The sequence below is a fragment of the Phyllobates terribilis genome, unplaced genomic scaffold (assembly GCF_046119375.1).
Source record: "Phyllobates terribilis strain yellow unplaced genomic scaffold, ASM4611937v1 Scaffold_1__5_contigs__length_1240528914, whole genome shotgun sequence".
Classification (NCBI taxonomy): domain Eukaryota; kingdom Metazoa; phylum Chordata; class Amphibia; order Anura; family Dendrobatidae; genus Phyllobates; species Phyllobates terribilis.
In genome coordinates this window covers 106,074,282-106,218,460 of record NW_027362761.1, presented here as the reverse complement: position 1 = coordinate 106,218,460, position 144,179 = coordinate 106,074,282, and the positions used below count along the sequence as shown (strand labels likewise).

The 144,179-nt window shown below is 45.7% G+C and overlaps 1 protein-coding gene across 1 annotated transcript; it reads left to right on the top strand.

Moving 5' to 3' along the window:
• Positions 1 to 66,645: 66,645 nt before the first annotated feature.
• Positions 66,646 to 117,144, top strand: LOC141154419 (uncharacterized). Its single transcript, XM_073640768.1, has 3 exons — positions 66,646 to 67,260; positions 67,472 to 68,445; positions 117,076 to 117,144. Exons 1-3 carry the CDS (start codon positions 67,059 to 67,061, stop codon positions 117,142 to 117,144), a joined length of 1,245 nt encoding a protein of 414 aa, XP_073496869.1. The 5' UTR covers positions 66,646 to 67,058.
• The last annotated feature ends 27,035 nt before the right edge of the window (positions 117,145 to 144,179 follow it).

Sequence of the window (144,179 nt, the reverse complement as noted above, 5' to 3'; positions counted from 1 at the left end):
ATTGGGGCCCATAACTGAGCACAGTATTCCAAGTGTGGTCTGACCAGTGCTTTGTACAGTGGAAGAACAATGTTCTCATCCTTTGCAGCTATACCTCTTCTGATACATCCCATTACCCTGTTTGCCCTTACAGCAGCGGCCTGACTTTGGGCACTCCAATTTAGTTTGCTATCAATCAAGATGCCCAAGTCCTTCTCCATCTCTGAATTCCCCAATGATTTCCCATTCAGTGAGTACTGGTGACTTCCATTTTTCCTTCCCATATGTATGACCTTACATTTCTCCTTGTTAAACCTCATTTGCCATTTAATGCTCCACCTACCCAGCTTATCCAAATCCCTCTGTAGGTCTGCACTGTCCTCTTTTGTATTAATTGTTTTACATAACTTTGTGTCATCTGCAAATATTGATATTTTACTATTTATCCCGTTGACTATGTTGTTAATAAAGATATTAAATAACATTGGGCCTAGTACAGACCCCTGTGGTACCCCACTAGTGACGCTTACCCAATCTGAGTATATTCCATTTATAACCACCCTCTGCCTTCTATCCTTTAGCCAGTTAGCTACCCACTTGCAGACATTTTCCCCAGCCCCATCATTCTCATTTTGTATACCAACCTATTATGTGGCACGCTATCGAACGCTTTTGAGAAGTCGAGATACACGACATCCACTGGTTCCCCCTGATCTACTCGAGAGCTAACCTCCTCGTAAAAGTCAATCAGGTTTGTTTGGCAGGAGCGATTCCTCATGAATCCATGTTGGTTCGGGATTAAAAGATTATTAGCATCAAGATGCTCTGTAATTGCCTCTTTAATGAAGCTTTCAAAAATTTTGCCCACAACGGACGTCAGACTCACCGGCCGATAGTTTCCGGCGTCACTTTTTGCTCCCTTTTTGAATATTGGCACTACATTCGCCTGTCGCCAATCAAGTGGTACAGACCCAGTCTCAACAGAGTCCTTAAATATAAGATATAACGGTCTGTCTATCACATTACTTAGTTCCCTTAGTACCCGTGGGTGTATGCCATCAGGTCCTGGTGATTTGTTTATTTTAATGTTACTGAGGCGTTTCTGTACCCCAACTTGGGTTAGATTTGTCATACTTAGTGAAGGATTAAGTTTGTCACTTCTCATTTCTCCTGTTAGTTCGATTTCCTTTGTGAAAGTTGTCGAAAAAAAATTATTTAATAGATTAGCTTTATCCTCATCTTTCTCTATGATTTTGCCTTCCTCACTTTTTATCGGTCCAATATTATCCGATTTAATCCTTTTACTATTTATATACGTAAAGAACAGTTTGGGATTTGATCTGCTTTCCCTAGCAATACGTTTCTCTGTTTCCTCCTTCGCTATTTTTATTTGTTTTTTACAGGTTCTCGTTTTTTCCTTGTAACACATTAGTGCCTCCTTACTGTTTTCCTGTTTTAATCTCTTGAATGCCTCTTTTTTGCTATTTAACGCCCCTTTTACGTTCTTGTTCAACCATATTGGTTTCCTCTTATTTCTGGCCCTTTTATTCCCATACGGTATATACCTCTCGCACTGAGTATTCAGAATTCTTTTGAAGGTTTCCCATTTACTATTCGTATTCCTTTGATTAAGAACTTTGTCCCAGTCAATAAGTTGAAGGCTTTCTTTCAGCTGATCAAACTTCGCCCTCCTAAAGTTTAATGTTTTTGTTGTTCCCTTATTGATAACCCTACTGAAGGGCATTTTGAAGTCGATAATATTATGGTCGCTATTACCTAGGTGCCCCCCTATCTGTACCTCAGTTATTCTATCAGGCCTATTAGTCAATATTAAGTCCAACACAGCCTTCCCTCTCGTTGGTTCCTGCACTAGTTGGGAGAGATAATTATCCTTAATATTTGTCAAGAACCTTTTTCCTTTCTGAGATCTACAGGTTTCTGTTTCCCAGTCAATATCCGGGTAGTTGAAATCCCCCATTACAATCACTTCATTATGTTTTGCTACTTTGTCTATTTGTCCTAATAGCAGATTCTCATTCTCCTCTGTTATATTTGGTGGCTTATAGCAGACCCCCAGTAATATTTTATTATTATTTTTAGTTCCCTCTATCTCTACCCACATGGACTCGACCCCCTCTTCTCCCTCTCCTATATCTTCCCTTAGTCTGGGTTTTAGACATGACTTTACATATAAGCAGACTCCTCCGCCTTTCCCCTGTTTCCGGTCCCTTCTAAATAAACTATAATCTAAAATAGTAAAATAGCTGCTAAGAAACCACTGCTAAGGCAACAAGTAGAAGAGACTTGTTTGGGCTAAAGAACACAAGGAATGGACATTAGACCAGTGGAAATCTGTGCTTTGGTCTGATGAGTCCAAATTTGAGATCTTTGGTTCCAACCACCGTGTCTTTGTGCGACGCAGAAAAGGTGAACGGATGGACTCTACATGCCTGGTTCCCACTGTGAAGCATGGAGGAGGAGGTGTGATGGTGTGGGGGTGCTTTGCTGGTGACACTGTTGGGGATTTATTCAAAATTGAAGGCATACTGAACCAGCATGGCTACCACAGCATCTTGCAGCGGCATGCTATTCCATCCGGTTTGCGTTTAGTTGGACCATCATTTATTTTTCAACAGGACAATGACCCCAAACACACCTCCAGGCTGTGTAAGGGCTATTTGACCAAGGAGGAGCGTGATGGGGTGCTACGCCAGATGACCTGGCCTCCACAGTCACCAGACCTGAACCCAATCGAGATGGTTTGGGGTGAGCTGGACCGCAGAGTGAAGGCAAAAGGGCCAACAAGTGCTAAGCATCTCTGGGAACTCCTTCAAGATTGTTGGAAGACCATTTCCGGTGACTACCTCTTGAAGCTCATCAAGAGAATGCCAAGAGTGTGCAAAGCAGTCATCAAAGCAAAAGGTGGCTACTTTGAAGAACCTAGAATATAAGACATATTTTCAGTTGTTTCACACTTTTTTTGTTAAGTATATAATTCCACATGTGTTAATTCATAGTTTTGATGCCTTCAGTGTGAATGTACAATTTTCATACTCATGAAAATACAGAAAAATCTTTAAATGAGAAGGTATGTCCAAACTTTTGGTCTGTACTGTATGCTGACACTAAGCAATATACATAAAAAACACCATGTCAAAAACATATATAGTCACGGTCTCCCATTATTGCAAAGTGCCCAAATGGCCTAAAGTCTTTCACAGGTATGTGATTAGCTAATAGGAAAACATTTACAAGTCAGTAAACTAGGGCTCATTGGCCCAAACTATATCAGGAGAGCACGATACAATGGGGGGGCCAAATAGTCAGATCGACAGGTGCAAGAAATAGACGCTTAAGCAGTGCAGTAGTCAAATTGCTTACCCAGGAGTGGAGAAGCAGTAATGGGAGGTAAATGCGCCCGACCCGCGTTTCGCGGTGCGACTGTCCGCTTTATCAAGGGCAGAGGTAGTGTGTCTCTCCTTTCTAATTGGAATTTGTCGTTACTGTGGCCCTGCTCTATGTGTCTTTAAATTCTTAGTGGGGTTTTTCCTAAATTTGGTCAGCCGTTGGACTCAGTGCATACCCTATAACTGTATAGCAGACCCTCTCCTTTTTAATGGGAACATGGCGTACTTGTTACTGTGGCCCTGCTCTATGTGTCTTTAAATTCTTAGTGGGGTTTTTCCTGAAATTGGTCAGCCGTTGGACTCACTGCATACCCTATAACTGTATAGCAGACTCTGTCATTTCTAATGGGAGTTTGTCGTTACTGTGGCCCATGCTTGCAGTCACAGCATGGGCATTACCACTATAGGAGACCGGCTCCTTTATAATGGGAACATTTTTTTTTACTGGGACACTCCTCTATGTCTCTTCAAAGGGGTATTGGGTTGCGTCCAAATTTTTGGCAGCCCTTGCAGTCACTGCATATGCAATAACAGAACAACAAAGCGTAGCTGGCTGATTGCTCTCTAACAATAGCGAGGGCCGACTGCTGGCCTTTAAAGATGAGTAAGGGCTGTCTGATGGCCCTATAAAAATAGGCGGTATGACTTTCACAGTCCCTCCATCATAAATAAAAAAGGATGTGTCTGATGATGGTTCACACACCACATTGCCAGATAAGGTTGTAAAATGTTAAAATTACATTTCCCGGTGAAAGCATTTGTCTTAAAAAATAACGTAAAAAAACAAAACAATAGGATCTTTCTTTAGAATAAAAAACAGTGTCACCAACTTAATCTAAATGTAATCACATTGTTCAGTTCCTGCACCTCCTCCTCCATGTCCGAAATGACCAGATCAGTCACAAGCTGACAGCACTGCCGCACTGCCTTGGCCAAGCGGCAACATGCTTAATGCTTAGGTGACAAACCACCCAGCACTGCAGAGTTGTTGAAAGCTGTAACACAGCAGCCTGATCTGTGGCTCTCACCGCTGAACATACAGCCAGGCATGGTCATGTGTGACAATGGGCGGAACCTGGTGACGGAGAAATGACAGCCGGAGTAGATACGGTTTACCTCTATGCCAGTCCTTTCACCAAGCTAAAGAATATGGCTGTGGTGAAATACAACTCCCACTGAGAAGCTGTTTCAGATTGAAAAACATTGTGCCCACCAGAGGATTTGATTCTGAGGGCTCACCTTGCTCTCCCGCTCAAGAGCCCCATAGCAGCTGCAAAGTTAGCACTATCATGAACTCTCCTGAGGTAGAAGCCAGAGCACCCCAGAGGATTCTCTTTTGGGACCGTCCAACCCTGCTGAGAAGCAGTCCTGGCTAAGAAAAGTTTGGGGGAAGGTTGTCAGACACTCTATGGCTGCTTTTTTAATGTGGATCGGACGTGCTTATGCATGTTATTTCTCAAACCGCATTGCAGTTCAGGCCATTGCCCAACTCTGTAGTCATGAAATTAAATGCGCAAAGAAAGATGTGTGTGCGTCAAAGCACCACTGACAAGTGCGAGTTGATGTTGGACGGACTGCCATTGCTTCTGCAACAAGTTGCATTAGAGGACTTCCTGGGAGAAATGACACCCAGAGTAGATACGGCTTCCCTCTATGCCAGTCCTTTCACCGAGCTAAATATAACTCAGCAAAAAATGCTGTGGACTGGCTCCGTACCAGCCCTGGCCACATTCACCCGTCCACGTGTTTGTGGTTAGGCAGTCCTTCCCAGTAAGTGCACTGGGGAGGGCACAGGTAATGTTGTGGGACCCGTGCTTGTGGAAGGCGGAGATGATACCGGAAGAAATAGTGGCGGCTGGGGACCGTGTATGGACACCCGGCCGACGTTGGCATGAGGTTATGAAAAGCTTCCCCCTCTATGAGCCTAAAAGGCCACATTTCATGTGAAAGCAGCTTTAGAGGACTTCCTGGAAGAAATGACAGCTGGGTAGATATGGTTTCCCAAGTCCTTTCTCCAAGCTAAAGAATATGGCTGTGGTGAAATACAACTCAGCAAAAAAAGCTGTGGACTGGCTCCGTACCGTCCCTGGCCATATTCACCTGTTCACGTGTTTGTGGTTAGGCGGTCCTTCCCAGTAAGTGCACTGGGGAGGGCACAGGTAATGTTGTGGGACTCGTGCTTGTGGAAGGCGGAGACAATACCGGGAAAAATAGTGGCAGCTGGAGTGGAGACCGAGTATGGATACCCGGTCGCCTCCGCCAAAAGATTGTGGACAGTTTCCGTCTCCACAAGCCTAAAAGGCCACATTTCAAGCAGCTGCCCAGAAATCTGGCAGATTAGTATTGCGGCCTGTGTTGGCTGGCTACATACTTGCGCTTGCTTTCCAAGTAACAGAAAACTTAGCAGATGGTGGCCTCTATCATCATCATGGCCTCACCTCGGCACTATGAACTATCCTGAAGGAGAAGCCAGGGCCCACCGGAGGAATCTCCGGTTTTCTGGTGGGTCCGTCCATCCCTGCCGAGAAGCAGCCCTGGCTAAGAAAAGTGTGGGGGAGGGTTCCCGGACACTATGGCTGCTTTTTTAATGTGGATCAGACGTGCTTATGCATGTTATTTCTCAAACCACATTGCAGATCAGGCCATTGCCCAACTCTGTAGTCATGAAATTAAATGCGCAAAGAAAGATGTGTGTGTGTAAAAGCACCACCGACAAGTGCAATTTGATGTTGGACGGGCTGCCATTGCTTCTGCAACAAGCTGCATTAGAGGATTTTCTGGGAGAAATGACACCCAGGTGGTCCTTCCCAGTAAGTGCACTGGGGAGGGCATAGGTAATGTTGTGGGTCCCGTGCTTGTGGAAGGCGGAGACGATACCGGGAGAAATAGTGGCGACTGGGGACCGAGTATGGACACCCAGCCGGCATCGGCATGAGGTTATGAAAAGCTTCCGCCTCCACGAGCCTAAAAGGCCACATTTCAAGTGAAAGCAGCTTTAGTGGACTTCCTGGGAGAAATGACAGCTGGGTAGATATGGTTTCCCAAGTCGTTTCACCAAGCTAAAGAATATGGCTGTAGTGAAATACAACTCAGCAAAAAAAGCTGTGGACTGGCTCCGTACTGTCCCTGGCCACATTCACCTGTCCACGTGTGTAACATCCCTGGCGGCGTGCTGGCATGGCTTACCACCTCCCACCATGCAAGACCGCCATCTTACCTATCAATCCAGGCTGCACACTTTGCTCCAGTACCTGCTGTGTCTCTTGTCTGATTGCTTAGGGCGGCGGTGCGGCTACTGCCTGATTCTTATAGTTACTGTGTGCGCACTCCTAATGCCTCCCCAGCCTATTGCTGTGAGTCACTGGATACTTAAACCCCCTCCACCCAGTAGGGGGTGCCTGAGCAACACTTTTCTTCAGTGTGTTCCTTGCAACTGAGTTGCCAGGTCCTGTCCTGTATCTTGTCTGTTCCGCCCCTGGGGGCTGTATACCCAGGCCTGTTACCAGTATCTGTGACTTCTAGTCTGTTTCTGCCACCCTGGGGGCTGAGTTCCCAGGCTCGTTCCTGTATCTTGTTCCTGGTTCAGCTCCTGGCTGAACTGTGTCCTAGCCCGCTACCTGTTTGTCTCTATGTCCGAACCTTCCCTTTTCCTGCAGTGTCTGAACCTGCACCTAACTCCAACTCGCTGTCTCTGAACTTCTGTTTGTGAGTTTTGTGTATACTCGCTACTTCATTGTAAGTACCTTGTGTGTATCTGGTTCTGTTTGTTCACTGCATCTGTGGTTTCGCTCTGCTCTGCTTGTTCATCGCACCTGCGGTTTTGCTCCGCTCTGCTTGTCCACCGCACCTGCGGTTTTGCTCCGCTCTGCTTGTCCACCGCACCTGCGGTTTCGCTCCGCTCTGCTTGTCCACTGCACCGGCGGTTTCGCTCTGCTCCACTCTGCTTGTTTAACGCACCGGCGATTTCGCTCTACTCTGCTTATTCACCGCACCTGCGGTTTCGCTCTGCTCAGCTTGTTCACCGCACCTGCGAGTTTTGCTCTGCTCTGCTTGTTTACCGCACCTGCGGGTTTTGCCCTGCTCTGCTTGTCTACCACACCTGTGGGTTTTGCTCTGCTCTGCTTGTTTACCGCACCTGCGTGTTATGCTCTGCTCTGCTTGTCTGCCGCACCTGCGGATTTTGCTCTGCTCTGCTTGTTAACTGCACCTGCGGGCTTTGCTCTGCTCTGCTTGTTTACCGCACCTGCGGGTTTTGCTCTGCTCTGCTTGTCTACCACACCTGCGGGTTTTGCTCTGCTCTGCTTGTCTACCGCACATGCGGGTTTTGCTCTGCCCTGCTTGTCTACCGCACCTGCGGGTTTTGCTCTGCTCTGCTTGTCTACCACACATGCGGGTTTTGCTCTGCTCTGCTTGTCTACCGCACCTGCGGGTTTTGCTCTGCTCTGCTTGTCTACCACATCTGCGGGTTTTGCTCTGCTCTGCTTGTCTACGGCACTTGCGGGTTTTGCTCTGCTCTGCTTGTCTACCGCATCTGCGGGTTTTGCTCTGCTTTGCTTGTCTACCACACCTGCGGCTCCGTTCCTGTGTCCCAGTCCCTATCCTGCCTGTGTTCCTACCTGCCAGTACCCGCCTGTTTGCATGCCAGCCGTGCCTGCCAGTGCCCACCTGTCTACTTGCCAGCCGTGCCTGCCAGTGTCCACCTGTCTGCATACCAGCCGTGCCTGCCAATACCCACCTGTCGGCACACTAGCCGTGCCTGCCAGTACCGATCTGTCTGTATGCCATCCTAACCTGCCTGTTCCTGCATTCCCCGGTGTGGGTCAACAGCTGTGACCGGAGTCTGACCTGGAGTAGCACCTGGTCCCTCTGCTCGGTTCCTCCCTGGTTCACGGAGACGACTGAGCCACCATGTGACCTTGGTCAGACCGAGTTGATACTTAGTTATGCCCCTCCAGGCACTCCTTGGTTCATGGTCCAGTGGAATCACTAACTACGCTCATGCCAGTCAGTCCGGGCGCGAGCGTAACAACGTGTTTGTGGTTAGGCGGTCCTTCCCAGTAAGTGCACTGGGGAGGGCACGGGTAATGTTGTGGGACCCGTGCTTGTGGAAGGCGGAGACAATACCAGGAAAAATAGTGGCGGCTGGGGACCAAGTATGGAAATCCGGTCTGCCATAAGATTGTGGACAGCTTCCGTCTCCACGAGCCTAAAAGGCCACATTTCAAGTGCAAGCAGCTGTCAAAAATTTGGCAGTATAGTATTGCAGCCTGTGGGAGGGTGGGTAGCTGGCTGCATACTTGTGCTTGCATTCCAAGGAATGGGGTAGGGACAACTGAACGCTGCACTGGGACAGGGACGTGGACGGTGATTGTTGCAAGTCTGCAACGACAGGTGCATGGCGGGAGGCATCTTCGCATGCGCCAAGGATCTCTTATGATGGGCACACTTTTAGGCAGTGACCTGGGAGTCAGAGATGCTTCCAGAGGTCTTCCCCATGCTGTTCCCATGTCTTTTCAGCACTGTATGCATGTGTCTGATGATGTGTCACACACCACATGGCCAGAAAAGGTTGTAAAATGTTAAAATGACATTTCCCAGTGAATGCATTTGTCTTGGTTGAACGCAATGCAAAAGTGCAAAAACGCATCAAAAACGCTACGTGTGAACATAGCCCAAGGTGTGGAGGAGTATTTTTGATTTTGGTTATTTATTTTGCCTTATATACAAGTCATTACCCTGGAAAGGATGTTCCTTAACATATTTCCCAGGAAAATCCATTTTGTTTTTGTATGTTTTATTGTGAGTCCGTAAAAGTGGCGTAATACTCTGACAACGTTGTTGACAGCAGTGACCTGGGAGTCAGAAATGCTTCCAGGGGTCTTACCCATGCTGTTCCCATGTCATTTGAGCACTGTACCCATCGATTTGGGCAATTCTTAGGCCCTCTGCAGACCACTGGGGGGAGCCGCTGGAAAAATGCTAGAGATTCCCATAGACTTACATTGGGCTCATTGCTCGGGTCGAGCACCCGAGTATCCCAATTTGCTCGACCCGAGCAACGAGTACCCGAGCATTTTAGTGCTCGCTCATCACTAATAACTGGGCTTTGCCAAGGTGTCATATTGCAACTTAAGTCTTATAGACCCTGCACTTGCGGCATTACATTCTACAGGAGGGTGGGGAAGGAGACAGTAGGTCGTGGAGTTGCATTAGCTCCGGTGGTGTTGAGGTGAAGTGGCAGTGAGGCAAAGGCAGGCTGTAGGCTATCTTAAAGAGATGGGTTTTCAGGTTGTGTCTGAAGGATCCGCATGTGGTGGCTGATCGGACGTGTTGAGGCACAGAATTCCAGAGGATGGGGGATACTTGGTAGAAGTATTGGAGGTGATTGGGTGAGGAACAAATAAGTGTGAAAAGAAGGAGGTCTTGGGAGGGCCGGAGATTATGTAAGGGAATATATCGGGAGTTTAGTTCAGAGATGTACGGAGAAGAAAAGTTATGGATGGCTTTGTGCAATTGGGAGCCAGTGAAGGGATTTTATACAGTACATACCAAAAGTTTGGACACACCTTCTCATTTAAAGATTTTTCTGTATTTTCATGACTATGAAAATTGTACATTCACACCGAAGGCATCAAAACTATGAATTAACACATGTGGAATTATATACTTAACAAAAAAGGGTGAAACAACTGAAAATATGTCTTATATTCTAGGTTCTTCAAAGTAGCCACCTTTTGCTTTGATGACTGCTTTGCACACTCTTTGCATTCTCTTGATGAGCTTCAAGACGTAGTCACCAGAAATGGTCTTCCAACAATCTTGAAGGAGTTCCCAGAGATGCTTAGCACTTGTTGGCCCTTTTGCCTTCACTCTGCGGTCCAGCTCACCCCAAACCATCTCGATTGGGTTCAGGTCTGGTGACTGTGGAGGCCAGGTCATCTGGCGTAGCACCCCATCACTCTCCTTCTTGGTCAAATAGCCCTTACACAGCCTGGAGGTGTGTTTGGGGTCATTGTCCTGTTGAAAAATAAATGATGGTCCAACTAAACGCAAACCGGATGGAATAGCATGCCGCTGCAATATGCTGTAGTAGCCATGCTGGTTCAGTATGCCTTCAATTTTGAATAAATCCCCAACAGTGTCACCAGCAAAGCACCCCCACACCATCACACCTCCTCCTCCATGCTTCACGGTGGGAACCAGGCATGTAGAGTCCCTCCGTTCACCTTTTCTGCGTTGCACAAAGACACAGTGGTTGGAACCAAAGATCTCAAATTTGGACTCATCAGAACAAAGCACAGATTTCCACTGGTCTAATGTCCATTTCTTGTGTTCTTTAGCCCAAACAAGTCTCTCCTGCTTGTTGCCTGTCCTTAGCAGTGATTTCCTAGCAGCTATTTTACCATGAAGGCCTGTTGCACAAAGTCTCCTCTTAACAGTTGTAGAGATGTGTCTGCTGCTAGAACTCTGTGTGGCATTGACCTGGTCTCTAATCTGAGCTGCTGTTAACCTGCGATTTCTGAGGCTGGTAACTCGGATAAACTTATCCTCAAAAGCAGAGGTGACTCTTGGTCTTCCTTTCTTGGGGCGGTCCTCATGTGAGCCAGTTTCTTTGTAGCGCTTGATGGTTTTTGCAACTGCACTCGGGGATACTTTCAAAGTTTTCCCAATTTTTCACACTGACTGACCTTCATTTCTTAAAGTAATGATGGCCACTCGTTTTTCTTTACTTAGCTGCTTTTTTCTTGCCATAATACAAATTCTAACACTCTATTCAGTAGGACTATCAGCTGTGTATCCACCAGATTTCTGCACTACACAACTGATGGTCCCAACCCCATTTATAAGGCAAGAAATTCCACTTATGAAACCTGACAGGGCACACCTGTTTAGTGAAAACCATTTCAGGTGACTCCCTCTTGAAGCTCACCAAGAGAATGCCAAGAGTGTGCAAAGCAGTCATCAAAGCAAAAGGTGGCTACTTTGAAGAACCAAGAATATAGGACATATTTTCAGTTGTTTCACACTTTTTTGTTAAGTATATAATTCCACATGTGTTAATTCATAGTTTTGATGCCTTCAGTGTGAATGTACAATTTTCAAAGTCAGGAAAATACAGAAAAATCTTTAAATGAGAAGGTGTGTCCAAACTTTTGGTCTGTAATGTAGATTGCAATCTTATGGATTGCTGAAGCCAGTCCACAGTTAAAAAGCCGCCATACAGTGTCCGGGAACCTTCCCGCACACTTTTCTTAGCCAGGGATGCTTCTCGGCAGGGTTGGACTGGCCCACCAGAGAACCAGAGAATGCTCCGGTGGGCCCTGGCTTCTGCATCAGGAGAGTTCATAGCGCAAACCTTACTGGTTGTGATGATGATGAGGCGATCCATCTCCTTAGTTTTATGTTACTTGGATTGCAAGCGCAAGTATACAACCAGCCACCCACCCACCCACCCACAGACCGCAATACTAAACTGCCACATTTCTGGACAGCTGCTTGCAATTGAAATGTTGCCTTTTAGGCTCGTGGAGGCAAAAGCTTTTCATGCCCTCATGGCGGCGGCCGGGTTTCCATACTCGGTCCCCAGCCGCCACTATTTTTCCCGGTGTCGTCCCCACTTTCCACAAGCACGGGTCCCAGAATATTACCCGAACCCTTTCCAGTGCACTTACTGGGAAGGACCGATGAACCACAAACACGTGGACAAGTGAATGTGGCCAGGGATGGTACGGAGCCAGTCTACAGTTAATAAAAACAGCTATAGAATGTCCGGGAACCTTCCCACACATTTTTCTTAGCCAGGGATGCTTCTCGGCAGGGTTGGACGGGCCCACCAGAGAACCGGAGCATCCTCCGGTGGGCCCTGCCTTCTCCTTCAGGAGAGTTCATAGCGCAAACATTGCAGCTGCTATGGGGCTCTTTAGTGGGGGAGAAAGGTGGTCCCACAGAATCACATCCTCTTGTGGGCCCAATGATCTTCAGTCTGACACTGCTTCTCAGTGAGAATTGTATTTCACCACAGCCATATTCTTTAGCTCGGTGAAAGTACTGGCATAGAGGGAAACCGTATCTACTCTGGCTGTCATTTCTCCCAGGAAGTCCTGTAATGCAGCTTGTTGCATAAGCAATGGCAGCCAGTCCAACATCAGCTCACACTTCTCGGTGGTGCTTAGTCAAAGACAAAGATCTTTCTTTACGCCTTGAATTTAATCACTACTGAGTTGGACAATGGCCTGATCTGCAATGCGTTTTGAGAAATAATGTGCATAAGCAAAGCCACGGTTTAGGCGACTGAAGGTCATTAAGCGAAACTCATACAGCTTTCCCACAGACTGAAAGAAGGTTATCAAGACTTCCAAGACAGCCAATACTTCCCTGTCCTCCACAAGAGGACCACTGTCCATGTTCTCCTCCTTATACTCCTCCTCCTCATTATCACCCAATCTGCATTGAGATGAGATGAGGCTGTGCTGCATAGTTCCTTGCTCCGCCTGCAATGCCTCTTGTTTAACTGTGAGCACCAAGCGTTTCAGTAGACAGAGAAGCGGGATGGTGATGCTAATTATGGCATCATTGCTGCTCACCATCTTGGTGGAGTCCTCAAAGTTTTGGAGGATGGCACAGATCTCAGACATCCATGCCCACTCGTCAGTTCTTATGTGCGGAGGCTGACCTGAATGCCAATGGGCGTGTTGAAGTTGGTACTCAACAACTGCCTTCTGGTGCTCACAAATCCTTCCCAACATCTGCAATGTTGATTTCCAACATGTGGTGACATTGCACAACAGTCGGTGAGCTGGAAGCTGCATATGCTGCTGAAACACTGCCAGGGTGGTGGAAGCTGTAGCTGACTTTCTGAAATGGGCACACAAGCGTTGTACATTCACAACCAGCTTTGGCAGATCTGGGTAGGTTTTGAGAAATCGCAGAACCACTAAGTTGAGCACACTTAGTGCTCTCTCATTACTAATGTGTACCCCTGTATGGAGAACAATATCAGCGCTGAAAAATTAAAAGATGAAATATAGCCTGCTTTATATACTACGGTACTAAGAAAACCAATTTCAATTATATCTTGTGTGCCTCTGTGACAAAAATATCTGCACCAAAGAATTAATTTCACTAGAATAGAACTAGTATAATGGTCACCGACAACTCTTCCACTAAATCCAAACCCAATAGACGGAGACCCAATCAGGATTCTCCACATTTCCAAAAATTAGTGACAGACACCAGCAAAGTGGCATCAATTTCAGTACAGTAGAAATTGTAGAATTAGGAATGACACGTCTTCCCCTAAAGCCAACCCAGTAGATGAAAACTCAATCAGAAGTGTTTACATTTCCCTAAATTAGAGCCTAACACCACCAAAGTGGCATCAATTTCACCAGAGTAGAAGTAGTTTAATGGAGACAGAAACCTCTTCCACTACAGCCAAACCCAGTAGATGGAGACCCAATCAGGATTCTCCACATTTTCAAAAATTAGTGACAGACACCAGCAAAGTGGCATCAATTTCAGTACAGGAGAAATTGTAGAATTAGGAACGACACGTCTTCCCCTAAAGCCAACCCAGTAGATAGAGACTCAATCAGAAGTGTTTACATTTCCCTAAATTAGGACCTAACACCACCAAAGTTGCATCAATTTCACCAGAGTAGAAGTAGTTCAATGGAGATAGAAACCTCTTCCACTACAGCCAAACCCAATAGATGGAGACCCAATCAGGATTCTCCACATTTCCAAAAATTAGTGACAGACACCAGCAAAGTGGCATTAATTTCACTACAGTATACAGTAAATTGTAGAATTAGGAACCAAAACCTCTTCCACTACAGCCAACCCAGCAGATGGAGACCCAATCAGGAGTGCACCATCCTCTCCAGTCATTCACCACGTGTCAGACTTGTACTCTGTTGTACAGGTGCACGAGCTGGTCTAAAAAATGTGTGAAAGGACTCACAGAAATTGCTTCTGCCACTTACACTACTGCTGCTGCTAATATTTTGGCGTTGACGAATTGACGTGCCAGAGGTTGGAAGTATAGAGCTGCGATGAACTCTGTGTGCCTCACTGCTGGCTTGAGGAAAACCTATCTTAAGGTTGTGTAAAAGCGTGTTTCGATACTCCAGCATTCGCGGGTCCCTTTCCAGGGAGGGGAGCATCTGGCAAAATTTACTCTTATAACGTGGATCTAACATAGTGGCAACCCAGTCGTCAGCACTATTTTGAATCATAACTATACAGGGATCATGTTGCAGATAGTGCAGCAAGAAGGTTCAAGCCCATGCTGTGTTGGTGGCTGGGTAATTCTGATGCTTGTTTCCTCCGTCCCCTCCAGCCAAACACGAACAGAGGGGGGATGATTATCCTTTTCATGTTCTGACTGTTGCTACAGCTCGGTTCTCACCCGAGCATCTCACTGCTCGAGATGCTCGGCGCTCGCTGAGTATTTCCGGGTTGCTCAGGCGGGAACTCGGGTCCCCTCCATGCATGTTTGGCGCTCTTTAGAGAGCCAATGAACATGCAGGGATTGCCTGCCATGCACTGTAATGCCGTAGCCATGTTGGTTGTGGGCATTACAGTGATTGGCTGGCCGCACAGCGTCATCAGGTCTATTTCAGACCTGGCTCCGCCATGCTCGACACAGTCACTCCAGATCAGACAGCGTAGGGAGAGCTGCTGCTGTGTCAGGGAGAGATTCGATTGTGTATTAGGTAGTGTAGGGAGAAAAATCGTACATTACACATATCTATCTTAACAAACAGTCCTTCTGAGGACTAATCCATCTGCAGAGGTATCAAGCAGGCAGGGTGTATAGGCAGGCCGTGTATATAGCAGACTGCAGTGCATATAGCACAAGAGGCTCCATTCCAATTCTGCCTTCTGCTGCTGTTAGATATTTCTAAACAAAGGCCCAGGTCTCAGGGGCCAGGAATACTTTTCTTTGGATCTTAATCCTCATTATTTGCTTAAAAAACAATCCAGAGAACACTGTTTTTCTGTGCCATTTGCTTGTTGGCACTGCAGAATGCAGCCAGGTCCTTTCCATATTAGAGAGCTAGAAATCCAGCTATTTAAAACTATTTTCTCGGTCAAACGGATCACATATACGTTGTCAGAAAATACTGCCATTTCTGGCCTCCATTAAAAATTTCCTTTAGTGTGTCATTGAAGCAATTCACCGCAGTTTGCTGTTCAAACTACATACCTACAGGCCAGGTATTTAAAACTCTGTTTTCTCCGTCACACGGATCACATATACGTTGTCAGAAAATACTGCCATTTCTGGCCTCCATTAAAAATTTCCTTTAGTGTGTCATTGAAGCAATTCACCGCAGTTTGCTGTTCAAACTACTTACCTACAGGCCAGGTATTTAAAACTCTGTTTTCTCTATCACACGGAACACATATAAGTTCGCTCCAAACTCAGTCATTTGTAGTGAGTGTAGAAGATACTGTCCTCCATTTAAAATGGGCAAGGCACGTGGCAATGGACGAGGAACTGGACGTGATGGTAATGGTGCAAGCAGAGGCCGTGGACAAGGCCGTGGACAAGCCGAAATTGTGCCACAGCAAACACCCACATCTTCTCGCCTGACCTTCCTGTCCAAATTTCTAGGGGACCGCAGCACACCACTATAGATCCCAGAGCAGTGTCAAAAGGTTGTTGGTTGGATAGCAGATAATGCTTCCAGTCACTTAGCCACCACCACCACCCTGTCTTCCACATGGTCAAGTCTCAGTAGCCGTGAGTCTGGACCGCATATTCCTCACCCTGATCCTCCTTCCTCCCACCATGCCGAGTACCCAGAGACAACTGATCCCACACTTGGACACTCTGAAGAGCTCTTCACTTTTCCATTTATAGATTCGGGCCTCTCTCCCGGTCCACTTGAAGTGGGGCAAGAGGAGATCGCATGTAGCGATGCCCAAATATTTGAGCAGCCACGGTCACGTGAAGGCGACGGTGGGAAAGTGTCACAAGAGCTGGACGATGATGAGACACAATTGCCAGAAAGTCAGGACGAGGACCAGGGTGAGGAAGTGGAAGACGAGGTGGTGGATGATATAGTAACTGACTCAACCTGGCAGGAGGACATGCAGAGCGAGGACAGCAGCACACAGGGGGAGGGAGGCAGAGCACCCCAACAGGCAGGAAGAAGCAGTGTGGTGGCCATAGACAGAAGGCAGGCAACCGTTCCCCGTAACACCAACATGAAGGAAGTGGCCAGTACAACTGTTAGGTCTTCCCGAGTCTGGTTGTTTTTTAAAGACTCTGCCGATAACCCCAAAAAGGCCATTTGCACCACCTGCCAGTCCAACATCAGCAGTGGTGGCAAAACGACCAGCCTGACCACCACCAGCATGATCAGGCACATGGCAGCAAAGCACCTGACTTTGTGGGCCGAACCCCAGGGTCCAGGAACAGTGTCTGCGGGTGGAACCATTGCTTCTTCCGCTGTTGTGCATGCAAGTCAATCCCCTGTCCATGGTGCATGTGAAGATGCCTCCTGCCCTGCACCTGTCGTTGCACACTCTCAAGTAGCAGCATCAGGAAGCACGTCCATGTCCTTGTCCCAGTGCAGCGTTCAGTTGTCCATACCCCAGTCCTTGGAACGCAAGCGCAAATATGCAGCCAACGCCCTACAGGCCACACTACTAAATTCTCTCATTTCACGACTGCTTGCGCTCGAAATGTTGCCTTTTAGGCTCGTGGAGATGGAAGCATTCCGCAACCTAATTGCGGTGGCCGTCCCTCAGTACTCGGTCCCCAGCCACCATTATTTCTCCCGGTGTGCCGTCCCCACATTACACAAGCACGTGTCCCAAAACATTAGCCGTGCTCTCAACAACGCAGTTACCGGTAAAGTCCACCTAACCAAGGACACGTGGAAAAGTGGTTGTGGACAAGTGCTTGTGGGCAGAAACGGTACATCTCACTGACGGCACACTGGGTTAACATAGTGGAAGCCGGGACCCAGTCGGACCTTGGGACGGAACACATCCTCCCGACGCCAATGATTGCGGGCCCTAGGTCAATCAGGGTTGCCCCCAAGCTCTACAGCTCCTGCACCTCATTCTCCTCAGCCTCCCCCTCCTCTTCAGCCTCCATCTCTGAAATGACCACATCAGTCACAAGCTGGAAGCACTTCAGCACTGCCTCGGCTAAGCGGCAACAGGCTGTGCTAAAGCTAATATGCTTAGGTATAAAACCGCACAATGCTGAAGAGTTTTGGACAGTTCTGAAAGAGCAGGCAGATCTGTGGCTCACACCGCTAAACCTACAGCCAGGTATGGTCGTGTGTGACAATGGCCGGAACCTGGTGGCGGCTCTGAGGCGAGGCGAGCTCACACACATACCATGCCTGGCCCATGTGCTTAACCTCGTGGTTCAGTGGTTTCTCAAATCCTACCCAGAGCTGCCGGATCTGCTTGTTAAAGTACGCCGCCTGTGTGCCCATTTTAGAAAGTCAGCTACAGCTTCCGCCGCCCTTGCAGTATTTCAGCAGCATTTGCAGTTTCTGGCTCACAGACTGGTGTGTGATGTCCCCACGCGTTGGATCTCTACACTGCAGATGTTAGAAAGGATTTGTGAGCAGAAGAGGGCAGTTGTTGAGTACCAGCATCAACAATGCAGTCGGTATTCAGTTCAGACCCAACACATAAGACCTCAGGAGTGGACATGGATGTCAGACATATGTACCATCCTCCAAAACTTTGAGGACTCCACCAAGATGGTGAGCGTCAATAACACCATAATTAGCATCACCATCCCGCTTCTCTGTCTTCTGCAATGCTCTCTGCTCACAATCAAACAGGATGCATTGCAGGCGGAGCACGATGAGATGGAGCAAGGAACCATACAGGGTGATTATACACAGCCAAGCCTCATCTCATCCCAACGTGGATTGGGTGACAATGAGGAAGAGGAGGAGGAGGAGGAAGGACAGGAGCTAGTTTCATGCACTATAGACGGTACTACCTGCACAGCTGTCATACCGTCTGTTCAGCGTGGATGGCCAGAGGACAGAGAGGAGGAGGAGGAGAGCATGGTCAGTTATCCTCTTGGTGAGGACACGGAAGTCTTGACTGTTAGCAGTCTGGCACGCATGGCTGAGTTTATGTTACGCTGCCTTTCCCATGACCCTCGCATTCTTTAAATTTTGGTTGACAGTCATTACTGGTTGGTGACACTTCTAGACCCACGCTACAAGGAGAAATTTATATCTCTTATTCCTGAAGCGGACAGGTCTACAAAAATGGGGCACTACCAGAAGGCCCTTGTTGCGGAACTATTAAAAAAATTCCCATCTGAAAACTCTGGCGGCAGAGGGTACACTTCGTTGGACAACCAAGGAGTACAGGCGAGAGAGAAACAACTTCAATCCAGCAGAGGCATGGGAACACTGTCCAAGTTCTGGGAGAGTTTTCTCAGACCCTCCCATTGCACAGGCCCTGAGGCGCGGGGTACTCTCACAAGGAGTGCAAAGTTTGGGAAGATGCTGAGGGAGTACCTTGCCGACCGTACCAACGTCCTCCGTGATTCCTCTGTGCCTTATAATTATTGGGTATCCAAGCTGGATATGTGGAATGAACTGGCTCTCTATGCCTTGGAGGTCCTGGCCTGCCCTGCCGCCAGCGTTTTATGAGAGCGAGTTTTTAGTGCCGCTGGTGGAATTATAACTGATAAGCGCATCCGCCTGTCAACTGAAAATGCTGACAGGCTGACTCTTATAAAAATGAACAAGGGCTGGATTGGGCCAGATTTCTCAACACCACCGAATGATAGCAGCGTAACATAAACTCAAATCCAGTGTCTTTTTTTGGGAGGTGTATTCCCATGCACCTTTTCACACCCACACATGGGTATACGCTTCCTGATTTTGTCTACTTGCTCTTGTCCTCCTCCTTCTCCTCATCCTCCACCACCATATCACCAGGGTGACCGTGGTCTGTGATGCAACACCCTCATAATTTTTTTAAAGGGTGTTTATGATGCCCGTAAAAAAAATTTTTTATGCAGTATGTTCCTGTATACCCCCAGGGATAAATGTTTGTCAGCCCATACACTTAGTGCATGGGCATTACAAGTATAGGAGGCCCGCTCCTTTCTAATGGGAACATTTTTTTATGAGGCCCTCCTCCAGGTCTCTTCCAAGGGGCATTGAAGTGCCTTGCATTCACTGATAGGCCAACACTATGGGAGACTCTCTCCTTTCAAATGGGAATTTGCCTTTACTGTGGCCCTGCTCTGTGTGTCTTTAAATTCTTAGTGGGGTTTTTCTTAAAATTGGTTAGCCGTTGGTCTCACTGCATACCTTATAACTGTATAGCAGACCCTCTCCTTTCTAATGGGAACATGTCGCACCTTGTTACTGTGGCCCTGCTCTATGTGTCTTTAAATTCTTAGTGGGTTTTTCCAAAATTTTCGCAGCCCTTGCAGTCACAGCATGGGCATTACCACTATAGGAGACCCGCTCCTTTATAATCGTAACATTTTTTTTACTGAGACACTCCTCTATGTCTCTTCAAAGGGATATTGGGTTGCGTTCAAATTTTGGCATCCCTTGCAGTTACTGCCCTAACAGTATAGGAGACCCACTTGTTAATTATGGGAACAACAAAGCATAGCTGGCTGATGGCTCTCTAACAATAGCTAGGGCCGACGGCTGGCCTTTTAAGAATAGTAAGGGCCGTTTGATGTCCCTACAAAATTAGGTTTTATGGCTTTCAGAATCCCTCTATCATAAATAAAAAAGGATGTGTCTGATGATGTGTCACACACCACATTACCAGATAAGGTTGTAAAATGTTAAAATGACATTTCCCGGTGAATGCATTTTTCTTAAAAAATAACGTAACAGAAACAAAACAATAGGATCTTTCTTTAGTATAAAAAACAGTGTCACCAATTTAACCTCAATGTAATCACATTGCTCAGCTCATGCACCTCCTCATCCATGTCCGAAATGACCACATCAGTCACAAGCTGACAGCACTGCAGCACTGCCATGGCCAAGTGGCAACAGGCTGTGCTGAAGATAACATGCTTAATGCTTAATTGACAAACCACCCAGCACTACAGAGTTGTTGAAAGCTGTAACACAGCAGCCTGATCTGTGGCTCTCACCGTAGCCAGGCATGGTCGTGAGTGAAAATGGGCAGAACCTGGTGATGGAGAAATGACAGCCAGAGTAGATACGGTTTCCCTCTATGCCAGTCCTTTCACCGAGCTAAAGAATAAGGCTGTGGTGAAATACAACTCCCACTGAGAAGCTGTTTCAGATTGAAAAACATTGTGCCCACCAGAGGATTTGATTCTGAGGGCTCACCTTTCTCCCCCACTCAAGAGCCCCATAGCAGCTGCAAAGTTAGCGCTATCATGAACTCTCCTGAGGTAGAAGCCAAGGCACACCAGAGGATTCTCTGGTGGTACCATCCAACCCTGCCGAGAAGCAGTCCTGGCTAAGAAAAGTGTGTCGGAAGGTTCCCGGACACTCTGGCTGCTTTTTTACTGAGGAGGAAACACATGAAAACACGTGGAGAACATACAAAGTCCTTGCTGGGATTTGAACCCAGGATCCCAGCGCTGCAAGGCTTCAGTGCTAACCACTGATCCAATGTGCTGCCGTTCACCCTCTAATATCTAACAGGCTGGAGAAACTTGCGCCTACTGCCACTCTATCTTCAGCTCCTTTGTGAGAAAATGTATTTGGGCAGCCACTCAGTCTACCAAATAAAATTCCTGAGAAGGAAATTGGGGATGGCTTTGCTACTTGTACTGGGGGCAATGCTAATATCATGGCGTCGTACAATAGTTTGCTGGAAATATTCCAGGCTGGTAGGAGGCAAGCAAATTCCCACAGAAAAGTACCAGCAGTAATGTTCAGGCCACATTTCAAGTGCAAGCAGCTTTAGAGGACTTCCTGGGAGAAATGACACGCAGGGTAGATACGGTTTCCCTATATGTTAGTCCTTTCACCGAGCTAAATACAACTTTCAGCAAAAAAAGTTGTGGACTGGCTCCGTACCTTCCCTGGCCACATTCACCTGTCCACGTGTTTCTGGTTAGACGGTCCTTCCCAGTAAGTGCACTGGGGAGGGCACGGGTAATGCTGTGGGACCCGTGCTTGTGGAAGGCGGAAACGATACCGGGAAATATATTGGCAGCTGGGGACCGAGTATGGACACCCGGCCGCCACCGACATGAGGTTGTGAAAAGCTTCCGCCTCCACAAGCTTAAAAGGCCACATTTCAAGTGCAAAGAGCTGCCCAGAAATCTGGCAGTTTAGTGTTGCGGCCTGTGGGTGGGTGGGTGGCTGGCTGCATACTTTCACTTGCATTCCAAGTAACAGAAAACTAAGCAGATGGTGGCCTCTATCATCATCATGGCCTCACCTCGGCACTACGAACTCTCCTAAAGGAGAAGCCAGGGCCCGCCAGAGGATTCTCCGGTTCTCTGGTGGGCCCGTCCAACCCTGCCGAAAAGCAGCCCTGGCTAAGAAAAGTGTGGGGGAAGGTTCCCAGACACTCTATGGCTCCTTTTTTAATGTGGATCGGCCATGCTTATGCATGTTATTTCTCAAAACGCATTACAGATCAGGCCATTGTCCAACTCTGTATTCAAGAAATTAAATGCGAAAAAGAAAGATGTTGGTGTGTCAAAGCACCACAGACAAGTGCGAGTTGATGTTGGATGGGCTGCCATTGCTTCTGCAACAAGCTTAATTACAGGACTTCCTGGGAGAAATGACACGCAGGGTAGATACGGTTTCCCTCTATGCCAGTCCTTTCACTGAAATAAATACAACTCTTCGCAAAAAAAGTTGTGGACTGGCTCCATACCGTCCCTGGCCACATTCACCTGTCCACGTGTTTGTGGTTAGGCGGTCCTTCCCAGTAGGTGCACTGGGGAGGGCACGGGTAATGCTGTGGGACCTGTGCTTGTGGAAGGCGGAAGTGATACCGGGAAATATAGTGGCGGACCGAGTATGGACTCCCGGCCGCCGCCAGCATGAGGTTGTGAAAAGCTTCCGCCTGCACGAGCTTAAAAGGCCATATTTCAAGTGCAAAGAGCTGCCCAGAAATCTGGCAGTTTAGTGTTGCAGCCTGTGGGTGGGTGGCTGGCTGCATACTTTCACTTGCATTCCAAGTAACAGAAAACTAAGCAGATGGTGGCCTCTATCATCATCATGGCCTCACCTCGACACTATGAACTCTCCTGAAGGATAAGCCAGGGCCCGCCGGAGGAGCCTCCGGTTCTCTGGTGGGCCCGTCCAACCCTGCCGAAAAGCAGCCCTGGCTAAGAAAAGTGTGGGGGAAGGTTCCCAGACACTCTATGGCTCCTTTTTTAATGTGGATCGGCCATGCTTATGCATGTTATTTCTCAAAACGCATTACAGATCAGGCCATTACCCAACTCTGTATTCAAGAAATTAAATGCGCAAAGAAAGAGGTTGGTGTGTCAAAGCACCACCGACAAGTGCAAGTTGATATTGGATGGGCTGCCGTTGCTTCTGCAACAAGCTCAATTACAGGACTTCCTGGGAGAAATGACACGCAGGGTAGATACGGTTTCTCTCTATGCCAGTCCTTTCACTGAGCTAAATACAACTCGTAGCAGGAAAAGTTGTGGACTGGCTCCATACTGTCCCTGGCCACATTCACCTGTCCACGTGTTTGTGGTTAGGCGGTCCTTCCCAGTAAATGCACTGGGGAGGGCACGGGTAATGTTGTGGGACCCGTGCTTGGGAAGGCGGAGGCGATACCGGGAAATATAGTGGCGGCTGGGGACCGAGTATGGACACCCGGCCGCCGCTGACATGAGGTTGTGAAAAGCTTCTGCCTCCACGAGCCTAAAAGGCCACATTTCAAGTGCAAGCAGCTGTCAAAAATTTGGCAGTATAGTATTGCAGCCTGTGGGTGGGTGGCTGTCTGCATACTTGTGCTTGCATTTTAAGGAATGGGGCAGGGACAACTGAATGCTTCAGTGGGACAAGGACGTGGATGGTGATTGTTGCAAGTCTGCAACGACAGGTGCATGGCGGGAGGCATCTTCGCATGCGCCAAGGATCACTTATGATGGGCACACTTTTAGGCAGTGACCTGGGAGTCAGAGATGCTTCCAGAGGTCATCCCCATGCTGTTCCCATGACTTTCCAGCACTGTATGCATGTGTCTGATGATGTGTCACACACCACATGGCCAGATAAGGTTGTAAAATATTAAAATGACATTTCCTGGTGAATGCATTTGTTTTGGTTGAAAGCAATTCAAAAGTGCAAAAACGCATCAAAAACGCTACGTGTGTTTTTGGTTATTTAATTTTGTCTTATATACAAGTCATTACCCTGGAAAGGATGTTCCTTAACATATTTCCCAGGAAAATTCATTATGGTTTCGTTTTTGTATGTTTTATTGTGAGTCCGTAAAAGTGGCGTAATACTCTGACCACGTTGCTGACAGCAGTGATCTGGGAGTCAGAAATGCTTCCAGGGGTCTTCCCCATGCTGTTCCCATGTCATTTGAGCACTGTTCCCATCGATTTGGGCAATTTTTAGGCCCTCTGCAGACCGCTGGGAGGAGCCGCCTGAAAAATGCTCAACTTTCCCATAGACTTACATTGGGCTCGTTGCTCGGTTCGAGCAACCGAGTATTCAAATTTGCTCGACCCGAGCAACGAGTACCAGAGCATTTTAGTGCTCGCTCATCACTACTCATTACTTCTTCCTCTTCCATTTGTTCCTCACCTTCACTAACTCGTTCAAGTTTTTCTGGTATCGCCAACCCCCCTCATAGCAGTGAACCACCCTCCCTTGGCACCCTGAGATGTCCCCTAGTGTATGACGTTAGTAACAGAAGAAAATATTTTTTTAGTGTGGATGAGGCCTGTATAACATAGGAGATATGATACGAACAATTTCAAACTGAGATGTGACATAGTAACATAGTAACATAGTAACATAGTTTTTAAGGTTGAAGAAAGACTAAGTCCATCTAGTTCAACCCATAGCCTAATATGTTGATCCAGAGGAAGGCAAAAAAAAAAACATGTGGCATGCACTAAGCTACACATTGGGGAAAAAAATTCCTTCCTGACTCCATACGACAATCAGACTAGTTCCCTGGATCAACGCCCTATCAAGGAATCTAGTATATGTAGCGCCCCGAGGGCTCGGCTGCTACAGGGGTATTGCACCTCTGCCAGAGGTGTGGTATTCCACTCCCGGGTAAGGATGGAGTATGGATCAGGGCTCAGTTAGCTGCATACAGCACACACACCCCATTTCCGAGGGACAGCTCAACGGTGCTCCCACTAGACAGAAGTGCAGGCACGACCGACTATGTCCCTGTCTGGAGTGGGGAGGGGGGGTGGAACACCCAGTGCTGTAGGGGCAGATAGGGGTTGGTTCCTGAGCGTAGGAAGGAGCCCATTGGTTGCTGGTCACCTGGGCTCATGTTTCCAGAGGGAGGTATAAAAGGTGGGCATCATCTTAGTTCTGGGTCAGTTCAAGCAGGAGGAGAAGAGAGAGGAGTTCGGCCGGAGAGGGCTGACAGGGAGCTGTGGCTCAGTCTGGGCCCAGCTCCATGAGGCAGGCCTGAGGAGAGGGCCAGGAACAGAAAGGAACAAGAACAGAAAGGAACAGAAACAGAAAGGAACAGCAAAGAAAGAGAGGAAGAAACAGAAGGGCTCAGGAACAAGAAGGTGGAAGGGACCCTAAGAACCCACGAGAATCCAGGGTGCAGGGTCAGGCAGATTAAGGGTACCGGATCCTAAGTTGGTGGAGGAGAAACAAACCTCAGCTAAAGACCGGAGGTCGTGATCATTTATTGGTGCGACACCTCATCAATCCTGCTAGGAAGGCACCATATAGGACAGCGGAGGACGGGGCCCACGTTTAACCGCACAAGTTCGCGGTAGCTGGACAAAAGTGGGTCACTGGTGAGGCAGGCCAGAGGAAGGACAAAAGGGGGTCTTGAGCCATACTCCTGAGCTGTCTGGGAGTTGACCGAGCTCCTCACCTGGTGGACGCAGCAAGGTTCGGGCAGTCATTCCCTGCAGAAGTGACTTGGATATTAACCGTGAGTAAAGACCCTGGACTGCAGTACGTTGTCTGTGTGCTTTTTCGCTCCTCCGGCATTACCGGTACTGGGACTCTCACCACCATCACTCCCACCATCCACCATCCACTACACTGCCCTGGGGCCGCACTCTTCCCGTGGGGAGTCGCACCATCCCAGCTGCATACATCATCGGCCCCAGCGGTCTGCCCTGCAGCGGCGGTTCCTAATAACCGCAATCCACGGGTGGCATAGTCGGACATTATCTAAAACATCTAAAAGACTGCCACTGGTCTGACCACCCTGAGCCACGGGACCGGGTCGCCACTACTACCCCCATCGTCTCCCTATTGCCCGGTTCCGAGTGCCCCACGGCCCAGGGGGCGAGTCATATATATAACCTGTAATATTATACTTTTCAAGAAAGGCATCCATGCCCTTATCAAATTTTAGTAGTGAATCACTCATTACAACATCATGCGGCAGAGAGTTCCATAGTCTCACTGCTCTTACAGTAAAGAATCCGCGTCTGTGATTAGGATTAAACCTTCTTTTCTCCAGACATAGAAGATGCCCCCTTGTCCCCGTCTCAGGCCTCAGAGTAAAAAGATCAGTAGAAAGGTCTGTACTGTCCCCTTATATACTTGTACATAGTAATAAGATCACCTCTAAGCCTTCGTTTTTCCAAACTAAATAACCCCAAGTGTAATAACCTGTCTTGGTATTGCAGACCCCCCAGTCCTCTAATAACCTTGGTCCTTCTTCTCTGCACCCGCTCTAGTTCAGCTATGTCTTTCTTATACATCGGAGACCAGAACTGTGCACAGTATTCTAAGTGTGGTCGCGCTAGTGACTTGTATAGAGGTAAAATTATGTTCTCCTCATGAGCATCTATGCCTCTTTTAATGCATCCCATTATTTTATTTGCCTTTGCAGCAGCTGCCTGACACTGGCCACCAAACGTGACCTTGTCGTCCACCAATACACCCAGGTCGTTTTCAGTTACAGATTTGCGCAGTGATTTACAATTAAGCATATAATTATACATTTTATTTCCTCTGCCCAAGTGCATTACCTTACATTTATCCCCATTAAAGCTCATTTGCCATTTATCAGCCCAAGCTTCTAGTTTACATAGATCCTCCTGTAATATAAAATTGTCCTCCTCTGTATTGATTACCCTGCAGAGTTTAGTGTCATCTGCAAATATTGAAATATTACTCTGTATGCCCCCTACAAAGTCATTAATAAATATGTAAGAAAGAAGCGGGCCCAATACTGACCCCTGTGGTACCCCACTGTTAACTGAGACCCAGTCTGAGTGTGTTCCATTAATAACCACCCTTTGTTTCCTATCACTGAGCCAGTTCTTAACCCACTTACATATATTTTCCCCTATCTCCATTGTACTCATTTTATGTATCAACCTTTTGTGTGGAACCGTACCAAAAGCTTTTGAAAAGTCCATATACACAGCATCCACTGCTTTTCCTTGGTCCAGTCCGGAACTTACCGCCTCATAAAAGCTGATTAGATTAGTCTGACTACTATATCACATTAGTAACAGAAGAAAGTATTTTTTTTATTGGGGATAAGGCCTGTATAACATACGAGATATTCTCCAAACTAATTCAAACTGAGATATCCCCTGCTGTATAACGGTAGAAAACAAAGAAAGTATTTTTTGACTGTGGATGAGGCCTGTATAACATAGAATATATGCTCCAAGATATTTCAAACTCAGATCTAGCCTGCTGTATCACGTTAGTCACAGTAAAAAATAGATTTACTCTGCATCAGCTCTGCATACAGCTGAATTTCACCACCACTAAAATAGTATGTGGCTTTTAGCAAAGTGTATCACGTTTGTGACTAGTGTTGAGCCACCCCCGTAGTGTTCGAGTTCGGTTCGGTTCGTCGAACACCCGTGTGTTCGCCGAACTGTTCGTCGAACTGTTCGTCGAACACCTTCGAACACCGTTAAAACCAATGGCAGGCAAACAAAAACACATAGAAACACATAGAAAACACCTTCAAAGGTGTCCAAAAGCTGACAAACTGCTCAGAAGACACAACTAACACATGGAAAAGTGACAAGTACATATAGTCATGCGAAAAGAAAAGAGGTGGAGGAGTAAAAGGAGGGGGAGACACAGATATAGGCATGTCATGCCCTTCTAAAATCCAAAAAGTGAGAAGCCGAGACGGCCAGTCCGCTCCTGCCCGTGCCACCTCCGTGTCGCCGGGTTTGTGCCAGAGCCGCGGTGAACCCTGACGGCCAGCCCCCCTCTCCCAATACTGGTGCCTGTCTGCTGGTGGGTCGAGAGAGCCCCCCTGTGGTGGAGGCAGCTCTAAGCTTTTTAATTTAAATTGTCCCTCTAATTTGAATGAATACACTTTAAATCCATTTACAAGGATCTATTGGAGGGCAAGTCTCATGCCAGCAGCCGCGTAATTCCAGCTCCAGTAGCGTCCACTAAAGCTGCTGCAGTTAAAAAGCTTTTATAAGGATCGAGCTCGGCTGTCCACCGCAAGGCATCCTAGTGCCAGTCCCAGCCCCTATGCCTTGGGGTGCCTCCTGATGCTCTTCACTAAGTATCCCGTGGTCCCGAAGCATTTCCTTTGAAAAAATTAAGTGTCCAAACTACAGGTGGTGTAGCTTGCTTAACAGCCGGGATAATCCGCTGACTAGCAGACACTGCTACTAGGCACAAAGTATTTCCTGGGCTAGATGCAGTTAAAAATTTGTAAGTAGATACTCTCGTTGGATGCTGAGAAAGCATTCCATAGAGTCTCCTGGCACGCCATATATGATTCTCTTAAAAAGCTTGGGGTAGGGGTCTAGGGGACCCTTTTATAGCCAAAATCACGGCCCTGTATCACAATACGTCACCTAGGCTGAAGATAAATGGAACTGTAGCACCGAGGGCTCGGTTGCTACAGACGTATTGCACCTCACCCAGAGGTGTGATATCTCACTCTCAGATAAGGATGGAGTGTGGATCAGGACCCGACACCTGCATGCATTACACCACATTGCCATGGGGCAGGGCGACCAATATGCCCCTGAGATGGGCACGACAGTCCCTGTCCCTGGCTGGAGTGGGGGGAGGGAACACTGAGGAAGGGGAACCCTGCAGTGCAGGAGCAGGGAGGAAGCAGTTCCTGGGTGCATTGAGAAGGGAGTATAAAAGGTGGGCACCATCTTAGTTCAGTGCAGAGAAGTCTGAGCAGAAGTGGCAGGGAGCAGGGGCTCTGCATGAGCTCTGCTCCGGAGGCGGGCCTAGTAACAGAGGCCCAGGCCTGCAAGAGGGAGAAGGAAGGAAGAGGAGCGGAGAAGGCTCCAGGAACGAGGAATGAAGGGATCCCAGGGGTGCGGACGGGCGAGTCGCCACCGCACGCCCGAATCCACCTGCGTGGAGGGGTCAGGCCAAAGGGGGAGACCGGTCCCCGAACTAGTGGAGGCAGGAAACGACCCTCAGCTAGAAACCGGAGGCTCTGACATTTTATGTGGCGCAGCCCCTTGCTCCACCCGCTAGGAAGGCACCACATAGGGTCAGGGAAACTGGCGCCAAGTTTACCAAGAGGAGGCCCGAGGCAGCCGGACAGAAGTGTTGGTAAGAAAGGCCAGACAAAGGACACACAAAGGGGGTCCTGTGAAGCGCTCCAAAGTTATCTGGGAGTTGTCTGAGCCCCTCACCTGGTGAGCACAGTACGACGTGGGCAGCCGTTACCTGCAGACGTGGTCTGGATAATAAGAACTGTGAGTAAAGGCCCTGAACTGCATCACTGACTCCGTGTCGTTACTGCTGCTGCCCTGCACCATCACCCCCATCCTCCGCATACACTGCCCTGAGGCTATACTCCTCCCGTGGGGAGTTATGCTACGCTCTGCTGCACCCACAACACCAGCCTTAGCGGTCTGCCCTGTAGCGGCGGTTCACTCTGACCGCAATCCACGGGTGGCGTAGTCGGACATTTAAACATCAAAACCACATAAATAGTTCCGCCACTGGTTTGACTGCCCTGAGCCACGGAACCGGATCGCCGCCACGAAGACTACAACCACCAGCATCCACCAAAAAGGGTCCGGCTCCGGGTGTCCCAAGGCCCAGGGGGTGATTCAGAACATTTTCATCACCTTTCACAATCACCAATGGGACAAGGCAGGGATGTCCTCTGTCCCCTCTCTTATACATCCTAGTGACGGAGCACCTGCTCTCATCAATTCGCCATAACCCCAATATTAGGTGGATTGAGGTGGGAGGCACCGAGTACAAGTGCTCTCTATTTGCTGATGATGTCCTAGTATATATCACTCAATCACATATATCCATCCCTGCTGTTATGGCTGAAATAGATCACTTTGTTACATGGTAAAATTTTAAAATCAATGCAGCGAAGTCTGAGGCCCTCGATGTCTCCCTCCCTAAATCCATATAGGATTCCATCCAGTCCAACTTTCCCTTTGCCTGGCCCTCACAGGGTATCAAATACTTAGGAATTCCTATTCATAGAGACCTCTCCCATCTATGTTATCTTAATTTTGGGCCCTTTATTGAACAATTCCATACAGACCACGGTTGGCAAGTTAGAACTGTAAGATTCACTACGTGAACCACTGGTGTTTTGTGGAAAAGCACATGTACACCGCGTTCCAAATTATTATGCAAAAAGTGTTTAGGAGTGATAAGGGAAGAATTTGTTTGTTTGTCAGTTAAACTCATTGATGGTGATGTGTGTCAGGGCTCTTTATATCACTGTAAGCAATTGCAGACACCTGTGCTAATTAGTTTGGCAGGTGTGTCCAATGAAAGACAAGACTACTTAAGAAGGCTCTCTCACATTATTAAGCAGCCTACATTTTCTGCCAAAATGGGAAAGAAAAAGGATGTGTCGGCTGCTGAGAAGCAACAAATTGTGGAGTGTTTAGGTCAAGGCATGACTACAATCAACATTGTGCGATGATCAGGATGAAGTGTCTTGGCAATCAAGAAGTATGTAGCTGATTCACAGTACACACGTGTGCGTGCTGATAAGGGCAAATTGAGGACTCTTTCCTACAGGCAATTACGTCAGGTTGAAACAGCAGCGGCAAAAAAGCCTTGTCATAGCAGCAGACAAGTTTTTGAAGCTGCTTGTGCCTCCAACGTCCCCCGAACAACAAGATGCAGGGTCCTTCAGAGGTTTGCAGCTGTGCATATGCCATCCTGTCGACCTCCTCTATCCACTTCACACAAGCAGAAACGGCTCCAGTGGGCCAAACATTACATGAAGACTGATTTCAAAACTGTTTTGTTCACGGATGAGTGCCGTGCAGCGCTCGATGGTCCAGATGAATGGAGTGGAGGATGGCTGGTTGATGGACACCCCACGCAAACACGGCTACAGCGCCAACAAGGAGGAGGTGGAGTAATGTTTTGGGCTGGAATCATGGGGAGAGAGATTGTCGGCCCCTTTAGGATCCCTGAAGGCGCTAAAGATGAACTCCATAATGTATGTGGATTTTCTCAAACAGCACTTCCTGCCATGGTTCAAGAAGAAGAACCGTGTATTTCACAGCAAGATCATTTTTCTGCATGATAATGCACCATCTCATGCTGCACATAAAACATCTGCATCTCTGGCTGATATGGGCATAAAAGGGGACAAACTTATGGTGTGACCCCCATGCTCCCCTGACCTCTACCCCATTCAGAACCTTTGGAGCATCATTAAAAGGAGTGTCTATGATGGCGGGAGGCAGTTCACATCTAAGCAACAGCTCTGGGAGGGTATTCTGTCCTCATGCAAAACAATTGAAGCAGAAACCATCCAAAACCTGACAAATTCAATGGACGAGAGAGTTCAGAAGCTCCTTTCGAACAAGGGGTCCTATGTGAAAATGTAACATCACCCAGAATAAAGTTTTGAGTTGAAAACTGTTTGATTTCAGTTTCTAACAACCTGCTAATGCTTATAATTTCAAAAATGACCATTTTTTTGGTCTTTATTAAAATGAAAAGGTTGATCGAAAAGTTTGGGGGATCTAAGAGTGTGGCAACCCAGTAGTCATGATTACTTCGAATTCTGACAATATGAGGGTCATGCTGCAGGTAGTGCAGCAAGAAGGCACTTATTATTTTCCGGGCTAGATGCAGCTAAAAATTATTTTTAATTTTAAATCTGGTGAAGCTTATTATAGATGGCCTAATAGGATCAGTGCTGCACACTGCTACAAAGCCCAAATTATTTTCCAGTCAAGATACAGATAAACATGATTAGTAATTTGAAAGCTTAAAACGGTTGGTAGGGTGATTTTAACCAATCATCAAGCTTTTACTCTCCCCAGGATGACACAGGGGTAGAAAAGTCGTTTCGGATCCATGATTTGTTCATCTTTATGAACGTGAGTCTGTCTACATTATCAGTGGAGAGCCGCGTGCGCTTATCTGTCAGCACACCACCAGCAGCGCTGAACACACGTTCAGACAGAACGCTGGCTGCGGGGCATGACAAGATCTCCAAGGCGTAAGTGGCTAGCTCCGGCCATTTATCCAGATTGGAAGCCCAAAAAGAGCAAGGGTCCAGTGACACAGTCGTGGCTTCAATGTTTACTTGGAGATACTCCTGTACCATCGTCTCTAGGCGTTGACTATGTGTCAGACTTCTTGTCTCCTGTGGCCTTGCAAAGGATGGGCTAAAAAAGTGGTGAAATGATTCCGCAAAATTGATGTTACCAGCAGATACTGTGGTTCTGTTACGGTTTGAGTGCTGAACACTTGACGGTCCCACGGTTGGCAAGTTGGAACTGTGAGATTCACTACGTGCACCACTGGTATTTTGTGGAAAAGCACATGTAAGATTCTGCAACAGTCTCTGCTGATACTCCTGCATGCGTGCATCCCTTTCTATGGCAGGAATAATTTCTGCAAATTTACTTTTGTACCGGGGATCTAACAGTGTGGCAACCCAGTAGTCAGGATTATTTCTAATTCTCACAATTCGAGGGTCATGTTGCAGGTAGTGCAGCAAGAAGGCACTCATGTGTGTTGCGCATCCAGGAGCACCAAGTCCCTGTTGTGTTGGTGGCGAGGTAGCAATCATGCTTCCTTCCTCTGTCCTCTCCCCCCAACCTCGCACAACAGAAATGTGATCAAGGTCTCCCTCATCTGATGAGTCTTCCATCAGTTCGTCCTCCACTTCTTCCTGGGCTCCTGCACCTTCCTCACTAGTTTGGCTGCTACCATGCGCCCTGGTAAAATCATCTCCCCCACCCTCACATGCCTGCCGCCTTGGTGCTGCCGACCGTCTGGACCTTGCAGATGTTAGCCCTTCCGCATACAACTCCTCCTCCTCTACTTCCTCCACCTCCTCTTGTGCCACCACCTGACTCCGAATTCTGTTTAACATGTGCTCCAGCATGTAAATCACCGGAATAGTCATGCTGATAATGGCATCGTCAGCACTAAACATCTTCGTCGCCATTTCAAAACTGTGCAGAAGGGTGCATAGGTCCCTGATCTGAGACCACTCCTCCAGCGTGATTTGCCCCACCTCTGAATCTCGTTGGCCCAGGCTATACGTCAGAACGTATTGCACCAGGGCTTGTCGGTGCTGCCACAGTCGCTGCAACATGTGCAGAGTTGAATTCCACCGGGTAGGCACATCGCATTTTAGCCGGTGAAGTGGCAGGCCCAACGACTTCTGTAGAGATGTAAGTCGCTGAGCTGCGGGATGCGAACGGCGGAAGTGAGCACACAGCGACTGTGCCCTCTGCAGAAGGCCATCTAGTCTGGGATAGTGGGCTAAAAATTGCTGGACAACCAGGTTCAACACGTGAGCCATACAAGGCACGTGTGTGACATTGCCCCGGCGAAGGGCCGCACCCAGGTTTGCAGCATTGTCGCACACGGCCTTCCCTGGTTTCAGGTCCAGTGGAGACAACCATTCATGAAATTGGTTCTCCAGAGCTGACCACAACTCCTCAGCTGTGTGACTCACATTTCCCAGACATTTCAATGTAAAAACCGCCTGATGACGTTGAGCCCTACTGCCAGCATAGTAAGGAGGTGTGCAGGATCCCTTCTGCGCAGTTAGAAAGCTTGTGGCATGACCAGACAGCCTTTGGGTGCAGGTGGAAGACCGAGAGGAGGTTGAGGAGGCAGAAGCAGTGGAGGAAAAATGACATAAAGAGGATTGACGCACAACTCGTGGGGACGGCAAGACTTGGACAGCAGCCCCTTGTCCTGCTGTCACCATAGTTACCCAGTGCCCAGTGAGCGACATGTAACGCCCCTGTCCATGCCTACTCGTCCAAGTGTCTGTGGTGAAATGCACCCTGTCACACACAGAGTTTCTCAAAGAAGCGGTGATGTTGTGTGCGACATGCTGGTGGAGCGCAGGCACACCTTTCTTTGAGAAGTAGTGCCGACTGGGCATCTGGTACTGGGGCACTGCGACGGACATAAGGTCTCGAAAATCCTCTGTGTCCACCAGGCGGAAAGGCAGCATTTCTGTAGCCAAGAGCTTGCAGATGGTGAAATTCAACCTCTTAGCTTTCTCATGGCTAGGAGGAAATGGTCTTTTACTTGTCCACATCTGAGGGACCGAGGGCTGGCTATTGTGCTTAGACGGGGTTGATAAGGGTGTCCCCGGCAAACTGCCGGTCTGTGAGGAAGATGCAGGCGGACATGTTAGGTTGCCTTGATCCAAAGGTGGTGCTATCGATGTCGGACAGCGCTCAAGACCAGCTGGTGTTACCACCTCCAAAGAAAATGATGACCTGCCAATCACGCTGGCTGTTGCGGGTAAAGAGGTGGCAGGTCTGCGCCCCAAAACAGGTGTGACTGCTGTCCCCCCAGTCACAGAGGATGAAGAGGCCGCGGATGCACAAGATATGGCAGACGGTGGTTGGCCCGGCCGGCTAGACCGCATTGTAGCACACTGAGCTTCCCACTGCAACTTATGCTTCATGTCCATGTGCCGGTTCATGCATGAAGTACTCAAACTATGTATTTTTTGGCCTCTACTTAGCTTTTGCTGACAAATGTTACAGATAACACGAGTTGGGTCATCTTTATCGATCTGAAAAAATGCCCAGGCTATGCAAGGCTTAGCACCCATGCGACCTGAAGAGCCACCACGACTTGTGGTGAGAGGCAGAGTTGTGTTTGAGGATGCAGTTGTTGACGTGCTTCCAGTACTACGTCTCTGTCCAGGAAGGCGCAACCTGACCTCGTCGTCACTAGCATCTTCCTCCACCTCCTCTGCTGACCTCATCTCTTGGCTGACTGTGGGTTGACAGTAAGTGGGATCTCCGACCTCATCATCATCACCCTGTGCGTTATCACACCCGTCGTCCTCAGAGCCAACCTGTTCCTGCCCTGACAAAAAACTAAAGTTGTCGCTCCAATCAGGTATTTGAGTCTTATCATCGTCTTCCTCATTGTCTCCACCAACAGGAGTTACAGTTTGGGAATGAGGGTCTACATTATGGTCAGAACCTTCTGCGTCTGGTCCTGGATCCGACTCATAAAGATTCTGGGCATCAGTGCAGATCATTTCCTCGTCTGGATTCACAGAAGCGCTGGAGTCGACCTCTGATTCCCAGGCTATAGTATGAGTAAACAGCTCTGCAGACTCAACCATCTGTTCTACCTCATACTCAGACGGGCAGCTGGAGATTTGGGAGCTGTGAGGAAGCAAGTGCGATTTGGGTGACACCTTTGAGGACTGGAGTATTTGTGATGTTGAAGTTGATGTGGAGGAGAGCCCACTTAAAGGAGCACTTGATATCCGTTGAAGCACCTGCTGTTTTTGTGCCTCATCTGGAATTTGTAGCGATTGGCGTGGCCGTAAGAAAGGGATCTTATCACATTGTCCGCTAAAAGAAGTAGACATTTTAGTTTGGCTGGAAGATGGTCTTTCTTCTGCACCTACCCCACGGACACAACCTTTTTTCCCCTTCCCAACACGCCTATTCCCCTTTCCACCAGCAGCAGGCCTTTTTCCACTCATTTTGGTGGTTAACTAATTCACAACTCTGGAGTTGTTTGCACAAAAAAACAATGGATGGTAACCGAGCAGAGCTGAGTGGCCAAACTGTGGTATTAGGCCAAAACTATTGGCTGGGTTAGATGCAGAAAAAAATTATTTTTAATTTGCAACCTGATGGAGGTCAGTATAGATGGACTAATAGACCAAGTCCCACACACCGCTAGAAGCCCAAATATTTTTTCAGAGCTAGATGCAGAAAAAAATTATTTTTAATTTGCAACCTGATGGAGGTCAGTATAGATGGACTAATAGACCAAGTCCCACACACCGCTAGAAGCCCAAATATTTTTTCAGAGCTAGATGCAGAAAAAAATTATATTCAATTTGCAACCTGCTGGAGGTCAGTATAGAAGGACTAATAGAACAAGTCCCACACACTGCTAGAAGCCCAAATATTTTTTCAGAGCTAAATGAAGAAAAAAATTATTTTTAATTTGCAACCTGATGGAGGTCAGTATAGATGGACTAATAGACCAAGTCCCACACACTGCTAGAAGCCCAAATATTTTTTCAGAGCTAGATGCAGAAAAAAATTATTTTTAATTTGCAACCTGATGGAGGTCAGTATAGATGGACTAATAGACCAAGTCCCACACACTGCTAGAAGCCCAAATATTTTTTCAGAGCTAGATGCAGAAAAAAATTATTTTTAATTTGCAACCTGATGGAGGTCAGTATAGATGGACTAATAGACCAAGTCCCACACACCGCTAGAAGCCCAAATATTTTTTCAGAGCTAGATGCAGAAAAAAATTATATTCAATTTGCAACCTGCTGGACGTCAGTATAGAAGGACTAATAGAACAAGTCCCACACACTGCTAGAAGCCCAAATATTTTTTCAGAGCTAAATGAAGAAAAAAATTATTTTTAATTTGCAACCTGATGGAGGTCAGTATAGATGGACTAATAGACCAAGTCCCACACACTGCTAGAAGCCCAAATATTTTTTCTGAGCTAGATGCAGAAAAAAATTATTTTTAATTTGCAACCTGATGGAGGTCAGTATAGAAGGACTAATAGACCAAGTCCCACACACCGATAGAAGCCCAAATATTTTTTCAGAGCTAGATGCAGAAAATTTTTTTATTCAATTTGCAACCTGATGGAGGTCAGTATAGATGGACTAATAGACCAAGTCCCACACACTGCTAGAAGCCCAAATATTTTTTCAGAGCTAGATGCAGAAAAAAATTATTTTTAATTTGCAACCTGATGGAGGTCAGTATAGATGGACTAATAGAACAAGTCCCACACGCTGCTAGAAGCCCAAATATTTTTTCAGAGATAAATGAAGAAAAAAATTATTTTTAATTTGCAACCTGATGGAGGTCAGTATAGATGGACTAATAGACCAAGTCCCACACACTGCTAGAAGCCCAAATATTTTTTCAGAGCTAGATGCAGAAAAAAATTATTTTTAATTTGCAACCTGATGGAGGTCAGTATAGATGGACTAATAGACCAAGTCCCACACACTGCTAGAAGCCCAAATATTTTTTCAGAGCTAGATGCAGAAAAAAATTATATTCAGTTTGCAACCTGATGGAGGTCAGTATAGATGGACTAATAGAATGATGCTATGCCCAAAAGATTTTACTTCACTAGGTGCAGTAAAAAAATTGGTATTCTATACACAGGTGGTATATCTTGCAACACAGATAGGCTACTCCACTGACTAACACACTCTGCAATAGGCCAAAAAGGATTAGCTTTGCTAGATTCAGCCAAATGCTGTGAAAAAAACTTGCACAGCACTGGCACAGACCTGCCTGGCAAAAACTGATTGGAACTGATGTAACCTAGTCCTGAAAAGGACTCCAATTACAATTAGTCTTTACTCCCACAATCTATCTATTTAAGAGCACAGACCTGCCTGATAAAAGTCGTAGGAAATGCTGTAACCTAGTCCTTAAAAGGACTGCAATCACAACTATTCCCTACTCCCAAGCTATCTGTATATTTGTGCGAAAATTGGCTTGAAATTAACAAGGTATAGCGCACACAGCAACAGCGGTGCCGTCTAACACGCAGCTGCAGCAGTGAGAAAATGGTGGCGACGGGGAAAATGGCTTGGTCTTATAGGGCAAGGACATGTGACATACACTGCCAATCACACATGCCCTTGCTTGTGTGAAAAAAAGCACTTCGCTCCGTGTGTGCGCTGCTGATAGGCTGACAGATTGCACCTCCCCACTGCAAATGCGGGAAAGAGAAAAAAAAATGGAGATCTTCATTGTTCCTGCAGAGATCCATCCCCTGCCCCTCCCCCCGCCCCGCTGTACACTCAAACTGCGTATTAACATTAATTTTCATCATTACTGAGAAAAAATCCAGTTATGATTTTGGTGCACGAACAGTTATCGAACATAACCTCGAACAGCCGAATTTTTCTCAAATTGTTCGTGTTCGCCGACCGGCTCGAACACCGCCCAAAACAGCTCGAATTTGAGATTGGCGAACAGTTCGAGTAGAACAACGCTCATCTCTATTTGTGACACCAAAAAATCTTTTGTGGACTCTGACTAGCAACAGAAATTATTATTTTTTTTACTTTGAAAACAGCTGAAGTTCACCGCCACTAACGTAGCAGCTGACGTTTAACAGAGTGTATGACGTTTGCCACACAAAAAAAAGCTTTGGTGGACTGTGGCTAGCAACAGAAAAAATATATTTTTTTACTCTGAAAACAGCTGAAGTTCACTGCCACTAACATAGTAGCTGATGTATAGCAGAGTGTATGACGTTTGCCACACTAAAAATATCTTTGGTGAACTGTGGCTAGCAACAGAAAAAATATATATTTTCACTCTGACTTGCTGGCAATTGTGTCTCATCATCATCATCCACCTCTTGCGACAGTAATTGCACTTTCCCACCATTGCCTTCGTCTGACCGCGGCTGCTCAAATATTTGGTCATCGCTACACGCACTCTCCTCTTGACTCGCTTGAAGCTGGCCGGGCGAGAGGCCCAAATCTTCAAATGGTAAAGTGAACAGCTCTTCTGAGTGTTCAAGTGTGGGATCAGTTGTCTCCAGGCACTCGGCATGGTGGGAGGAAGGAGGATCAGGGTGAGGAATATGCGATCCAGACTCAGGGTGGTGTTCAATAATGGTGTTCTGTGGTCCCCTAGTAATTGGGACAGGAAGGTCGAGCAACAAAATGTGGGTGTTTGTTGTGGCACAATTTCAGCTTGCCCACAGCCACTGTAGTTTACTAATACTATTCTTCACAGAGACCTCGTGTGAATAGCTTGACCAACACACTGCAACAAAATGGAAATGTAAGCAGAAATGGCTGATTTTGGAAGAGCTGTTATATGTGATACGCCTGACAGAGAACCATGGTTTTAAATAGCAGGCCTGTAGTTTACTAATACTATTCTTCAGAGACCTAGTGTGAATAGCTTTACCGACACACTGCAGCAAAATGGAAATGGAAGCCAGAAATGGCTGATTTTGAAACGCAGTTATATGTGATACGTCTGACGGAGAACCACGGTTTTAAACAGCAGGCCTGTAGTTTACTAATACTATTCTTCACAGTGCAACAAAATGGAAATGGAGGCCAATATTTTCTACGTTAAGTTCAAATTTCGCTGTAATATGAAAAAGATCTGGCTGTATTCTGCAGTGCTAACAAGCAAATGGAGCACTAAAATGGTGTGCTCTGCGTTGCTTTTTAAGCAAATAATCAGGATTAAGATAAAAAAAAGTTAGCCATGGCCCCGATATCTGGGGCTATGTCTACAAATATTTGTCACAGCAGGATCAGTCAGAGGTTGAACGTGCAATGGACCCTCTTGTGCTTTATCATGCACTGCAGTTTGTCACATACCCTGCCTGCCTAACTCCTGCTATCACCTTCACCACTGAAAATATGCAGCTGGATTATTCCTCAGAAGGACTGTTAGTTCAGATGGATATATATATATGTTGTGGAATACCTATACTAACTATAAACAAGAAAATCTCTCCCTTACTCAGCAGCAGCTCTCCCTACACTGCCTGATTCCGGGTTAGACTGTGACGAGCATAGTGGCGCCAGGTCTTATATAGACCTGATGACCCTGTGCGGCCAGCCAAATATGCAGGACGGGGACCAGAGCTCCCGCCCGAGCAACCCGGAAATACTCGCCAAGCGCCGAGCTTGTCAAGCACTGTGATGCTTGGGAGAGAACCGAGTAGTGGCGAGCACATTCACTCATCACTAGTGCTGATCATGCAGGATGCACGAAAAAAAAAACTGCCAAAAATCGAGCAATCAAGTACAGATCAGCAATTAAGTACTGATCAGCCCTCGATGGCAGAAAGAGGGGGTGGGGAGGGGGTAAAAAAGAGGGGATAGAGGGTAGAGGGGGATTGGGGTGGATGACGAGAAATCAGGTAGGCAGGGATCAGGGACTAAAAAATCTTCTTACGTCTGTCTTCACCAGCAGGCAGCAGGTTGCAGGAGCGGCGATTGTGGTGTCACAGGCTCCTGTGGCACCACCAGGTGAAGAAAAATGCTCAGAGGGACAGAGTGTCCGCCTTGTATAAATCCTCAGCTACAATGAGGAAATACAGGGCGGTCACTGCCAGGTCACAGCGCACCTGTGCTCTGTGATTGGTGCGATCAATGTCATCATCGATCGCACCAATCAGAGCTGGCTCAGGGAAAGCCTGGCATTGCTAGGCACCAGCCTATGATCGGTGCTCTTACAGCACCGGTCCTAGGTTGGACATCAGTGTTTCAGGCAATCTGAAACGACTATGCCATCTACCCTGAGGTAAGATGGCACTGGAATTTTAATGCAATCACCACGACTGCAGTCGGTGCCGCATTAAAGGTGAGGCATATCTATATGTACCTGGTCATTAAGGCCCAGGCCAAAGGGGCGTATAGATACGTCTCACATCAGAAAGGGGTTAATTGAGGGTGTCTGATAGACACCACCCCATTACTAACCTCTGGGCTTGATGTCAGCTGTCAATTCACAGCTGACATCAACCCCAAAATATTGCCCCATTTGCCAATGTGTCATTGCAAGCGGAAAGAGCCAGGCAAAGCGCCAGAATTGGTGCATCAAATATTATGTGCCACTTCTCGGGCAGCAGCAAGCTGATATTTGTAGGTTGGGAATGGTCCAATAACCATGGGCATTCCCAGCCTATTAATATAAACCCGCAGCTGTCTGCTTTTCCTTAGATGGTTATTAAAAAAATATTAATAGATAAATATATAAAAAAAATAATGTGGGATCCCCCCCTATTTTTAATAACCAGCCAAGGGAAAGCAGACAGCTGTAAGCTAGTCTTATTATTCTTGTAAGGGGAAAAGATTCATGGACCTTCCCAGCCTATTAATATCAGCCCCCAGCTGTCTGCTTTGCATTTGCTGGTTATTAAAAATTGTGGGACCCTAAAAAAATTACGTGGGGTTCTCTGTATTTTTAATAACCAGCTAAGGTAAAGCAGACAGCAGGGGGCTGATATTAATAGGCTGGGAAGGGCAATGCCCCTTTCTAACCTAATTAGACCAGCCCTCAGCCGCCCCAGAGATGGCGCATCCATTAGATGAACCAATATTGGCACTTAGCCTTGGCTTTTCCTGGTTGCCCTGGTGCGATAGCAATTTGGGTAATGGGATTGTGAGGTTGATGTCAGCTCTGTATTGTCCGCTGACATCAAGCCCACGGGTTAGTAATGGAGAGGTGTTTATCAAATGCTCTCATTACTCGGCTTTTCCCGATGGACTCTTATTAGGCTGTGAAGGGGCCAATATCCATGGCCCTTCCCAGCCTATTAATATAAGCCCCCAGCTGTCTGCTTTGCCTTAGCTGCTTTTTAAAAATAGGGGGGACCCCGCATCATTTTTTTAGGGTCCCCCATTTTTAATAATCAGCAAAGGCAAAGCAGACAGCTGGGGGTTGATATTAATAGGCTGGGAAGGTCCATGGATATTGACTCTCTCCCAGCTCACAGCTGCATTCTCTGACAGCGGCATTTAACATCGCTGGGCCGGAAGCGCGTCACTTACCCCGCCCATCGGTGACCCAGTCACGTGATCGCGGGTCACTGATGGGTGGGCATGACAACCCTGGGTCTACAGCAGACTCCAGTGGTTGTCATGTGCTGATCGCTATGAGCGCCACCTAGTGGTCGGTGCTCATAGCACAGGACCATTTCTGCTACATAGAGGTGATCTGTTCATCACCTCTATGTAGCAGAAGCGATCAGGTAATTGCTGCTTCTAGTCTCCTATGGAGACTATAGAAGCAAGCAAAAAGTGAAAAAAAAAATGTTTTTAAAAATATTAAAAAACTTAAAAAAATCTAAAAGTTTAAATCACCCCCCTTTCGCCCCATTCAAAATAAAGTAATAAAAAAAAACCACATACACATGTTTGGTATCACCGCGTTCAGAATCGCCCGATCTATCAATATAAAAAAAGAATTAATCCGATCGGTAAACGGCGTAATGAGAAAAAAATTCTAAACGACAGAATTGCGTTTTTTGGTCACCGCAACATTGCAATAAAATGCAATAACGGGTGATCAAAATATTGGATCTACCCCAAAATGGTATCAATAATGGTATCAATAAAAACTTCAGCTCGGTGCGCAAAAAAATAAGCCCTCACCCGACCCCTGATCCCGAAAAATGGAGATGCTACGGGTCTTGGAAAATGGCGCCATTTTTTTAGCAAACTTTGGAATTTTTTTTCACCACTTAAATAAAAAATAACCAATACATGTTTGGTGTCTACGAGCTCGTAAAGACCAGGAGAATAATAATGGTAGGTCAGTTTTAGCTTTCAGTGAACATGGTAAAAAAAAAGTAAAAAAAACATCTGTGGTATTGCACTTTTTTTGCAATTTCACCGCACTTGGAATTTTTTTCCCGTTTTCCAGTACACGATATGGTAAAACCAGTAATATCATTCAAAAGTACAACTCATCCAGCAAAAAATAAGCCCTCACACGGCCATATTGACCAAAAAAAAAAACCGCTATGGCTCTGGAAACAAGAGGAGAAAAAACGATAATGCAAAAACGGAAAATCCCAGGGTTGCGAAGGAGTTAAGAATTTGCTGATAAAATTCAGATTACATTGCTCCAGCAATGATGGCAAGCCATCCTAGCCTAGATTTAGCAAAACAGACCCAAACATGATACTAAAACCATCATGTTTCGCAGGTGGTATGAGGTTTTTTGAGCGTAATACAGTGTTTTTTCTTTCTCAAAACATAATGCTTCACATTTAAGCTAAAAAAGCTATATTTTGTTCTTATCTGTCCACAAAACTTTGTTCCAATAGCATTCTGTCTTATCCACATGATTTTTTATAAAACTGCAGATAGGCAACAATGTTCTTTTTGGAGAAGAGCGGCTTTCTCTTTGCAATACTGCTTTGTACAGTGATGCTGTTCAGTGTCCTCCTAATCACAGACTCATGAATATTAACATTAACTGGGAGATGCATTTAGTTGCTTAGAGGTTACCTTGGGTTCCTTTATAACCTCGTGCACTATTATACCCTGCTTTTGGAGTGATCTTTGTAGGTAAACCACGCCTGGATAGGGTAATAATGGTCTTCAGTTTCCACCATTTGTACGCAGTCTGTATGACTATTGATAGGTGCAGTCCAAACTCTAGAGAGATAGTAGTTTTGTAACCTTTTCCACCTTGATGAACATCAACAACTTTTCTTCTGACGTTCCCAGTTTCCTTTGTCCATGCCTCGATACACTTCCAGAAACGTGTTATAAAGATCAGACTTTGATTCTTGTTTTTTTTAAATAAAACAGGTTCCTCACTCACCCTTGATTGTCATCCAAAATTGATTGACACAACTGATGCTATTCCTTGTAAAAGTGAGAATTTTTTCTTTTTATTCGACTTTGCATTAATTCCTGTTTAGCATCTGAAGTGTTAAAACATTTCCTGATAGCAGTTTTGAAGTATTCGTGGGGTGTGGTTTTAAAATGGCATCACCTATGGGGCGTTTCCAATATATAGGCCCCGCAAAGTTCATTTAAATTCTTGAAAAAATTAGAAATTGCTACTAAACTTTTAACCCTTTTGACATTATTTTATTAAATGACATTTGAAAAATGATACAGATGTAAAGTGGACATATGGGAAATGTTATTTATTAATTATTTTGTACAGCATGACTAACTGGTATAAGGATATAAATATTGAAAGTTTGAAAATTGAGAATTTTTCAAAAATGTTTACAAAATTCTGATATTTTCACAAATAAAAACATAGACTTAAATTTACCACTATCATACAGTACATTGTGTCACAAAAAAGAGTCTCAGAATCACTAGGATACGTCGAAGCATTCCAGACTTATTAAAACATGAAGTGACACTGGTCAGATTAAAAAAAAATTGGCCTGGTCATTAAAGAGGACCTATCGCCTTCACACATGCTATGGTATATTACAGTAAGGAGACTAGAAATAAATGAACTACTTTTGGAAGAATAATGACTATTATTACAATGAATTATGCTATGAGAAAATCAGTTTATGGGAGCCACCATCTTGGGATTGGCAGCTTAGCGTGCTGTGTTCTAATGAGACACGCCCCCAGGTTCCAGGCTGGTTGCTAGGCAGCGCCTCTGCTCAGCTGCTGTTTAGCAACACTAAGGCTGCACACCCACTATGTGTTTTTCAAGTGTTCTTGCCACGGAATTTCCGCAGCGAAAATGCTTGGTAATACATGCCCCATGGTCCCCAATGATAATTTCCGCTGCACATTATCATTGCGGAAAAATCCACAGCATGTCCATTAATTTTGCGGACATGCAGCATAATTGCCGCCATTGACTTGCATTGAATCGCTTAATATCTGCATGACTACATGTGCACATGCGGATATTAAGCGATTCAATGTGCGGATGGTACCCAGGTTTGGAGAAGAGGAGACCCTCCTGCAGACCCAGGTACCATAGTACCTGTATAAAAAAGAATTTAAAATAAAAAATATACATTATACTCACCTTCTGATGGCCCCCGGCCTCCTGTACGGTGCGTCCTGGCTCGCGATGTTGTAAAAGGACCTTCCATGACGTCATTTAGTCATGTGACGGGTCACGCGACCGCTGACGTCGGCGGTCACGTGACCTGTCACATGACCAAATGACGTCATGGAAGGTCCTTTTACACCACTACGAGCCGCCGGGGAGCCAGGACGCATCGTACAGGAGACCGGGGGACATGGGAAGGTGAGTATAATGTTGTTTTTTTATTTTTTACCATTTTTATTCTTTTTTTATTCTATTAACTTGGTCACACTATATAAATCCATGCCGGTTGCATGGATTTATATAGTGTGACCAAGTTATCAAGCACTTTTCCAAGTGATGCTAAAATCACTTGGAAAGCACTTGATAACCCGCATGCAGAAATGCATGCAAAAACGCTTGACAAACGCTTCTACCTGGCGGGAAAAACGCATGTAAAATCCGCATGCGTTTTCCCTGCCAGGGAGAAGCGGAAAAAATATGCAGCATTTCTGCATCGTGGGCACTTAGCCTAACAGCTCATTTACCAAACTGTACTGTTATATGAACTTGAACAGTGTATATAAAGGGACTTTCTATCTATACTGTATATAGTGTGTATAAAGCCAGAGGAAAGGCTACAAAGTAAACACAGCAAGTGTGACTGTATATATGTCTATGTATGTATGTATGTATATATGTGTATATAATATACTTATATATATCGATGCAGCACTCCAGTGGAAATAATTTCCATTGGAGTGCTGCCTCCATTCTATTTTTCCTATACTTGGAGTCTTTTGCCTGATTGTTTGGGGAAGTGTTGAACCCACAACAATAGTACTGTGCTGCTATTTTTCTGTTATATATATATATATATATATATATTGTGACAAAGTCACTGGCAAAATACTAGAGGGGAGATGTGTAGAACTGAGATTGATAGCTGCAGTAATTGTGCATATGAAAAAGGCTCCAGCACTCGAGTGGGTTAAGCAGCCATGTTGGTGCTGATTGAACACCTGTAGAGAGGGCGGAGGTGAGAGGAAAAAATACACCGCCTTTGAGAGCATTGAGTAGGTGTGGTGTGCTGGAGGTGAGAGCTCTGAGCTGATTGTGTCACACATGCTGGATATATGGAGATTGCAGGTCTCCTTATGTGAATTCCTTGGTTAAAGGACATGGACCCTGGACTCTGAGCCAGGTGGGCTAAACGGCACTATTGTATGGACTTGTTATTTTATGTTTTACCTTCTGCTGGACAAAGGCTGTATTTACGTTTTCTGGTGATGTGATTTATGAGGACTGCAATAAATCAGCCGCACTTCAGATAGTTCCTGTGTCTGCCTCTTTAAGATGCCGAGTGAGTCGATCTACCACAGTTGGTGTTAGAAGTGCGGGCAAGATCCCCAGGAAGCAAGTGTGATGGCTGTGGGCAGACTGCATGTCCTGGGTGAAGGCGGCTATGAGCACTGAACAGCGTTCAGACAAAATGGAGGAGCTGATCAAGCACCTGATCCAAAGCCAACACTAGCAGTATCAGCAACACCTGCAATAGCTGCAGCACTACCGGGAGCAACAGCAGGAGACAAGTAAGCTGCTTGTGCAACAGCTGCATCAGCAGCTCCAACAGCACCAGCAGCAGTACCAGCAACAAAGTCAACAACAGGAGCAGCAGATTGATTTACACACAGAGGCTTTTCATGGCACTGCAGCGGCTCCGACTCCAATGTCAGCTGATGATTTCTCTGTCCGAAAAGCGGTGAGGAGAGCCTTGCAGAAAATGACCCCGGGTGATGACATAGAGGCCTTTTTAGCCGTTTTTGAAAGGGTTGCCAATAGAGAGAAACTCCTGCCAGAGCAGTGGGCGGAAGTCCTGGTGCCATACTTAACGGGGGAGCCACAAAAGGCCTACTATGATTTGGCTTTACAGGACGCGAAAGAATATGAAAAATTGAAAACAGAAATTTTGGCACGCTTGGGGGTGGCAATGTCTGTCAGGGCACAACGGGTCCACCACTGGGCATATCACCGTGACAAACCCCCTTGCTCCCAAATGTTTGATCTGCTGCACCTCGTCCAAAAGTTGTTACAGCCACAGTCCTCGACCCTAGCGCATATGGTGGAGCGAGTTGTAATGGACCGGTTCATGCACTCCCTTCAGAGCCCGATTCAGACCTGGGTTGCCCAGGGAGATCCCGGGAACACCGATGACTTGGTCGGACTGGTCGAAAGGTATCAGGGTGTCTAAGGGTCCATGGGGAGGCAACCCATTCCATAGGGGGGGACGGAGGTTAAAAAATGGGTGGGGAGTCCAAAGTCCAAGGGGGCGGCAGAGGTCATGCCAAGGCCCACATTGGGGGATGTAATTTGCTGGAGATGTCACGGTTCAGGTCATATAGCAGCACATTGTTCCCTGACCACTGAGCAAATGGACTGTAGCATGGGACGCCGGTGTTCATTCTATGCTTATCCAGTTTGCAGCGTGGACAGTCCACCCAGCAAGGGGCCCCAAGCTTGTCCTGTAACAGTGAATGGTCTGCAAATGGCTGGACTACTGGACTCAGGAAGTTTGGTGACCCTCATGAGGGACACACTCCCTCTCCAATTGATCCCTGGAAAGAAGGTTGGTTTCCACTGCATTCACACGGATGCTAAAGCCTATGTGGTGGACAAATGGTCATTGAGATGGCCCGAGGTACTGAATCCCATGAGGTCGGCGTGGTCCCAGACTTCTTGAACCTAATCATTATAGGCCAGAACTTTGTGTTGTTTTGGGACTACTGGGGGAGGGGCGAAGACTTGGATTACTCGGGTAAGAAACGGGTTGGCCCTAAAAAAGTCTCACCAACTCCAGAGTCTGATGGGTTTCCCTTCTGTGTAATGGGAAATGAGGAGAAAGTAGTATTCCCTGAGGCAGACATTCCTGAGATAGGGGTGACCAGACAAAAATTGGGGCTCACCCAACATAGAGACCTTTCACTAAAAAAAAGTCAATAAGGTAACCATCATAAACAACATAGCACAGGAGTCGGGGGCTGACACCAGGTTTCCCTATTTTATGTTGAGTGGGGACTTATTGTATTGAGTCACCACGGTGAGGGAGGAGATAGTGGAGCAATTTTTGGTTCCAGGTCCCTATAGACAAAGGGTGTTGGGCAGGGCCCATTCACATGTCTTGGGTGGTCATCTGGGGGTGGACAAAACTCAAGAATGGGTCATGCAGAGGTACTATTGGCCCAGATGTCACCGTGAAATCCTAAAATATTTCAAGTCCTGTCCCACTTGCCAGTTAACCGCAACCATCTCTCTATTCCAAAATCCTCTCATGCCAGGGCAACAGAGAAACTAAGTTGAAACTCCATGTGGGCTGGACAGACCAGAAGGTGACTCTAATGGCATCCCTGTGGCAGAGACCCTGTCACCTGCCCTGAAAAAACAGTGCCGAGAACTGCGGAACCGGGACCTGTTTTCGGAGCTACCAAGACGTATGCAGGTTGATGAACAAGGAATCCTGACGGAACCACATGTGCAGGTGAACCAAAAGCCATATAGAAATCCCAAAGTCCGTCGCAAGGTTGTTTTGAAGGAAGGGGCTAAAATATACACATATCCGATACCCCGAGAAAATGAACTCAGATCGAAGCTAGGTTCAGCCAGATACATCACCTCCCTGGACCTGACGATGGGTTGCTGGTAAATCTTCTCTCAAAGTGCCAAAAAGAAGATGACCTCCTTTTCACCTGATTGTTGCTTCAAGTATACCAGAAGCCCATTTGGCCTGCAAAGAGATCCAGCTACCTTCCGGAGGGCCATCGACCGGATCTTAGCCCCTCACAAAAATTATGCCACAGGTTACCTCAACAATATTGTGATATTCAGCCCAGATTGGGGAAGTCATCTGCAGAAAGTTCAGGCCGTACTGGATGCGCTGAGGTAAGTGGGGTTTGCAATAAACCCAAAGAAGTGTGCCATCGGGAAAAAGAAGGGAAAATACCTTGGCTACAGGAGTTGATCTTTCTTGTGAAGACAGGCCGGCCTGGGAAGCTGCATAGTAACGCAGATGCCAGTGTAGACTCCCCTGTTTGGTGACTGAAGGTGCCAAAACCTATGGCTTTGGGCAGAGGGGGGGAATGTGTGACAAAATCACTGGCAAAATACTAGAGGGGAGATGTGTAGAACTGAGATTTATAGCTGCAGTAATTGTGCATATGAAAAAGGTTCCAGCACTCGAGTGGGTTAAGCAGCCATGTTAGTGCTGATTGAACACCTGTAGAGAGGGAGGAGGTCAGAAGAGAAAATACACCGCCTTTGAGAGCATTGAGTAGGTGTGGTGGGCTGGAGGTGAGAGCTCTGAGCTGTTTGAGTCACACATGCTGGATATATGGAGATTGCAGGTCTCCTGGTGTGAATGCCTTTGTTAAAGGACATGGACACTGGACTCTGAGCCAGGTGGGCTAAACGGCACTATTGTATGGACTTGTTATTTTATGTTTTACCTTCTGCTGTATTTACATTTTCTGGTGACGTGATTTATGAGGACTGCAATAAATTGTTAGAACCTTGCTGTTAGGTTTTTTTTCCTTTGCTGGTCACATGACCTTGTTGGCCTATTTAATCCTGCTCCGCCCTTCTGGCTTTGCTGGACTTCATTGTATATCTACTTTCTAGCTAGCCTGTGCTCTGTATCTAACTCTGTTAGTTTGCTTGGTCTACGGACCTCTAGGTTCTATCTATTTTGTTTGTTCGTCTGTCTGCTGCTATTTCTGTTAGGAGGTGTCCCATATTCCTCCCAGTCCTTAGTACTTGTAGGGATTCCCTCCCCAAATCTATAGGTCTCCGTACAGACTAGATTAGGACTTTAGCAGGTCTGATCGCAGGATCAGGTTCCCTGTTACATCGTAGGGATTCAGCTGAGTCTTATAGTAGGGACAGATCTCCTCTCTTTCCTTAGCTTTGGTAGCAGAACATAACAGTAAGTCCAGCCTGTAAATTCTCTAAGGAAAGATTTTTTTTTGTTCCATCATGGTGTCGGTTCAGGATTTGGCTAAACACCTGCAGGGACTCTCTCTGGAAGTGGCCGAGCTCCGTCAGCACGTGAGTAACTGTCCTGGAGCATATTTCTTGGAGCCTAAGGTATGTTTGCCGGATTTATTTTTTGGTGAACATCGAGAATTTTTTTCATTTAAAAATGCTTGCTTATTGTATTTTCGTTTGAGACCCAAGTCCTCTGGGGATGAATCCCAGCGCGTAGGGTTCATAATGTCACTTTTGCGCAAAGAGCCTCAGGAGTGGGCCTTTTCTTTGCAACCTAGTGATACATGCTTCAGATCAGTGGATAGTTTTTTTTCTGCTTTAGGACTATTATATGATGATCCTGACTGTGTGGCATCAGCTGAGACTGAGTTGAGACGTTTAAAACAAGGATCAGGTAATATGGAAAAATATTGTACACATTTTCGTCGTTGGTCCACTCAAACAGAGTGGAACGATTCTGCTCTGAAAAGTCTATTTCTTGCTGGGCTCAGTGAAAAGGTCAAAGACCTGCTAATTGCTTATCCTACACCTGAGGATTTGCAACAGGCTATGCAATTAGCTATACGGGTGGACAGAAGACTGCGTGCTAGGGTTAATGAGAGCAAATCCTCTGCTATGTCAGTTTCTGGTTATGATAATGTGTGTACTAACAGTGGTGAACCGATGGAGATTGGATCGGTGGCACCTCGCTCTCAAGAAAAACACCGTCGTTTTTCAGAAGGCTTGTGTTTCTATTGTGGAAAATCTGGTCATTTGATTAAAGGCTGTGAGCTTCGTATGAAGAAAGAAAAAAAAATGGTCAGTCACGCCCGTATTGCCTGTTTAAATTCCAAGGGTATATTTTTAGCTGCTTCCACGATTGCTCAGGAAAAATTAATGGAATTTCGGGTGTTTGTTGATTGCGGGTCTACACTGAATGTTATTGATGGGGGATTCGTGGAAAAACTCAATTTAAAACCTGAACCTTTATCATCCCCCATTGCTGTGGTTTCTGTGGATGGCTCCCCTTTGAAGAATATTACTCTCAAGGTCAGTGAATTTCCTCTCACTATTAATGGTGTTCACCATGAGAAATTGGATTTGGTAGTGTTGAATAACTTGCCTTCTCCAGTAATATTGGGTTTGCCCTGGTTAAAATTTCACAATCCTGTACTGGATTGGTCTACCAGTGAAATTAAATCCTGGAGCCATAAATGTTATGACAAGTGTTGTAACGGGCGTATTGCAGCTTTGGATAGGGGAGAATTGCCTGTTCCTATTCAGGATTTTTGGAGAGTTTTTTCTGAGAAAGAATCGCAGGTTTTGCCTCCCCATAGAGACTATGATTGTTCTATTGAATTTGTCCCTGGAGCGACTCTTCCTAAAAGTCGTTTATTTAACCTTACTATTCCTGAGAGGAAGGCTTTGGAGGAATACATACAGACAAGTTTGGCCGCCGGTCACATTAGGCCCTCTAAGTCTCCTGTGGCGGTTGGATTTTTTTTTGTAAAAAAAAAGGACGGCGGTTTACGTCCTTGTCTGGATTTTCGTGAGATTAACAAAATTACGGTACGCAATCCTTACCCACTGCCATTGATTCCTGATCTGTTTAACCAGTTATTGGGGGCCAAGTGGTTCTCTAAAATTGACCTTAAGGGGGCATACAATCTGTTGCGCATGAAGGAGGGTGATGAATGGAAGACTGCTTTTAACACTCCTGTGGGTCATTTTGAGAATCTGGTTATGCCTTTTGGTCTTACTAATGCTCCTGCATTTTTTCAGAATCTGATTAATGACATCCTTAGACCTTTGATCGGTAAAAATGTGGTTGTGTATTTGGATGACATTTTGATTTATTCGCCAGATCTGGAGTCTCATTGGCGGAGCGTGCGTGAGGTATTACAGTTATTAATGGACAATTCGCTTTTTGCTAAGCTGGAGAAATGTGAGTTCGCTGTACAGAGAATTAGTTTTTTGGGCTACATTATCTCCAGCAAAGGTTTTGAGATGGATCCGGTTAAGGTTCAGGCTGTGCAGGAATGGCCTAGGCCTATTGGTTTGAAATCAATACAGAGGTTTTTGGGTTTCGCCAATTACTATAGAAAATTCATAAAAAATTTTTCTAGTATTGTCAAACCTCTGACTGATCTCACCAGGAAAGGTGCTGATGCGGTTCAGTGGTCTTCTGAGGCCATTGAAGCTTTTGTGTATCTCAAGGAGAGGTTCACCTCTGCTCCCATCCTTATGCAGCCTGATGTTACTAGGCCGTTTTTGGTTGAGGTTGATGCTTCCTCTGTGGGGGTTGGCGCAGTATTGTCTCAGGATAACGGGGATGGATTACATCCCTGTGCATTTTTTTCAAAAAAATTTTCGGAGACTGAATTGAATTACGATATTGGTAATCGGGAATTATTGGCTATTAAACTCGCATTTGAACACTGGCGCCACTTCTTGGAAGGTGCGGAATTTCCCGTTCAGGTTCTTACGGATCATAAAAATCTGATATATCTTGACGCTGCCAAGCGCCTGAATGCCCGTCAGGCTAGGTGGGCACTGTTTTTCTCGCGGTTTAATTTCTCCGTTACTTACATCCCTGGTACTAAGAATGTTAAGGCGGATGCCTTGTCTCGCAGTTTTTCTCCCATAGTCGGTGCTGAGAAAGAGGAAAACATTTTACAAGAAGGTGTTGTGATAGCTGCTTTAGACTCCGTTTTGGAAGATGAGATTCTTAAAGCTCAGGAGAATGCCCCATCTAACACTCCTCATGGGAGGTTGTTTGTGCCTGGGACCTTTAGGAGAGATTTGTTTGTTGAGTGTCACGAATCTCGGTTGGCAGGTCATCCCGGAATCTCTGAGACCAAGAGACTGGTGGGTCGCAGTTTTTGGTGGCCTGGATGGCAGAAGGAAGTCATTAAGTGGGTGCGCCAATGTACTATATGTGCTAGATCTAAGTCCTCACATACTCCTGCTGCGGGGTTGCTTTGTCCTTTGGAGGTCCCCAGTGCTCCTTGGACACATTTGGCTATGGACTTTATAACTGACCTTCCCCCCTCTGAGGGTTTTACTGTCATCTGGGTGGTCGTGGACCGTTTTAGCAAGATGTGTCACTTGGTTCCCTTCGTCAAACTGCCCTGCGCTAAAACTCTCGCTAAGGCCTTTGTCAAGGAAATTGTCAGACTTCATGGCGTTCCTACTGACATTGTTTCTGATAGGGGTCCTCAGTTCGTGGCTCGTTTTTGGCGTGCCTTTTGTGACAGGTTGGGAATTCATTTGTCGTTTTCGTCCGGATATCATCCTGAATCTAATGGCCAGACAGAAAGGAAAAACCAGGATGTTGAGCAGTTCTTGCGTTGTTTTGTGGCAGACAATCAAGAGGGGTGGTCTGAGTTTCTGCCACTTGCCGAATTTGCTCTGAACAATCATACATCTTCTTCTGCTGGTTGTTCGCCTTTTTTTTGTTGTTCTGGGAGACATCCGTCGTTTGGGTCGTTCTCCAAGTTGGGATCTGCCGTGCCTGAGGAGGAGAATTTTTCCGGTGATTTGGAAAGAGTTTGGACGGATGTGCGTGGTAATCTTCAGGAGGCCAACAGAAAATCTAAAGACTACTTTGATAGGAAACGACAGGAGGTTTTGTTCGCTGTTGGTGACATGGTTTGGTTGTCCTCTAGGAATCTGCGGTTGAGGATTCCTTCTAAGAAATTGGGTCCCAAGTTTGTAGGGCCCTTTAAGGTGCTTCAGGTTGTCAACCAATCTGCTGTTAGGTTGGAGGTTCCTACCTCCTGGAGAATTAATCCGGTCTTTCATGTCTCTCTGTTAAAAAAAGCTGTTGTGTCGGATGGTGACGCCTCTGCCTCTGTTCCTCCGGTGGTGGAGGACGGGGAATATGAAATTTCTCGCATCCTTGACTCTAGACGGTATAGAGGTAGTTTGCAGTATCTTGTGGCCTGGAAAGGTTTCGGACCCGAGGATAACTCTTGGGTGAGGTCAGATGATGTTTCCGCGTCCAGACTTATCAGAGCGTTTCACAGGAGATTTCCTGATAAGCCTGGTCCTAGGGGATCCGGAGGATCCTCTTAGAAGGGGGGGTACTGTTAGAACCTTGCTGTTAGGTTTTTTTTCCTTTGCTGGTCACATGACCTTGTTGGCCTATTTAATCCTGCTCCGCCCTTCTGGCTTTGCTGGACTTCATTGTATATCTACTTTCTAGCTAGCCTGTGCTCTGTATCTAACTCTGTTAGTTTGCTTGGTCTACGGACCTCTAGGTTCTATCTATTTTGTTTGTTCGTCTGTCTGCTGCTATTTCTGTTAGGAGGTGTCCCATATTCCTCCCAGTCCTTAGTACTTGTAGGGATTCCCTCCCCAAATCTATAGGTCTCCGTACAGACTAGATTAGGACTTTAGCAGGTCTGATCGCAGGATCAGGTTCCCTGTTACATCGTAGGGATTCAGCTGAGTCTTATAGTAGGGACAGATCTCCTCTCTTTCCTTAGCTTTGGTAGCAGAACATAACATAAATCAGCCATACAGTGTCCATTTTAGGACATGGTCAGATATCAAAATCAAACATCAGAATGATATCAGTTTGAGGCTAAATACCCTGTCTGACAAGTGATTCTGACGAGTGACTTTGATAAGTGACTTTTACAACTGTAATGATAATAAAAAAAAAATTACTGTTCGCTAATGGGACTTGAACCCAAAATTCTGTATACAGAGGCCAGTGCACTAACTACTGAGCTATAAACTCAGCTGTTGAAACCTAGGAGTTCTATTTGGTTATATGATTTTCAGTGCAAACCTGTCTGAAACTGATTGGGACTTTCAGAAATACCTTCTCCAAGCCAAATTCAAATGATGTTTGATTTTGATGTGTGAGTATGATGTGTGACTTTCTTCAAACATCAGAATCACAATGACTTTTAGTCACCCTGAGTATTTTCATGGTTGATCTCATAAGACAAACAAAGTTATGAATTACTATTACTTGACTGGATAGCTCAATGGTTAGGTGTCAGCCTCTGAAACTACAGTGTCAGGGTTCAAATCCCAGTCGGAATGTTATTATTTTTTTAATTATGCCTATTTAGCACACAAACTACAAGGGTGTTTTACTTTTAATATCTGACATTCTGATTGTCATCCTGACGTGTTAAGAGTTTCAGATATGCTGTCTATTTGCATGGTAAATTACATAGCCAAAGTAAATTGGGAGGCACTAATTTACTTCTTATCTATTTCCAAGTGACTGTATATTTGCATAATTTCTTAAACGGGTCTAATGATAACATTTCTTTATTGCAAATTTTTCTTTCCATCCACCCAAGAACTGGCTGCAAACTCCCAATTTACTTTTGTTATGTAATTATTAGTGTTGAGTGAGTATGTTCCATTAACCCTTTCGCCGAGTATGCTCGGGCCGAGCTCCGAGTATTTACAGCTGCTCGGTGATAGGTTTGAATCACTCCCGTGTGCATGATTTGCGACTGTTTGACAGTTTTAATACATGTGAGGAATGTCTATTTCTTACACATTCCTCACATGTAATAAAGCTGTCAAAAAATTGCAAATCATGCACACGGGAGCGACTCAAACATATCACCGAGCAGCTGTAACTACTCGGTGCTCGGCCCGAGCACACTCGGAACAGAACATACTCGCTCAACACTAGTAATTATTATTATATATTACTACCTAAATAATCAAATAATGAACCTACAGTTTAATGGTAAGGCATCTGTGTCACATAGTTTAGGTTTGAAAGGATGATAATAATAGTAATAATAATAATAATAATACATTATTAGCAATAATAATAAAAAGCTGAGTGTCCCTAGTGGGACTTAAACCCAAAAGCATATGTTTTACAGTCAGCACACTTACCATCAAAGAAGAGTGGGCATTCTACATGGTTATGTTATTTACAGTGCAATCAGGACTTTCACACAGACATTGTCCAAACCAATTTCAAATGATGTATGAGTTTGATGAATGAGTTTGATACCTGACTTTCTTCACACATCAAAATCAAAATCAGAAGGACTTCCAGACACCATGAGTATTTGCATAGTAAATCTCATAAACGAAGAAAAAAATTTTTTTTTTCTTTTGTGGGTTCATTATTTGATTATTTAGGTAGTGATATATAATAATAATTACATAGCAAAAGTAAATTGGGAGTTTGCAGCCAGTACTTGGGTGGATGGAAAGAACAATTTACAATAAAGAAATGTTAGCGTTAGACCCCTTTAAAAAATTATGCAAATGTACAGTCACTTGGAAATAGATATGTGGTAAATTAGTGCCTCCCAATTTACTTCGGCTATGTAATTTACCATGCAAAAAGACAGGGTGTCTGAAACTGTTAACACATCAGGATGACAATCAGAATGTCAGATATTAAAAGTAAAACACCCTTTTAGTTTGTGCGCTAAATAGGCATAATTAAAAAAAATATAATAATATTTCAATGGGGATTTGAACCCTTACACAGTAGTTTCAGAGGCTGATGCCGTACCATTGAGCTATTCAGTCAAGTGATAGCAGCTCATAGCTACAGTGTACATTTTAGGACATGATCAGACATCAAAATCAAACATCAGAATGATGTCATCAGGCTAAATACCCTGTCTGAGAAGTGATCCTGTCAAGTGATCCTGTCAAGTGATCCTGTCAAGTGATCCTGTCAAGTGATCCTGTCAAGTGACCCTGTCAAGTGACCCTGTCAAGTGACTTTTACAACTGTAATAATAATAAAAAAAAAATTCACTGTTCGCTGATGGGACTTGAACCCAAAACTCTACATCTAGAAGCCAGTGCACTAACCATTGACCTATAAACTCAATTGAGAAATGCTAAGTGTTCTATTTGGTTATATGATTTTCAGTGAAAACCTTGTCTGAAACTGATTGGGACTTTCAGAAATACCTCCTCCAAGCCAAATTCAAATGATGTTTGATTTTGATGTGTGAGTCTGATGTGTGACTTTCTTCAAACATCAGAATCAGAATCACAATGACTTTTAGTCACACTGAGTATTTTCATGGTTGATCTCATAAGGCAAAAAAAGCTCCCACTCAGTATCTCATGAATGGGTAGCTCAATGGTAAGGCATCAACCTCTGAAGCTGCAATGGCTTGGTTCAAATCCCAATTGGAATGTTATTATTATTTTTTTTAATTATGCCTATTTAGCACACAAACTACAGAGGTGTTTTACTTTTAATATCTGACATTCTGATTGTCATCCTGATGTGTTAAGAGTTTCAGACACGCTGTCTATTTGCATGCTAAATTACATAGTTGTAAAAGTCACTTGTGAAAATCACTTGTCAGAATTACTTGACAAAATCACTTGTCAGAAACAACGGATACTGGAAGCCTGTGCTAGCATTTCTTCTGCGGTGTTGCTATCAGTGTGTCAAGAGTGGGAGAAGAGGGCTGCATTGACAATCCAACACAATGGGCAGCACTTTGAACACATTTTATAAGTGGTCATAAACTTGTAAAAAACTCATGAAAGAATAAAGTTATGTTAAAACCAAGCACACCATTGTTTTTCTTATGAAATTCTCAATAAGTTTGATGTGTCACAAGACCCTCTTCCCATTGAAAAAAATAAAGTTGGATCCAAAATGGCTGACTTCAAAATGGCCACCATGGTCACCACCCATATGGAAAGTTTTCCCCCTATACAGTGGGTACAGAAAGTATTCAGACCCCTTTAAATTTTTCACTCTTTGCTTCATTGCAGCTATTTGGTAAATTCTAAAAAGTTCATGTTTTTTTCTCATTAAAGTACACTCTGCACCCCATCTTGACTGAAAAAAATAGAAATGTAGAATTTTTTGCAAATTTATTAAAAAAGAAAAACTGAAATATCACATTGTCATAAATATTCAGATCCTTTGCTCAGACACTCATATTTAAGTCACAGGCTGTCCATTTTCTTGTGATATCACAGGAATAATGAAATCAGAGAATTATCAAGAGATTTTGGAGAGAAATGTCCTACCCAGTGTAAGAAAACTTGGTTTGAGTCGAAGATCATAGGTCATCCAGCAAGACAATGACCCAAAGCACACATCCAAAAGTGCACAGGAATGGTTGAAAAGATAAAATGGACTGTTTTTAAATGGTCAGCAATGAGTCCTGACCTCAATCCCATTAAAAATCTTTAGGGTGAGCTGAAATCTGCCATTGGGAAAAAGAACCCTGGAAACAAACTGCAAAGGAAGAGTGGGAGAAAATTCCAGCTGAGAAGTGCATGAAGCTTATAGATGGCTATAAGAAACTTTTTGGATGCTGTCATCAATGCCAAATGGTGTGCAACCAAGTATTAATTAGGGGTGCCTTTATTGCTGCATATGCTGTTTATTATGTTTCTTTTTTTGAAATTGTAACATGGAAGTTGAAAAACAACGTTTTATTGTTGCATTACTTTGGACCACTATTGTACAGTCTATTAAAAAAATGAAGGGGTGCCAATAATGGTGAGCAGCACTGTAGTAGAGTAAAGATTATGTATTTGTGTGCAATCTAAAAAAAAGGTTACAGGTGATATTTCAGTCCACAATCAAGACCTTTGTCATGAGTGCAAAATAAATTGACATCGGTCATATAGAAATACCTAAATATATAGGAGTACCACAAACAGAAAGTTATATCATGCACATATGTAAAGTAATATAGTACAAAATGATACAATGTCATATATGTGATTATAAATGGCCTCTAGGGTAGCATATAAACTGAGATATATAATAATGTACAGTACATAAAAATTTGTATTTCAAGTTACGCAAAATGTCATAATGAAACATTGTGTTAAAATGAGGAGAGTTACAATTTTAAGGCTGGCACAAATGAGGGACTGAGGTGCAGCTGTGAACAAGAGAGGGCTCAGAAGAGGAAACCTAAGCACAGGTTGAACAAAAACAGGCTTACCTGGTGTTACTTAACAAAGAAAACCCCTTCCCATTTCATTCTATCAGCAATGTTAGCACATGGAAGCGAAGTTTCACAATTTCTTTACACAAGAAAAGTGAAGTTTACAAGAAGACAAGTAAAGCTTTACTTATCAGTCAGAATACTGTAGCAAAAGTGATACAAAAATTTAACAAACATGGAACTGAAACCATCTCACAGAGATATCCAGGTCAGCAATGGAGCTAAATTCTTAAACAGGAGTGACTTCTGATGGAACTGGCTTAAGAGAATTAGCATGCATGTTTTTACTTCAGCTAGCTAGAGAAGTAGAAAACCAAAATGGGGTGAGTGTTTTTTGTGACACTATATGGCATACATTTCAGATGAATGACATGCAAGCATGTCGTCCACGAAGGAAGCCTATTCTAAAGCCCATGCACAAGAAAACCTGCCTACAATTTGCCGGGGCCCATGCTGAAAAAATATGAAGACCACTAGGACTCTATGCTCTGGAGTGATGAGACCAAAATAAATGCTTTTTGAACTGATGGCTTCAAAACTGTATGTTGTTGCAAAGGTGAAGATTACAAAAAAAAATGCATAGTGCTTACAGTGAAACATGATGGTGGCAGTGTCCTTATGTGGGCCTGCATGCTCCTGCTAGTGTAAGGGAGCTACATTTCATTGATGGTATCATGAATTTACAGATGTACTGATTGAAAGAGAAGATGCTACCATCACTCCGTGCCCTTGGTAGATGAGTACTTTTTAGCATGATAATCCAAAGCAAACATCTAAACTCACTGTTGTATTTCTGAAAAAGGACAGGGGGAAAGTGATTCAGCGGCCACGTATATCACCTTATCTGTGTAAGAGTGGTGGAGGTGATATTCTACTCTCTGACAATCCAAGAGACTAAATGTATTTTATATTAATGTATGTTTCTGAAAGTAGAACCCTCTGTGGCTGCAGTTTATCATACACAGAGTTAACTGTAACAGCGGGCCCAGATGAGAGAGGGGGAACTGAGAGTTAGTGCCAAGTCCAGGAAGTATCAAGTTCAGTTAGAGAAAGTGTGGTGAAGTGACAGCAGTGGTCATAGGCAATCAGCTGCTAGGGACAACGCAAGCCTGTTACTTGGGGCAGTGGATTGCCAAATAATCCTTTCATGAGAATCCATCTGTCAGCCTGGGAACCTCGAGATGTATGTCTAAGCCTGTGGAGCTGCAGGGAAAGATGGACTCAATGGCGGGAGGTGATGGAATCAAGGTGCAGTGCTTGTGGTGAAGAAGAATTCCTAGTGCTAGAAGAGTTAGCAAAATGGATGCTGTACCCATAATGAGAATTAAGGCTGAAGATATGTCCGGTACCTGTGGGAAAGACTGTAACCCATTGGGCCCTATCCTATATGCTTGATTGTAATGACCACAACTGCCAAGTAAAAGTTTGACTGTTTTAACAAATTCAGTTTCCTCTGGATTGTTTGCTGCAAGGATTCAGGAAGATGAAAGCCTGGAGCCAGTGGAGGCCTTTGGGACAAAATTAAGTGTGATGCACCCCACACATAGCAGCACACCAGGACTGGGACGCGTTTTGTCTGTAGTGTGCCATAGTGAGCAGAAGCAGAAGAAGCAGCTCACCCACGACTACCTCGCTCGTGCACCTTACATCTGAACCAATCGAATACCTACGGTGAATTCTAAAGAGACAAGTGCAAGATCATTCTCCATCCAGCATCCAGGCCAACTGCCAACTGCCAACTTGTTCATTCCATCCCTTGAACACTTGGTGCTGTCCTTAAAAATCATTGAGGTCATATAAAATACTGTTGTTTGAAAAAAAAAAAAGGGAGAAAACAGGGAAAAAGAAAATGTGCAAAAAGGAAAAATGAACAGGAAATATACCATGGTGGAGAGCAATCTGGCAGTCCATGTGGGGCATTCTAATGGTTCTGTAAAAAATGGAGAAGAAATAGCATTAGAAATGGGTAACCATCAAAGTTAACAATTTAATGATTGTAATATCATCTTTCATAGAAAGCAATATTCAAACCAAACAGGAAAAGAGTTGTGATTCCCGGGCACTGCCACAGAGATAAGAGAAGGGAGTATGTTCTCTGGATCTTTATTCATACATACAATGCGTTTCAAAGTTGGGTTGACTCCTTCATCATGTATAGTATGTTATACAGAGCCTCCTCCCTTATATACTTGAGGGAAGTAACTTCTACACAGGTTAAAACAATAAATAATTAAAACCAACAGCGAAAACTGGAATAATGTACAAGGATATTTCGATCTGTCTCTTTAACATATACAGCTCTGGCAAAAATTAAGAGACCATTGAACAGTTTTCTATTGGAAAGAATGGAAAGACTGATAGAAAGCATGCCAAGACACATGAAAGCTGTGATTAAAAATCATGGTTAGTCCACCAAATATTGATTTCTGAACTCTTCCTGGGTTAAAACATGAGTAATTTGAGGTCTGAAAGCACTGTTTCTTTTTTAGTATTTTGACGCTTTATCATTTGCTGCAAATAAATACAAAATTTTTAGCTTTGAATTTCGGAGACATGTCAGTAGTCTATAGACTAAAACAACAGGGTAAACTGATTAAATTTGCTGATGACACAAAGCTAGGAGGGATAGCTAATACTAGAGAAGAGAGAGAGAGGATTCAAAAAGACCTAAATAAACTGGAGCAGTGGGCAGCAACCAACAGAATGGTTTTTAACAGGGAAAAATGCAAAGTACTACATCTGGGCAATAAAAATGAAAAAAACATATACAGAATGGGAGGAAGAGAGCTAAGCAACAGTACATGTGAAAAAGACTTAGGTATACTAATAGATCATAGACTGAACATGAGTCAACAGTGTGATGCAGCAGCAAAAAAGGCAAATACAATTCTGGGATGTATTAACAGAAGCATACAGTCTAGATCACGTGAAGTCATTATTGGTCTTTACTCCTCTTTGGTCAGACCTCATCTGGAATACTGTGTACAGTTTTGGGCACCACATTTTAAAAAAGACATAGACAAACTGGAGCAAGTTCAGAGAAGAGCGACCAGAATGGTGACTGGTCTGCAAACCATGTCCTATGAGGAACGGTTGCAGGATTTGGGAATGTTTAGCTTGCAAAAAAGAAGACTGAGAGGAGACTTAATAGCTGTCTACAAATATGTCAAGGGCTGTCACATTGTAGAAGGATCATCTTTATTCTCATTTGCACAAGGAAAGACTAGAAGCAATGGGATGAAACTAAATGGGAGGAGACACAGATTAGATATTAGAAAAAACTTTTTGACAGTTAGGGTGATTAATGAGTGGAACAGGCTGCCACGAGAAGTGGTGAGTTCCCCTTCAATGGACGTCTTCAAACAGAGGCTGGACAGACATCTGTCTGAGATGATCTAGTGAATCCTGCTTTGAGCAGGGGGTTGGACTAGATGACCCAGGAGGTCCCTTCCAACTCTACCATTCTATGATTCTATGATTCTAACAATGTACATTTTACTAAAAAATATACCTATAAAGAGAAAAATCAGAGAAACTGAAAGTTTTGCAGTGGTCTCTTAATTTTTGCCAGAGCTGTAGTTTGATCAACAGTGTCTCACTTATCCCCTTTAAAATTGTTAGACCCAGATAGAAAATTCTGTCTGGGTCTGAGTGCAGGTTGAACTGTAATTTGGACCAGATGTTGTTGAGGTACATATGAAGTTTATTGAAGGTATTGAAGGAGTCCAATGTGCCACCCATATGCAAAATATGTCATCAATGTAACATCTCTGGTGGCATGCTGGCATGGCTTACCACCTCCCACCATGTAAGACCGCCATCTTACCTGTCAGTCCAGGCTGCACACTTTGCTCCAGTACCTGCTGTGTCTCTTGTCTGATTGCTTAGGGCAGCGGTGCGGTTACTGCCTGATTCTTATAGTTACTGTGTGTGCACTCCTTATGCCTCCCCAGCCTATAGGAGGTGCCTGAGCAACACTTTCCTTCAGTGTGTTCCTTGAAACTGAGTTGCCAGGTCCTGTCCTGTATCTTGTCTGTTTCCGCCACCCTGGGGGCTGAGTACCCAGGCCTGTTACCTGTATCTGTGACTTCTAGTCTGTTCCGCCACCCTGGGGGCTGTATACCCAGGCCTGTTGCCTGTATCTGTGATTTCGAGTCTGTTTCCACCACCCTGGGGGCTGAGTTCCCAGGCTCATTCCTGTATCTTGTTCCTGGTTCAGTTCCTGTCTGAACTGTGTCCTAGCCCATTACCTGTTTGTCTCTATGTCTGAACCTTCCCATTTCCTGCAGTGTCTGAACCTGCACCTAACTCCAACTCGTTGTCTCTGTACTTCTGTTTGTGAGTTGTGTGTCCACTCGCTACTTCATTGTAAGTACCTTGTGTGTATCTGGTTCTGCTTGTCCCGTTTCCCTGCCTCCATATCTACCTCCTGTGTTCTAACTATCTTCCTGTATTTTCCAGTCTGTTCCATGTGAACAGAGCCCTGTCCTGTCTGCCTGCACCTTCTGCTCTGTTCTGCTCTGCTTGTCTACTGCACCTGTGGTTTCGCTCTGCTCTGCTTGTCCACCGCACCTGCGGTTTTGCTCTGCTCTGCTTGTCCACTGCACCTGCGGTTTTGCTATGCTCTGCTTGTCCACCGCACCTGCGGTTTCGCTCTGCTTGTCCACTGCACCTGCGGTTTCGCTCTGCTCTGCTTGTCCACAGCATCTGAGGTTTTGCTCTGCTCTGCTTGTCCTCCATGCCTGCAGTTCTGCTCTGCTAGTCCACCGCACCCGCGGCTCTGTTCCTGTATCACAGTCTGTACTGGTCCCTATCCAGCCTGCGTTCATACCTGCCAGTATCTGCCAGTCTGCATTCCAGCCGTGCCTGTCAGCACCCGCCTGTCTGCATACCAGCCGTGCCTGCCAGTACCCATCTGTCTGCATACCAGCTGTGCCTGCTCGTTCCTGCATTCCCCGGTGTGGGTCAACAGCTGTGACTGGGGTCTGACCTGGAGTAGCACCTGGTCCCCCTGCTCGGTTCCTCCCTGGTTCACGGAGTCGACTGAGCCGCCATGCGACCTTGGTCGGACCGAGTTGATACTTGGTCACGCCCCTCCAGGTGCTCCTCGGTTCATGGTCCAGTGGGATCACTAACCACGCTCACGCCAGTTAGTCAGGGCATGAGCGTAACAATCAATATAACAATGCCAAATAATGGAATATGATATAAAGAGCTCATTGAAGAAAACAAATGAAAACATAGCAGTTTGCATATGAAGGGGGGGGCATATTATATCCCATTGCAGTACCTTGCATCTGCACAAGCACCAGCCTTGCTAATAAAGATTTTCCCATGCTCCTTACTGACTGCAAACTAAGGCATACGAGGAACGGTTAAAGGATCTGAGAATATTTAGCTTGCAAAAAAGAAGGCTAAGGGAGACTTAATAGTTGTCTACAAATATCTGAAGGGAGGTCATAGTGTAGAGGTATCATTCTTATTTTCATATGGACTTGGAAACACAAGAAGCAATGGAATTAAACTGAAAGGGAGAAGATACAGAATAGATATTAGAAAAAACTTTTTGTCAGTAAGGGTGATCAATGAGTGGAACAGTCTGCCACGAGAGGTGGTGAGTTCTCCTTCAATGGAAGTCTTCAAACAGGGGCTGGACAGACATCTGTCTGAGATGGTTTAGTGCATCCTGCATTGAGCAGATGGTTGGACACAATGACCCTGGAGGTCCCTTCCAACTCTAACATTCTATGATTCTATGACATGGATGATGGGATGGATCAATCGATGGATGAATGGGCAGATATAAGAATGTGAATGTATATTGAATGTATTCATATTATAAAAGGAATACAGCAGACTGTATTACTCAGGGTATGCATCAGTGTTTGTACATGTTTATACATCCTGCTATATACATACAGAGGCAAGGGAGAGCTAGGTATGCAGGGAGAGCTGAGTCTGAATCAGCAGCATTCACAGAAACTGAGTGAGCTCTGCTGAATGCGGCCTTGCCCACCCAAATAGAAAGGCCAGCTCAACCATGCAGCAAGTCCTGCCCATCTGCATGGCAATCTGTGTCCAACCAGGTATGGCAAGTCCTGCCCATCTGTCAGTTTCCAGAGCCTGGAACTGAGGGAGAACATGACATGACATCACTGGAAGCCAGGAGATTCTCTTCCAGAGATATCTGACCAAAAGAAAAACTCAGATTACAGAAGGATTTGCCAGGTATTTAGTGAAGTACTTTGCAGTAGCATTCAGTTTACATGAAAGGGACTTGTAAAGTAGTGACCAACCCCTTTTACTATTTGAACTGCAACTTAAAAGTAAATTTTATGACTCTATTTTACAGTCTTCTGCTACCACTATAATTATTATTTATTTATTTTTAAACCACCATTGATTCCATGGTGATGCACATGTGAAAAGAGTCAACATACAAAACACAAATATAAATTACAATGACCAAACTAACAGTGACAAACTCGTACACAGGGGGAGAAGACTCTGCTTGGCTTATAGTCTACAGGGTAATGGGAAAGATAGTAGGTCGGGGGGGGGGTGGTGAAATAGGGGGAATTCCTGACAAAATATTAAAGGGACTCCTACACCTCTATTGAGGTCTGATATTAATTATTGATGCCAGCTTTAACTAGCAACAATTAATATACAACTTAGTGTTGTTTTATGTATGGGGAATTATATCAGTGGGGGCATTATTCATGTGGTATTCATGTAGGGGGATTATATACAGTACAGACCAAAAGTTTGGACACACATTCTCATTTAAAGATTTTTCTGTATTTTCATCACTATGAAAATTGTACATTCACACTGTAGGCATCAAAACTATGAATTAACACATGTGGAATTATATACTTAACAAAAAAAGTGTGAAACAACTGAAAATATGTCTTATATTCTAGGTTCTTCAAAGTAGCCACCTTTTGCTTTGATGACTGCTTTGTACACTCTTGGCATTCTCTTGATGAGCTTCAAGAGGTAGTCACTGGAAATGGTTTTCACTTCACAGGCATGCCCTGTCAGGTTTAATAAGTGGGATTTCTTGGCTTATAAATGAGGTTGGGACCATCAGTTGTGTTGTGCAGAAGAAACTGGCTCACATGAGGACCACCCCAGGAAAGGAAGACCAAGAGTCACCTCTGCTTCTGAGGATAAGTTTATCCGAGTCACCAGCCTTTGAAATCACAGGTTAACAGCAGCTCAGGTTAGAGACCAGGTCAATGCCACACAGAGTTCTAGCAGCAGACACATCTCTTCAACAACTGTTAAGAGGAGACTTTGTGCAGCAGGCCTTCATGGTAAAATAGTTGCTAGGAAACCACTGCTAAAGACAGGCAACAAGCAGAAGAGACTTGTTTGGGCTAAAGAACACAAGGAATGGACATTAGACCAGTGGAAATCTGTGCTTTGGTCTGATGAGTCCAAATTTGAGATCTTTCAACCACCGTGTCTTTGTGCGACGCAGAAAAGGTGAACGGATGGACTCTACATGCCTGGTTCCCACCGTGAAGCATGGAGGAGGAGGTGTGATGGTGTGGGGGTGCTTTGCTGGTGACACTGTTGGGGATTTATTCAAAATTGAAGGCATACTGAACCAGCATGGCTACCACAGCATCTTGCAGCGACATGCTATTCCATCCGGTTTGCGTTTAGTTGGACCATCATTTATTTTTCAACAGGACAATGACCCCAAACACACCTCCAGGCTGTGTAAGGGCTATTTGACCAAGAAGGAGAGTGATGGGGTGCTACGCCAGAAGACTTGGCCTCCACAGTCACCAGACCTGAACTTAATCGAGATGGTTTGGGGTCAGCTGGACCGCAGAGTGAAGGCAAAAGGGCCAACAAGTGCTAAGCATCTCTGGGAACTCGTTTAAGATTGTTTGAAGACTATTTCCGGTGACTACCACTCAGGGTGGATAAAAATCAATGTTTTTTTTAAAAAAATCAAAAAAATCCGATTTTTTTGATTTAAATCAGATTTTTTTTTATTTAAATCGGATTTTTTTTATTTAAATCTGATTTTTTTCAATAAACTGCTTTTTGAGGAAAATATTTTACCATCCAAAGGTTCTTCCATCATGAGATAAAGCTGAGTTGTTTAACTCAGTAGAATAAAGGCTGTATATGTGTAACATTCACAATGCCATGCTCTTCCAGAGGTTTCTGAAGGATTAGTGGGCAGTTTCTCTCCTATATTATCACAGACGCTCGCTTTACTTACGCAGTTCTCAAAACTGAATTTGACTCCGCAGAGGTCCCAGCCTCTTCTTCACGGCAAAAATGTTACAACATGAACAGAGTTGAGAAAAAGACCTTAATCCTATTGTTCTACAAACCTATGAATACAGAATCAACCCCTTCAGTGCCAAGTCCAAGAAGTTAGACAATATGTTTCTGATTGTTTGGAGTGGAATAGATATGCACAACACAAGAAGAATGTGAATCTAAGTGTGAGGAGGAGGAAGGGCAAGCAGACAAGAAAATGAAAGTGAAACTTTGAGCACAATACTGCAGCATAGCCACAGACAGACAAGTCTGGATCTGTTTGTGTGTACGATCTGAGGTTTATTACATTCTTTCCTTATAATGGCAGCAGGCCGTAAAAGAGACCCAGTTTGGGAATATTTTAATGAAGCTCCTTCGCCTATCGGTAAGGCAGGCATGCGTGCAAAATGCAAACGATGCAACAAAGAGATGCAAGGCCTGGTGGCGCGAATGAGGCAACATCATGAGAAGTGCGGTGATGAAGATGACCAAAGAAACACTTCTGAACAGGCAGGATCTGTTGGTAAACATTTTTATTGAATCCTATTTCTAAAGACTGAACTGTCATGTGTGAGAAAAATTATATTTCTTATTATTACTGCATGTTACCGTCATTTGGTACAGTTATGAAGAAAAACAAATATTCCTTTTGGGGCAGGGGCAGTGATGTGTTGTGTACAATAAGCAGAAATTGTATAAACAATAAAATAACAGCATTGACTTTTTTTGTTTAGGGGAATTCATGGATTCTGGAAACTATCCACCTCCAAGATCACCATCATCCTGTTCTACAGTTTCAGAGTTATCCATCCAGGATAGTGCTTCATTAGCAGCAGCATCATCATCAGACACCCACAGCCACATATCACCATCACCCAAAAGGAAGAAAAAACCTTTACCTTCTGGAACCACCATAGATAGGTTTGTGATAAGAATTAGCAGATTAGAAAAAGAGTTGATTGATGAAAAAATTGCCCAGTTTATTTATGCAACGAACTCTTCTTTCCGTCTGACTGAGAACCCACATTTCATTAATATGGTTCAGTCACTGAGACCTGGATACAGTCCACCCAGCAGAGCTGATGTTGCAGGGAAACTGCTGGATCAAGTGTATGACAGAGAAATGGAGCAATGTGCAACAGCTCTGGAGGGTAAAATTGTTAACCTAAGTATTGATGGGTGGAGTAATGTCCACAATGATCCTATTGCATGTGCTTGTATAACAATAGAAGAAGGTAAAGTCTTCCTTGCACAAACAACTGATACGTCAGGAAATGCACACACAGCAGAATACTTACAAGAAGTGGCAGTAAAAGCTATAACAACATGTGAACAAAAATTCAAATGTCTAGTACGCAGTTTGGTCACTGACAATGCTGCAAACGTATCCAAGATGAGAAGAAATTTAGAAGAGCAGGGAGGGAATACAAAGCTGCTAATAACATATGGTTGCAGTGCTCATTTGCTGCACCTCTTAGCCAAAGACTTAAGTGTTCCAGAAATAAAGGCTAATGTTGTTGAAATTGCTAAATACTTCCGTAATAATTATTTTGCTGCAGCAGCTCTGAAAAGGATGGGTGGAACCAAGCTAACGCTCCCACAAGATGTTAGATGGAACTCTGTGGTGGACTGTTTTGAGCAGTATATTAAAAACTGGCCTATTCTGATGACACTTTGTGAAGAAAATCGAGATAAAATAGATGGCACTGTCACGGCCAAAATCCTCAACATTGGGCTTAAGAGAAATGTTGAACATATGCTGAGCTTCCTGAAACCCATCTCTCAAGCTTTAAACAAAATACAGAAAAATAGCTGTTTTATTGCGGATGCTGTTGAAATTTGGAAGGAACTGAGTGAACACTTAAAAACAGAACTACACATGGACAGAATTAAATTACAAGCAGTAAACAAACGAATGGGACAAGCACTGACTCCAGCTAATTTTTTGGCAAATATTGTCAATATCCAATATCAGGGTCAAAACCTAAGTGCTGAGGAAGAGGAGTTAGCTATGACATGGGTATCCAGCAAGCATCCATCTTTAATGCCAACTATAATAAACTTCAGAGCTAAGGGGGAACCATTCAAGAAATATATGTTTGCTGAAGATATTTTAAGGAAGGTCACACCAGTAAACTGGTGGAAGTCACTTAAGCGCTTGGATTTAGAGACTGTTCAAGTAATGATTTCACTTTTAACAGCAGTAGCTTCTTCTGCAGGCGTTGAAAGAATATTCTCTTCCTTTGGACTCATTCATTCTAAATTGAGAAATCGGTTGGGACCCAATAAAGCAGGGAAGCTTGTTTTTCTTTTCCAGATTATGAATAGGAACAAAGAAGAAGATGATGATGAAGATGACGACGAGTGAGCTACAGAGGACAGCAGGGACAGCAGTATTTAAGTTTTTCATGTGTCGGCTGGGCTGACAGTCTAAGTTTCTTAAAATATATATATATTTTGTTTAGCCAAATTAGTTAACAAACATGGATGTTTGTTTAAGCAAATAACTTATGCTGTAATGTTGTTATTGTTTCAGTTGAATAAATCTATTTAAATTGTTATTAAGGTCAGGATTATTTTTCTCCTTCCTAAGTACAACAGAACAGTGGTGTCCAAATATGAATGATTAACCCATTAAACTGGGGAGAAAAAAGTAATATAAAAAGTGATTCTAAAAATCTTCATCTACTTGCATGTTAAAGTAGCAAGAACTAGTTTAGGTAGAAACTTTGATTTAAATCACTGATTTAAATCAAGCCTTACTGACTAGTGATTTAAATCGTGATTTAAATCGTGATTTAAATCAGTTAGATTTAAATCAAATCCACCCTGCTACCACTTGATGCTCATCAAGAGAATGCCAAGAGTGTGCAAAGCAGTCATCAAAGCAAAAGTTGGCTACTTTGAAGAACCTAGAATATAAGACATATTTTCAGTCGTGTCACACTTTTTTGTTAAGTATATAATTCAACATGTGTTAATTCATAGTTTTGATGCCTTCAGTGAGAATGTACAATTTTCATAGTCAAGAAAATACAGAAAAAAAAAAAAAATAAAAATAAAAATATATATATATATATGGGGCACTTACCTCTACAGGTTGCAACAGCTTCAGTGGTACTGACTAGACAGCAGTTTCATTGAAAGCTTTAGGCTTTCTTGAAGAGATTATTTTACAAGTTCTGTTTGAAGATTCTGAATGTGCAAGACAAATGGACATGTTGGAGCACAGAATTCCAGAGGATGGCGATGCTTGGGAGAAGTCTTGGAGGTGATAGGGTGAGGAACGTATGAGCATGTGTAGCATCGGCATCTCTGCCTCCAGCTCGGCAGAGACGCCGTCCCCCTTACCGCCGCAGTCCTGCTCCGGCGTCTTCAGGCCTCCCTGCAGCTGCTGCCGATGCACGCAGCTTCCCTGGCCCTGTGCTTAGGGCACGCGCGCGCTCCCGCCCTCTTAAAGGGGCCGCGCGCGCCGTCCTAAAAAGTCCCCGGCCAATGGCAGGAGGACTTCCCCTATAAAAGGCACCTCCTCCAATATGGAGGTGTGTTATGTTCTGCTACCAAAGCTAAGGAAAGAGAGGAGATCTGTCCCTACTATAGGACTCAGCTGAATCCCTACGATGTAACAGGGAACCTGATCCTGCGATCAGACCTGCTAAAGTCCTAATCTAGTCTGTACGGAGACCTATAGATGTGGGGAGGGAATCCCTACAAGTACTAAGGACTGGGAGGAATATGGGACACCTCCTAACAGAAATAGTAGCAGACAGACGAACAAACAAAATAGATAGAACATAGAGGTCCGTAGACCAAGCAAACTAACAGAGCTAGATACAGAGCACAGGCTAGCTAGAAAGTAGATATACAATGAAGTCCAGCAAAGCCAGAAGGGCGGAGCAGGACTAAATAAGCCAACAAGGTCATGTGACCAGCAAAGGAAAAAAAACCTAACAGCAAGGTTCTAACAGTACCCCCCCTTCTAAGAGGATCCTCCGGATCCCCTAGGACCAGGCTTATCAGGAAATCTCCTGTGGAACGCTCTGATAAGTCTGGACGCGGAAACATCATCTGACCTCACCCAAGAGTTATCCTCGGGTCCGAAACCTTTCCAGGCCACAAGATACTGCAAACTACCTCTATACCGTCTAGAGTCAAGGATGCGAGAAATTTCATATTCCCCGTCCTCCACCACCGGAGGAACAGAGGCAGAGGCGTCACCATCCGACACAACAGCTTTTTTTAACAGAGAGACATGAAAGACCGGATTAATTCTCCAGGAGGTAGGAACCTCCAACCTAACAGCAGATTGGTTGACAACCTGAAGCACCTTAAAGGGCCCTACAAACTTGGGACCCAATTTCTTAGAAGGAATCCTCAACCGCAGATTCCTAGAGGACAACCAAACCATGTCACCAACAGCGAACAAAACCTCCTGTCGTTTCCTATCAAAGTAGTCTTTAGATTTTCTGTTGGCCTCCTGAAGATTACCACGCACATCCGTCCAAACTCTTTCCAAATCACCGGAAAAATTCTCCTCCTCAGGCACGGCAGATCCCAACTTGGAGAACGACCCAAACGACGGATGTCTCCCAGAACAACAAAAAAAAGGCGAACAACCAGCAGAAGAAGATGTATGATTGTTCAGAGCAAATTCGGCAAGTGGCAGAAACTCAGACCACCCCTCTTGATTGTCTGCCACAAAACAACGCAAGAACTGCTCAACATCCTGGTTTTTCCTTTCTGTCTGGCCATTAGATTCAGGATGATATCCGGACGAAAACGACAAATGAATTCCCAACCTGTCACAAAAGGCACGCCAAAAACGAGCCACGAACTGAGGACCCCTATCAGAAACAATGTCAGTAGGAACGCCATGAAGTCTGACAATTTCCTTGACAAAGGCCTTAGCGAGAGTTTTAGCGCAGGGCAGTTTGACGAAGGGAACCAAGTGACACATCTTGCTAAAACGGTCCACGACCACCCAGATGACAGTAAAACCCTCAGAGGGGGGAAGGTCAGTTATAAAGTCCATAGCCAAATGTGTCCAAGGAGCACTGGGGACCTCCAAAGGACAAAGCAACCCCGCAGCAGGAGTATGTGAGGACTTAGATCTAGCACATATAGTACATTGGCGCACCCACTTAATGACTTCCTTCTGCCATCCAGGCCACCAAAAACTGCGACCCACCAGTCTCTTGGTCTCAGAGATTCCGGGATGACCTGCCAACCGAGATTCGTGACACTCAACAAACAAATCTCTCCTAAAGGTCCCAGGCACAAACAACCTCCCATGAGGAGTGTTAGATGGGGCATTCTCCTGAGCTTTAAGAATCTCATCTTCCAAAACGGAGTCTAAAGCAGCTATCACAACACCTTCTTGTAAAATGTTTTCCTCTTTCTCAGCACCGACTATGGGAGAAAAACTGCGAGACAAGGCATCCGCCTTAACATTCTTAGTACCAGGGATGTAAGTAACGGAGAAATTAAACCGCGAGAAAAACAGTGCCCACCTAGCCTGACGGGCATTCAGGCGCTTGGCAGCATCAAGATATATCAGATTTTTATGATCCGTAAGAACCTGAACGGGAAATTCCGCACCTTCCAAGAAGTGGCGCCAGTGTTCAAATGCGAGTTTAATAGCCAATAATTCCCGATTACCAATATCGTAATTCAATTCAGTCTCCGAAAATTTTTTTGAAAAAAAGGCACAGGGATGTAATCCATCCCCGCTATCCTGAGACAATACTGCGCCAACCCCCACAGAGGAAGCATCAACCTCAACCAAAAACGGCCTAGTAACATCAGGCTGCATAAGGATGGGAGCAGAGGTGAACCTCTCCTTGAGATACACAAAAGCTTCAATGGCCTCAGAAGACCACTGAACCGCATCAGCACCTTTTCTGGTGAGATCAGTCAGAGGTTTGACAATACTAGAAACATTTTTTATGAACTTTCTATAGTAATTGGCAAAACCCAAAAACCTCTGTATCGATTTCAAACCAATAGGCCTAGGCCATTCCTGCACAGCCTGAACCTTAACCGGATCCATCTCAAAACCTTTGCTGGAGATAATGTAGCCCAAAAAACTAATTCTCTGTACAGCGAACTCACATTTCTCCAGCTTAGCAAAAAGCGAATTGTCCATTAATAACTGTAATACCTCACGCACGCTCCGCCAATGAGACTCCAGATCTGGCGAATAAATCAAAATGTCATCCAAATACACAACCACATTTTTACCGATCAAAGGTCTAAGGATGTCATTAATCAGATTCTGAAAAAATGCAGGAGCATTAGTAAGACCAAAAGGCATAACCAGATTCTCAAAATGACCCACAGGAGTGTTAAAAGCAGTCTTCCATTCATCACCCTCCTTCATGCGCAACAGATTGTATGCCCCCTTAAGGTCAATTTTAGAGAACCACTTGGCCCCCAATAACTGGTTAAACAGATCAGGAATCAATGGCAGTGGGTAAGGATTGCGTACCGTAATTTTGTTAATCTCACGAAAATCCAGACAAGGACGTAAACCGCCGTCCTTTTTTTTTACAAAAAAAAATCCAACCGCCACAGGAGACTTAGAGGGCCTAATGTGACCGGCGGCCAAGCTTGTCTGTATGTATTCCTCCAAAGCCTTCCTCTCAGGAATAGTAAGGTTAAATAAACGACTCTTAGGAAGAGTCGCTCCAGGGACAAATTCAATAGAACAATCATAGTCTCTATGGGGAGGCAAAACCTGCGATTCTTTCTCAGAAAAAACTCTCCAAAAATCCTGAATAGGAACAGGCAATTCTCCCCTATCCACAGCTGCAATACGCCCATTACAACACTTGTCATAACATTTATGGCTCCAGGATTTAATTTCACTGGTAGACCAATCCAGTACAGGATTGTGAAATTTTAACCAGGGCAAACCCAATATTACTGGAGAAGGCAAGTTATTCAACACTACCAAATCCAATTTCTCATGGTGAACACCATTAATAGTGAGAGGAAATTCACTGACCTTGAGAGTAATATTCTTCAAAGGGGAACCATCCACAGAAACCACAGCAATGGGGGATGATAAAGGTTCAGGTTTTAAATTGAGTTTTTCCATGAATCCCCCATCAATTACATTCAGTGTAGACCCGCAATCAACAAACACCCGAAATTCCATTAATTTTTCCTGAGCAATCGTGGAAGCAGCTAAAAATATACCCTTGGAATTTAAACAGGCAATACGGGCGTGACTGACCATTTTTGTTTTCTTTCTTCATACGAAGCTCACAGCCTTTAATCAAATGACCAGATTTTCCGCAATAGAAACACAAGCCTTCCGAAAAACGACGGTCTTTTTCTTGAGAGCGAGGTGCCACCGATCCAATCTCCATCGGTTCACCACTGTTAGTACACACATTATCATAACCAGAAACTGACATAGCAGAGGATTTGCTCTCATTAACCCTAGCACGCAGTCTTCTATCCACCCGTATAGCTAATTGCATAGCCTGTTGCAAATCCTCAGGTGTAGGATAAGCAATTAGCAGGTCTTTAACCCTTTCACTGAGCCCAGCAAGAAATAGACTTTTCAGAGCAGAATCGTTCCACCCTGTTTGAGTCGACCAACGACGGAAATGAGTACAATATTTTTCAACATTACCTGATCCTTGTTTTAAACGTCTCAACTCAGTCTCAGCTGATGCGACACGGTCAGGATCATCATATAATAGTCCCAAAGCAGAAAAAAAACTATCCACTGATCTGAAGCATGAATCACGAGGTTGCAAAGAAAAGGCCCACTCCTGAGGCTCTTTGCGCAAAAGTGACATTATGAACCCTACGCGCTGGGATTCATCCCCAGAGGACTTAGGTCTCAAACGAAAATACAATAAGCAAGCATTTTTAAATGAAAAAAATTCTCGGTGTTCACCAAAAAATAAATCCGGCAAACATACCTTAGGCTCCAAGAAATGTGCTCCAGGACAGTTACTCACGTGCTGACGGAGCTCGGCCACCTCCAGAGAGAGTCCCTGCAGGCGATGAGCCAAATCCTGAACCGACACCATGATGGAACAGAAAAATCTTTCCTTAGAGAATTTGCTGGCTGGACTTACTGTTATGTTCTGCTACCAAAGCTAAGGAAAGAGAGGAGATCTGTCCCTACTATAGGACTCAGCTGAATCCCTACGATGTAACAGGGAACCTGATCCTGCGATCAGACCTGCTAAAGTCCTAATCTAGTCTGTACGGAGACCTATAGATGTGGGGAGGGAATCCCTACAAGTACTAAGGACTGGGAGGAATATGGGACACCTCCTAACAGAAATAGTAGCAGACAGACGAACAAACAAAATAGATAGAACATAGAGGTCCGTAGACCAAGCAAACTAACAGAGCTAGATACAGAGCACAGGCTAGCTAGAAAGTAGATATACAATGAAGTCCAGCAAAGCCAGAAGGGCGGAGCAGGACTAAATAGGCCAACAAGGTCATGTGACCAGCAAAGGAAAAAAAACCTAACAGCAAGGTTCTAACAAGGTGCCCGTGCAAGGTTGTTGCTCTGTATGCTAACTCTGCTTCAGCCCACAGGTCCCGCTGCCTCTCTGACTACCAGTCTAGTCCGTCTGACTATCAGTTCAGTCTGCCAGCCTGATTACCAGTCCAGCCCGACAGTCTGCTTACAGCCCAGTCCGCTAGTCTCCCTATGGGCTTGGCCAGTCCGCTTATCCGAAGCCTCCACCTGCTACCTGTCTCCGCCTGCCAAGGACACTCTCCAGCCCGACGGTCTGCCTCCGGTGAAACCCGCCAGTCTGTCTATGGGCTAGGCTAGCCTGTCTACTTGGAGAACTTGCCTGTTACCTGAAGGCTCCTGCCTGCACCTGCTGTGTATACCTGACAGCCTACCTAGAGGCTCCTGCCCGTCACTTGCCGTGACCACCTGACAGCCTACATAGAGGCCCCTGCCTGTCACTTGCCGTGACCACCTGACAGCCTACCTAGAGGCTCCTGCCTGCACCTGCCGTGTATACCTGACAGCCTACCTGGAAGCTCCTGCCTGTCACTTGCCGTGACCACCAGACAGCCTACCTAGAGGCTCCTGCCTGCACCTGCCGTGTATACCTGACAGCCTACCTAGAGGCTCCTGCTAGTTTCCTGCCGTGTCTGCCAGCCCGTCTGCCCGGATCTCTCGTCAGCCTGCCTGCCGTGCTCATCTGCTGTACCGGTCAGTCTCTGCCTTCTGACCCATTGGAGTCACCTGCTGTCATACAAGGTCGGTCCCCAGAGTAGCACCTGGTCCCTCTGCACGGTCCTTCCCTGATCACGGAGTCGATTGAGCCGCCGTACGGCCTTGGTCGGTCCGAGTTGATACCTAGTTACGTCCCTCTGGTCCCTCCTTGCACCGCAGCACAGAGGTTCCACCACCCGAATCCATAACAGTTTGCACGGGCAATGGAACCCGGTGGCCCCCAGACCCCCGCATTCTTCGACCTACGCCAGGAGGTCTTATGTCAGAGAGTTCAACAGGAGTCGGTCCTGTCCTTTCTGCGGTCTGTTATCTCTCGTCTAGGCGCATTGTCCCACCCGTCTCTGTCAGTCTCTGGTCAAGCGACGCCTGATCCCGCGGCACCGCAACCCAGTCCTATTATGGCGTCCGGCTATGGACCCCGGCTCTCGGCACCTCCACGTTTTGCTGGCAACCCCGCTTTAGCTCGGGGTTTCATAAACCAGTGCACCCTGCACTTTGAACTCTTGGCACACCAGTTCATCTCCGACCGGGCCAAGGTGGCATTCATCATGTCCCATCTCACTGGAGAAGCACTGGCATGGCTAAATCCCCTGTGGGAGATAGGGGATCCCCTGGTGTCCGATCTATCGTCTTTCCTCGCTGCTTTCCGGAAAGACTTCGATGAACCAGGACAAAAATCCTCTTCTGCCTCCTCTCTGCTACGTCTCCGCCAAGGAAGTCTCACCGTGGGCCAATATGCCATACGGTTCCGTACCCTCACTTCTGAGCTTGCCTGGGACAACGAGGCCCTGGTGTCCATCTTCTGGGAGGGTCTTTCTGGTCGGATTAAGGACGAGTTAGCCGGCCGGGACATTCCTACCACCCTGGATGACCTGGTGTCACTAGCAATCCGGATTGACATTCGTTTCCTAAAACGTGCTAAGGAGACTACCCGGGAGAGAAGATTTCCTCGTCTTGCTCCTGTTTTCCAGAAACCGGCTTCCCAATCAGCAACTCCCCAGGCACGCTCGCCCGAACCTATGCAGATCGACCAGACCAAGATGGTCAAATCTCGCCAAGAGACACGCCGAGCCGAGGGGAGCTGTTTCTACTGTGGTAGTAAGGAGCACCTGATCCGTTCCTGCCCGGTGAAGCCAGGAAACTCCAGTGTCTAGGACCGCTCGGAGAGGTCGTCCTAGGCAAAAGTAAGTCCTCTCCGTCTTTGACTTTATCCGTCTCTATTTCCTGTGGAGAGAACTGTTTCTTTGAAACCGCACATCTGGATTCCAGAGCCCCTGGGAATCTCATATCCCAATCCCTTGTAGAGAAGTATCAGATTCCTACCAAACCTCTGGCTGAACCATTGGCAGTCGCTTCCGTGGATGGAAGGCTCCTTCCGGTGACCATCTTGCTCGTCACAGAGGCCGTAACCCTGCAGGTGGGAATTCTGCACTCAGAGAGGATCTCCTTCCATGTGCTTTCCAGACTCTCTCACCCCCTTTTGCTAGGTCTACCCTGGCTACAGAAACATGAACCTGTTCTGAATTGGCAATCCAGTGAGGTGCTCCGTTGGGGGCAGGATTGCCATGAGACCTGTTTGATTCCGGTGCGCCCGGCTCGACCCCCATCTACTCCGACTAATTTACCCAGTCTACCGGCACCCTACTGGTCCTATGCTGATGTCTTCGACAAGAAGGAGGCAGAGACTCTGCCACCCCATAGGCCATATGATTGCCCTATCGACCTGATACCCGGTGCCACTCCACCCCGTGGACGTATCTACCCGTTGTCATTGGCCGAAACCCGGGCCATGTCGGAGTACATCGAAGAAAATCTGGCTAGGGGATTCATCCGGAAATCTTACTCCCCGGCTGGAGCCGGATTCTTCTTCGTTAAAAAGAAAGACGGTTCACTACGTCCATGTATCGATTATAGAGGATTCAACCAAATCACTGTCAAAAGCAAATACCCCCTGCAGCTCATCTCTGAGCTGTTCGACCGCCTTAAAGGCGCGAAGATCTTCACCAAGCTCAATCTTCGTGGGGCGTATAACCTGGTCCGGATCTGCCAAGGAGACGAGTGGTAGACTGCATTCAATACCCGGGACGGTCACTATGAATACCGTGTGATGCCCTTTGGTCTCTGCAATGCTCCCGCCATCTTCCAAGAATTAGTTAATGACATCTTCCGTGACCTCTTATATTCTTGCGTGGTGGTGTACCTGGATGACATCTTGGTCTTCTCTCCAGATCTTCCCACACATCGGAGGGATGTTCATCAGGTCCTGCTTAGGCTCAGGCAGAATCACCTATATGCAAATTTTGAGAAGTGCCTCTTCGAGTAGTCCTCTCTTCCGTTCCTGGGTTATATTATCTCTAAGACTGGTCTACGGATGGATCCTGAGAAGGTCTCTGCCGTCTTAAAGTGGCCCCGTCCGGAGGGGTTGAAGGCGATTCAGCGATTCCTGGGCTTCGCCAACTATTACCGTCTCTTCATCCCACATTTCTCTTCCCGGACTGCTCCCATCTCTGCGCTTACCTGAAAGGGAGCAAATCCTAAGGAATGGCCATCCGAAGCGGAGGAGGCCTTCCTCTCCTTAAAACAATCCTTCTCTTCTGCCCCTGTGCTGCACCGCCCGGATAGCAACAAACAGTTCTTTCTGGAGGTTGATGCTTCCTCCTCCGGAGCTGGAGCGGTGCTCACCCAGAAATCTCCATCCGGGAGAATGGTAACCTGCGGCTTCTTCTCCAAGCTCTTCTCCTCGTCTGAGCGCAACTACTCCATAGGAGCCCGAGAACTGCTAGCCATCAAATTGGCACTGCAGGAGTGGCGTTATCTGCTCGAGGGGACTCTGCACCCGGTGGTCATCTATACTGACCACAAAAACTTGGCTTATCTTCAGAATGCCCAAAGGCTCAATCCGCGTCAGGCCCGGTGGTCTTTGTTCTTCAACCGCTTTAACTTTACCCTAGATTACCGCCCGGCGGACAAGAACGTTAAAGCAGACGCCTTATCCCAATCCTTTCTGTCTTCTGATCAAGAGGAGGAGCCTATGTATATCATCGATCCCTCCAAAGTGATGAATGTGGCCCCCTTGGATCTGTCTCGTCTCCCACCCGGTAAGACGTTTGTAGCGGTTCCGGATCGTAAGAAGGTTCTCCACTGGGGTCATTCATCCAAATTAGCCGGCCATGCTGGCCAGAAGAAGACTTTCCTGCTCATTACCCGGCATTACTGGTGGCCTACCCTGCGCAGGATGCGGTAGACTTCGTCACGGCCTGTTCGTCCTGTGCCCACAACAAGGTTCCCAGACATCTTCCTGCCGGCCGTCTCCTGCCTCTTCCTGTACCTGCTGCCCCGTGGCAACACATTGCTATGGACTTTATTACTGATCTCCTTGTTTCTGCCGGTTGTACGGTCATTTGGGTGGTCGCTGACCGCTTTTCTAAAATGGCCCACTTCGTCCCTCTGCCTGGTCTCCCATCTGCATCTGTGCTGGCTAAGGACTTCATCCATCACATCTTTCGTCTCCACGGCCTACCCCTCCACATTGTGTCTGATCGAGGGGTCCAGTTCACTTTGCGCTTCTGGAGAGCTACGTGTAGGCTGCTGGATGTCACCCTGGATTTCTCCTCTGCTTACCATCCACAGTCCAATGGCCAAGTGGAGCGTATCAACCAGATCCTTACCAGCTACCTCCGGCACTTTGTCAGCGCTCACCATTTCGATTGGGTGGAGCTCCTACCATGGGCCGAGTTCTCCTACAACAACCATGAGAGCGAATCTTCTTCCAAGTCCCCGTTCTTTGTGGTCTATGGTCAACATCCCCGGATTCCGTTTCCCGTTTCCGCTTCTGTGGACAACCCGGCCGCTGAGTCTCTGGTCAGCGATTTTTTCACTATTTGGGAGGACACTAGATCCGCACTTCTCCAATCCTCCGAGCGGATGAAGAAGCATGCTGATAAGAGACGTCTGGACCCACCTCAATTCCATCCGGGAGACAAGGTTTGGCTCTCCTCCAAACATGTTCATCTCAAAATACCCTCCTATAAGTTGGGTCCACGGTTCATCGGCCCATTTGAAGTCCTCAAGCAAATTAACCCAGTGGCCTCCAAGTTAAAACTCCCGGCCACCATTCGGATTCCCAACTCCTTCCACGTATCTCTCCTCAAACCAGTTGTGCTTAATTCTTTTTCCGACAATCCAGGTACCTCCCCAGCTCCAGTCTCCGCTGAGGTCGTCTATGAGGTAGAGTACATTCTGGTCACCAAGAGCGTAAGACGAAAAACGTTTTTTCTGGTGAATTGGAAGGGGTTTGGCCCAGAGGAGAGAACTTGGGAACCCAGGGAGAACATCCACGCCCCGCTTCTCGTTAAAAAATTTCTTGCTGGCCTGAAAAAGAGGGGGTGTAAAGGGGGGGGGTACTGTAGCATCGCCGTCTCTGCCTCCTGCCCGGCAGAGACGCCGTCCCCCTTACCGCCGCGCTCCTGCTCCGGCATCTTCCGGCCTCCCTGCAGCTGCTGCCGGTTCACGCAACTTCCCTGGCCCTGTGCTTAGGGCATGCGCGCGCTCCCGTCCTCTTAAAGGGGCCGCGCGCGCCGTCCTAAAAAGTCCCCGGCCAATGGCAGGAGGGCTTCCCCTATAAAAGGCACCTCCTCCAATATGGAGGTGCCCGTGCAAGGTTGTTGCTCTGTATGCTAACTCTGCTTCAGCCCACAGGTCCCGCTGCCTGTCTGACTACCAGTCTAGTCCGTCTGACTATCAGTTCAGTCTGCCAGCCTGATTACCAGTCCAGCCCGACAGTCTGCTTACAGCCCAGTCCGCTAGTCTGTCTATGGGCTTGGCCAGTCCGCTTATCCGGAGCCTCCACCTGCTACCTGTCTCCGCCTTCCAAGGACACTCTCCAGCCCGACGGTCTGCCTCCGGTGAAACCCGCCAGTCTGTCTATGGGCTAGGCTAGCCTGTCTACTTGGAGAACTTGCCTGTTACCTGGAGGCTCCTGCTTGCACCTGCCATGTATACCTGACAGCCTACCTAGAGGCTCCTGCCTGTCACTTGCCGTGACCACCAGACAGCCTACCTAGAGGCTCCTGCCTGCACCTGCCGTGTATACCTGACAGTGTCTGCCAGCCCATCTGCCCGGATCTCTCGTCAGCCTGCCTGCCGTGCTCATCTGCTGTACCGGTCAGTCTCTGCCTTCTGACCCATGGGAGTCACCTGCTCTCATACAAGGTCGGTCCCCAGAGTAGCACCTGGTCCCTCTGCTCAGTCCTTCCCTGGTCACGGAGTCGATTGAGTCGCCGTAGAGCCTTGGTCGGTCCAAGTTGATACCTAGTTACGCCCCTCTGGTCCCTCCTTGCACCGCAGCACAGAGGTTCCACCACCCGGATCCGTAGCAGCATGGAAGAGAGGATATCTTGTGAAGATCAGAGATTACATGTGGGAAGATATTGGGATACACGTAGGAGAATTATGGACAGCCTTGTAGGGCAGTGTTAGGGCAGTGTTAATAGTTAAAACTGGATTAATTGGGGAATTGGAAGGAAAATTCTAGGAAATTGCAGAGGGGAGAAGTGGAGGAGTAGTGACAGGGGAGTTGGAGTAGTCGGGCAGCAGAGTTAAGAGGGGAGTACAGCAGGCGGAGAATAGGTCGGAAGGCAGGAAAGCTATAAGTTCAGTGTCCAGCCCACTTGCAACTCATTAGCTTGCAGTTTCAACTATGTTTTTTTTCTAAAACAACAAAATGGATTTCTACAAACAAGGTAAGGATTGTATAAGAATTAAAGAGAACCTGTCATCATGGTTATGCATATTGAACTAAAGATATGGCGCTATTAAACTGAGTTAATACATACATTCAGTGAAGAAATCCACAGCCTGGGAGTGTTTTAAAATCAACATTAGACATTTTGGTCTCCACACATCAAGGTCGGGACTGTCAGACGGAACTGTGGGTTGTAATCGAAATTGCAGGTGCCGATCGTTGCCATGGTAAACTGAGGCCATCTGATGACCCCAGGGTATGGTTACCTGTGAGATCCAGCCTTAAGTAGGGTCTTACAGGCTCCGTTATTGAGTCACGGACATGTCTCAGGCAATGTAGTACACAAGTTCTGCATTGCATGAGACCAGAGATCAAGCTAAAATAATATACAAGTCCCACAGTGGGACTTAGAGAAAAAGTAAAATAAAATGTGTATAAAAAAAAAGCACAAAAAAAAGCACTCGAAAATCATGAAAAGCAGTTTCGCCAATAAAAACGCAGCATTTTTGATAAGACAAAGTTAAACAAAAAAAGTACACATAATTTGTATTACCAAGGCTGGAACAAGCCAATCTCTAAAACTGTCTTGCTATTTATTCTGTATGGCGAATACTGTAAAACAAATTATAAAAAGCACACCAAAAATGTCACATTTTCATCAAACTGACACAAAAAATGTAATAAAAAGCAATCAAAAAGTCATATGTAAAAAAAATAGTATACACACGTGGTCAAAATTGTTGGTACCCCTCGTTTAATGAAAGAAAAACCCACAATGGTCACAGAAATAACTTGAATCTGGGAAACATAATAAAAAATTTAAAATCTATGAAAATGAACAAGTGAAAGTCAGACATTGCTTTTCAAGCCTGCTTCCACAGAATTTTTAATGGACAGAAATGATGGTACTCCTGAAAATAATGTGACAAAAGGGACATGTTAAATCAAGTTGTGTCCACTAATTAGCATCACAAGTGTCTACAATCTTGTAATCAGTCAGTGGGCCTGTATATAGGGCTACAGATACTCACTGTGCTGTTTGGTGACATGGTGTGTACCACACTCAACATGGACCAGAGGAAGCAAAGGAAAGAGTTGTCTCAGGAGATTAGAAAGAAAATGATAGACAAGCATGTTAAAGGTAAAGGTTATAAGACCATCTCCAAGCAGCTTGATGTTCCTGTGACTAAAGTTGCACATATTATTCAGAAATTTAAGATCCATGGGACTGTGCCAACCTCCCTTGACGTGACCGCAGGAGGAAAATTGATGACAAATCAAAGAGATGGATAATATGAATGGTAACAAAACAGCCCAGGATAACTTCTAAAGAGATTAAAGGTGAACTTCAAGCTCAAGGAACATCAATGTCAGATCGCACCATCCGTTGTTGTTTGATCCAAAGTGGACTTCATGGGAGACAACCAAGGAGAACACTATTGTTGAAAAAAAATCATAAAAAAGCCAGACTGGAATTTGCCAAACTACATGTTGACAAGCCACAAAGCTTCTGAGAGAATGTCCTATTGACAGATGATACAAAAATGGAAGTTTTTGGCAAGGCACATCAGCTCTATGTTCACAGATGTAAAAATGAAGCAAATCAAGAAAAGAACACTGTCCCTACTGGGAAACATGGAGGAGGCTTGGTTATGTTCTGGCACTGCTTTGCTGCATCTGGCACAGGGCGTCTTGAATTTTTGAAGGGTACAATGAAATCTCAAGACTATCAAGGAATTCTAGAGAGAAATGTGTTGCCCAGTGTCAGAAAGCTTGGTCTCAGTCGCAGGTCATAGGTCTTGCAACAGGATAATAACCCAAAACACACAGTTAAAAACACCCAAGAATGGCTAAGAGGAAAACATTGGACTATTCTGAAGTGGCCTTCTATGAGCCCTGACTTAAATCCTATTGAGCATCTTTGGAAAGAGCTGAAACATGCCGTCTGGAAAAGGCCACCTTCAAACACGAGACAACTGGAGCAGTTTTCTCATGAGGAGTGGGTCAAAATACCTGTCGAGAGGTGCAGAAGTCTCATTGACAGTTACAGGAATCATTTGATTGCAGTGATTGCCTCAAAAGGTTCAACAAAATATTAAGTTAAGAGTACCATCATTTCTGTCCAGGCCTATTTCATGAGTTTAATTTTTTTAAAAATTCTGTGGAACCAGGATTGAAAAGCAATGTCTGACTTTCATTTGGTCATTTTCAAAATGTTTTAATTTATTATTACTTTTGTCAGATTCAAGTTATTTCTGTTACCATTGTGGGTTTTTCTTTCATTAAACGAGGGGTATCAACAATTTTGACCACGTGGGTAAATAAAAACACCAAATTGTTCCACAAAACAAGCCCCAATATGGCTCATTCGGGATAGAAAGTTACTGCTCTCAGAATATGCCAATGCAAAAACAAATACATTTTTGTAAAATATTGTTTTTAGTCTGTAAAAGAAGTAAAGCATTAAAAAAACTATACAAATCTGTTATCACTGTAATCGTACTGACAGAATGAACAAATTGCTGAACTGCGCATAAAAAGTGCCCCAAAATGGTACCAAAAAATCTCCAACTCGTCGCACAAAAAATAAGACCTCATAGAGCTCTGTTTGGCAAAAAATAAAAAGTTAAAATTCTCAGAAAAAGGTGACAAAATAACTTTTTTTAATTTTTTTTTTATAAAAAAGCATTTTTTAAAGTGTTGTAGCAGCAAAACATAAAACAACAATATAAATCTAGTATCGTTGTTATTGTACCAACCTGAAAGTCATCTTATCTACTATATGGTGAGCTGCGCAAAATACAAATAAGAACTATTCTTGTATTGTTGTCTATACAGTATGTTCATTGTGCCTCCCAAAAATCAGAACAAGTCTTGGCTCACATTTATCCTGCACTCTCCACTGATGGCTCACATCAGGGTTTCCTTATAAATCCCCAAAACCGCGATTCAGACAAAACCTCCGACGGAACCACTCACTTTTGAGGCGCATGGAGTCCTTTTGGACTACGTCTGGTCTTTGTTCTGGCTCTGTCCCATCATTTTAGGTGTCTTTTTAGCGCACCAGTGTATTTGACCACAGTGCTGTGAACGCCTAAAAAGATAAATACCATCGGAACAGACACCAAATGGACTCCAAAGTGCAAAGTGTCTCCATCGTTTTTTTATGGTGAGTGGTTCCGTCAGGGATCTGAATCCCATTTTTGTGGGATTTACACAAAAACCTCGATGTAAGTGCTCAGCATAGAACACAAGAATCCCAGCCTTATATATCAAACAATATTTATGTACCCCAAAATGTTACTAATAAAACCCCTAATTTATCCTGTACAAAACCAGTCTGCACTCAGATCCGTCATCGGTCACTGGAAATATATGGGTTTCCATGTGTTGGTAAAAAATAGACTCTGGAAAAGTGACACAGCTCCTACCCTCCCCATCCCCCAAATAAAATCCAGTGAAATGTGCACTCCCAAATTCAAATGCCCCTTTCCCTTCTGAGCCCCATTGTGCTTAAACCACAATAAGCAGCCACATGTTTGGCATTACTGTAGCAGGGACAGCCTAATTAACAATTTACTGGGTGCATGTCACCTGAAGCACAAGCTGGGCACAATGTATGGGGGCACTTCAATGTATGGGTGCACTACACTGTATGGGGCACAAGGTATAGGCACTAAACTGGCATATTTGCAATTCACCAGAATAAAGCATGGAGTGAATGTTACAAAATAGTCACTGCAGCAGTAGATAAACTCGTTGAGAGGTGCAAGTTCTACAATGGGGTCACTTTGGAGGTTTTCTGTTGTTCTGGCACCTTAGGGGCTCCGCAAACTATTCTAGCAAAGTCTGTGCTCTAAAAGGCCGATTACATATTTAACCCTGAAATGTTATATTTCCACGTCCCAATGTTATACAATTCAGTGATGCACCTGTGGGTTCAAAATACTTGCTACACCCCCAAATAAATTCCTTGAGGGGTCTAGTTTCCAAAATGGGGTCACTTACGAGTACTTTTTGCTCTTTTGTCACCTCAGGGGCTCAGCTAACGGCGCCCACAATTTGATCAAATGGAATCTACATTCTAAAACTCAAGTAACGCTCCTTCCCATCCGATCCCTGTGGTCATGTACAACCACATATAGGGTACTGCAACATTCAGTAAAAATTATTTAACAAATTATGGGGTCCATTTTCTCCTATTAACCGACATGGAAATAATAAATTTTGCTGCTAAAACAGTGTTTTAGTGGAAAAAATAACATTTTTTGTTTTCACATCTAAATCTTATAAAATTTCATGAATCACATGTAGGTTAAAAATGCTTAGCAGACTCCAAGATGAATTCCTTGAGGGGTATAGTTTCCAAAATGGAGTCACCTGTGAGGGGTTTCTGCTGTTTAGGCATGTCAGGGGCACTGCAAATGTGACATGGCATTCAAAATTCTGCCATACGTCCAAACAGCAGTTTTTGACCACATATAGTGTATTTTTGGGTTCAGATGAAATTGCATTGTTATAGCTTTTGGTAATAATGGGGTCTGTTTTTTCCTATTATCCATCATAAAATTTACAAACTTGGGGCTCAAACAACATTTTAACAGAACAAACTTAATTTTCAATTTCACATTCACATTTTAAAAAGTTCTATGAAGCACCTTCAGGTTCAACAAGCTCAACACAGCCCAAGATGGATTCCTTGATGGGTCTAGTTTCCAAAATGGGGTGACTTGTGAGGGTTTCTACTGTTTTGGTACCTCAGGGGCTCTGCAAATGAGACATGGTGTCTGCAATCTATTCCAGCCAAATTTACAATCCAAACACCAAATGTCGCTTCTTCCCTTCCGAGCCCTGCAGTGTGTCCAAACAGAACTTTTTGACAACATATCGGGTATCGCCACGTTCAGAAGAAAGTGGGTAACAAATTGTGTTGTCTACTTTTTCATGTTACCTCTTGAAAAAGTGAAAAATTTGGGGCTAAAGCAACATTTTTGTGAAAAAAATGACAATTTTGAATATGCATATCTAATATTATCAAATTATGTGTTGTACAAAAATCTGGAAAGATGAAGAGCACAATAGGTTCTTATTTGGGCTAAAAAGAGGAAAAAAGAGATAAAGGTCACAACCCCTGTGTTAGCTTGAACACATATAGCCTGCTGCAGATCCACAATGGTATATCATATAGGAGATGGAGAAAAGTGGAGGTGCAGAAAGAGACCCGTAGAGATTCAAATGTGGTTTTTATGTATCAACACGTTTTGAAGCACATCTACTTCTTCCTCAGGACAAACCACGGGTTGTGAGTATAAGCAGATAACTTATTTTAAAAAAGGCACCCAAATAACGTCCCTCAATAATCCACGAAGGAACTCCAAGAAAATTCTAGCTGACTACTAGAATTCCAGGCCTGAATAGATAAGAAACTCTCTATCACCAGCAACTCTCTAGAGAAACTGAGTGTATTTAAGGACACAGCAAGGGTGTGGTAATTAGCAGCAGAAGGTGAGGATCACAGCTGGGTCCTAAAGGTATAATTGTGTCACCCTGACCTGGATGCCACAAGTGTAATTAAAGCTGTGTCTGAGAGCAGGGGGGAGGTTCTCTAGTCAGGGGAACATTAGCATGCAATGCCTCCTGTCTCAGGCCAGTAGGGGGAGCTGGCTGCCCCTATAAAAGCTGGTACTGGGGGCAGGGTTAGGAAGAACCAGATGACCTGTCTCAGGACTGAGACGTGTCTCAGCAGAGCAGGGACAGACAGTTGCACTGCACCTAAGAGGAAGTGTGGCAGGAGGAGAGCCACAAGCCAGAGACAAGAGGCGAAGCAAGCCTGTCTTGGCAGATAACAGACTTAATCTACCAGACTTTGGTGTCTGAGGCTGGAAGGATTCCACATCCCCCAGCAGAGAACCAGTTCGCAAGGGACTGTACTTTCCTTGGCCTAAGAAGCCTGGAGGTCCTGCCACAACCGAAGGGACCAGTAAAGCCGTACAAGGCTGGGAGCAGAAAGGAACCCACGTCGCAGGCCATACAGGCGAGAATACACAGAAAGCTCGGAAACGTGGGCTGTTACCCTATCAGAAGAAGATAGCCAGAAGGAGCGCAGAAAGCACGGTAGGCCTACACCCTCATCCTGACCAGGGCCAATTTCCCCGTTGCTCTCAGACATCCAGGTCCCCTCCTAGCTGGGACTGTTTGTGGGTCAATTTACCTGTTCTAGTAAAGACCCTGGACTGCAACCTGTTGTCTGCGTGCTCCTTGCTCCTCCAGCACTATCAGCACTGGGACCCTCACTACCATCACTCCCACCATCCACTATACTGCCCTGGGGCCGCACTCTTCCCGTGGGGAGTCACACTACCATAGCTGCACACCTCATCAGCCCCAGCGGTCTGCATGCAGCGGCGGTTCCTAATAACCGCAAATCCACGGGTGGCGTAGTCGGACATAATTAATAACACATAACGGACTACCACTGGCCTGACCACCCTGAGCCACGGAACCGGGTTGCCACTACTACTCCCATCGGTCCCCCTATTGCCCGGATCCGAGTGCCCCACGGCCCAGGGGGCGAGTCAGCTTTGGCGTAGTCGGCAGGATTTCGTGCCCGCAACCACCGGGTACCGCGTGCCTGAAAAAGACTTTTGTAACTTACCTGTGGCGAAGTTTCCCGCCGTCCGGAGTCGTTTCCCGCCATCCGGAGCCGATTCCCGCCATCAGACGCCATCTTGGACCTTTTCCCGCCGTCTTCCCGCCATCCGCAGCTGCTTCCCGCCATCGGACGCCATCTTCAGGACGCCACGCGGGAAGAAGAGGGGCGTGGACGTCAAAACCGCGCGGGATCCGAAGCTCCGCCCCACGCACCAGCGCTGCGCAAGGTCCTGGAAGGGAGAGACAGCGACGCTGACGTCATCAGGACGCGACGCAGGTCCTCGTCCATAGCAGCAGCAGCGGAGCCGCGGCCTACAGAAGAGGATCGTCGGAAGGTAGGCCACGCTTGACTAGGGGGGAGGAAGATGTCGGACACAGAGGCCCCCACTACCACCAACGCAGCTGCAGCAGCGGTGATGCCCTTTTCCCTGCCCTACATCCCTGGAGCGGCCTGGCTGCCCAAATACTCAGGGGAGCCCCATGCCCTAACTGACTTCAAGGAAAGGCTATACAGTTTGTTCCACGTTTACCCCCTGACAGAGGAGCAGAAGGTCAGCATATTGACAGGGCAGTTAACTGGCGCAGCCCAAAGGGAGGTAAAATCATGGCCCACTGAGGAGAAAAGGACTGTGAAGGGTATTCTGGCCCGGCTGCGGGGTACCTTTGACACACGTACCTCCGCTGAGATTAAAATGAGGTTCTATGGATGTAAGCAGCGGGCACAGGACAGCATCAGAGACTATGCCCTAAATCTGCAGGAAGCCTTGAGGGCTATTCAACAAACTGACCCTGGCAGTGTGCAGGAAACCGATAAGCTGCTAACAGAACAATTCATAGAAGGTCTGCTGTCTAGCGCCCACAGGGCCCAACTGCGCCTCATGTTTTTTCAGAACCCCGACCTGACCTTTGCCCAATTTAAGGACAGGGCCATAAGGGTGCTCCGTGAATCTGCAACCAGTGGCGCTATAAACCCCCGGCGCCCTGCTATCACCTACCACCAGGAGGCGGCGCCCTCCTCTATGGACTCCGTGGAGGCTGATGCACAGGCCCTGAACCAAGCCCTGTCGAAAGGCCTGCACCACCAAGTCCAGGAGCTGACCAGGAGAGTCGCGGCGTTGACCAGGACCGTCCAGGCGTTGCAAGTGGACCCGTCAAGACCCATCGAGCTGGCTTCAAGTCCGGAGGATGTCCCGTGGCGTCGACAGAGGAGGATCCCGTCGTTCCGAGGGAGGCCCACAGACCGCTACGCAGAGGATGGACAGCCCATTTGTCGTCGATGCAACCAGCCCGGACACATTTCCAGGTACTGTAATTTAAACGGGTCCAACCTGGGGCAGAGGGCCAAACCCCAGGCATAAGATCACCAGGCCCTTACAATTGGCGTAATAAGTACGTTGGGGGGTGCCCGGTTTTACCCGTGGTGCTGGACGGTATCCCCATGAGCGCCTTGCTGGATACTGGGTCACAAGTAACCACTATCCCTTATGTACTTTTTAAGCAGTATTGGACTGATGCTGACATCACACGGTATCCAGACAGTAACTTGAGCATCGTCGCCAGTAATGGCTTACCCGTGCCGCAGATGGGGTTCAAGGAGATGACCATTAAAATTGATAAAGTTGAACTGCCGGCACAGGGAGTGATTATTGTGGACATTGACCGTCGTGAAAGTCACCCTAAAATAACTGGGGGTACTAACGTAATTGAAAATTGTCTTTCAGAGGTAATTGTAATTCTACAACAGGTGGCGGTGAATGCTAGTTCCAGCCAACAGAGAGTCCTCAACAAGGAGATAAAAGCCCTGATGAGACGGCAGCAGGTAGAACTGTCTGGTGGTGAGATCAGTAGCGTAAGAATGAGTGACCCATTCCCCATTTCCATGCCTCTCAAAAGTGAAATGATGATCTGGTGTCGGACTGCAATCGGGTTGAGAGGTAGAGACTACCAAGCCATGGTAGAACCCGTGTACTCAGACAGCAGGCCCACCATTTTGACAGCCCGGGGGGTGGTTGATGTCCGTCATGGGAGGGTGCCCGTCCGCATCCTCAACATTGGGGAGAGGGAAGTACACTTACCCAGGTACGCTACACTCGCCAAACTGTTTGTTGTTGAACACCAAGCTATCAGGGCCGTGGAACCCTTGCCTCCATCTCCACAGGCGGAGGGTAATGGCTCCCAGAAACAAAAAGAGGACTGGTGCCAGAAACTCCATGTGGGTGCTGACTCCACTCCCCTGCACCAAAAACAAGGAGTCTACCGGGTGGTACAGGAGTACGAGAGAGTCTTTAGTAAGCACCCGCTAGACTTCGGCAGAGTAAAGGGGATAGAACACCACATCCCCACAGGGAGCCACCCACCAATAAAAGAGAGACACAGGCCTGTACCCCCTGCACATTATCAGAACGCAAAGGGCATGCTAAGAGAGATGAAAGAAGCTGGGGTCATTAGAGACAGCTGTAGCCCCTGGGCAGCCCCCTTGGTTCTGGTCAAAAAGAAAGACGGCACCATGAGAATGTGCGTCGACTATAGACAAATCAACCGTATCACCCACAAAGACGCATATCCGCTGCCTAGAATAGAGGAGTCTTTAGCCGCACTAAAATCAGCTAACTTCTTTTCTACTTTGGACCTTACTAGCGGGTACTGGCAGGTTCCTGTGGCAGAGGCTGACAAGGAGAAGACCGCCTTCACCACCCCGATGGGACTGAGTTCAACTGTATGCCCTTCGGGCTCTGCAACGCACCAGGGACCTTCCAGAGGCTGATGGAATGCTGTCTAGGGCACCGAAACTTCGAGACGGTCCTCCTTTACCTGGACGACGTGATCGTCTATTCGAAGACCTACGAGGACCACCTAAAGCACCTGGCCGAGGTGTTCGAAGCCCTGGCAGGCTATGGCCTGAAGGTGAAACCATCGAAGTGTCACCTGCTGAAACCAAGGGTCCAGTACCTAGGGCACGTGGTAAGCGCGGAAGGAGTGGCCCCCGACCCTGACAAGGTCACGGCAATCAAGAGCTGGCCAAGCCCCTCGAACATCAAAGAGGTGAGACAGTTTCTCGGGTTGGTAGGCTACTACCGAAGGTTCATCCCTGGGTTCACTAAGATGGCAGCTCCTATGCAGGACCTCCTGATCGGACAGTCTAAGTCCAGAAGTCAAAAGCCACCCTTCAAGTGGGATAAACCGGAAGAGGAGTCCTTCCGCCAGCTAAAGATGGCCCTCACGGGGGATGAGATCCTGGCCTACCCTGATTATGGCCAGCCTTTCATTCTCCACACAGACGCCAGTAATGTGGGACTGGGAGCCGTACTGTCCCAAAACCAACAGGGCAGAGAGCGGGTGATCGCATACGCCAGTCGGAAGCTGAGGCCCACTGAGAGGAACCCGGAGAATTACAGCTCCTTCAAGCTTGAATTCTTGGCGGTGGTGTGGGCCGTGACGGAACGCTTCAAGCATTACCTGGCCTCCGCAAAGTTCACCGTGTACACGGACAACAACCCGTTGACACACCTGGACAATGCAAGACTGGGTGCCCTGGAACAGCGGTGGATGGCCCGTCTCTCCAACTATGACTTCGTGATCAAGTACCGGGCAGGCAAAACCAATGCCAACGCGGACGCCCTATCAAGAATGCCTCACTTACCTGAAGGTGACGAAGACCCAGAAGAGCTGGAGGAGGTAGAACTCCCCGCGTTTCACCGGTATGGAGCCGCTCAATACTCTCACCGCGTGAAGGAGGAGGATCTAACAACTGTGATGATCAACCCCCTACCTCACCACAGCTGGGCCGAGACCCAAGATAGTGACCCTGCAGTCCGCCTGGTGAAAGATCTGCTGACCCAGGAAGATGCCCGCATAGATCCGGATGCTCCAGAGGAAGCCAAGCAGCTATGGAAAGAGAAGACCAAGCTGTTCCTCTACGAAGGCAAGTTGTGCAGAAGGATTGTCAACCACCGGACGCACGAGCTGACCTGGCAAGTCGTGGTCCCAAGGCGGGATGCAGCTATGGTCCTGTGGGCTTACCATGACAGAGCGGGACACTTCAGTTGGAAGAAATTGGAGTTCCTGCTAAGAGGAAGGTTCTTTTGGGTCGGCATGAGAGGAGCTGTCGAAAAATGGTGCAGAGACTGTGGCCCTTGTCACCTGAGGAGGAAGGACCGTGCCAGCCAGAAGACACCCTTGAGGCCCATTGTCACCACGCAGCCTCTTGAGCTGGTAGCTCTGGACCACGTCAAATTGGCTCCAAGCCGGTCTGGATACATCTATGCCCTGACAATCATGGACCACTATTCCCGTTTTCTAGTGGTGGTCCCGGTAAGGGACTTGACAGCCCAAACAGCGGCCAGAGCCTTCCAGCAATATTTCTGCCGTCCACACGGGTATCCGGAACAGGTCCTGACAGACCAGGGTCCAGCGTTCGAGGCTGAAATCTTCCAGGAGTTCTGCAACCTCTATGGCTGTAAGAAGATTCGTACAACGCCTTACCACCCCCAAACCAACGGGATGTGTGAGAAGATGAACAATATAGTCATTGATCTCCTGAAGACGTTGCCCCTGGAGGAACGCAGCCTGTGGCCAGAAAAATTACCGGACCTGGTAGACATGTACAACAATATCCCGGTGAACGCTACAAACTGCACCCCGGCTTACCTGATGCGAGCTAGACCAGGTAAGCTGCCCGTAGACCTGGAGATGGGAGTCCTAATACCTGAGGACACCTCCTCGGATGCGGACTGGGATACGGAAAGGCAACTGCAGTACAAGAAGGTACAGGAGAGTGTGGAGAAGAGCCTGGCCCAGGTGAGAGAGAAGCAAGAAAGACTCTTCAATCAACACGCCCCTGCTAGTCCCCTAGAACCTGGTGAGCAAGTCCTAAAGCGAAAGAGAAGGCTACATAAGTTGGACGAACAGTGGGAAAGAGAACCCTACACCGTACTGCAGTCTGACCACGACAACCCAAAGGTGTGCGTAATCACCAAGGACGGAGGAGAAACCACTAGTGTCGTCTCCAGAGACCACCTCGAAAGGTGCCCCGAGCAACTCCGTAGTGCAGAAGAGGATCAGAGTGACCTTGAACCCGCAGAGGACAAGGAAGAAATGATCAGCACCGTTCTCGGAGAGTTCCCTCAGTCCTGGACTCGCATAAATGATGCTATAGTGGTACCCGTCCTGCATTTCCTGCAATCGGCCCAGCAACAACCAACACCAGAGCCGGAAGGTGAAGAGGAGCAAGGGGTTCCAGAGGCAGAAGAGCCTGTACCAACAGCCCAGGAGAGTCAACCCTCTGCTGACAGTGAGCCTGCCATGCCTGCGGTAAGCCAAAGAATCCGCAGACAGCTGCCTGCCTTACCTGTACACCCAGCTGGTAGCTGTACCCCTAACGCTAGTGGGGAAAGCCAGGTTGGTCCACCACCAGACAGTGGGCTACGTAGGTCAGCCAGGAGCACAAGGGGACAGATACCCGCTCGCTGGAGAATATAGAGTGTACTAAGATTGTAAATAACCCTGTTGCCAAATGTTGAATTGTTTGCCAAGTTACATGCTTGTTTGGTAATTGTGTGTTTCAGTTTCTTGCAGCTACCGTAAGGACTCAAAGGTTATGGACTTTTTATAACCGGGACCTTGTGTGGACTGCATTCTGAGCCTAACCCAGGAATGAACTAAGACTGTGAAGGACTTGGGGTAGGACTGACCCCCACCTGGTTAAGGCTCCCGTTGTTCTGGTGATATGGACACCCGGTCACAGACCACACTGTGACCTTAAGAACTCAATTTGTGCGTCATCTGTCTATTAATGTTTTATTGTTATGCATATTGTCTTTGTTTATTGTTTAGTCCCGGAGTACTAAATTTTACTAGGGGGGAATGTGTCACCCTGACCTGGATGCCACAAGTGTAATTAAAGCTGTGTCTGAGAGCAGGGGGGAGGTTCTCTAGTCAGGGGAACATTAGCATGCAATGCCTCCTGTCTCAGGCCAGTAGGGGGAGCTGGCTGCCCCTATAAAAGCTGGTACTGGGGGCAGGGTTAGGAAGAACCAGATGACCTGTCTCAGGACTGAGACGTGTCTCAGCAGAGCAGGGACAGACAGTTGCACTGCACCTAAGAGGAAGTGTGGCAGGAGGAGAGCCACAAGCCAGAGACAAGAGGCGAAGCAAGCCTGTCTTGGCAGATAACAGACTTAATCTACCAGACTTTGGTGTCTGAGGCTGGAAGGATTCCACATCCCCCAGCAGAGAACCAGTTCGCAAGGGACTGTACTTTCCTTGGCCTAAGAAGCCTGGAGGTCCTGCCACAACCGAAGGGACCAGTAAAGCCGTACAAGGCTGGGAGCAGAAAGGAACTTACGTCGCAGGCCATACAGGCGAGAATACACGGAAAGCTCGGAAACGTGGGCTGTTACCCTATCAGGAGGAGATAGCCAGAAGGAGCGCAGAAAGCACGGTAGGCCTACACCCTCACCCTGACCAGGGCCAATTTCCCCGTTGCTCTCAGACATCCAGGTCCCCTCCTAGCTGGGACTGTTTGTGGGTCAATTTACCTGTTCTAGTAAAGACCCTGGACTGCAACCTGTTGTCTGCGTGCTCCTTGCTCCTCCAGCACTATCAGCACTGGGACCCTCACTACCATCACTCCCACCATCCACTATACTGCCCTGGGGCCGCACTCTTCCCGTGGGGAGTCACACTACCATAGCTGCACACCTCATCAGCCCCAGCGGTCTGCATGCAGCGGCGGTTCCTAATAACAGCAAATCCACGGGTGGCGTAGTCGGACATAATTAATAACACATAACGGACTACCACTGGCCTGACCACCCTGAGCCACGGAACCGGGTTGCCACTACTACTCCCATCGGTCCCCCTATTGCCCGGATCCGAGTGCCCCACGGCCCAGGGGGCGAGTCATAATCCCCAAGCAAGGTGAGGATCACCGCTGGTTCCCAGAGAGAAAGGGATAATGAAAGTATCAGAAAGATGTTTGCAAGGCCAAACGCAGCGACCTGCTACAGCCGGACCCCGTATGACTGTCTGTCAAACCTGACACAACCGTGACAGGGATGTTATTTGCACGCCTTTTTTTTTAAATAAGTTGTCTACTTATGCTCACATCTTGTGAGCTGTACTTTTATCTTTGTGGTTTGTCCTGAGGAAGAAGAAGGTGTGCTTCGAAATGCGTTGATGAATAAAAACCACATTTGAATCTCTACAGTCTCTTTGTGCACTTGATATTGTTGGCAGTGCAGATTTATCTCCACTTTTCTCCAGCTTCTATATCAAACTCTGTGTAGTACCTGTGAGTTGAAAATGCTCACTAATAAAATCCTTGAGGGGTGTAGTTTCCAAAATGGGGTAACTTTTTGGGGTTTTCTGCTGTTTGGGTGCCTTAGGGGTGCGCAAATGCGACATGGTGCCCACAATCTATTTCAGCCAAATTTGTGTTCCAAAATTAAAATGGTGCTCCTTCCCTTCCAAGCACTGCCGTGTGTTCAAACAGAGCTTTTTTACTACATGTGAGGTATTGCAACGCTCAGAAGACAGTGGGTAACAAACTTTGTGGTCCACTTTTTCATGTTACCTCTTGCAGAAGTGAAAAATTTGGGGCTAAAGCAACATTTTCGTGAAAAAAATGAAAATTTTCAATATGGCGACCTAATGTTAGCAAATCCTGTGTAGTACAGGTGAGTTCAAAATGCTCACTATACCTGGATAAAAACCTTGAGGAGTATAATTTTGAAAATGTTGCCACTTGTGGTGACTTTCTGCTGTTTGAGTGCCTTAGGGGCCGTGTAAATGCGATATGGTGCCCACAATTTACTTCAGCCAAATTTGTATTCCAAAATTCAAATGGTGGTCCTTTGCTTCCAAGCCCTGCCGTTTGTCCAAACACAGGTTTATGACCACATGTGGGGTATCATCAGCGTACTCAGAAGAAACTAGGTAACAAATTGGGGGTCCATTTTCTTGTGCTATTCCTTGTAGAAGTGAAAAAATTGGGGCTAAAGCAACATTTTAGAGTAAAATTTAATTATTTTTTTTTTAATTCTACATTGCATTAAATCCTGTGTAGAACCTGAAGGGTTTAAAAATTTCCTAACAGCAGTTTTGAAGTATTTGAGGGGTGAGGTTTTTAAAATAGTATCGCTTTTGAGGATTTTCTAATATATTGGCCCCACAAAGTCCATTTAAATCTGAAGAGGTCCCTAAAGAAACAGGTTTTGTAAATTTCTTGAAAGAATGAGGAACTGCTGCTAATCTTTTAAAGGGAACCTGTCACATCATTTTTAGCAAGGTACATCACTAACACCTTGTTTGTAATCAAAATGGCGCCGTAATCCTCTCAAAAAATAACTTTGTATAGTTATATAGTATTTTCTCATTCAGTCATAGGGGTGTGCCTCATTTTCTTTCAGTCATGGGCTCGTCACATTGTCGACGCCCATGTACTGTGATTGATATTCCAGGGAGTGCCAACGTCATGGGAATCTGCTCCAAAATCCCGTGCTTGTGCTGTGTAGAGCTGCTCCCCTCGCTTGCGTAGTGTGGAGCGGCTCCCCGTGCTTGCACAGTGTCGAACGGCTCCCCGCTCCTGCGCAGTGACGACGGCTGTCCGCGCATGTGCACTGAATATGGGTGTATGTACCCAGCTTCATTGACTGTCTGCGCATCCGCTGGAGCAGCAGCGAGTCATGAGCTAAAGCTCTTCACTGCACATGCGCGGGAGCCTGCTGGACACTGCGCAAGCGCGGGGAGTCGCTTATCACTGTGCATGCGCGAGGAGCTGCTCCACACTGTGCAAGAGCGGGATTTTAGAGTGGATTCCCATGACGTCGGCGCTCCCCAGACCATCACAGTGCATTGGCGTCGACAATGTGACGAGCCCGTGACTGAAAGAAAATGAAGCCCACCCCTATGACTGAATGAGAAGGTACTATATAACTATACAAAGTCATTTTTTGAGAAGATTACGGCGCCATTTTGATTAAAACAAGATGTTAGTGATGCACATTGCATCACTAACAACGAACTGCGGACACTTTAGTTGCTAAAAATTATGTGTCAGGTTCCCTTTAATCCTTCCAACATCCAAACAAAGTAAAATGATGTTTGAAAAATGATGCAGATGTAAAGTAGACATATGTGAAATTTTATTTATTAATTATTTTGTGCAGCATTACTTACTGGTTTAAGAATATAAAGATTGAAAGTTTGAAAATTGCGAATTTTTCAAAATTTGTGCCAAAATTCCCATATTTTCACAAATATAAGCTAAACATGTCAACCTAAATTTATCACTAACATAAAGTACAATGTGTCACGAGAAAAAAATCTCAGAATCACTGGGATATCGTTCCAGAGTTATTACCACATGAAGTGACACTGGTCAGATTTAAAAGATTTGGCTTGGACATTAAGGTTAAAATTGGCCCAGTCACTAAGGAGTTAAAGGGGTTATCTGGGACTTTGAGGTTTTTTTGCTATGGCGCTAATACCTTACTGGCAGGTAATTGATAACTACCTGCCTGTTCTGACCTGTGTGAATCTCTTCTGGCTCACAGTGGTCACGGACCACTTCTGGCAGAGATTCTCCTGCTTCGGGGGACATACAGTCACAGAGCAGCTTCTTCTCTTCTGCTCTGCTCTTTGCAGGGGGTGTCACTGCCGATGTCATACTGATTGACAGCTGGCTACCTGCTCCCAAATCATATTGAGCCAGTTGTCAATCAGCATTATGTCGGAAGTGATATTCTGTCGAGAGAATACTGGAAGTGAAAGAACTGCTTTGTTGTTGTGAGGTCAAATGAAGCCAAAGAATTGGGGCCTTAACCGGAACAAATTGTTACAGGGCAGAACAGCCAGGTAGTTAGGATCTACCTACTGCTAAGTTCTTAGTCTGTAGCTAAAAAAAACCCCTAAAGTTCTGGATAACGTCCTTTCACAGGTCTTCTTCAACCCTTTGTTTTCTTAGTTCTGTTTGTCAGTACTTTTATCCTAAATTGCTGGCCCTGTCTTTTTATAATGGCATGTATTGCCAGAATACCATATTTATTTTCATATTGTTGCAAAGGTATAAAAAAAATATCCTACAAGGAAGACATACCATTTGAAAAAAAAATGTTTTCCTTAAATTCCAAACCGTTTCAAATCTTTACCAAAAGTCTAACTAATTCTTGAGTGGATACACTTAATGTGTATGTGCAGAACATTCTTAATTGGCCCTTCTTGTTCTTTGGATTCATTATTTAAAATTTCTCATAAAATAATTTCTGGCAGAAACTTTGTTTTTATTAGTAATAGATTTAAAGGTGTGATTCTTTAGGAATTTATCTTGGAAAAAAAATGATTGTGATTGCCATGATTAAGATGTCAAATAACAAGTATATTGAGAGATCACAAAATACAATAAGTCATTTAAATTGGCCTCCCACCGGTCTTCTTAAATTGACCCATGGTCAATATCGCAAAATCCCTTCTAAACTTCAGTCCTAAATATATATAAAATATCTGAAAATAATTAGAAAACAGACTTGTGCTACCAGAGAAAAGGAGGCAGCAAATGCGACCTGGCCTGCAAAGTGTTTTTGCTATTTCCTTCTTGCCCTAGGGCACATGAGAATGCATTTCAAGTTGAGTGATTTGAGATTAGTGTGTACTTGCAATGCTTCTTCAGTTTTCCAAAGTGTTTTAGTGTTATGACAGAGCCCTGATTATTATCAGGTAAAATAGCAAGAAAAATATGTACCTGATCGTAATCCAAGCTGAGAACATGTGTAAAAGTACATTGGACATTGGATCTCCATTCTTTTACGACTTCAGATGAATGATGCATTTTTCCATTATAGTCTAAATGACAGGATTTTTCACACATCATCTTCACATCTTTATTAATATTTAGTGTGAACGTCTTCTGAGATACAATATTATTTATTTATAATATACTGAAACTATTAGTCTACACAAAAATTTATCTTATTACAAAGTGATGTCGTATCTTACTCCAATAATGAGTACTGTTACAGCAATCTCAAAAACTTTGTGATGCTTTACAAGCATACAAAAAAATTGCTTTTTTTCCATTACTATTAATGCTCTGTTCTCATCTAGAGGCTCAGTTAGAATTAGAGTCCATAATTTTAAGGACTAGTGCTGCATTTAGCAATTTTTTCAGTTAATAAACAATTGCTATAAACAGAAGTCAAAATGCAATTGTAAACAGATAATAATAATCTTTTTATTTATATAGCACCAACATATTCCGCAGCACTTTATAATTCAGACAATATCAGACATTATTGACACTGTCCCCATTGGGGCTCACAATCTACATTCCCTATCAGTATGTCTTTGGAGTGTGGAAGGAAACCAGAGAACCCGGAGGAAACCCACAGAAACATGGGAAGAACATACAAACTCCTTGCAGATGTTGTCCTTTGTGGGATTTGGAACCAGGACCCCAGCGCTGGAAGACTGCAGTGCTAACCACTGAGCCACCATGCTGAAGACCTCTGTGCTTGTCATGACAGTTCTCCTGTGAAAGCCAGAGTTTTCAGTATACATAGCTGATGCAATGCTATGTATATTACAAGTGATCGGCTGATCGCGGGTTCATGTCCTTTAAGGGGACTAACAAATACAGTAAAATGTGGAAAAAAAATGCAGTTATGTCTAGAAATATTTGGACAGTGACAAATTTTCGTGATTTGGGCTCTGCATGCTATTATTTTTGATTTATAGTTAAACAACTAAAATGCAATTGAAGCGTAGATTTTCAGGTTTAATTAAAGGGGTGGAACAAAATTATCCTGTGAAATGTTTAGGAATTGCAAACATGTTTCTAAAAAGCCTCCTCATTTCAGGGGCTCAAAAGTAATTGGACAAATTACCTTCACCATAAATATAATGTTCATTTGTAATACTTTTTAGAGAATCCTTTGCAGGCAGTGACTCGTTTCCTCTTTTGTGATACTCGACCAGGCCTTTACTGCCACTGACTTTAATTGTTGCTTGTTTGTGGGTCTTTCTGCCTTAAGTTTTGTGTTAACCATTAGAAATGCATGCTCAATGGGGTTGACATCCATTGATTGACTTGGTCATTGCAGAATATTCCACTTATTTGCCTTAAAAGAGCCTTGGGTTGCTTTCAAAGCATGTCTTGGGTCATTATTCTTCTGTGCAGTGAAGTGCTGTCTATTCAACCTTGCTGCATTTGGCTGAATCTGAGCAGAAAGCAAAGCTCTGTACATTTCAAAATACATAAATACATCTAGCTGCTTCTGTCTTCAGTCATATCATCAATAAACACTAGTGACCCAGTGCCAATGGAAGCCATGCATGCCCATGCCATCACACTGCCCCATCATGTTTTAAAGAGGATGTGGTATGCTTTGGATCATGAGCCGTTCCAAGCGTTCTCCATAATTTCTTTTTCCCATCATTCTGGTACAGGTTTGTCTTAGTTTCATCTGTCCAAAGAATGCTTTTCAAGAACTTGGCCGACTTCTTTAAATGTTTTTTGGTAAAGTCTAATCTGGCCTTTCTATTTTTAAGGCTGATTAATGGTTTGCATCTTGTGGTGTACCCTCTCTTTATGGGAGATTTAGATAATGAATCACCTACTTCTTGGAGAGTGTTCTTCACTTGGGTGGATGTTGTGAATGGGGGTTTTCTTCACCATGGAAAGGATTCTGCGATCATCCACCACTGTTGTCTCCTGTGGATGTCCAAGCATTTTTGACTTCCCAAGCTCACCAGTGTGCTCTTTTTTTTTACAAAATGTACCAATCTGTTGATTTGGCCACTCCCAATACAGTTAGGTCCATATATATTTGGACAGAGACAACATTTTTCTAATTTTGGTTCTAGACATTACCACAATGAATTTTAAACAAAACAATTCAGATGCAGTTGAAGTTCAGACTTTCAACTTTCATTTGAGGGTATCCACATTAAAATTGGATGAAGGGTTTAGGAGTTTCAGCTCCTTAGCATGTGCCACCCTGTTTTTAAAGGGACCAAAAGTAATTGGACAGATTAAATAATTGTAAATAAAATGTTCATTTCTAGTACTTGGTTGAAAACCCTTTGTTGGCAATGACTGCCTGAAGTCTTGAACTCATGGACATCACCAGACACTGTGTTTCCTCCTTTTTGATGCTCTGCCAGGCCTTCACTGCAGTGGTTTTCAGTTGCTGTTTGTTTGTGGGCCTTTCTGTCTGAAGTTTAGTCTTTAATAAGTGAAATGCATGCTCAATTGGGTTGAGATCAGGTGACTGACTTGGCCATTCAAGAATATTCCACTTCTTTGCTTTAATAAACTCCTGGGTTGCTTTGGCTTTATGTTTTGGGTCATTGTCCATCTGTAGTATGAAACGACGACCAATCAGTTTGGCTGCATTTGGCTGGATCTGAGCACACAGTATGGCTCTGAATACATCAGAATTCATTTGGCTGCATCTGTCCTGTGTCACATCATCAATAAACACTAGTGACCCAGTGCCACTGGCAGCCATGCATGCCCTAGCCATCACACTGCCTCCACCGTGTTTTACAGATGATGTGGTATGCTTTGGATCATGAGCTGTACCACGCCTTCGCCATACTTTTCTCTTTCCATCATTCTGGTAGAGGTTGATCTTGGTTTCATCTGTCCAAAGAATGTTCTTCCAGAACTGTGCTGGCTTTTTTAGATGTTTTTTTAGCAAAGTCCAGTCTAGCCTTTTTCTTCTTGATGCTTATGAGTGGCTTGCACTGTGCAGTGAACCCTCTGTATTTACTTTCATGCAGTCTTCTCTTTATGGTAGATTTGGATATTGATACGCCTACCTCCTGGAGAGTGTTGCTCACTTGGTTGGCTGTTGTGAAGGGGTTTCTCTTCACCATGGAGATTATTCTGCGATCATCCACCACTGTTGTCTTCCATGGGCGCCCAGGTCTTTTTGCATTGATGAGTTCACCAGTGCTTTCTTTCTTTCTCAGTATGTACCAAACTGTAGATTTTACCACTCCTAATATTGTAGCAAATTCTCAGATGGGTTTTTCTGTTTTTGCAGCTTAAGGATGGCTTGTTTCACCTGCATGGAGAGCTCCTTTGACCGCATGTTTACTTCACAGCAAAACCTTCCAAATGCAAGCACCACACCTCAAATCAACTCCAGGCCTTTTATCTGCTTAATTGAGAATGACATAACGAATGGATTGCCCACACCTGTCCATGAAATAGCCTTGGAGTCAATTGTCCAATTACTTTTGGTCCCTTTAAAAACAGGGTGGCACATGTTAAGGAGCTGAAACTCCTAAACCCTTCATCCAATTTTAATGTGGATACCCTCAAATGAAAGCTGAAAGTCTGAACTTCAACTGCATCTGAATTGTTTTGTTTAACATTCATTGTGGTAATGTCTAGAACCAAAATTAGAAAAATGTTGTCTCTGTCCAAATATATATGGACCTAACTGTATGTCTGCTATCTGTCTCATGGTTTTTATCAGCCTAATGATGGTCTGTTTCTCTTTCATTCAGAGCTCCTTTGACTGCATGTTGTAGGTTCATAGTGTAGCGTCGGCGTCCCTGCCTCCTGCTAGGTAGGGACGCTGTTCCCCTCACCTCTCCGCTCCGTGCCTGGCGTCTTCCTCCCGCTCTGCTGGCAGCATGCGCTGCTTCCCGGTCACGGTGCTTAGGGCGCGCGGCGTTCCCCCTCTCTTAAAGGGGCCGCACGCGCCGTCCTAAGGAGTCCCCGGCCAATGGCCGGAGGACTTCACCATATATAAGGCACCCCCTCCAAAATGGAGGTGCCCGAGCAATGTTGTTGCAAAGCCTTCACTCTGGTTCAGCCCTCAGGTCCCGTTACCAGTTACCTGCCAGTCACCTGCCAGATTACTGCTTGTTACCTGCCAGTCACCTGCCAGATTCCTGCTTGTTACCTGCCTGTCACCTGCCAGATTCCTGCCTGTTACCTGCCAGTCACCTGCCAGATTCCTGCTTGATACCTGCCTGATATCCGCTTACCTGCTTGCAAGCCTGCGGTCCGACGGTCTGCCTTCCGACACCTGTCAGTCTGTCTATGGACCAGCCTGCCCGCTCACCTGGGAGCGCTCACCTGCTACCTGCCTACTAGCCTACCTGGAGGCTCTGCCGTCACTTTCCGTGACCACCTGCCTGTCCGGAGACTCTTGCCCGCTCACCTGGGAGTGCTCACTTACTACCTGCCTGCTAGCCTACCTGGAGGCTCTGCCGTCACTAGCCGTGACCACCTGCCTGTACAGAGACTCTTGCCCGCTCACCTGGGAGCGCTCACCTGCTACCTGCCTGCTAGCCTACCTGGAGGCTCTGCCGTCACTAGCCGTGACCACCTGCCTGTCCAGAGACTCTTTCCCGCTCACCTGGGAGCGCTCACCTGCTACCTGCCTGCTAGCCTACCTGGAGGCTCTGCCGTCACTTGCCGTGACCACCTGCCTGTCCAGAGACTCTTGCCCGCTCACCTGGGAGCGTCTACCTGCTACCTTTCTGCTAGTCTACCTGGAGGCTCTGCCGTCACTTGCCGTGACCACCTGCCTTTCCAGAGACTCTTGCCCGCTCACCTGGGAGCATCCACCTGCTACCTGTCTGCTAGTCTACCTGGAGGTTCTGCCGTCACTTGTCGTGACCACCTGCCTGTCCAGAGACTCTCGCCCGCTCACCTGGGAGCGCTCACCAGCCACCTGTCTGCTGTCCTTCTACCCAGAGACTGTCCCTGTCACTTGCCGTGACTACCTGCCCTTCTACCCAGAGACTGTCCCTGTCACTTGCCGTGACTACCTGCCCTTCTACCCAGAGACTGTCCCTGTCACTTGCCGTGACTACCTGCCCGTCTTCTCTGGGAGCCACCCGCTTCCTTACAAGGACCGCCCCCTTGTATAGTTGCTCAGAGGTTCCACCTCCCAGACCCGTTACACATAGCAATAGCTTCCAAATGCAAATGTCACAACTGGAATCAGCTCTAGATTTTTACCTACTTAATTGATGTTGGATTAAGAATGGCAATATATCCATAATAATCGGATGACATATGGTTGATCCATATAAGATCGGAGTTTTTTGTGTACCCTATAGACTTGAATAGGTGACGCTCATCTGAAATAGAGAAGAGAATATTGAATGCATTTTTTTTTCACACAGTCATTTAGTTTCTGTGAAAAAAAACAGCCATCTAAACAGCCCAGTTGACTAATATTGGTCCTAGTGCTGTTCGTGTGAGGTCAATTATTTCCAAGACAGCACTCAGACCACAGGTTTGGTCATGTGGATATAGATTTATAGGGATTCTGGTTTTAATTTAACTTTACCAAAGTGAGCTTAAAATCTAATGACATTCACTTTTCTGGCGATACCAATTTTGAGAGGAAATTTGTTTGTACAGAGCATTTGAAAGAAAAAGTGGAGTCTTGTGCTCAGATTTGTCAAAATTTGGCTTTATTTGCCATTTTGCCAACTCACGGGCCCATACAATATAATAGGAGAATTGTTTTACCTATTTTTCTCGTTATTTTTCTCGTAATTTCTCTAAAAGAGAATCCCAAACATGGTTAATTATTTGAACTATGTATCTCAATGAGCAGCATATCAACAAAATGTACATCAGGTAAAATTTCTCATCACCTCCAGTCAGGAACATGATCTTTACTGAATACAGAATATTGCTGTTTAGCAACAAATTTATAAGATGTCCTTGTGTATTATACAGCCGAGGTAATAAAGGAGGATACAGTTGCTTCTAAAATTTTGCTCTTCAAGAAGAGCAACTTGTAAACTGTTTATCTTCTAAAGGATGATATACAGTAGCTTCTCAATAAGGATTAATATGAGTCTCTCACTATACACAATGGCTATAAAAAGTCTACACATCCCTGTTGAAATGCCAGGTTTTAGTTATGTAAAAAAAATCATACCAAGAAGAATCATTTCAGAACTGTTTCCACCTTTAATGTCAATAATCTGTAAAAATCCATTGAGAAACAAAATGAAATTACTGTGGCAAAAGCCATAGTCCATAAACAGCTTACAACACAGCAAAAGGATCTCATTGTTGAAAGATATCAGTCCATGGAACTCTGTGAAAAGTCATCAGGAAATGGCTTAATTTGACATACAGTGGGGAAAATAAGTATTTGATACACTGCCGATTTTTCAAGTTTTCCCACCTACAAAGAATGGAGAAGTCTGTAATTTTTTTCGTAGGTACACTTCAACTGTGCGAGACAGAATCTTAAAAAAAATCCAGAAAATCACGTTGTATGATTTTTGCATAGTTAATTTGCATTTTATTGTATGAAATAAGTATTTGATACAATAGAAAAACAGAACTTAATATTTTGTACAGAAACCTTTGTTTTAAATTACAGAGGTCAGATGTTTCCTGTAGTCCTTGACCAAGTTTGCACATACTGCAGCAGGGATTTTGGCCCACTCCTCCATACAGATCTTCTCCAGATCTTTCAGGTTTCAGGGCTGTCACTGGGCAACATTGAGTTTCTGCTCCCTCCAACGATTTTCTATTTGGTTCAGGTCTGGAGACTGGCTAGGCCACTCCAGGTGTTAGAACCTTGCTCTTAGGTTTTTTCCTTTGCTGGTCACATGACCTTGTTGGCCTATTTAATCCTGCTCCGCCCTTCTGGCTTTGCTGGACTTCATTGTATAACTACTTTCTAGCTAGCCTGTGCTCTGTATCTAACTCTGTTAGTTTGCTTGGTCTACGGACCTCTATGTTCTATATATTTTGTTTGTTCGTCTGTCTGCTACTATTTCTGTTAGGAGGTGTCCCATTTTCCTCCCAGTCCTTAGTACTTGTAGGGATTCCTTCCCCATATCTATAGGTCTCCGTACAGACTAGCTTAGGACTTTAGCAGGTCTGATCGCAGGATCAGGTTCCCTGTTACATCGTAGGGATTAAGCTGAGTTCTATCGTAGGGACAGATCTCCTCTCTTTCCTTAGCTCTGGTAGCAGAACATAACAGTAAGTCCAGCCAGCAAATTCTCTAAGGAAAGATTTTTCTGTTCCATCATGGTGTCGGTTCAGGATTTGGCTCATCGCCTGCAGGGACTCTCTCTTGAGGTGGCCGAGCTCCGTCAGCACGTGAGTAACTGTCCTGGAGCACATTTCTTGGAGCCTAAGGTATGTTTGCCGGATTTATTTTTTGGTGAACACCGAGAATTTTTTTCATTTAAAAATGCTTGCTTATTGTATTTTCGTTTGAGACCCAAGTCCTCTGGGGATGAATCCCAGCGCATAGGGTTCATAATGTCACTTTTGCGCAAAGAGCCTCAGGAGTGGGCCTTTTCTTTGCAACCTAGTGATACATGCTTCAGATCAGTGGATAGTTTTTTTTCTGCTTTGGGACTATTATATGATGATCCTGACCGTGTCTCATCAGCTGAGGCTGAGTTAAGACGTTTGAAACAGGGATCAGGTAATGTGGAAAAATATTGTACTCATTTCCGTCGTTGGTCTACTCAAACAGGGTGGAACGATTCTGCTCTGAAAAGTCTATTTCTTGCTGGGCTCAATGAAAGGGTTAAAGACCTGCTAATTGCTTATCCTACACCTGAAGATTTGCAACAGGCTATGCAATTAGCTATACGGGTGGATAGGAGACTGCGTGCAAGGGTTAATGAGAGCAAATCCTCTGCTATGTCAGTTTCTGGTTATGAGAATGTGTGTACTAACAGTGGTGAACCGATGGAGATTGGATCGGTGGCACCTTGCTCTCAAGAAAAAGACCGTAGATTTTCTGAAGGCTTGTGTTTCTATTGCGGAAAATCTGGTCATTTGATTAAAGGCTGTGAGCTTCGTATGAAGAAAGAAAAAAAAATGGTCAGTCATGCCCGTATTGCCTGTTTAAATTCCAAGGGTGTATTTTTAGCTGCTTCCACGATTGCTCAGGAAAAATTAATGGAATTTCGGGTGTTTGTTGATTGTGGGTCTACTCTGAATGTAATTGATGGGGGATTCTTGGAAAGACTCAATTTAAAACCCAAACCTTTATCATCTCCCATTGCTGTGGTTTCTGTGGATGGTTCCCCTTTGAAGAATATTACTCTCAAGGTCTGTGAATTTCCTCTCACTATTAATGGTGTTCACCATGAGAAATTGGATTTGGTAGTTTTGAATAACTTGCCTTCTCCAGTAATATTGGGATTGCCCTGGTTAAAATTTCACAATCCTGTACTGGATTGGTCTACCAGTGAAATTAAATCCTGGAGCCATAAATGTTATGACAAGTGTTGTAACGGGCGTATTGCAGCTTTGGATAGGGGAGAATTGCCTGTTCCTATTCAGGATTTTTGGAGAGTTTTTTCTGAGAAGGAATCGCAGGTTTTGCCTCCCCATAGAGACTATGATTGTTCTATTGAATTTGTCCCTGGAGCGACTCTTCCTAAAAGTCGTTTATTTAACCTTACTATTCCTGAGAGGAAGGCTTTGGAGGAATACATACAGACAAGTTTGGCCGCCGGTCACATTAGGCCCTCTAAGTCTCCTGTGGCGGTTGGATTTTTTTTTGTAAAAAAAAAGGACGGCGGTTTACGTCCTTGTCTGGATTTTCGTGAGATTAACAAAATTACTGTACGCAATCCTTACCCACTGCCATTGATTCCTGATCTGTTTAACCAGTTAATGGGGGCCAAGTGGTTCTCTAAAATTGACCTTAAGGGGGCATACAATCTGTTGCGCATGAAGGAGGGTGACGAATGGAAGACTGCTTTTAACACTCCTGTGGGTCATTTTGAGAATTTGGTTATGCCTTTTGGTCTTACTAATGCTCCTGCATTTTTTCAGAATCTTATTAATGACATCCTTAGACCTTTGATCGGCAAAAATGTGGTTGTGTATTTGGATGACATTTTGATTTATTCGCCGGATCTGGAGTCTCATTGGCGGAGCGTACGTGAGGTATTACAGTTATTAATGGACAATTCGCTTTTTGCTAAGCTGGAGAAATGTGAGTTCGCTGTACAGAGAATTAGTTTTTTGGGCTACATTATCTCCAGCGAAGGTTTTGAGATGGACCCGGTTAAAGTTCAAGCTGTACAGGAATGGCCTAGGCCTATTGGTTTGAAATCGATACAGAGGTTTTTAGGTTTCGCCAATTATTACAGAAAATTCATAAAAAATTTTTCTAGTATTGTCAAACCTCTGACCGATCTCACCAGGAAAGGTGCTGATGCGGTTCAGTGGTCTTCTGAGGCCATTGAAGCTTTTGTGTATCTCAAGGAGAGGTTCACCTCTGCTCCCATCCTTATGCAGCCTGATGTGACTAAGCCGTTTTTGGTTGAGGTTGATGCTTCCTCTGTGGGGGTTGGCGCAGTATTGTCTCAGGATAACGGGGATGGATTACATCCCTGTGCCTTTTTTTCAAAAAAATTTTCGGAGACTGAACTGAATTACGATATTGGTAATCGGGAATTATTGGCTATTAAACTCGCATTTGAACACTGGCGCCACTTCTTGGAAGGTGCGGAATTTCCCGTTCAGGTTCTTACGGATCATAAAAATCTGATATATCTTGATGCTGCCAAGCGCCTGAATGCCCGTCAGGCTAGGTGGGCACTGTTTTTCTCGCGGTTTAATTTCTCCGTTACTTACATCCCTGGTACTAAGAATGTTAAGGCCGGATGCCTTGTCTCGCAGTTTTTCTCCCATAGTCGGTGTTGAGAAAGAGGAGAACATTTTACAAGAAGGTGTTGTGATAGCTGCTTTGGACTCCGTTTTGGAAGATGAGATTCTTAAAGCACAGGAGAATGCCCCATCTAACACTCCTCATGGGAGGTTGTTTGTGCCTGGGACCTTTAGGAGAGATTTGTTTGTTGAGTGTCACGAATCTCGGTTGGCAGGTCATCCCGGAATCTCTGAGACCAAGAGACTGGTGGGTCGCAGTTTTTGGTGGCCTGGATGGCAGAAGGAAGTCATTAAGTGGGTGCGTCAATGTACTATATGTGCTAGATCTAAGTCCTCACATACTCCTGCTGCGGGGTTGCTTTGTCCTTTGGAGGTTCCAAGTGCTCCTTGGACACATTTGGCTATGGACTTTATAACTGACCTTCCCCCCTCTGAGGGTTTTACTGTCATCTGGGTGGTCGTGGACCGTTTTAGCAAGATGTGTCACTTGGTTCCCTTCGTCAAACTGCCCTGCGCTAAAACTCTCGCTAAGGCCTTTGTCAAGGAAATTGTCAGACTTCATGGCGTTCCTACTGACATTGTTTCTGATAGGGGACCTCAGTTCGTGGCTCGTTTTTGGCGTGCCTTTTGTGACAGGTTGGGAGTTCATTTGTCGTTCTCGTCCGGATATCATCCTGAATCTAATGGCCAGACAGAAAGGAAAAACCAGGATGTTGAGCAGTTCTTGCGTTGTTTTGTGGCAGACAATCAAGAGGGGTGGTCTGAGTTTCTGCCACTTGCTGAATTTGCTCTGAACAATCATACATCTTCTTCTGCTGGTTGTTCGCCTTTTTTTTGTTGTTCTGGGAGACATCCGTCGTTTGGGTCGTTCTCCAAGTTGGGATCTGCCGTGCCTGAGGAGGAGAATTTTTCCGGTGATTTGGAGAGAGTTTGGACGGATGTGCGTGGTAATCTTCAGGAGGCCAACAGAAAATCTAAAGACTACTTTGATAGGAAACGACGGGAGGTTTTGTTCGCTGTTGGTGACATGGTTTGGTTGTCCTCTAGGAATCTGCGGTTGAGGATTCCTTCTAAGAAATTGGGTCCCAAGTTTGTAGGGCCCTTTAAGGTGCTTCAGGTTGTCAACCAATATGCTGTTAGGTTGGAGGTTCCTACCTCCTGGAGAATTAATCCGGTATTTCATGTCTCTCTGTTGAAAAAAGCTGTTGTATCGGATTGTGACGCCTCTGCCTCTGTTCCTCCGGTGGTGGAGGACGGGGAATATGAAATTTCTCGCATCCTTAACTCTAGACGGTATAGAGGTAGTTTGCAGTATCTTGTGGCCTGGAAAGGTTTCGGACCCGAGGATAACTCTTGGGTGAGGTCGGATGATGTTTCCGCGTCCAGACTTATCAGAGCGTTTCACAGGAGATTTCCTGATAAGCCTGGTCCTAGGGGATCCGGAGGATCCTCTTAGAAGGGGGGGTACTGTTAGAACCTTGCTCTTAGGTTTTTTCCTTTGCTGGTCACATGACCTTGTTGGCCTATTTAATCCTGCTCCGCCCTTCTGGCTTTGCTGGACTTCATTGTATAACTACTTTCTAGCTAGCCTGTGCTCTGTATCTAACTCTGTTAGTTTGCTTGGTCTACGGACCTCTATGTTCTATATATTTTGTTTGTTCGTCTGTCTGCTACTATTTCTGTTAAGAGGTGTCCCATTTTCCTCCCAGTCCTTAGTACTTGTAGGGATTCCTTCCCCATATCTATAGGTCTCCGTACAGACTAGCTTAGGACTTTAGCAGGTCTGATCGCAGGATCAGGTTCCCTGTTACATCGTAGGGATTAAGCTGAGTTCTATCGTAGGGACAGATCTCCTCTCTTTCCTTAGCTCTGGTAGCAGAACATAACACCAGGACCTTGAAATGCTTCTTACGGAGCCACTCGTTAGTTGCCCTGGCTGTGTGTTTCCAGTCATTGTCATGCTAAAAGACCCAGCCATGACCCATCTTCAATGCTCTTACTGAAGTAAGGTGGTGGTTGGCCAAAATCTTGCGATACATGAGCCCATCCATCCTCCTTTCAATACGGTGCAGTTATCCTGCACCCCCAAAGTATGATGTTTCCCCACAATTCTTTACAGTTGGGATGGTGTTCTTGGGTTTGTATTCATCGTACTTCTTCCTCCAAACACGACGAGTGGAGTTAATACCAAAAAGTTCTATTTTGGTCTCATCTGACATGACCTTCGCCCATGCCTCCTCATCCAGATGGTCATTGGCAAACTTCAAACAGGCCTGGACATGTGCTGGTGTGAGCAGAGGGACATTGCATGCCCCGCAGGATTTTAATCCATGATGGCGTAGTGTGTTACTAACGGTAATGTTTGAGACTGTGGTCCCAGCTCTCTTAAGGTCATTGACTACATGACTTCCCATGTAGTTCTGGGCTGATTCCTGACCTTTCTCAAAATCATCCTTACCCAACGAGGCGAGATCTTGCATGGAGTCCCAGACTGAGGAAGATTGACAGTCATCTTGTGTTTCTTCCATTTTCTTCTCACCAAGCTGCTTGCCTATTGTCCTGTAGCCCATGCTAGCCTTGTGCAGGTCTACAATTTTGTCCCTGGTGTCCTTAGACAGATATTTGGTGTTGGCCATGGTGGAGAGGTTGGAGTGTGATTGATTGAGTGTGTGGACAGGTAACAACTCCAAACAGGTGCAATTAATACAGCTAATGAGTGCAGAATTGGAGGGCTTCATAAAGTAAAACTAACAGGTGTGTGAATGCCAGAATTCTTGCTGGTTGGTAGGTGATCAAATACTTATTTCATGCAATAAAATGCAATTTAAATAAAAAAATCATACAATGTGATTTTCTGGTTTTTATTTTTAGATTCTGTCTCTCACAGTTGAAGTTGACCTACGATAAAAATTACAGGCCTCTCCATTCTTTGTAGTTGGGAAACCTTGCAAAATCGGCAGTGTATCAAATACTTATTTTCCCACTGTAAGAGTGACATACCTCAAACTGGACATTTTTCAAAAATTTATGAAAAGACAAGATGAAAATTTATCTGGGAGACTGTCATGAGGCTTACAGAAACATTAATGGAGCTGCAGGTATTTCTGGCAAGTGTGGGTTGTGTACTTCATGTGCGAACAACCTCCCATATTCTTAATATGTTTGATGTGTGGAGTAGGTTGACAAGACTAAAGCCTTTTCTTACAAAAATAAATATCCAAACTCATCTATGTTTTGCCAAAACCTATATCAAATCTGCCAAAAGCATCTCAGAAAATGTGTTATGGTTTGATGTGGCCAAGATTGAACTTTTTGACCATAATTCCAAAAGGTATGTCTGGCACAAAACCAACATTGCGTATCACCATAAAAACACCATTCCCACAGTGAAGCATGGTGAAGTCAACTTTATTCTATGGAGATGTTTTTAGACAGATGGAACTGGGGCTTTAGTCAAGGTGGAGGGAATCAGGAGTTTCAAATATCAGTCAATATTGCAATAATATCTACAGGTCTCTGCTAAAAAGCTTAAGATGAGGAGAAATTTCACCTTTCAGCTTGAAAACAACCCTAAACATGCATCCAAATCAACAAAAGAATATCTGTGCCAAAAATGATCAAAGTTTTAGAATGGCTCAGCGAGAGCCCAGACCTGAATCCCATTGACAATCTATGGGTGGCCAGAACACATCTGTACACAGATGCCCTCAGAATCTGACAGATTTGGAGCGCCACTACAAGGAAGAGTGGACATACATTTCCAGTTCTAGATAGGCCTTGCTGGTAGACTCCAACCCAAAAAGACTGAATATTGACATAAATTCATAGGGTACTTCCACAAACTATTATTTTAGTTCTTTATTTTTATTTATCCACTCTACAATATTTCAGTTTCTTTTTCAATTAAACTGTATAGATTATGGGTGACATTAAAGAAGTTGTATACTACTTTATATTACCGCCCCAATGTATCCCCCCGGGGCCCCTAAGACTTTTTGTAAATACCTTATGTTGCTGATAATGCCTGTGAGCGGCGCTATCGGTGGCCGCTCACAGGCATCACGTGACCCCGCACTGAAGTCACTACAAGTGAGGCGTGACTCAGCGCTGGGGTCCCCGCGGTGGCTGCTGGGTTGTGGGCGGGGTTACCCCCCGCGTCACACCCAGCAGCCACTGCGCGCTTTCCCAATGAATGGGGAGAGGCAGAGTGCGCTGGATGCCGGGTGTGACGCGGGGGGGTAACTCCGCCCACAGCCTGGCATCCACCTGGAACATGGAAAACAAAGACCCCCGGCTGCTGCCAGCACCTGTCGTGACATCAGCGGATGTCAGAGCCGGCAGCAGCCGGGGGTCACGTGATGCCTGTGAAGGGCCAGTGATAGCGCCACTCACAGGCATTATCTGCAACATAAGGTATTTACAAAAAAAGTCTTAGGGGCCCAGGGGGGATACATTGTGTGTGTGTGGGGGGGGGGGGGGGGTAATATAAAGTAGTGTAAAACCCCTTTAAAAAAATAGAAAAGTGAAATGATTCTTCTTGGTATGATTTTTTTCATGACAAAAAATGGCATTTTAACAGTGGTGTTTAGACTTTAAATATCCACTGTACTTACAGATAATACTGAGGAGACTAATAACAATTGAAAACTAAATAATTTAGGCAGATAATAGTTCCAAAAGAATAAAATTACAGACTCACCCGGTGTATGCATAGCTCCCAACCACCCTAAATTCAGCGGTACTGTCTTGATTTGAGGGCTCAGTTTTGCTGTCCAGGCTCGCCAGGGCTTTGCCCCATGACTTCCTTTCAACTCACTTCTCTTGGACGTCTTCCACGACTTCCTCTCTCCGATGTATTTATCACTCCTCCTTGGGGGCGGGGCTGGCATCTCTGCTCAAACTTACCTAATTAAATAAATGATTATCTTAATTTGATTTTGTCTCCCCTGAAATCAAATCCACGCCTCTTACATTTCAGTCAGCAGCTAATGCTCTGAGCCACAGGCTGCACTGATCAGCATGGGAGAATTTGGAATACTTGAGCTGCATTGCATTCACTGAACTTACAGTCAGATTATACTGGTACATAGAGATATATCTGTACATAGCAGTTTTGTTTCTATGTACTTGTATTCTAGAGGTGAAGATAAACTCTGATTTCTTTGTTCCTATAAAATTACTAAAAATTAATGAAAAACAATTACAACAATATCATTTTTAATTCGCAAATCATCAAGTAACAAACATCTCTGTATCCTTGTAATTATAACAACCTGCATAATACAGCAATCAGATTATTTATGGTGATTGTTAAATGGCGTAAAAAATGGTGTCATTGATTTTTTTCTCTATTAAAAAAAAATAATAAAGATGCAATACTGAGACCGTGTTCACACGTAGCATAAAAAATGCTATCTTTTTATTTACTGCTTTTTTTCTGCACGTTTTCTCTAGATTTCCGCATAACACGATGCAAAAACAATCTTCCCTGATTATTGCGTTTTTGCTGTGTTTTCCCCCTTGATACGGCTTTTGTGCAGGCGTGAAGCAGTGTTTTTAATGCTTTTTTAATAGTATAGAAAAGCTTTGATTCTGCGCTTAAAAATGCAACGGCGCTTCTTTTTATACATGCGTTTTTTTCAAGCTCAACATAGAAGCTTATAGAGAAAAAAAGCACTAATACTACATAGTTTAACAGCATCTATCGATGCACTGAGGGTGAAATTTTCATGAAATCACAACCACTTTCCTCAGATATTTAGGTAATGTTCACATGTAGTGCAAATGCTGCTTCTTTTTCAAAGAAATTCTGTTGTGTTTAACTGTCCAAGGAAAGCAGATGTGATTTAACCCTTTCGCAACCTTGGGATTTGTCGTTTTTGCATTTTCGTTTTTTGCTCCCCTTGTTCCCAGAGCCATAGCGTTTTTATTTTTTTGTCAATATTGCCATGTGAGGGCTTATTTTTTGCGGGACGAGTTGTACTTTTCAATGCCATTGCTAGTTTTACCATATTGTGTATGGGAAAACGGGGAAAAAATTCCAAGTGCGGTGAAATTGCAAAAAAAGTGCAATACCACAGTTGTTTTTTATTTTTTTTTTTTACCAAGTTCACTGAATGCTAAAACTGACCTGCCATTCTTATTCTCCAGGTCATTACGAGTTCGTAGATACCAAACATGTATAGGTTCTTTTTTATTTAAGTGGTGAAAAAAAAATCCAAAATTTGGTAAAAAAAAAATAAAAATAGCGCCATTTTCCGAGACCCGTAGCGTCTCCATTTTTCAGGATCTGGGGCTGGGCTTATTTTTTGCGCGCCAAGCTGAAGTTTTTATTGATAACATTTTGGGGCAGATGCGATGTTTTGATCGCCCGTTATTGCATTTTATTGCATGCCTGCGCTTCTCCAGTGTCTGCGGCATGGCAAGCTGGATGGCAGCTTTCGGCTGCGATCCAGCCTGTTATGTGAATGTAGCAGAGCTGGAGCCATCGTGGGAACCATGGAAAGGTAAGGATGATGTTGGTTTATTATTTTACTTCTATTGCAGAAGACATTGGCTTCAGATGGAATGGGCGTGATGGTATGTATGGTTTAATTTAGAACAATAAACAATTGTGTGTTTATTTCAATTAAAGGACTTTATTCTGGGTGTTTGTGTTTTTTTTTTAATTTTGACTATGGGGTTAGTAATGGGGGTGTCTTATAGACGCCTCTCCATTACTAACCTGGGCTTGATGTCAGCTGGCATTATAAGCTGACATCAACCCCAGCCCCATTACCCCACTGCCACCGCTACAGGGCAGTGGGAAGAGCGAGGCTAAGCGCCAGAATTGGCGCATCCTATGGATGCGCCATTTCTGGGGCGGCTGATGGCTGGTGTTTCTAGCCAGGGAGGGGGCCAATATTCATGGCACCCTTCCTGGGCTATTAATATCAGCCCCCAGCTGTCTGCCTAGCCTTTGCTAGCTATTAAAATAGGGGGGACCCCATGTCATTTTTTTGCAGGTCCCCCATTTTAATAGCTAGTAAAGGCTAGGTATTCAGCTGGGGGCTAATATTAGTAGCCTGGGAAGCTCCGTGGGTATTACCCCCTTCCCAGGCTTCAAACATCTGCCCCAGCCGTCTGCTTAACCTCCGCTAGAGACTAAAATTACGGGGAACCCCACGCCAATTTTTTTTTTAAATAAATCCTTTATTTTAACACTAAATGACAAGTACAGTAATCAAAACTATCACTGTACTTCTTATATATGTGACTGACATGTTTCTATGTATCTAATCTATGTGTGATGCTCTATTCTTTCTATTCTAAATTGTCGGGTACTGATGCTGAATTGCCAGCTGGCTATTTTAAAGAGACGGTGCATGAAAACACTATTATTTTTTTTAATAAATCCTTTAACACTAAATGACAAGTACAGTAAGCAACACTGTCACTCTACTTCTTATATATGTGACTGACATGTTTCTGTCTATCTAATCTATGTGTGATGCTCTATTCTTTCTGTTCTAAATTGTCGGGTACCAGTGTATGCCGCTGCTGAATTGCTGGCTTTTCATGTAATACATTCTACATTATTCTTAGTTGTTTTCCTTCATGTAGAATTAACCTAAAAGGAAAGAAAGGGTTTATTTTCATTCCGATATTTGTGTCCCATTGACTTGCATTGGTTTCCGGTATCGGAATCGGCGATATCCGATATTTTTTTGGATATCGGTCCGATCCAATCCGATCCGATATTTCCCGATGTCGGAAGGTATCGCTCAACACTACTGATGACATAAGAGACCTTGCACCACATTCAGCTTATCTCATTGACGCAGCAGTTTTTCACCTTCCGGGGACAACCCCTCCCGCTCCTCTGACCGGGGCCATATATTAGCCTTGACCCAGCGTTTCATGCATCTTACATCTCTGTTCTCCTCCTGGGCTTGCTCCCAATCTGCAGTCGTTTTCCCGAGCACTGTAGGCATTCCAGAGGCCACCCCACTTGAATGTACCATGCTCCGGAAGACAGGCAGCCGGCCCAGGTCAGGGGTCTCAGTGTCTTCGAGTTTGTCTATTTTCACAGCCGGTGGCCCCATCGAAACCCGAAATAGCGCATCTGCATTTCCATTCTCCCTTCCTGATCGGAACTTGATATGGTAGTTGAACTTAGTCAGCCATGCCATTCACCTTCAGCGCCCCCAGTTTAACGTTCTCCAAGTGGGCCAGTGGATTGTTATCCATCATGACTATCACTCCAGCCCCCATTAAGTACTCCGCAAATCGTTCAGTCATCACCCAAACCAAGGCCAACAGCTCTAGCCTGAAAGAACTATAATTCGCAGAGTTACGTTCTGTCTCTCTTAGGGAACAGCTTTCATATACGATCACTCCATCCCGCGCAATCTTGTACCTGCGACAACACTGCTCCCAAACCATGCTGGCTCCCATGGGTGTAGAGCAGGAATGGAGCATCAAATCGAGAGTAAGCCAGGATCGGTGCGCTGGCCTCCTCAAAGGCCTTCTGTTGCTGAGAGCTCCACTCAATGGGGTGATTCTTGGGTTCTTGAGTTGTGCCTCTCAGGAGTTAATTCAAGGGACCAACCAGATGAGCGAACTTGGGGACAAACCGTCGGTAGTATCCCACTAGTCCCAAAAAGGCTCTCACCTCTCGCAACGTTCTCAGTTGAGGCCACCTCTGGACAGCCTCAGACTTACTGGCAGCTGGTTGTACTCCTTTGGGAGTCACCATATGACCCAGGTATTTGATACAGTCTTGAAACAATTGCCATTTTTGAGGCTTGATCTTCAATCCATTGTCACAAAATCGCTGCAGGACCTGACAAAACTTCTGAAGATGATCTTCAAATGATGTTCCAAACACCACCATATCGTCCAGGTAGATCAACACTGACTCGAAGTTGAGGTCGCCCAAGTAATGTTCCATTAGTCTCTGAAAGGTTCCCGGCACATTGGAAAGACCAAATGGCATCCTGTTAAAATTCATAGAGTCTCATGGGTAGGATGAACGCCGTCTTCGCCTTGTCTTTCTCAGCCACTGGGACTAGCCAGTATTCGCTGGCCAAGTCGAGGGCAGAAAAGTACTTAGCCCGACCCATAGCGATAGCGATTCCTCAATCCGGGGAAGAGGGTAGGCGTCCCGTACAGTGTGAGCATTCAATTTTCTATAATCGAAACAGAATCGAAGGGACCCGTCCTTTTTGCGTACTAAGACCACTGGCGCTGCCCATGGACTCTGGCTCTCTCGTATGACCTGGTTGTCCAGCATGTTGGCTACCATGTTCTTTACTTCTTGATACATCTTTGGAGGGATCTGCCGATAACGTCCCCGAATTGGGGGCATGTCCCCAGTTGGATTCTCATGCTCGATGATAGGGGAACACCCAAGTTCTTCGCCATGACGGGAGAAGGCCTCCTGGAAATCCCATAGGGTATCTTCTAAGAGCCTCTGTTGGGCAAGAGTCAGGGTCCTCCTATCCACTCCCATTCAATCCATCATGATTCGGCTGTTCCACTCAGCAGTCGGATTTTCCTTCCTGGTCAGTTTAACAGCATAAGTTCAGGCTGACCTCCTCTCGGGCCGGAGTTCAAACCCTGTTCTTCAGAGTATCTCTCTGTCAGACACATAGACTTCTGCCAGCAACGTACCCCCGGGTATAGTAACTTCGCTATCCAGAACGTTAATGAAATGGACGGGCATGCAGCCATCTTTCACCGTCGCTAGTGCACGGGCCACCAAAGGTCTCGTCTGGGACGATTTGTCTAACATTGGCTCAATCAGTACTTCCTGACCTTTCAGCCTCTGCGAGGTTCCCACAGGCAACATCAGAAGTTGTTCTCTGTTCGGTGCAATCCCCAGTGGTGCACGAGAGGGAACCTTGATCAGACCTACCTGTCGGCCAGACGTAGCACTTTTCTGAAATCCACAACTTCTCATCATCCGCTGAAGGACCCTCTGGTTAGGCCGGTGGGTTTAGTGCATTGCCAGTATCGTGGTCCTTCTTTAGCGAACAGACGGTGATCCAGATCTCGTAATATGTTCATCCCCAAGGTTACGTCCATTCCTCTCCTAGGGGGATGATCGACCAGGACCACTCCTTTTGTACCAATGTCTTGGCCGCATAGCATCACTCTCATCCACACAATTCCCTTCATGAGCAACTGTCCATTGTTGGCTGCTGTAAGTCGAATAACGCTGCCATCTTCAGGCTCCATCATATGGCCAAAATGACTCTCAAAGACCTCGAGGGGCATGATGGTGCATTCAGACCCGGTGTCCACCAAACACCTAACTTTCTGTCCTTCAAAATCAGCCTCTAACGAATAGAAGTCTCATTCTCCACGTGAAGCGCTTGGCTGATTGGGGGCCGCTGCAGGATGCCTAGCTACAGGAGTCAGTCCCGGCATCGCAGTCCCTGGCAAGATGACCAAATTGTTGACAATTCCAACAGAGGGGCCCCCTGGGTCGTCGATCACCAGGGGCGCTTCCTTGGTTCCGCCTCCGTGGCCAAGGCGGTACCGACGGAGGAGCTCCGGAGGGCGGTGTCATCTCTTGAGGTCGCACAGATCTCGTCCGCATCTGGGACACTTCCAGTCGAAGATCCTTCAGTTCTGCGTGCAGAGCCTGCATCACATCCTTCAAAGTATCAGAGTCTTCAGGTCCAGTCCGGCTTTCCGTCACCTGCGCGCTATTCACTACTTTCTTGGTCACGGGCGTGGACTCTTCTTCTCTTTCTATTGCGGCGAGGTAGATCTGGTAGAAGGTCATGTCGGTCGTCCGGGTCATCTCCTGCAACTTGTCCCGTAGTAATTTATTGGCTAATCTGGAAATTAACTGGTCTCACAACAGCCTATCCACTTCCTGGAAAGCTCTCATGGCTTCAGGGTCCCGCCGCTGTACTTCATTCAACGTTTTTGGCAAGGCATTGGAGTATTGCATTAGAGTCTCGCCCTCTCGCTGTGATCGATTAAAGAAGGAACTTCGCAGTTGCATCACTTTGACACCCCTATACCCGTGGGTTCCCTCCAGCTGTGCAAGTATCTTATCTAAGGTGTCTCGTTCAGGCTCAGGCCGGACCATTACTGTTCACCTGGCGTCACCCTCTAGTGCATTCAATGCTATCTCTGCTCGTAACTCCGGGATCAAATTGCACATTTTAATCACACTCAGTACCCTTTCTGTCCAATCTTGCAACAACATATTTTTACTGTCATATTTCAGCATATGCTGTAATAGCGCCCAAGCCGGAAGGTATCCCGCTGAAACTTAAGCAGTGGGAGGTGGATTCAGTATGTGGGCCAGGGCCACTGCTGCTAAGAGGTTGTCACCCCCCATGTCACCATCCAAGGCAATCTCTGTATCCTGCCAACTATGCCAAGTTGTAGACCGTATACCGAGGAGGTCTCTCTTAGAATACAGCGGGCCAAGGACAAAGGATGCTAGCAGACAATTTGTTGGGGAACACCCTTTTACTAAGAACAGGAAGTGGGTTGCCCCGGCAATGCAAGAAAGGAACACAAATAAACTTCACACACACCTAGCTCAGGACAGCTAGGACCCCTGCGCTGCACAACTGACAGGACCAGAATGTACTAACATAAGAATGATAATTTGCCTACCCAGTGGTTCCGCCTAATGCGGTAATCGAGTGTTACCTAGAGCAATGATGCAATCAGATGGGTGCACAAGACGGTCCGTTCAGTGGTGCAGCATAACAGTTCACAAACCTAGCAACTCTCTACGTTTACAATATTGTTATTCTAGCTATGCACAAGCTCACCACTGGGAGGGAGTCTCTAGCTAAGGTTCACCCAAACCTGCCTACAATCAATGTCTCTAATTGATAACCTGTGTTTGGTGCCAAACTCTTCCTGCTATTTGCGTGCACGGATCCATCGGGATCCCTGTGGTGGGGCCTGAGCTCAGGACTTACTGGCCGGTAACTGTTATCTGAAGAAGCTGTATGATCATCCGACCGGTCACTTAGCTGGGAGACTGAGGAGAGGGTCCTGACCTTGTCACAGGTGTGCAGTTGTCAGTCTGTCAGACTAGCAGAAGGCCCTTCATATCACTCAGATGCCTTGGGGGAATTCAACTCTGCATCCAACTGTAGTCGTCCCCCCAAAGTGATTCTTGTGGCCCGAGGCTGATACCGCAGCAATGTCCACACATCTCCCTCTCACACCACCACAGAATGGTGTCTCCCTACTAAGAAATAGGAAGTCTCACAAAGCTATCAAAATAGTGTGACAACAGAGAGCCCCACTTCAGCTGACTTTAGTCTCTGTTCTGAAAGGGCTAGAGCTTTCATCACAAAAGTTGACAGTAATTTTATAGTTTTACTAATTACTGTATATGTACATTTAATATTGCTGAAAAAGATACTATTCCACATCAAATAATTTCATAAAGCTAATATTTCTAAAGAAACTATTTATATAATTTAACCCCCTACAAACCGCCGATATGCATTGAAATGGCGGTCGGGGCCCTTATTCCCTCAAATAAGGTTATGGCGTCAACTGGCAAGCGGAATTCCCATGGGTGTCAGCTGTAGATTATCTACGATTTTGCACTCGATTGTGGCCAATTATCCCCTTAAATACCCCTATCAGTCGCGACAATGGTATTTAAGTGGTTGCAAGGGGGTAAAAAGACCTCCTTTTTAACCATCGGATCCCCACTATGAGATGGTTACCATAACACCCTGAGGTCATGTGATGACCCCAGGGTACGGTGGCCTGTGAGATCCAGCTGTAAGCTGGGTTTCACAGGCACAGTCAGCGAGACACTGACAGTCTCATGCACTGCACTGTGACATTTTCAAAATTTTTACCAAATTTCTGACATTTTCACAATTAAACACAAGTCATATCAATCACATTTTCCCACTATCATGAATATGTCACGAAAAAACAATCTCAGAATCAGTGGGATCCGTTGAAGCGTTCCAGAGTTATTACCCCATAAAGTGGCACTGGTAAGATTTAAAAAATTTGGCCTGGTCATTAAGGTCAAAATTGGCTTGGTTACTAAGGGATTAAGGAATAAAGGGGCTGTCCCGGTTTGGCAACTTATCGTCTTTACAGGCAGAGGTGATAACTTTCTGATTGTTGTGAGTTCAACTTCTGGGACCCTTAAATATTGGTTCTGAAATTCCCCATTTACACTGAAGCAGTAGCTGTGCATGCGTACCACCGTTCTATTCATTTTCTGTGGAATTGCTGGAGATAGCCAAGTACATCTCTACACTATCTCTTGCAGTGCCATATACAATAAATATAGCTATGATATGCATGAGCAGCCACATTTTAGTCTAATTTGAGATGAGCAATTTATCATCTATCCTGTGGTTAGGTGATAACTTGTTGCGTTTATGCAGTCCCTTTAATCTAAACTGTTTACATTTCATTGGTAGAATTTATCAAAACTTTGCATATCTGTATGTATAATCAAATAACATCAGTATGCACATTAGCATCACATATGGCATTCACTAGTGATTGTTGTGTCAGACACATAGGTGCCACAGTAGTTTAACGTAAAGGAAGCCTGAAATCTGATTCATGCTGAACCATGGGCAGCACAAAGCAGTCAGGCTTCATCATTTTCATCAGGTATCTTTTACTCTGAAATGCTGTGGCATTTCATAGAATTCACACATTTCAAAACTAGCCAGGAACCATGTGGCACAGGCGATAAGTCCAAAAGTTAGTCCCTGGCAGCTTCTTCATGTCTCGTTCCCCTTGAGTGACATGTGTTTTTAGGGAGAGACACTTTAAGGCTGTGTGCCCACAATGTGTTTTTTAAGCATTTCCGCAGTGGCAATTCTGCTGCAGAAACACTTAAAAAACACTTGGTAGAAGGCCTGCCATGTTCCCCAATGATAATCCGTATGTGCTGTGCACATGCTGCGGAAATTTCTGCTGCGAATTATCATTGCGGAAAAAAACACTGCACTAGCAATTATTTTGCGGAAGCACGGCGTTTTCGCCGCCAATGACTTGCATTGGAGCGCATGGAATCCGCATCACTGCATCTGTACATGCAGATTTCATGCATTTCAATGTGCGGATAGTACCCGGGTCTGGAGGAGAGGAGACTCTCCTCCGAACCCGGGTACCATAGAACCTGTAAAAAAAAGAATAAAATAAATATTATACTTACCTTCTGATGGCCCCCAGTGTGCTTGTCTTGGCTTGCCGGCAGATCGCGGTTGACTCAAGGACTTGCGCTGACGTCATTTAGTCATGTGACGGGTCACGCGACCGCTGACGTCGGCAGGTCCTTTCAGTGTACTGCGAGCTGCCGGCAAACCGAGACGCATCGAGTAAAGACTCCGGGGGCCATCAGAAGGTAAGTATATATTTATTTTTTTATTTTTTACCATTCTTTACGGTCACACTATATAAATCCATGCCGTTTGCATGGATTTACAGTATATAGTGTGACCAAGTTGTCAAGCTCTTTCCAAGTGATGCTAAAATCGCTTGAATGCATGTGAAGAACGCTTCACATCCACTTGTCCCTGGCAGGAAAAACGCATGTACAATCCGCATGCGTTTTTTCTGCCAGGGAGCTGCAGAAACGCTCAGGAAAACATCCGGAGCATTTCTGCATCGTGGGCACATAGCCTAAAGCTTCTCAGCCCCAATGTGTGCAGATACTGCGCAAAAAGAAGAAACAACGGTGCTTCTCAAAGGTAGTATTTCTTATAATTGATATGTGCCAATCGAGAAGTGGGCAGGTGTTTACCTTTATAGGTTGTGATACTGTGTAGGTTTAAGAGTGGTGGACTATACTATCGCGTTCCTTCCCCCAAAGACAACAATCGCGTTATGAAAATTATGTCACGGGTTTTATATGTTGGTATGATAATGTGTAATGCATAAGTAATGTTTAGTGTAAAGTATAGAGTAAATGGTAGGTTAGGTTTAGGACATTAGGTAGTGACTATAGGTGTAATATGGTTAATGTATGTAAATATAATACATAGTGTTTGTATGGCAGATCTGCCCAGCTACATACTGTAGGGACAGACATAGTTAAAGTTTCAGACTAGCCCATAATGGGAGGGGAAGGCTCCTGTAAAAAGGAACTGCTTCCTGATAGATGTTCAGATAAGGAACTTCATTAACCAATGTCATGTCACAGGGATACGGCAACAGAGAGGGGCCAGAAGATCTGTTCCATACCTCCCTGGGTGGGGGAGAAAATAGATTAGCATGCATATAGGAGCATAGCAAGGAACGAGACCCCAGCATCTCCACCTTCAGGGGTAATCTATGGTACAGGGATGGCCTAGGGTCCATCTAGCTTGAGTGACAGTGAAGGAGCCAATTGCCTTGGGGAAATCCTGCTACAGTATCATGACATTGTCACTGGCCGTACCTTTTTAGATCCCTTATGGATCCTGTGGCTGCTCTGGCAGAGCAGCTACAACAACTCTGCCTGGAGGTGGCAGACTTTCCTCAGTGGCTTTTCAGCACCATTGCCTCCAGGATTAGGACTCGCGGCCCCCGGGCAACCAATGGTGGAGCCCAAGATTGCTTTGCCGGATAGGTTCTCTGGGGTCCGAGATAAGTTTGTGGCTTTCAGGGAGGCCTGTAAACTTTATTTTAGGCTACATCCTCACTCCTTGAGTACCAAGGAGTAATGGGTGGGAATCATAAGCTCTCTTCTCCAGGGAGACCCTCAAACCTGGGCATTTTCTCTCCCATTTGATTCCCACTCGCTTCAGATGAACAAGGAATATTTTTAGGTTCTGGGTCTTATCTTTGACAACCCCAGTCTAAACTATGTCAGCTTCAGCAGGGAGACCAGCCAGTGGAGGAGTATTGCTCCAAGTTCCGTAGGTGGTCTACGGATACTAGGTGGAATGACCCCGCACTCCGTAGTCAGTTTTGTCAGGGGCTTTCTGGGAGGGTAAAGGATGCCTTTGCTCTGTATGAGACTCCGGTTTTTCTGGAGGCGGCCATGTCTCTAGCTATCCGAGTGGACTGCATTCTACGTTAGAGACATAAAGAGACACCTCAATTTTCGGGGGGTCAGGGGTCACTGTGACCTAGGGCTGAGGCTACCGAGGAACCCATGCAGTTGGGGGGGAAGATTTGTTTTACAGGTCTTCTTACAATTCAGTATAAAGAGTGAGTATACTTTTTCTGTGGTAAGAAGGGTCATTTTGGTGGTACCTGTCCATCCATACAGCCGCTAGAAAACTAAGGAGCCCGGGTTGCGAGAAGATTAGCAACCCGGGTGCACATATTTCCTTTGTGGGTAAGTCACACTTCGTTTTACCAGCTGAGATCCATTTTGGCAAAAGTAAGATGGTTATTTCTGCCTTTTTGGACAGTGAGGCGAGGTTTAATCTGATTGATGCCTGGTTCGTCCAGGACCAAGTTCTCAATCCTCATAAATTGTCTACACTCCTGACCTATATCTATAATCGCTATTGATTCGACACCCTTGAGCCAGGGGTATTTTTCTTAGGTCATTTGAGAGATACGTCTGCAGCTAGGGGCCATGCACTTGTAATGAATTGATTGTTATGAGCTAGAGGGCCTCTCGCCTGTGCTTCTTGGACTACCTTGGCTGACATTGCACAATCCCGTGGTAGACTGGTAGACTCGGGAGGTAGTAGGATGGAGCCAGTACTGTCAAAGACACCGCTTGGGCACCCATTAGGCCAGGGTTGAGATCTGGTCTCTGCCAGAATGCCTGTATGATTTTGAGAATGTGTCCTCGGAACAGGGGTCTCAATAACTTCCTCCTCGTCGTACATATGATTCCGCCATTAATTTAATTTCTGGGGCCAAATTGCCTAAAATCATGTAGAATATTTCAGGCCCAGAGAGGCAGGCCATGAAGGACTATATCACAGAAAGTCTGGCTGAGGGTCATATCAGAAGTTCCTCATCTCCTGTTGCAGCAGGGTTTTTCTTAGTTAAGAAAAAGGACAGGGAGTTGCTTAGATCCATATTCTCTCCCCCTCATTCCGGACTTCATTAATCAGATCGTCAGGGCTATTTAGTTTTCTAAACTGGACCTCAAGGGGGCATTTAATATCATCCATATAGAGGAGGGGAATGAGTGGAAGACTACTTTTAATACACCAGAGGGACACTACGAAAACCTTGTTATGCCATTTGGATTGACTAATGCTCCTGCCGTTTTTTAGCACTTTGTACATGACATTTTTCTTCATCTGGCAGGTAGATTTGTGGTAGTCTATCTATCTGGATGACATATTAACATATTGAGTGCATTTGTATGTTTGAAGTTTTCCTTTATCTCTGTCTGTTTCCCCTATACAGTACAGACCAAAAGTTTGGACACACCTTATTATTTAAATATTTTTCTGTATTTTCTTGACTATTAAAATAGTACATTCACACTGAAGGCATCAAAACTATGAATTAACACATGTGGAATTATATACTTAACAAAAAAGTGTGAAACAACTGAAAATATGTCTTATATTCTAGGTTCTTCAAAGTAGCCACCTTTTGCTTTGATGACTGCTTTGCACACTCTTGGCATTCGCTTGATGAGCTTCAAGAGGTAGTCACCGGAAATGGTTTTCACTTCACAGGTATGCCCTGTCAGGTTTAATAAGTGGGATTTCTTGCCTTATAAATGGGGTTGGGACCATCAGTTGTGTTGCGCAGAAGTCTGGTGGATACACAGCTGATAGTACTACTGAATAGACTGTTAGAATTTGTATTATGGCAAGAAAAAAGCAGCTAAGTAAAGAAAAACAAGTGACCATCATTACTTTAAGAAATGAAGGTCAGTCAGTGTGAAAAATTGGGAAAAAATTGAAAGTGTCCCCAAGTGCAGTTGCAAAACCATCAAGCGCTGCAAAGAAACTGGCTCACATGAGGACCGCCCCAGGAAAGGAAGACCAAGTGTCACCTCTGCTTCTGAGGATAAGTTTATCCGAGTCACCAGCCTCAGAAATCACAGGTTAACAGCAGCTCAGATTAGAGACCAGGTCAATGCCACACAGAGTTCTAGCAGCAGACACATGTCTTCTACAACTGTTAAGAGGAGACTTTGTGCAGCAGGCCTTCATGGTAAAATAGCTGCTAGGAAACCACTGCTAAGGACAGGCAACAAGCAGAAGAGACTTGTTTGGGCTAAAGAACACAAGGAATGGACATTAGACCAGTGGAAATCTGTGCTTTGGTCTGATGAGTCCAAATTTGAGATCTTTGGTTCCAACCACCGTGTCTTTGTGCGACGCAGAAAAGGTGAACGGATGGACTCTACATGCCTGGTTCCCACCGTGAAGCATGGAGAAGGAGGTGTGATGGTGTGGGGGTGCTTTGCTGGTGACACTGTGGGGGATTTATTCAAAATTGAAGGCATACTGAACCAGCATGGCTACCACAGCATCTTGCAGCGGCATGCTATTCCATCCGGTTTGCGTTTAGTTGGACCATCATTTATTTTTCAACAGGACAATGACCCCAAACACACCTCCAGGCTGTGTAAGGGCTATTTGACCAAGAAGGAGAGTGATGGGGTGCTACGCCAGATGACCTGGCCTCCACAATCACCAGACCTGAACCCAATCAAGATGGTTTGGGGTGAGCTGGACCGCAGAGTGAAGGCAAAAGGGCCAACAAGTGCTAAGCATCTCTGGGAACTCCTTCAAGATTGTTGGAAGACCATTTCAGGTGACTACCTCTTGAAGCTCATCAAGAGAATGCCAAGAGTGTGCAAAGCAGTCATCAAAGCAAAAGGTGGCTACTTTGAAGAACCTAGAATATAAGACATATTTTCAGTTGTTTCACACTTTTTTGTTAAGTATATAATTCCACACGTGTTAACTCATTGTTTTGATGCCTTCAGTGTGAATGTACAATTTTCATAGTCAAGAAAATACAGAAAAATCTTTAAATGAGAAGGTGTGTCCAAACTTTTGGTCTGTACTGTATTTCGAGAAAACAGATTAGCATGCGTATGGGATCATAGCGAAGTATGAGACCCCAGCATCTCCACCATCAGGTGTAATCTGGGGTACAGGTATAGCCTAGGGTCCTCCTAGCTTGAGGGACAGGGAAGGAGCCAATTGCCCCGGGAAAATCCTGCGGTTTCAAGTTGCTGTAGGCTGCTAGTTTCAGCAAGAATCTATCGTTCGGGGCTGTGCAAGGCCTTACTGGAATCACTTGCAGACATTCCTGCATTGTCCAGAGCTCAAGGCTCGATACAAGTACTATGTAGAGTGCCTTATCCTCTCGCGTACAGAGGAAGATGGACATGGAAACACGTGAAGGGAAGGTAGCAGATCCCGGATGTAAAGTGGAACTGGACAGCAAATTCCTGGGGCTGATGAGAACAGTAAATGTAGGGATAGTCCAGGAGGAATGGTTAGTAATGCTGAAAATGTACTGTATTAAGGAAACAAGGAATAAGAAATTGTGTGTCCAATACTGTTTTACAATCTGATGAACTTGAACTGTCCAGTAAACATTTGGTTGTTGAAATTAACTAGGTGTCCCCTGAGTTGTGTACTGCGGCTCCTGAAGAAGGAGGCCTGGAGACAGTGGAGGCCTGCGGCCTAGAAGTGAGTCTGATACACCCCACACCTGACAGCACATTGGGACTATGACACGATTTTCCTGTAAAGTGCCAGGGCATTCTAGATCTCGACCACGGCTATTTCCCTCAGCCACTTTACATAGGCACAACTCTTGTAAAGCATATTAGATCTCTTCCGACTACACTTCCTCATGGTAACCAGCAGTCCAAACATTCCAGCGATGAAAGAAAGCAGAGTAGCACAAAATAATAATGAGGATACTGGGCACCATAGATAATGAAAGACGGATAGATAATAGCCGTCTGTATGAAAAATAATGTTTTATTAATTGCAGAAAATACATTTCTTCCTCATGCCCTGAGGCAACGTGTTTCATAGAATCATAGAAGCATAGAATGGTAGAGTTGGAGGGGACCTCCTGGGTCATCTGGTCCAACCCCCTGCTCAAAGCAGGATTCACTAAATCATCTCAGACAGATATCTGTCCAGCCTCTGTTTGAAGACGTCCATTGAAGGGGAACTCACCACCTCTCGTGGCAGCCTGTTCCACTCATTGATCACCCTAACTGTCAAAAAGTTTTTTCTAATATCTAATCTGTGTCTCCTCCTATTCAGTTTCATCCCATTGCTTCTAGTCTTTCCTTGTGCAAATGAGAATAAAGATGATCCTTCTACAATGTGACAGCCCTTGAGATATTTGTAGACAGCTATTAAGTCTCCTCTCAGTCTTCTTTTTTGCAAGCTACACATTCCCAAATCCTGCAACCGTTCCTCATAGGACATGGTTTGCTGACCGGTCACCATTTTGTCAATGTATTTTTTAAAATGTGGTGCCCAAAACTGGATGCAGTATTCCAGATGAGGTCTGACCAAAGAGGAGTAAAGTCCGATAATGACTTCACATGATCTAGACTGTATGCTTCTGTTAATACATCCCAAAATTGCATTTGCCTTTTTTTGCTGCTGCATCACACTGTTGACTCATGTTCAGTCTATGATCTATTAGTATACCTAAGTCTTTTTCACATTTACTGTTGCTTAGCTCTATTCCTCCCATTTTGTATATGCTTTTTTCATTTTTATTGCCCAGATGTAGGACTTTGCATTTTTCCCTGTTAAAAAACATTCTGTTAGTTACTGCCCACTGCTCCAGTTTATTTAGGTCTTTTTGAATCCTCTCTCTCTCTTCTCTAGTATTAGCAATCCCTCCTAGCTTTGTGTCATCAGCAAATTTAATCAGTTTACCCTCAATTCCTTCATCTAAATCATTGATAAAGATGTTGAACAATACAGGTCCCACGACAGAGCCCTGTGGTACCCCACTTGAGACATTCATCCAACTGGATGTGAAGCCATTTACGACCACTCTTTGAGTCCGATCACTAAGCCAGTTATGAATACACCTAACAGTTGCCTTGTCCATTCCATACTTGGTAATTTTTTCAATAAGGATGGCGTGAGATACTTTGTCAAATGCTTTGCTGAAGTCAAGATATACTATATCTACAGCATTTCCCTGATCCACCCAGTCAGTGATTCTGTCATAGAAGGAAATTAAGTTTGTCTGACATGACTTGTTAGTTACAAACCCATGCTGACTCTGGTTAATCATTTCATTCTTATCCAGGTACTTACATACATGTTGTTTAATAATTTGTTCAAAGATCTTTCCTGGTATAGAAGTCAGACTCACCGGCCTATAGTTCCCTGGGTCCACCTTCTTCCCCTTTTTGAAGATAGGAACAACATTTGCTCTTCTCCAGTCTTCTGGGACTTCTCCTGTTCTCCAAGAATTTTCAAAGATTATGGAGAGTGGTTCTAAAATTTCTTCTACGATCTCCTTCAGTACTCTGGGGTGTAATTCATCTGGACCTGGAGACTTGAACTCATTTATGTTAGCTAAATATTCCCTCACAATCTTTCTGTTTACAGATAACTTGGATTCTTCTATTTCTTTAATAGGACAGTGAAGATCAGTTGATGTTACATTTTCTTTCTGAGAGAAAACAGATGCAAAATAGGAATTAAAAAGTTTGGCCTTCTTAACATCCTTTCTTACCATTTCACCATTTTCATCCTGTAAAAATCCTATAGCATCTTTGACTTTTCTTTTACTTTTGACATACCCCCAAAATCCTTTTTTATTGCTTTTGACATCTCTTGCAAGCCTTAATTCATTGTCAGCTTTAGCTAACCTGATACGTGCCCTGTAGGATCTGCAGACTGCATTATAATCTTCTTTAGATATGCCTCCCTCTTTCCATTTGATAAACATTTCTTTCTTTCTTTTTAGCTTGTGTTTAAGTTCTGTGTTCATCCATCCTGGTTTCCTTAAATGCTTCCCATTCTTCCTACTTTTCAGGATTGTTAACGATTGTGCTTTGAGAATCTCATTTTTAAAAATTTCCCATCCTTCCTGGACATTTTTGTCCTTAAGGACATCCAGCCATTGGATGTCCTTAAGGACATCCAAAAGTGGATAGTCCATTCAAAAGAGGACTAATTTCTTCCTCGGCCCTGGAAAAAGAAAGCAGCCTATTTTTTAAATGCATTTCATAGAATTAATAAAACAATTTTTTATATAAATGCTTGTTATCTATCCATCTTTCAATGTCAGTCACTCTGCCCTTAGTATTATATTCACCAGCCGTCGTCTTCATCTATTATTGTCGTCGCTTCAGTCGCTCATCCGCAGTTTGTGACTAGTGTTGAGCCACCCCCGTAGTGTTCGACGAACTGAACCGAACTCGAACACCCGTATGTTCACCGAACTGTTCATCGAACTGTTCGTCGAACACCTTCATAGGTGTCCAAAAGCTGACAAACTGCTCAGAAGACACAACTAACACATAGAAAAGTGACAAGTACATATAGTCATGCGAAAAGAAAAGAGGTGGAGGAGTAAAAGGAGGGGGAGACACAGATATAGGCATGTCATGCCCTTCTAAAACCAAAAAAGTGCGAAGCCGACACGGCCAGTCCGTTCCTGCCCGTGCCACCTCCGTGTCGCCCAGTTTGTGCCAGAGCCGCGGTGGACCCTGACAGCCAGCCCCCCTCTCCCAATACTGGTGCCTGTCTGCTGGTGGGTCGAGCCCCCCCGTGGTGGGGGGGAGTAACATCTGCAGAAGAAAGACCATCTTACAGCCAAACTAAGATGTCTACTTCTTTTCGTGGACAATGTGATACGATCCCTTTCTTACGGACAGGCCCATCGCTACAAATTCCAGATGAGGCACAAAAACAGCAGGTGCTTCAACGGATATCAAGCTCTCCTCCTCAACTTCAACATCACAAATACTCCAGTCCTCAGAGGTGTCACCCCAATCGCACTTGCTTCCTCACAGCTCCCAAGTCTCCAGCTGCCCGTCTGAGTATGGGGTAACACAGATGGTTGAGTCTGCACAGCTGTTTACTCATACTATAGCCTGGGAAATGGAGGTCTGCTCCAGAGCTTCTGTTAATCCAGACGAGGAAATAATCTGCACTGAAACCCAGAATCTTTATAAGTCGGATCCAGGACCAGATGAAGAAGGTTCTGAGCATAATGTAGACCCTCGTTCCCAAACTGTAACTCCTGTTGGTGGAGACAATGATGAAGACGATGATGAGACTCAAATACCTGATTGGAGCAACAACTTGACTTTTCGGTCAGGGCAGGAAGAGGTTGGCTCTGAGGACGACGGGTGTGAGAACACACAGGATGATGATGACGAGGTTGGAGATTCCACTTACTGTCAACCCACAGTCTGCCAGTCGATGAGGTCAGCAGAGGAGGTGAAGGAGGATGTGACTAGCCCAGGGGATGGGGATGACTCGGTATCCGGGTCTTTGCCTGGCCTTGGGGATGTCGCGGTGGTCGGCTTCCGGGCCCGTACACTGGGGTCACTCTTTAAAAGAGTGGATAATTGTTAATTTTATAAGAGTTCGTGACACCACCTGTGGTATCTGGTGAGAAGCACCAGCGCTGCAGCAGTCCACTGAGGCCGATGATATGGCAGCTCGATGGTATAGCTCCCCACAGGTGGAGCTAGGCCTCAGAAAAGCATATGCAGGGGGAATGCAGGACAGGCGAGACCCAGCTGGGTCAGAGCAAGAACGGGAATGGACACGGTAGTCACTTCAGTACCTTTTACTGGTGGAAATTCAGGCACATCCTGGAGCACTGTAGGGTGAAGGGTGCATATCAGGATCCTCACCAATGAGCGGGTGTAGGGCCTCCTGTTTCTTGCATCTGCGTAGTAAGTTTCTGACCTGCCTGGAGCTAGGCCTAACTTTGTCTCTGTCCTGAGCTGGCTGACCTTATGATAGGACCTTGTCTTGGAGTTCACGCTCCCAGTATGCGGGGCCTAAGCGTCTCCTGGCTCTGTTACGTATCAGCACCTTAGCGATCCTGGGACTTGTAGTTCTCCAGGGATTCCGGTTATGCCTTACTGGGTCATAGAGATCCCGGTAAGCTCAGATCCGGTGTCCGGTAAATGCTTCGGGGTGAGCTGGTTAAGCTACTCTGCCCCTTATGTACTAACTCGCCACTCGCCTTCGGCCTACTCGGGCCCTCACTAGGCTATACACACTAACGGCAGCTTGCCGTGCTTCACCGATCTTATTGCGCAGGCACACCTTAAGCTCTAACTGGGCTCCCTGAATCTAGCTAGCAGGAGCCTCGTGCTCCACTGCTGAACTATTAACTGAGTTCTCTAGACTAGACTGAGCTCCACTGCAGAATGACCTCTCTTAGGCTTCTCTACTGCAGGAACTCTTCAGAGGAACTGAACTGCCTAGCTCCACCTTCCCTATTTATATCCCTAATGGGCTCCCTCTGCTGGTCTGAGGTGGAAGGTGGAGATGTGTGAATGTTTATGGGGGCCTTTTGTGGAGGATTCCAGCAATGCACTCTTCTAGAATCTGTGATAACAAGCGCAGCGGGGCGTCACAGATGCTATTGACAACGAGGTTAGGTTGCGACTTCCTGGACAGAGATGGAGTACTGGAAGCACGTCAGCAACTGCATCCTCAACCACAACTCTGCCTCTGACCACAAGTCGTAGTGGCTCTTCAGGTCGCATGGGCTCTAAGCCTTGCATAGCCTGGGCATTTTTTCAGATCGATAAGGATGACCCAACTCGTGTTATCTGTAATATTTGTCACAAAAAGCTAAGTAGAGGCCAAAAAATCCATAGTTTGAGTACTTCATGCATGAACCGTCACATGGATATGAAGCATAAGTTGCAGTGGGAAGCTCACTGTGCTACAATGCGGCTTAGCGGGCCGGGCCAACCACTGTCTGCCCCATCTTGTGCATCCGCGGCCTCTTCATCCTCTGTGACTGGGGGGACAGCAGTCACACATGTTTTTGGACGCAGACCTGCCACCTCTTTACCCGCAACAGCCAGTTTGATTGGCAGGTCGTCAGTTCATTTGGAAGTGGAAACACCTGCTGGTGTTGAGCGCTCTCTGACATCGAGAGCACCACCTTTGGATCAAGGCAACCTAACATGTCCGCCTGCATCTTCCTCACAGACCGGCAGTTTGCTGGGGACACCCTACTCAACCCCGTCTAAGCACAACAGCCAGCCCTCGGTCCCTCAGATGTGGACAAGTAAAAGACCATTTCCTCCTAGCCATGACAAAGCTAAGAGGTTGAATTTCACCATCTGCAAGCTGTTGGCTACAGAAATGCTGCCTTTCCGCCTGGTGGACACAGAGGATTTTCGATACCTTATGTCCGTCGCAGTGCCCCCGTACTAGATGCCCATTCGGCACTACTTCTCAAAGAAAGGTGTGCCTGCGCTCCACCAGCATGTCACACACAACATCACCGCTTCTTTGAGAAACTCTGTGTGTGACAGGGTGCATTTCACCACAGACACTTGGACGAGTAGGCATGGACACGGGCGTTACATGTCGCTGACTGGGCACTGGGTAACTCTGGTGACAGCAGGACAAGGGGCTGCTGTGCAAGTCTTACCGTCCCCACGAGTTGTGCGTCAATCCTCTTTATCTCGAAGTTCCTCCACTGCTTCTGCCTCCTCAACCTCCTCTCGGTCCTCCACCTGCACCCAAAGCCTGTCTGGTAATGCCACCTGCTTTCTAACTGCACAGAAGGAACCCTGCACACCTCCTTACTATGCTGGCAGCAGGGCTCAGTGGCATCAGTGTTTACTTTGAAATGTCTGGGAAATGTGAGTCACACAGCTGAGGAGTTGTGGTCAGCTCTGGAGACCCAGTTTCATGAATGGTTGTCTCCACTGGACCTGAAACCAGGGAAGGCCGTGTGCGACAATGCTGCAAACCGGGGCAATGTCACACATGTGCCTTGTATGGCTCACGTGTTGAACCTGGTTGTTCAGCAATTTTTAGCCCACTATCCAGGACTAGATGGCCTTCTGCAGAGGGCACGGTCGCTGTGTGCTCACTTCCGCCGTTCGCATCTCGCAGCTCAACGACTTACATCTCTACAGTAGTCGTTGGGCCTGCCAGTTCACCGGCTGAAATGCGATGTGCGGACATGGTGGAATTTAACTCTGCACATGTTGCAGCAACTGACAAGCCCTGGTGCAATACGTTCTGACATATAGCCTGGGCCAATGAGATCCAGAGGTGGGGCAAATCACGCTGCAGGAGTGGTCTCAGATCAGGGACCTATGAAGTTGATGCGCCCCCTGGGCCGTGGGGTACCCGGAGCCGGGCCGGTAGACCCTGGGGGGGTTGTAGTCACTGTGGCGGTGACCCGGTCCGTGACCCAGGGCGGTCAATCCAAGGGTAATTTGTATATATGGGTTTTATAATGTCCGACTACGCCACCTGTGGAGTGCGGCCAAAGGGGCCGCCGCTGCGGAACAGTCCTCTGAAGCTGGTGGTTTTGCAGCAATGGTATTATTACTCCCCACAGGAAGAGTGTAGCTTCAGGGCAGTGTGGGTGGATGATGGTGGTTGTAGTGCAGGGAGTCAGTAATGAACACAGAGTCCATGTGATGCAGTCCCAAGATCTTTACTCACAGTTGTTGCAGTCCAGATTACAGGTAGCAGAGCAATCTCCCCCGTCTTGCTGTGCGTACTCAGTGAGGGGCTCAGTCCACCCCCAGATAGCTCCAGAGTACTTAGCAGGACCCCCTTCTGTGTGTCCTTTCTCTGGCCTTCTCCCTGCACCTCACACCCAGTGACACTTCTATCCGGTATCCTCGGGCCTTGGCGGGCGACGTGTGTTCCGTCCCCTGGGTCCTATGTGACTACCTTCTTAGTGAGACTGGTGTGGACTTTGGCCTGCAGTACATGAAATGCTGCAGCCTCCGGTTTCTAGTTGAGCCTTGCTGTTTCTCCGCTAGTTGAGGGACCGGTTCCCCTTATCTGTCCTGACCCCTCTAGCTCCTGGTAGCAGCAGGCATACGGGTGGCCTTCCCTTCGGTTCCTGGAGCCTTCCTGCTCCCACTCCTCTCTTCTCTCCTTCAGTCCTGGGCCTCCCAGGCTAGGCCCGCCTCCGGAGCAGAGCTCATGCAGAGCCTCTGCTCCTGTCACTTCTCCTCCTCTGACTGGCTTGCTCTTTCTAAGATGGCTTCCTATTTATACTCTCCCTGTCATGTGCTCCCCTAAGCACCCACTACATAGGACCCTCCCGCCAGCTAGGGACCTGGGACTGTGTTCTCCCTTAGGAGCAATCTCGCCCTACCCCCACTGCGGGTATGTGTTGGATGCAGGTGTTAGGGTCCCGAGCCATACTCCTTCCTTACCTGAGGGTGAGATACCACACCTCTGGGTGAGATGCAGTAACTCTGTGGCGACTGAACCCTCAGGGGCGCCACACACCCTTCTGCACAGTTTTGAAATGGCTACTAAGATGTTTAGTGCTGACGACGATGCCATTATCAGCATGACTATTCCGGTGATTTACATGCTGGAGCACACATTAAACAGAATTCAGAGTCAGGTGGTGGGACAAGAGGAGGTGGAGGAAGTAGAGGAGGAGTCGTATGCGGAAGGGATAACATCTCCAAGGTCCAGACGGTTGGCAGCACCAAGTCGGCAGGCATGGGAGGGTGGGGGAGAGGGATTAACCAGGGTGCATGGTAGCAGCCAAACTGTTGAGGAAGGTGCAGGAGCCGAGGAAGAAGTGGAGGACGAACTGGCGATGGGCATGTAAGACTCATCAGATGAGGGAGACCTTGATCACATTTCTGTTGTGCGAGGTTGGGGGGAGAGGGCAGAGGAAGGAAGCATGATTCTTACCTCGCTACCAACACAACAAGGACTTGGTCCTCCTGGATGTGCAAGACACATGAGTGCCTTCTTGCTGCACTACCTGCAACATGACCCTCGGATTGTCAGAATTCGAAGTAATCCCGACTACTGGGTTGCCACACTCTTAGATCCCCGGTACAAAAGTAAATTTGCCGAAATAATTCCTGCCATAGAAAGGGATTCACGCATGCAGGAGTATCTGCAGACGCTGTTGCAGAATCTTACATGTGCTTTTCCACAAAACACCAGTGGTGCACGTAGTGAATCTCACAGTTCTAACTTGCAAACCGTGTGACTGTCGAGTCTTCATCACTCAAACCGTAACAGTAACTCAGTATCTGCTGATAACAGCAATTTTGTGGAATCGTTTCACCACTTTTTTAGACCATCCTTTGCAAGGCCACAGGAGACAAGAAGTCTGACACATAGTCAACGCCTAGAGAGGATGGTACAGGAGTGTCTCCAAGTGAACATCGAAGCCATGACTGTGTCACTGGACCCTTGCTCATTTTGGGATTTCAATCTGGAAAAATGGCCGGAGCTCGCCACTCACGCCTTGGAGATCTTGTCATGCCCTGCAGCCAGCGTTCTCTCTGAACGTGTGTTCAGCGCTGCTGGTGGTGTGCTGACTGATAAGCGCACGCGGCTGTCCACTGAGAATATAGACAGACTCACGTTCATAAAGATGGACAAATCATGGATTCGCAAGGACTTTTCTACCCCTATGTCGTCCTGGGGAGACTAAAAGTTTGAGGATTTGGTAAAATCACCTCACCAACCGTTTTAAGCAACTGTGGGGCAATTGATGCCACTTAACCCTAGAATGCATGACCACAAAAATCTACACTTTCACATACCTGGGGCCTTTTAGGCCCGTGTGCAAATAACATGGAATAACTCAAACTCAAATGGCAAACAACTATATACATGAAGAATACCTAGAGTTTCAAAATTCTAACTAAAGTAATCTTGCAGAAAATAGAAAACAATTAAAAGGGCGGGCCTGCGAGGCCCCAGGTATGCGTTCTAGGGTTAAGTGGTGTCTGTGCCACAATTTTGGGAAAAAATGGAGACTCTTTTTGGATTCCCCTTGCTGTGTCTTACGTGACGATGGCATCGTCAATTTCAGGTGGGTTGGGTTGCTCCCCCCCCCTTTTAACTGTAAGAAACTACATACACTATGGCTTGGGGTAACACACGATGGTTGAGTCTGAAGAGCTGTTTACTCAGAGGTCTGCTCCAAAGCTTCAGTGTCTGCTAGTCAGCGTAGAATTTTTAACTGCATCTAGCCTAGGCAATACTTTGGGCGCAGTAGCCCAGCTGCAAAGCATGCTGCACCGCCTGTGTATCTAATAAGAATTTTTAACTGCATCTAGCCTAGGCAGACTGTGGGGACCCCCAACCAAACCCAGACGCTCAGCCCCCCTACCGCCCCCCTTTCCTTGACAATACAATAATGTAACTCTTACAACTGGATGGGTGAGGATCGGTCACAGCTTTATTAAATCTTTATACTCATTCCATTAGAAAGGCATTTTATTTCTAAAATAATTCAGCTTGTTGTAGCATGCCCTGGGTCTCCACTTCGGCAAGTTGGCCAACAAGTGTAACTCTCCAACATGTCCTTTCTATTTCCAGGCCACGGAGGATCCTGCGTACTCGTATGCAGGACTCTGACCCCCACCCATCACTCTTTACGCTTGTTCCACTCCGTCCTGGAGTCCTGACAGGAATATGTCCAGTCCAATATCCATTAAGTGAACACCGTCGGGCCGTATGAGGCCTGCTTTATCTCCTTCCAGTTGTCGGTGTCGTATCACTACACCGCCTCTGTCTCTTCTAAATTTTGCCATCCGAATATTTATTACCCGCCTTGTCCGTTCGATGGCCGTGATGTCTCGCGCACCTTGCCATACCGCTATCGGCACAATCTCTGACCATAGTTAGTTTTGTGAAAAATTCTCTGAAGCGCTCAGTGTCTAGTTTCATTATTGTCATTAGTTATGTGCTCTTGTGATGACCTAGGTTGCTTCCCCCGGCCTGTATAACTAAGATGACCAGACCTCTTGCCTCTCTCCCTACCTTGATTACCTCCATTAGTACCTGTGGCCATAGCAGGCCTCTAATACTGTCACGGGTGTGTTGCCACGAAGATCGTCACGAGTACACAGCCTGACTTCTCGCAGCTGACTTGTTGGTGCTTTGTGTTTTCTCGGCAGTGTAGGAGTTAATTCTCTCTCTCTCTCTGGGCTAGCTGAGGTCCAGCCTCGCCCAGCTGCAATCAATGCTTCGTTAGTGAGACTCCTTTATATTCCTGCAGGTCTGTTTGTGAGGTGTCGGTGAAAGCTTTTCATTCAGACTTACAGAGCGGATCGTGGTGTTTGGAGTTTCTGAGATAAGTGTATTTGAAAGTGTTATTTCCCTTTCCTCGCTTTATCATTTATCTCCTTTCCCGTTGGTGTTCCCTCTGTTGTAGTTTTGTTGAAGTTGTATGCAAGGTGGTTTTGGTTTTTCCCTTGTACTGTCTCGTTCGTCTAAATACTGTGTGTGGGCATATTATCGCTGGTTCCCAATTGTTGTGATCGGGGTCCTTCTCAGGACTAGATTACTGTGGTGCAGGGATCCTCAGGAGGTAGGGGTTACGCTGGCGGCCTGGACCTCTGTACCTTTAACAGTACCTCCAGGATGAGGGATTAGTCAGGGCCCCAGCTTAGGGTCAGCTTAGGCCCCCTACCTCCAGTATTCTGTGACAGTATGACATTTTTCGCCGCCTGGTGGGACAGTTTGTTGTCATATATCTGGATGATATCTTAATTTACTCGCCGGATCTGGTGTCTCATCAGGAGCATGTTAGACAGGTGTTACAGATCTTGCGGGATAATAAACTGTATGCCAAGTGGGAAAAGTGTGTGTTCGCCGTACAGGAACTCCAGTTTTTAGGCTTCCTGGTTTCTGCGTCCGGTTTTCGTATGGACCCTGGGAAAGTGCGGGCAGTTCTTGAGTGGGATCGGCCGGAGAATCTTAAGGCACTACAACGTTTCCTGGGGTTTGCTAACTATTACCGGAAGTTCATTCGTAATTTCTCGTCCGTGGTTAAGCCTCTCACAGACATGACTAAAAAGGGGACGGATTTTTCTAGGTGGTCTGACAAGGCTTGTCAAGCATTCTCCTCCTTGAAAAAATGTTTTGCCTCGGCACCCATACTCATTCAACCTGATGCGTCTCAGCCATTCTTTGTAGAGGTAGACGCTTCCGAGGTAGGGGTGGGAGCAGTATTGTCACAGGGTTCGTCCCCTGGTAAGTGGCATCCGTGCGCCTTTTTCTCTAAAAAATTGTCGTCCGCTGAGAGGAATTACGATGTCGGCAATAGGGAACTCCTGGCCATTAAGTTAGCTTTTGAGGAGTGGCGCCATTTTTTGGAGGGGGCAGTTCATCCGGTCACCGTCATCACCGATCACAAGAACCTGCTATATCTGGAGTCCGCTAAACGTCTGAATCCCAGACAAGCTAGGTGGTCATTGTTTTTTACCAGGTTTAATTTCGTCGTTACATATCGTCCTGGGTCTAAAAATGTAAAGGCGGATGCCTTATCTCGTAGTTTCCCTGGGGCCGGGAATACGGACGACCCGATTCCTGTTCTTCAGGAGGGGGTGGTGGTTTCGGCAGTATGCTCTGAGCTGGAGGAGGAGATATTGGAGGCTCAGGGGGACGCCCCTGTTGGACCTCCGGGGAGACTGTTCGTTCCAGATCAGTTGCGACAAAAGGTGATCGAGGCACACCATAACTCAGTTTTTGCAGGACACCCGGGGAGTAAAGCAACTGTGGATCTCCTCTCGCGTCGGTTTTGGTGGCCTAACTTACATAAAGAGGTGGTAACTTTTGTCGCGTCCTGTGGGGTTTGTGCGCGCTCTAAGACCTCACATACCCGTCCGTCTGGGGCCCTCTTACCTTTGAAGATCCCGGAGCGTCCTTGGACTCATCTGTCTATGGACTTTATTACGGACCTCCCTCCGTCTTCGGGTAAAACGGTCATACTCGTTGTAGTGGACAGGTTCAGCAAGATGGCACATTTTATCGCTCTTCCGGCTCTCCCTAATGCTAAAACTCTTGCGCAGGTGTTCATTGGGGAGATTGTGAGGCTTCACGGGGTACCCTCCGAGGTGGTGTCTGATCGGGGGTCTCAGTTTGTGTCCAAGTTCTGGAAGGCGTTTTGTGCACGGCGGGGGATGCATTTGTCATTCTCGTCGGCTTTTCATCCTCAGACCAATGGTCAGACGGAACGTATGAACCAGAGCTTGGAGACATATCTTCGGTGTTTTGTGTCAGAGAACCAGGAGGACTGGGCTTCTTTCCTACCTCTGGCAGAGTTTGCTCTCAATAATAGGCGAAGCGAGTCCACTGGTAAGTCCCCGTTTTTTGGGGCATATGGTTTTCACCCCCAGTTTTGTACTTTCAGTAGGGGGGGCTCTTCGGGGGTTCCGGAGGAGGAACGATTTTCCTCATCTCTCGCTTCAGTATGGAGAGGGGTGCTGAAGAATCTGAATACTATGGGGAACCGATACAAACGTATGGCTGATAGGAGGAGAGTGTCTGGTCCGGACCTAAGTGTGAACGATCAGGTATGGTTGTCTACCAGGAATATTAAACTTAAGGTTCCCTCCTGGAAACTGGGTCCCAGGTTCATCGGGCCATACAGAATCAGTTCTGTTATTAATCCGGTGGCATTCCGTCTTGACCTCCCCCCTACGTTTAAAATTCACAACGTGTTTCACAGATCATTGCTTAAGAGGTATGTGGCGCCGGTGGTACCGTCACCTTTACCTCCCCCTCCTGTGGTTGTCAATGGTAACTTGGAGTTCCAGGTATCGAGGGTCATTGATTCACGCTTTAATCGCCGGTCCCTTCAGTACTTGGTTCATTGGAAGGGGTATGGTCCTGAGGAGAGGATGTGGGTTCCTGCGTCGGATATTAACGCAGACCGATTAGTTCGGGCCTTCCACACGACTCACCCGGATAAACCTGGCCCTGAGGGTCCGGAGGCCCCTCGTAGAAGGGGGGGTACTGTCACGGGTGTGTTGCCACGAAGATCGTCACGAGTACACAGCCTGACTTCTCGCAGCTGACTTGTTGGTGCTTTGTGTTTTCTCGGCAGTGTAGGAGTTAATTCTCTCTCTCTCTCTGGGCTAGCTGAGGTCCAGCCTCGCCCAGCTGCAATCAATGCTTCGTTAGTGAGACTCCTTTATATTCCTGCAGGTCTGTTTGTGAGGTGTCGGTGAAAGCTTTTCATTCAGACTTACAGAGCGGATCGTGGTGTTTGGAGTTTCTGAGATAAGTGTATTTGAAAGTGTTATTTCCCTTTCCTCGCTTTATCATTTATCTCCTTTCCCGTTGGTGTTCCCTCTGTTGTAGTTTTGTTGAAGTTGTATGCAAGGTGGTTTTGGTTTTTCCCTTGTACTGTCTCGTTCGTCTAAATACTGTGTGTGGGCATATTATCGCTGGTTCCCAATTGTTGTGATCGGGGTCCTTCTCAGGACTAGATTACTGTGGTGCAGGGATCCTCAGGAGGTAGGGGTTACGCTGGCGGCCTGGACCTCTGTACCTTTAACAGTACCTCCAGGATGAGGGATTAGTCAGGGCCCCAGCTTAGGGTCAGCTTAGGCCCCCTACCTCCAGTATTCTGTGACAGTGTGACAAATACCTCTCCAGTTGAAATATGTGTTATGAAACTCAAATTTCCTCCCGCCTGGGCGGACTTTCGCCCTTTTTTCTGCCCAATATATATACGAGTGGCCTATCACCCACATTGTTGGCTTAGCGTCACCTGTAAAAGAAACAAACCACGTTAGGATTGCAAGTCCTGTCTTATGTATCTCGCCAAACACGTGGATTGCCATCTCCCTATCCTCTGAACTTCCGTTTCTGACAGTCCTGCTCTTGCTGCTTCCGTGGCCGCACCTATGCGGAATGAGTGTGTCCCGTAATCTTTGGGGTGGTTCCCTGCCGATGTTATGCATTTATTAAATATAGCTTGGAACTGGTATCTTGAGAATGGCGTTCCATCTATGTGTGATAGGAAGAAATTACTTTGTGATCTGATGGTTATATATGTTTTTACTATTGTTACCCGACTCAGTATACCATTTGTGGGTTGTAGAAGTACCCAAGTGCCCCTGCCCGCTGGAACCGTTTTCGATTGGCGTATGCGTAGACGTATTGCATTATTGGCAATGACTACGTCCTGGTGTAATAAGCCTCCACTGGTGGTAATTTTGGACTGAGGGACTAATTCGCTTATGCATAGTGCCCCGAAGAAGGCGATTGCAAATACAGTAGACAGTAGTGTTGCTTCAAATTGTGAGTGTCATGTTAATGGTGTTAGGGATATGATGTGAGAAATCAGTTTTAGTGACACGGGACGGGACGTCTACACTCCTGACTTGGCTGACCCCTTTTCCACCCTTTTATGGATTGTCTGATGATGAATCTTTGTCACATCTCCCCAATTCAGTAGTTGGAAGTGAAATGCTACTCCGGTCAGACACAGCTGCGCTGACGCCCCTGATATGCCCCTCATCATTAGCTGGTGGAGAAATTCTATGGTGACTTGTGATCAACCCATCTGCCTGCTACTAGTCAAGTCCACTCTTCCCATGCCTTACCGTATGCTTGCCACATCGACGGGGCAACTGACGCTCTGATTAATGGCATCAACTATTCGCCACTAGATCCCATAGGGAGGGTGGGCAACTGTTGCCCGATGGGTGGGCGTTGGGGAAGAGCTCTGTGAAAATCTGCCAATTGAATTGTGATAAAGCGTTAGCAGCAGCTTTAGACCCCTCAACATCGTGGCTAGCGCGGACCCATACATTGTGTTTTAGGCACAGGAATGCTAGCCGGCGTAGTAGGCCTAGCACTGGGAGAGACGATGATGCCATCTTATTAATGCAGTGCGCTAGGCTGGTGTTTTTTGTTATGAAGCGTATATTTTTGTTAGCCAGGTGCGCGCCCCATATTTCTATTGCTACCACTATTGGGAAGAAAAATTATTTTCAGGGCTAGATGCAGCTAAAAATTATTATTAATTTCAAAGCTGGTGGAGCTTGGTATAGATGGCCTAATACAATGAGTACCACACACTGCTACAAGCCGAAATATTTTTTCAGAACTAGATGCAGAAAAAAATTATATTGAATTTGCAACCTGCTGGAGGTTAGTATAGATGGACTAATAGAACAAGTCCCACACACTGCTACAAGCCGAAACCCAAATATTTTTCAGAGCTAGATGCAGATAAAAATTATTTTGAATTTGCAACCTGCTGGAGGTCAGTATAGATGGACTAATAGAACAAGTCCCACACACTGCTACAAGCCGAAATATTTTTTCAAAG

Bases quoted from the DNA above. Each gene is read 5' to 3' on its own strand.
- LOC141154419 (XM_073640768.1), top strand. From the start codon at position 67,059: ATGGCAGCAGGCCGTAAAAGAGACCCAGTTTGGGAATATTTTAATGAA. The intron at 67,261-67,471 runs GTAAACATTTTT...TTTTTTGTTTAG, and splicing joins TGAACAGGCAGGATCTGTTG to GGGAATTCATGGATTCTGGA. The intron at 68,446-117,075 runs GTCACGGCCAAA...CTATTTTCACAG, and splicing joins GAGATAAAATAGATGGCACT to CCGGTGGCCCCATCGAAACC.